Source organism: Phyllopteryx taeniolatus, chromosome 7 (assembly GCF_024500385.1).
Source record: "Phyllopteryx taeniolatus isolate TA_2022b chromosome 7, UOR_Ptae_1.2, whole genome shotgun sequence".
In the NCBI taxonomy this organism is placed as follows: domain Eukaryota; kingdom Metazoa; phylum Chordata; class Actinopteri; order Syngnathiformes; family Syngnathidae; genus Phyllopteryx; species Phyllopteryx taeniolatus.
This window is the reverse complement of record NC_084508.1, coordinates 10,442,025-10,555,691: the sequence shown is the minus strand read 5'-3', so window position 1 is coordinate 10,555,691 and position 113,667 is coordinate 10,442,025. Positions and strand designations below refer to the sequence as shown.

At 40.4% G+C, this 113,667-nt stretch overlaps 7 protein-coding genes, 1 long non-coding RNA gene and 1 other non-coding gene across 22 annotated transcripts in view; 4 read left to right on the top strand and 5 right to left on the bottom strand.

Annotated features, from left to right (window-relative positions):
• The first annotated feature begins 9,430 nt into the window (after positions 1-9,430).
• On the top strand, positions 9,431-48,868 carry rxrgb (retinoid X receptor, gamma b). 9 transcript variants are annotated; one of them, XM_061779228.1, is made up of 12 exons: positions 9,431-9,716; positions 15,507-15,550; positions 15,654-16,616; positions 31,982-32,223; positions 40,758-40,902; positions 40,979-41,158; positions 42,427-42,587; positions 43,521-43,650; positions 44,910-45,042; positions 45,255-45,346; positions 47,039-47,140; positions 48,377-48,868. In XM_061779228.1, the coding sequence occupies exons 4-12, from the start codon at positions 31,996-31,998 to the stop codon at positions 48,625-48,627; spliced, it is 1,422 nt and encodes a 473-aa protein (XP_061635212.1). In that variant the 5' UTR covers positions 9,431-9,716; positions 15,507-15,550; positions 15,654-16,616; positions 31,982-31,995; the 3' UTR covers positions 48,628-48,868. The 9 variants fall into 9 exon arrangements, with proteins under 9 accessions (XP_061635212.1, XP_061635207.1, XP_061635208.1 ...); XM_061779223.1 differs by having other exon boundaries at positions 9,433-9,716; positions 15,654-16,587; XM_061779224.1 differs by lacking the exon at positions 15,507-15,550 and having other exon boundaries at positions 9,433-9,716; positions 15,654-16,587.
• Positions 48,869-49,012: 144 nt separating this feature from the next.
• Positions 49,013-64,463, top strand: lmx1a (LIM homeobox transcription factor 1, alpha). Its single transcript, XM_061779232.1, has 8 exons — positions 49,013-50,365; positions 51,228-51,408; positions 58,318-58,538; positions 59,491-59,681; positions 60,483-60,560; positions 60,853-60,937; positions 62,776-62,949; positions 64,048-64,463. The coding sequence occupies exons 2-8, from the start codon at positions 51,230-51,232 to the stop codon at positions 64,167-64,169; spliced, it is 1,050 nt and encodes a 349-aa protein (XP_061635216.1). The 5' UTR covers positions 49,013-50,365; positions 51,228-51,229; the 3' UTR covers positions 64,170-64,463.
• Positions 64,464-70,164: 5,701 nt separating this feature from the next.
• On the bottom strand, positions 70,165-75,888 carry LOC133480852 (L-selectin-like). 3 transcript variants are annotated; one of them, XM_061779521.1, is made up of 8 exons: positions 75,790-75,888; positions 75,686-75,723; positions 74,357-74,752; positions 74,005-74,097; positions 72,854-73,048; positions 72,499-72,591; positions 72,396-72,417; positions 70,165-72,316 (listed from the first exon to the last, which is right to left on the bottom strand). In XM_061779521.1, exons 2-8 carry the CDS (start codon positions 75,711-75,713, stop codon positions 72,271-72,273), a joined length of 873 nt encoding a protein of 290 aa, XP_061635505.1. In that variant the 5' UTR covers positions 75,714-75,723; positions 75,790-75,888; the 3' UTR covers positions 70,165-72,270. The 3 variants fall into 3 exon arrangements, with proteins under 3 accessions (XP_061635505.1, XP_061635504.1, XP_061635506.1); XM_061779520.1 differs by having other exon boundaries at positions 74,357-74,810; positions 75,790-75,880; XM_061779522.1 differs by having other exon boundaries at positions 72,396-72,412; positions 74,357-74,810; positions 75,790-75,880.
• A 1,813-nt stretch (positions 75,889-77,701) lies between these two features.
• On the bottom strand, positions 77,702-81,380 carry sele (selectin E). Its single transcript, XM_061780520.1, has 9 exons — positions 81,155-81,380; positions 80,992-81,070; positions 79,947-80,345; positions 79,749-79,853; positions 79,394-79,585; positions 79,105-79,293; positions 78,680-78,877; positions 78,458-78,590; positions 77,702-78,213 (listed from the first exon to the last, which is right to left on the bottom strand). Exons 1-9 carry the CDS (start codon positions 81,155-81,157, stop codon positions 78,153-78,155), a joined length of 1,359 nt encoding a protein of 452 aa, XP_061636504.1. The 5' UTR covers positions 81,158-81,380; the 3' UTR covers positions 77,702-78,152.
• A 2,087-nt stretch (positions 81,381-83,467) lies between these two features.
• si:dkey-51e6.1 lies at positions 83,468-85,225 on the top strand. Its single transcript, XM_061780548.1, has 3 exons — positions 83,468-83,683; positions 84,545-84,669; positions 85,045-85,225. Exons 1-3 carry the CDS (start codon positions 83,542-83,544, stop codon positions 85,135-85,137), a joined length of 360 nt encoding a protein of 119 aa, XP_061636532.1. The 5' UTR covers positions 83,468-83,541; the 3' UTR covers positions 85,138-85,225.
• Positions 84,075-84,147, bottom strand: trnak-cuu (transfer RNA lysine (anticodon CUU)). Its single transcript has one exon. It is a non-coding gene; the product is annotated as a tRNA-Lys (tRNA).
• A 4,743-nt stretch (positions 85,226-89,968) lies between the features above and the next one.
• Positions 89,969-104,317, top strand: firrm (fignl1 interacting regulator of recombination and mitosis). Of its 4 annotated transcripts, none has more exons than XM_061779988.1 (25): positions 89,969-90,180; positions 90,390-90,497; positions 92,066-92,105; positions 92,195-92,283; positions 92,370-92,474; positions 92,600-92,740; positions 93,490-93,652; positions 93,743-93,827; positions 94,759-94,897; positions 95,083-95,172; positions 95,267-95,331; positions 95,422-95,570; positions 96,862-96,991; positions 97,172-97,358; positions 97,640-97,722; positions 98,643-98,694; positions 99,108-99,197; positions 100,092-100,277; positions 100,714-100,833; positions 101,314-101,409; positions 101,480-101,593; positions 102,421-102,528; positions 102,617-102,697; positions 102,770-102,916; positions 103,988-104,317. In XM_061779988.1, exons 2-25 carry the CDS (start codon positions 90,402-90,404, stop codon positions 104,219-104,221), a joined length of 2,790 nt encoding a protein of 929 aa, XP_061635972.1. In that variant the 5' UTR covers positions 89,969-90,180; positions 90,390-90,401; the 3' UTR covers positions 104,222-104,317. The 4 variants fall into 4 exon arrangements, with proteins under 4 accessions (XP_061635972.1, XP_061635973.1, XP_061635971.1 ...); XM_061779989.1 differs by having other exon boundaries at positions 90,368-90,497; positions 92,246-92,283; XM_061779987.1 differs by having other exon boundaries at positions 90,368-90,497.
• Positions 96,801-99,888, bottom strand: LOC133481073 (uncharacterized). The gene is made up of 2 exons (XR_009789447.1): positions 99,144-99,888; positions 96,801-97,736 (listed from the first exon to the last, which is right to left on the bottom strand). It is a non-coding gene; the product is annotated as an uncharacterized LOC133481073 (long non-coding RNA).
• Positions 104,318-108,231: 3,914 nt separating the features above from the next.
• scyl3 (SCY1-like, kinase-like 3) overlaps positions 108,232-113,667 on the bottom strand; it is a 10,234-nt gene continuing 4,798 nt past the window's right edge. Inside the window, exons 5-14 of the mRNA XM_061780006.1 lie at positions 113,423-113,479; positions 113,228-113,330; positions 112,943-113,054; positions 112,786-112,863; positions 112,076-112,215; positions 111,812-111,993; positions 111,174-111,345; positions 110,935-111,099; positions 109,861-110,534; positions 108,232-108,850 (exon numbers count right to left, since the gene is read on the bottom strand). Of these exons, the coding sequence (XP_061635990.1) occupies positions 108,785-108,850; positions 109,861-110,534; positions 110,935-111,099; positions 111,174-111,345; positions 111,812-111,993; positions 112,076-112,215; positions 112,786-112,863; positions 112,943-113,054; positions 113,228-113,330; positions 113,423-113,479 (1,749 nt within the window). The 3' untranslated portion in view covers positions 108,232-108,784. The remainder of the gene's footprint in view (positions 108,851-109,860; positions 110,535-110,934; positions 111,100-111,173; positions 111,346-111,811; positions 111,994-112,075; positions 112,216-112,785; positions 112,864-112,942; positions 113,055-113,227; positions 113,331-113,422; positions 113,480-113,667) is intronic.

Below are 113,667 nucleotides of genomic sequence, written 5' to 3'. Positions count from 1 at the left end.
GGCTTTTGGGAACTTACAGTATTTTACACATTTTTGTATGATATCATTTCATTTAGGTACGCTGGAAAAATAGGGGTGGATTTCAGACTAAGTATTTAGTCCTTAATAATTTATTATTGCTTTTTTTTTTAATTTAAAAAGTTTCATCCATCTAAAAACAAAGATGGGTTTTCTGGAAACACAGCCACATAATTCAGCATGCCCCTAACCAGAAGAACCAGCACCTGTGGGATTGGCCTAGGTCAGGGGACACTAAAATTGTTTGAGAGCTACTTCTTGTGTACTGATTAATATGAAGGGCCACTTGTTTGATACACACTTCTGGAAGAAAAAAAAACACACACACATTTGTTCAAATGACCTTTAATTATATTTTATTATTATTAATTAATGATATTTATCTATGTGAGGACACTGATCATGTTAAGGATTTCTCACAATCACGATAAACAATGATTTAACAAGGTGGGAAAGAAATGGCAATATGCAACACTTTATTTCTATAAAGTGGATGAGCTTCTCCTGGTCTGCTTGTGTCACTGATGGTGTAGTGGGACACTTGCCTGACTTTGGTGCGGGCAGCGTGGGTTCAGTTCCCCCTCAGTGATAGTGTGAATGGTTGTCTGTGTCTATATGTGCCTTGTGACTGACTGGCGACCAGTTCCGCGTGTAGTCTGCCTTTTGCCCGAAGTCAGCTGGCATAGCCTCCTGCGCCCCGCGACCCTAATCAGGATAAGCAACGTTGAAAATGGATGGATGGCTGGTCTGCTTGGAACATGCAACCCTTCACCATTTATGTTCTTCAGCTGTCAGAAGGATGTTTTGGTGATTGATTTGATATGACTGTGAAAGCCAGATCAAAATCTATCATCAGCACAACAAGGTTTCAGACTTGGTCTTTGGTTTTTGAAGGACAGTGACTTAAGGTGTTTACTGACAGTATTCCTCTTTTCTTCCTTTTTTCCCTTTCAGTTTTGTTGTGCTTTAATTAAAGGAAATTTTGGTTCTTCCAGTTATTTATTTGTTCTAGACAATGACTGAACTCCTCAATTGAACTTTAGTCATCTGGGGACACTGCGAGATATATCTGTGCATCATTTGCACAACTATGATAGTCAACATTAAGGTTCTGCAGAATTTGACCCAAAGGTAGCATAAACAGGCTTAAAAAAGGGGTCCAAGAATTGACCCTTGAGGAACCCCATATTTCTTTGCCATTCGATTTGATTAAAAACTTCCAATGGTCACGAAATAACTCCTTCCCTCCAAGTAGGACCCAACAATTCAAGGACTGTTCCATTTAGGCTGCCAACCCAAGTTTCCAACCTGGTTAACAGTATATCTACAGTATCAAACACTGCACTGAGATCGAATAAGACTAGAACTGACACCTTTCCTGAGTCAGTGTTCACCCTTATATCATTTAGCAGTCTGAAAAGTGTGTGGTTTTCTGTTAATTTAAGACTCTACATTGTCCAGATGTGTCAGTGCGAATAGTTGTTTGTCCATAATTGTCCTGCGAATGGCTAGCACCTCTCAATAAAAAGAAAATGGATAGATGTTAAATTTGTATAATGTCTATACCGGTTGCATGGATTCAGTTCCTGCTCAGTGACAGTGTCAATGGTTATCTGTTCGTAACTTGTCTGTCTCAATTTGTACTCTGACTGGTGACCAATCCAGGGTGTAGCTGCCTTTCATCGGCTGTCAGCTGGGATAGTCTCCAGCTCGCTTCAACCCTAAACAAAATAAGCATTATAAAGGATGGATCGAACTATTTTTACATATTTGACATCAACGTTTCAACTTCTTAACCTCATCTTCAAATGACTTGGCTCATTTGTCCAATTTAAATCAAATGTAGCCCTTGAGCACAAAAGTTTTCTGTCTTTCAGATAATGGTTTACAACTCATTTTCAGACTCTCTTTGGCATTCAAGGGTCTGCATCATGAAAGCATCCAGATATTTAGCTGTCACTCACACGTTGGTGGAAAAAGAAACGCAGGATTTAATGCCTGGATTGTGTAGTCCAGGTGGCGCTTGAGGTGTCTGATAAACAAGATAATTTAAGATACCCCTTCTTAGCCTAATGCTCTATTTCCAAGTGATTACAGTATGTGATGGGTGACAAATCCCAGAATGTTCCACTACAGAGAAAAAGGCTTCTAATTTAGTGAATTTAAGCAACATGTTTTTGCCTGGTGAGGACTTTGTGATTGACAGCTGCCCTTCCAATTCTGAGAATTGTGAGTTGTGAGAATATGACTCGCCTTGCCGGGGTGTGCGAGTTGGTTCGGATGGGACGGGTGAATGGTCACAAAGCTGATACGCTGCTGACGTGCCACTTGTGGTTTGAATTAAATGTCACGACTGGGAGCATCTAGCCTTTAAATCCACGACATATAGAGGCCAGTGTCTCTCTCCAATATATATGAAAAAATACATACATTCAAATCAGTTTCAACCATAGCGAAATACTAATCCAACTAAAATGATATCGCAGCAGTTTTTCTTTAGAGCACAAACTAGTTGAGAATGAATGAATGTTTGCCAGATCTGCTCAAGAAGTAGTGTACTACACTTTCTGCAGTTAACGTTTGGAGGAGTGTCCTATAAAGGTTTAAATCCGTCAGGATATTTCAGCCTTCTTGCATCATTTCATATCATTTCAAGAATCAGTCTCTCAAAAGAATCTTCAGATCTAATCAGATCATATCTTTGTTCCCCATTAAAACCAGATTATAAATAATCTATTTGGACATCTGACCATGGTGTCCTGATTATACATGAATCAGTTTGCAAATGTCAAGCTGGCCATAAGGTGTTGTGTCGCTGTGCGAAAGGCCCCCGTGTATGACAAGCAGTCACGGCCGTGGCTACTGCTTGTTATCTGCACACGACAAACGGAAAAACAGTTACAATGTAGACAATAGTTGCACGTAGGTGGCGAGCATCATAAAGCTACATTTACACTATGTTCCCAGCGGCCACGGCAGCCCCATTTGCCCGGAACAAAGATTTTGGCTATTTTTTCCCTCCGTATTCATGTCATGATAAGTTTTCTAACAGTCTATCACGGTATCCGTGACAGGCTGTGGAGGGGAAAGCAATGCTGAGTCCTGGAGGCTCAGAGGTGCGGAACAGCCCACGGTCTGCCACGGATGCCAGTACATTCCCTCCTGGCCTATTTAGTTCTGATGGGGTCACTTATATTTGTCATGCTCTGTCAAGGCTGTCTCTGGATGAAAGATGGACGCCAGAGCATGTTTGTGGCCCCGTCAAACTTGAATGAAGCTCCCCCTGCTGGGCCCAGCTCCAGAGTTGGCGTCAGCGAGTGTGGGCACATACTGCTGTTCAAGAAATGTTTGACTGTACGAGTTTTCTGTTTACAACTAATTTCCATACATAAACATCGTTACTCACATACACACTTGCACGACTGAGAAAAGATCATGACTTGAGTATATATAGTTTTAGCAATTTTTTGTTTAGGGGAGGGGCATTTTTCCCATGTAAAATAGGTGCCTTGGCTAAATAATGATCTCAATGAATTAAGATCATTGTGAATTCATAATTCAAAAAAATGGATAACGCTATTTTGCCAACAGTAATGAATAATGATACAATATTAGCTATAGTCACAAACCAATCATAAAAAGACGAAACTTGTTGCTTTAAGGGTGAGCATTCATGTTTTTGTATTGCAGTCATTGCTTCCTAATGTTTCATAATGTTAAAGCAGACTGTGGCAGGATGTAGTTGATGCTGTGATTCACGTCACCTGAAAAGGTCAAAATCGTCATCAAGTACTCAGATGCCGGGCAGCCACAATATTGATATCTGACGCCTTAGTATTGATACTGTATTGTACCATAGGAATAAAATGATACCATACATCACAATATTGATATTTTCTCCCACCCGTGTAAGAGAATAATAGGCCACATGTCTGCCTGCAACATGTATTCTCTTGCTCGTTGATGATGCGCACGTGCCTGATTTGAGTGGTGTGGCGTGCATGATGGCAGGCGTCTGCAGGTGGTGATGGTGGTGGGGGTTTCATCATATTGATTGTGTGTTAAGCCCCTAATATCCAGACATGGGCAGCAGATTAGCAGGTTAACCCAATAGACTACCAGATCACTTTAATAGGGTAAGACTGTGGCACGTATCCCGCTTTTTGTCTTACGTGATCCTTTTATTATTCCGATTTATTCAATTCATGTGATTTACTCAGATTCAAATATTTTAATGTGAACATGATGAATGTGAGAGAGGTAGCGATTTAACCATATGCTCAACGTCATGCATGATGGCCAAATTGTACGAGCCGAGAGATTCCACTGTAATTTTTATTTGTGGCGTGACCATGTACAACATAACTAGCACTGGAAATTCCATTCATATGGATAAAACAAGTAATAGCAACACTATAATTACGATATTACGATAAACAAATGACCATTAACCAGTACTTCTGAAGTCATGCTGACATTCTGCCAAACGCACATGCCTCACAAGTTGTTTATTCTCAGGAAATCACAATACTGTCAAAGTATTGATGGTTGCATGTTGTTTCTGTCTCTCGTTATGTGCAGTCGTGATGGCTGGGGACGATAATACTTGCACATTAGCAAGCACAAACACTGCGTTGACAAACAATGTTGCTCGCTGAACACCAATTACAAACGCTGCCCCTTGAATGCAACAATTACGGTGCCTCAGAGAGTCTTGAAGACATACCCATACTGCTCAGGAGGAGATGTAGCTTGGTTCAACCGCCCATAATTTGCTTGGGTTTTGTTTGGCTACAGCGTTGTTTCTAAGACTTTTTTATTTGTAAAAGGTAGTGTAAGATCCCACACCGTCTGAAACAATGACAGCAGACAAAAGCCCGCTAGGTGTGAAGTTGTGTGAAACAAATGAGGTGGAAGTGATCACATGCAAAAACGGAACTTATTTGTGCTGACTTTGGGCAAGAGATGGAATGATTGCCAGTCAGTTGCACTACACAGAAAAAAATACCATGCAAGTATGGAGAGCATATACAAACCCCACACAAGAGGTGAAATTACAATCCGGTACCTCTCGACTGGGAGCCAGGTGTGTTAACCGGGGATCATGGCGGTATTTGCGATAAGCACGTTGGCACTGAGGATGGGCATTTGACTCAATTCGTTTCATTTTATACTGTTTTTATGGGGTATGGAAATATCACTCACAATGTTGGCCCACTGTTGTATTGAGCAGATTAATGCTAAACCGGGGGAGTTTTTAGAGCAAGGGTCACTTCTCATCGCTGACATTTAGACCACAAGCTAGTGTAGTCTGAATCAACAACACCTTTGTTGGTCCAAACCAAGATGTGCGCTTCATTTTTTAATAACAAATAACAATCATTCCGCGCAACCATCAGCCTATGCAAGACAGAAAATACATTCGGTGAACTGTTCTGTCAAGGAAAAGAAGCAAAAGAAGTGGTGGAATAGTGCTTTAAAACAGAGAAAGCCCTCTGTGGAAAAAAAAGCCAGTTTGGACCACATTTCATCTTTTGTGTCCTAGATTGATGACCTTTGAGATGGATGATGCTCCGCAGCACTGTGTTGTATTGTCTTATGCAGACCGACACAAAGAGGGTAGAACACTTATCATCTCAGGCGTATGTATGGAACTGGGAGGAGGGGTTGTCAGAGAACCGAAGGGGAGAGGGGGGGGTTGGCCTCTGATAAAATGTAATGGAGATGGGCTAATGAGAGAACAGGCAGATGGAGGGAGCACTTTCCCGCGACAAACAAAACAGCCTCAACCTCCATCTTGAAGATGAAAGAACGTGTGTTTGTGTTTATTTTGGGGCTCCTCCAATTCTGTCTGTCAATTTTTTATGTGTATTTATTGGTTTATGAGCAGTGTTTTAAGGTGACATGCAGCAGCGTGTCGCTCTGGTTTTATTTGTCGGCCTTTCATGGCGCTTGGTGACTTTGCTAGCAGGTGGCCCAGGTTTGTAGAGCTTGGTTTGGGATTAGTCTTTTGGACGACATTGTTTGGTGGGAATGGTGGTGTGAATACAAAGGGATTAGTGCAGAGGGTTACTTCATTGACTGTGTGTTTTGTATGTATTTGTCTGTGTGTTGGTGATGGGTGGTAGCGAGCTGAAGGTGATGAATGCACTGGAGACTATACCACTATAATGACTCAAATCAAGCTCTAGTTTTTAAGCGATTCGTATGAAAAAAAACATGCAAAATTTGTAATATCTATTCGTCAGCACAAATAAAAAAAATTCCTGAAGTTCCCATGTCTTTACTCCTAAAGCTCCAGAAAAGGAATAACAAAAAAAGCCCTCCGAAATCATCTCAATGCCTTGAACCATGTGCCACCATTAGGGCCACACAAAGAATGGCCTGACAAATGACCACTGTAATGTCCCTTTTTGACTTTAATGAATTTATACGTTATCTGGCCCCTAATGGAGGTTGTGACGGAGGGGCTGGCGCAAGGCCATACCAAATGAAAAGCTCTGATTAGCGCAGAATGAGCTGAGAAGGGAAAAAAATGCCATTCATCTTGGTTAGCATCCTCCTGAGCTCTTTTATGGGTCGCTGTTACAAGGACGGTGGAGCCGAGGGTGCCGGTCCCATTAGTGGGGCAGCTGAGTGGTCAGCGGCCCCGGCGTTGACGGAGCGTCTGGCGCGCTCGCACAGTTCAAGTCAGTGAATGGCTCAGTGCAGCTTGACTCCTGAATAACCTTCGGAGGTATCGGGAGCTTCACCCTTGCATGACCCCGCTCTGTGGAGAGGGGTGTGTGTATGTGTGTGGGAGGTTGGGGGGGTGTACTGCACAGAGGTGGGGAGGGGTTGACGGGGGGGAAACCACCCGCTCTTAGTCACTCTCACATGAGCAACAGGTAAACATAGGACGGGCTGAAATAAACATTTAGAATATGCAAATGAGAAAATAGTATACATTATCTGAATATTGTGCTTTCATATGAAATTTCAAGATAATACACATCCACAAAGTTGATGGATGGATAGATACCATTTCCTCACCAGAAACATGAAAAATGTTTTTTTAAATAAGGAAAAAATATGTGCATATTATGTCCGTTTTTTTTTTAACTTAACCAATGCGCATCACAGTATCTTACTATATTTTATGATCTAAGTGATCCACATTTCAACAGCAAAGGGTTTAACGCAAACAAATAAACAAAACAAAAAAAAACATCCTGTGACTGTTTTTACCCCAGTGCAAAGGGCTGTCTTGCGTAGAAATGACCATTCAATGAGGGCACATAACTACTCAACAGCAAACCGACATTAAGTGCAAGAACTAATTTTGTGCATCCCCCCCCCCAAAAAAAAAAATCAACTCACTCAAAATGTTCATATACTATGTTTGTGCTGCATGTCATTAAATCCCCAAATTATTAGGCCTACTCACTTTGCAGTATAGGGCAGTTCACTCTGCTTTGTTGAAGGAGCCCTAGTGGGTCGCTCCCGTCCTGCCGCTTGTCCAAGCCACCTTGTGTGTTTGCAACACTATTAACGGCAGAAAATATGTCCATGTTTTTGAGGACACGCATTTTCGTAACTCCTCATGCACTTTAAACAGTTAACGGTTCTTGTGAAAAACAAATAAAATGCTGTTTGCCTGCTTTTTAATTGAGATCTGCCCTCGGCAGCTTCAGTATACTTTGCGCATTTTAATTTGGTTCCCAGCATGCATTGCGCCATGCAATGCTAAACGTTTGCCATAATAAGGATGTTAATGATTATTCTTGATGTGTGTTTATGTTACTCGTAGTTCATTGAATGTGTGTTTTATTTAACTATTGATATACATATAGGTTTCACTTTGTTTTCATGGAACACTAACTGTGAGTTGTGTGCAATACAGTAAACTCCAGGACAGTTCTGTTGTATGCCAAACTTTACCCGGCATCTTGCCCGCTATATAACATGCCAGCATGCTCTTCCGGTTAATTATGCGTAACAGCCTGCTTCTCTGAGTTAAAAGAGCCTCTGTTCACTTTGTGCGACTCATCAGCACCACAAAATCATCTATGGCTGACAGCGTCTTTGAAGCAAACTTGGTACATAGGCTTGCCATTAAATTTGTAGAACATATGAATTGCTTCCTTTCTTTTCTGTTGCCCATCAATGACATAGATAGAGAGATAGAGAGATATATAGATAGATAGATAGATAGATAGATAGATAGATAGATAGATAGATAGATAGATAGATAGATAGATAGATAGATAGATAGATAGATAGATAGATCACACATTATGTTGGTATGCACATTATCAGTTGCACAAAAGCTCAATACTAGGAAATATTAAAATAAAAAATATTAATATTCAGTTTGGATTGGCAGACAAAGAGGTGTTAAACCTAAACTAATCTATCGTCCATCACAGTCTGGTTTGGTGCTGCTACAAAAAAGGACAAACTTCGAATGCAACGGACAATCAAAACTGCTGACAGATTTCTGTGGGGCCAATTATATATTACTCGTCCACTCACTGTAGTAGTCTCGCCACGCTGCACTATTTGCATATCTGTTGTTGACCAATACTGGCCACTCATGCCAGAGTAGCATCTGCTCCATTTGCACACTGATTGAGGAGTATCTGCAACATTTGCACAATCAACATTGTCCCAGATTATTGCGCTACTCGTCACTTTAAACTGCATCCGCTCCTTGAAGTCTCGGCGCCCTTTGCACAATGGTCATTGCACCGGACTATTGCAATATTAGTCATTCGAACTACTCTAACTGCTAGAGGACTCTGCATCTTTTGCACAATTGTAAAAAAAAAAGAAAAAATGTACCGACATTACCAGATAACTATTAACCCTTTATTGCTCATTGACTGTTTTTTGTCAATGTCTTTATGTCACAAAAGTGTTCTCTGTCAATTGACTGTCTGTTGTCGTACTAGAGCGGCTCCAACGACCGGAGACAAATTCCTTGTGTGTTTTTTGGACATACTTGGCAAATAAAGATGATTCTGATTCTGATCTAATCTATGTTCAATTTTTAATAGTTCAGTGCAGAAATAAAACAAATATATATAGCACTGTAAGTCAGAGGTACCTAATGTTTAATTATGAAAGTACATAATGCAAATCAGTTGTTGACATGCCAAATGGTTGCTTTATATGATTATACAGCAAACATGTTTTTTTTCCCCTGAAATGCAATGCTTCTTTCTGTGAATTATGTGTTGTACATGTGGAGACCTTTGCCATTCCAATCTGCTTCCAGCAAACATTTCCTTCCTCAGCTGACAGCCTCGGGGTCTTATTCTTGGTATTTTCTGAAGGAGTATTCTTCTATTTAACCGGAAAGTAGGCCAAGAAGTTACATTAAAAAAAAAAAAAAAGAAAAAAAAAAGAAAAAGAAAAAAAAAGAAACACACTCAGATCCACCGCAGCAGCAGCAGCACAGGCGTTTTGTCCGGATCGTGTTGAAGCTTGATACGGACCACTGTTGTCATTGGAAGAAGTGCTGTTTTTGACCGCCCCCTCCTCCTCGTCGTCCTCCTCCCTGGCCGGGCCCCCCGGTCTCTAGAGCCGCCTCGCACACTTCAGTCCGGCCCGGGAGAGGAATGCGTGGGGATGCCGAGCACCGCCGACTGTAGGACACCTACGAAACATCGACTATAGCACCGTAATGGACAGCCATGATCCGTATGTCCATTTAAGTAAGTACGCTTTCTCGTATTCGACTTTGAAAGGCGTTTCAGCGAGCAAGAGGGAGACAGCTAGCGGGGGCAGTGCTGGAGGACTGTTCCCCGGCTATGGCGTCCTCTCTCCGGGATTTCACCACACGCAGCCTCGGTCCTATTGCCCCGGTGCTCCCCGCGTCGCGATTCTTTTTTTTTTTTTTGGGCTGTAAATAAAGTCAGGTGGTCGTGGCGGTCAGGCAAGGTCAGAGGTTGGCATTTTAATTGCGCTTATGTAATTTATGGCCCCGCTAAAGCGTTTTGAGACTTAGACTTAGTTTACTGCACGGAGCACAGAGAGGCGTCGCGTGAAAACAGACAGCAGGAACGGCCGAGGGGTTGTTGTCACAAACAAACTTGTGGCAGAAAGTGCCCCCCCCCCCGCCCCCCCAACACTTGGAGGGCATCCATCCCACGGACAGCGTGATGTCATTTTGCTAAGTAAAGCTTCACTCCTGCTCTGACTCGACGACTTTGCCCTTGAACCAGCTGATGGCTCCCCCCCCCCCACCCCCTTTGCCCTTTTATTCGTAGAATTGTTTATGTGACAGCTTTACAGCCCCGTGGAGTTGGGCAACACGTGGACCACAGTGAGCCAAAGGAGAGAGAGTGCTTTTGTGTGCTCGCTACACTAAATTAACAAGTTGACTTAGACAATGTATATTTTTGCCATCATCGTGATGTTTTCTTCTCTTGGTTATTGTACTGTTGAATCAGAACGTGTGCTTTTGTGTGTGTGTGTGTGTGTGTGTGTGTGTGTGTGTGCAGGAGCATCTTATATACACTTGTTTTGCATAATTGTAGATAAGTTAAATGCTAATAACTGATTTACTGCATTGTCTTGGCAAATGGATTTTTGGGTAAGAGACAATTTAGATATAATGTGCACACAAAATGCTAATTTGTGTGCACGAAATACTCATTTGTGACCATTTACTGTCATTATAAATTGTTGTCACAATATATACATTTGTGGTCACGAATGTCCACACTAAATAAATATTTTTGTAATGTGTGTAACAAATATATAGTAAGAACATAATCAAATAGAATGAGAATAATTAAATTGTGTTTGTGTTCAAATTCTGATTCTGATTCTGATTAGCCCATCAGTGGCAGTTTAGTGTTAGCATTAGCGGAGGCATTCTTGAGGCAAAGTTGCTTGGTAGTTTTAAATACAAAATGTGTAATTGTCTTTGTTTTATGTTACGTTTGACAGTAAACTTCAACTGGGTGTGACATTGGACAATTGAAAACCTCTTTTTTGAAGAACTGTTCACGATCTGCCAAAGTGTTGCTTATTCTGAAGTGAGTTGAGTTCTCTGCCACCGTTCAGTTTCAGTCAAAGCAAAACAATCGGCTGAATGCGGCTCTTATCTCGAAAAACGCAGAAGTCGGGTCACTTGTATCTCAAGGCACCACTGTAATGTAATTTCTGGACACTTGGGTAAGCATTGAGCGCACCTTCTCTAAAACTGGTAAGGCAGAGGAGTAGTTCTCAAACTTTTTACACTAAAAATACTTAACATAGCCCTCAAAGTACCACCATCATCCATCCATCCATCCATCCATCCATCCATTTTCCATACTGGTTATCCTCACTAGGGTCACAGGTGGGCTGGAACCTATCCCAGCTGACTGGGTGAGAGGCGGGGTACACCCTGGACTGGTCGCCAGCCAATCCCAGGGTACATATAAACAAACAACCATTAACACTCACATTCACACCTACGGACAATTTAGAGTCTCCAATTAACCGACCATGCATGATTGTGGGATGTGGGAGGAAACTGGAGTGCTCGGAGAAAACCCACCCAGGCAAGGGGAGAACATGCAAACTCCACATAGGTGAGGCCGGATTTGAACCCTCAGAACTGTGAGGCAGATGTGCTAACCAGTCGGCCACCGTGCCGCCATCATGTAGTCGCACTAGAACTAGTTTGCACAGCGTCTTTAAAATATATTGTGCCATGGCACAACAGTCTCAATTACTGCCATATACAGTGTTTGCTGTTTTTCATGTGAATGTTTTATATTTATAGCCTGGAAGACATTTACTCAACACTGATGGTGGTACGTTGTACATTCAGCAGACTATCCTTATGAACTATTGTTTTGCAAGACTTTAACAGAGTGAAATGCTGTATAATTGATTTTATTGCACACGTTTTCTTGGCACAGGGCTTTTCGAGTCACATTTTTGTCCTCAATCCATGTCCATGTGCTCTTTAGCATAGGTGCAGAAGTATTTGAACTTTTCCACCTTTTATCGGGCCAAGGCACATATTACACTTTTAAAAAAAAACTCAAAGCACACCACCAAAGAAAACTTTCCCCAAAAGTATTAACAGTGTACTGAAATAATGATAATCTCATCTCAATTTACTTGCAAATGTAAGTTTATGTACGTACCTTCTGCCATCAAGTGGAAGATTATTAAATTGCTCTTCCTGTCACTATACGTTGTTGGCATAGATACAGGAGATACAATTACTGTAAATAAATAATAATTTTGAGACCAATTAAGTGGCATGAGACCAACACCTGGGGATCTCTCATGACACACGAATGTGCCACGGCACCATGGTCGAGAAACACCAATTAGAATAATGACAGTGTTTTTGCCTTCATACAGCATCACGACAGATTTTAAATGAAACAATCAAGACATGATTGATGTGTAGATTTTTGGATTTAACATAAGAGAGTTAAAAAATATGGTATATACCATTTAGGAATTACACTTATTTTATGTAGTGCACAGCGGTTCCTCAGTTTACGAGGATACTATATATACATACTAGGTTTTGAGGTTCCGACCGGAGCACAATGAACTAGTTTGCTAGAAGACAAGCTGAGTTACTGCCGTACTTACCGTTTTTCATTTGATTTTTTTTATATTTATGGTCTTTAAAATACAAATAGTTTGTGTAGAAAAAGAAGTGACTTGTTAGTGGTAGACTGCGTTCCGAACAGAAAATCACATCAATTTCTCCACCTTTGGAATAAACTTCCATTGTAAACCTATTTTTTATATTTTCAAGGACTCAAAGGTATTTGAGCAAAGTGACATATTTGTAAATATATATATATATATAAATATATAAAGAAATATATATATATATATATATATATATATATATTTTTTTTAATTATTTTATTTTTTTAATTTTATTTTTTTAATGAAGGCCCGATGATAGCTTGGATACGCTCCAGCAGCCCGCGGCCCTTGTGAGGATAAGCAGTAAAGAAAACGGAAATCATTTGCTCCCTGGAGATCCTTTTTTAGGCCTGTTTGTGGGTTTTGCCGGTTCATGTGTGTCTTCTATAAATGAAACGTATGCTCTATTGGGTTGAGTTCAGTTTTGTAGCATTACACTGAATGTTAGCAGAGTGCAGATACACCTTTATGTCTCAAAAGTCCATAAACACCAGTGAGCCTGTTCCATTAGAAGCCATACATCCAGCATGTATGACACGTGATGTGGTATGCTTTGGATCATGAGGTGTTTGTTCCTCTCCTTGTCCGTACTTTTCTCTGATCACCGTTCTCTTTAGCTATAGTGCATCTTGTTTTATTGTTTAACTATGCAATGTTTTGCTGTCATCCAATAGATACACCAATGAGCAATCCCCCTGCTGCAGTGCCTTTTTGTCTCGGGAAGTAGAGCGAGCGTAACGAAATATAATCGCGTGGCATTAAATAATAACACAGAATGCGTCTTTGAGCATAAAAAGCTTCATTATATATCAAAGAAATCTCACCACCATCCAGAGACTGATAATTGTTTCCATAACCAATGTGCCCCCCAGGGGTATGAAAAAGACATCTGGATGGGACAACATGTAAGGGAAGCTCATAGGAGTGGTCGTTGATTGGATATGGAATATTTAGTGGTATCCCATATGTTCTGATTATTTTTAGTTTCAGAATTTCTGTCATCTGAAGGACAATAGCAGACGGTCAAATGCCATTGTCTGGATTTCAGTTGCACTTTCACCGTTCTTGCGCGTTGTAGTAAATACAGTTGTACAATACGCTGAAAGTTCGGTTGTCCCAGGATGGTCTCCCTGCCAAGTTTTATTTTAGAAGCTTCTCCAGTCCGCAAACACACGGGTTTGATTCAATTCTTATTTTTCGCATGAGAATAATCTAAAATGAATGATCAGCAATCTGTAACAGCATCTTCCAAGCCCCCGGGTGGAATATTTCCCTTTTATGTAATTAAACAGAATCTAATCCCTTAAAAAATATGTTTCTTGGATCTTCCAGAATAAACAAATCATTCCTTACCAGGGCCATAAACAGGATTTATTTCTTGAATAGATGATTAAAATGATAAATTAATCTTAAATTTACCACAATGTGTAGTTTAGATGAAACAAAACCGTCTTGTGATCTGATTGCTTGGAGGTCCACTCATCTTTTCCCAGACATACTGTATGTTTCAGCAGACTTGATGCAGGTCCGCCCTAGGATTTGCAATAGAATCAGATTTTTTTCTCTCTCAGCACTTTCATTTTTGTTCTCAAAATTTCCCATCCGCCGAGGTGATCCTGGACGAATACCCCCTGGCTGCCTTTGATGCTGAGAACTTATTTAAGACGTCGTGACAGCGATGGCGAGTGAAAAGAGAGAACTATAAAAGAGGAAGAATCAAGGGCTAGGGTGTAGAAAGAAGTTGTCTGTTTGATGTGAACACCCGTGACTTTTGCCGGGGTTCACACTCTGACTCAATACTTACGACCGGCCACACGTTCATACTGTATATAAAATCCTACTTGTAAACATTGCCAATATATAGCTCATTGTCCGGGGCCCGACCGCGACCATGCCGTCATGTGACTGCAAGAATGTGGTCCTTGCTGTGAGCCGGGAAGCCAGTGGAGCTTTAAAAACCTGCTTGCTGACTGCCTAGCCCTGCACACAGAGCTCCCCACCCACTCCCAAAGAGATAAATAAACCACACAGGTAGAGGGTGTGGCTCCTGGCAGGTTTACTCAAGGATTCTCGCTACTTGAGACCTAATGCATTAGCACACAATACATGCAGTTGTATGTAGAGTGTGTGTAGTTCTGTGTCCGTGGAAAAGGCTGCCTGACTGGATTGTGTGTGTGTGTGTGTGTGTGTGTGTGTGTGGGCGCATGTGCTTATTGTGGGAACAGAGTTAAGGGAAAGGAAGGGGGCACAGGGAGGTCATTCTCAGGGCTAATTGTCAGTAATTAGTCATTAGTGAAGAAGGTCAAACCCTTGATTTAATTCCAGATTTAATCAAGCAGAGGACCTTGGAAAGGCTGCAACGGTGTTTGTTTTTGAGGTGCATTAAGTATTGTCTTCATTAATTGTGCAATAACTGCATGCAATCTACACAAACTCGCACTAGCACCATCCTTCTCAGTGTTATCTTGTTTTGAGTGCACTATTGACTGCCTCAGAGTTGTTTATGTATTTGAAAATATTTGTTTTCCCCATAGGAAATAAAGGAAATATAAACATTTTCAGGTTCAAACTGTCCCCCAGCACGGAACTCTTATTTACTCAGTGTTGTAACTAACATTTTAACATTCTTAACTGTCAGAAAAGTGGAGAAAATTAATTCACCACTTGAAAAAAAATAGCGCACAGTCTTCAATTATGAAGGTGTAATGCCAATTTAATTTGTCACGTCTTTTTTTTCCCCAATAACTGATACAGCAAAGTCAAAGAAAAAGCCAAACACGTCATGAATTAATCAGGCGTGCCATGAATAAAATTTTTTTTTTGTGCAGGAATTTGTTCCAAACTGTACAGCCTCAGACCTTGTTGCTTGTTGGTATGTTGCAACATTTTCCATATGTCTTGACATAACTGAAAATGATCAAATACAGGGTGGCCCAAAAGTCACTATGCACTTCCCTTTTTCTATTTTGTTTCAGGTATCATTCGGACAGACGTGAAGCTATCAACATTTGACAGATAAGCATATTTAATGAGCCATTCTCAGTCTGAAGTCAGTACAGTTAAAGTTTTATCACGCACCGAAGCATCCACTGAATCGAGTTTTGTTGATGCTGAGTTCCAGTGCAGCCATCTGGATAGACTTTCTCTGGTTTTGCATGAATGCCTGCTCTATGAGTTCAGCGTTTTCATCAGTGGTGGTAGTAGCAGTCGTTTTGCTGCATGATTTTTCAAGAACAGATCCTGTTTTGAGGAACCAGCCATGGATAGCGTAAACTGGGTTACGCATTGGCGCAATGTAACGACTGCAAAGCTCAAACTGGCGCTGAACTGCATTCGGGGGCAGAAAAACGTCTTCTTTTGCAACACTGCTCCAATGTCAATTGGCGAAGCATGGGCAAGGGAATGTCATGCTTACAAAAACTGTGAAATCTATGATATCAAATGCTAATGTGCTCACATTTGTTTGAACAATTAAAATGAAATTTAAAAAAAAGTATATAGTGACTTTTGGGATAATAATAAAAACGTATATAGTGACCTTGTGAATAATATTAGAAATAACTGAGAGCAAATTAATTTCTTTCAAGGGTTTACCCACAAATCCCTTTTAAAACATTTGTTCAAAGTGTTCAGAGTATGCGCCAAATGTAGCGCTTGGGGTTAATTCACTGTGTTTTATGTGGGCCACGCCATTCTATTATAAAACAGAATGCATTTAAGGATTAATTTGACTTCCCCCGCTGGGATTTGTTAAGTCTTGGAATGGTAGCATGCACGTCTCCTCCTTTTCTTGTCTTGCGTCGGGCATATAGGGCCTCTTTTGCCAGGCTGCCGTCTGCGAGTGGATCTGATTACTGCTGATGGCCCTCATCCAAGCGCCGTATGGACATTTGATGCAGCCACACACAGGTGCGCAGCACACAAGACAGTCTGTTGAGGTATGTGTGCTTTAAGTAGTGCACGTACAGGGCTTTGCTGCTAGCACCCCTCCGATGCTAATGTTTATTTATAAGGCTGGAAGGGCATCAGGTGAATTTTTGATATGATGGCAGGAGGCATTAAACAAGCAGCTGCACACGTCAGTCAAGGACAGTTTGTATTCTCAGGTGATTAGAATTAATAAGTGTCTTGCAAACTTTACAAACTACTTTTTGCATCCAAAATTGAGCATCATTCATTCCATTTCATTCAATTTGGAAATACAGTGCAGTGAACCGACTTGCGAGTTTTTCAAAATACAAGATGTTGCTCAGTTGATTTTTTTTCTTTGACTTGCGAGCAAAATTTGAGATATGAGTGCTGTATGGTGGCAGTAAATCCAACTCACTTTACATCAAGTAGAAGTTTGGCAGATAGTGAAGAATTCTTCAAAAAAGAGGCTTCAAGTTGTTTATTGCGACCCCTAGTATAAGTTTACTTTCAAACTAAACATAAAACAAAGAGAGTTCCACGTTGTGTATTTAAAAGAACCACGTAACCTTTCCTGAAAGGCAGCTAGCTTAATGGTAACACATAATAGCTTAATGCTAACACATAATGGGAAACACCATGGACAGGCTAACAAATAGCTTTGGTGTCACGGTGTTATAGTCCTATAAGCAACAGATATTTGAACACAAAAAGTGGGACAATGCATGTGGTGGAGGGACTGAAACGGATTAATGGCATTTCCGTTCATTTTCAATTGGGAAAATATGATTTGAGAAATCATTAAACTTGTATCTCAAGGCACCACTGTATTTTTTGAAGTCCTGTTCTGTGTCCTTGGCCTCTTGTACCAAGGTTCAGATTAAATTTACATTCCACTCTTGGGTTTTGCCACTTATTTAAGTTCCCTTAGGCTTTGCTGTGTATTGTTCACCATTGCCTTTAAGGTATATTTTGGGCACGTTTGCATCTGGCTTTTCGCTTTGCTGTCTGTTTACTTGACCATCGTCCAGCATTCTAACAAGACAATTCCTGACTTCCTGGAACGCTATGCATGAGAAACGCTTGTGCCACAGCTAAGGACATATTAATAACCACAAGCACACGGGCAGGCGACCATCTTACAACTGGCCCATTTTTCTTCATGACATCAAAGAGAATTACAGATGCTTTGAGGGAGCTAGAACACTGAAGTGAAAATTTTTTAGCCTAGGGCTCTTCTTGTGACTTTCTTTTTTAACATCCTCAGGCCATTTGCCATACACTCCCAGCATGTAAAGAAGCCATAAGGCAGTGGTTCTCAAACTTATTACATCAAGTACCACATTAATAAAAATGTGCATCAATTAAAGTCTAAAAACAAACAAATCTTAAAAATTACCAAACAAATAACAAATAAAACATAAAAATTAATAACAAAAAAATTGCTAAATTACTGTAGCTACTCATAACAACTGAAAACATACACCTTACCTTTATGTGTTTTTCATTTTTGAATGCCATTAGCTTGTGGTTTTATGCTGACAAAAGACAACGCGTTCACCACAAATCATACTGTTGACATCAAACAATTCTCTTAAAGACCCTGTAATGTTAAATCAAAGCTTTGTTGCTAATTGAGGAAAAAACATGCAAAAACCGAGGACTATGTAGTATTGAATTGTGGAGATATAGCATTAAACTTTTTTTCACTATTTCAGTTTTCCCAATATTTTGGGCTGTGGCTAAAACGGCGCCCAGTGATGCACTTGGGCCTCAGGCATGAATCCCCCCCATCATAACGGAACTTTTTGAGCGCCTTCGTCCGCATCAGCGGTTATCTGGCGCAACTGCGAGATTATTAGTTATTATTACTAGGCCCATTTCTACCTCACAGCGTGCAGTTAGCTAGCTAGCAATATCTACACCCTGAAATTGCGTCTTCATTGGATGACACAATTTACAGAACAGTTCGGGGTTTCTATTTAAATTCCCAAGCAAGGAGGTTACACCGAGGACGATCCTGCCACCCGTTTTCTGACCGAGAGGAGCCAGATTTGCCGCCCGGTAGGATATATTCCAGCCACCGAAGGCTTTAATTTTCATGGCTCAAACATGTCGGAATGTGTAGGCATAAGAATGTCAATAGCTTGATTTTTTTTTTTCACAATTTTGAAGCCTCAGTTTGTATAGTTGGCAACTCTTTTAAACATCCAAATTTGGCAGGGTTGTTAACAACACTATTCTCTCTGATATGGGGTATTTCGATATACTTTATAGGGAACTTGAAGTAAGGCTATAGATGGGGAATCAATTATTTCTCCAAATTTGTTTAGTCTTCATTAATGCCCCCTGGTTTACGTTCCTTCATGTTTCTGTTGCCCGTTTTTCTGACCAAGATCTTTATCACACAAGAACTCGACCGCTGTGGACTTTACTTCTATTTACGTTTTTGTAGGGGTCAGACATTTTGCCACCATTTACAATGTAAACCCCAGAATATGCGTACCTCACTGAACCAAACATCACTGCTTGACGGAAACAGGGCATATGAATATGTTTTTTTTCCCGGGTTTCCTTAACAACCTTTGGCTATGGAAACTGTCCTCGGTGCACTAACGTCTGATCCCTTTTAAGAAGCTGTAATTGGAAACTACCGGTTATACTGTAAGTGTGATCCCTCCCATCTCCACTCCTGACAGTTTTAATGCCCCCCATTTAATGCTACGCCAGACACCCTGTACTTTAACAGGTGTCCCTGCACAGTTTTAGACACAGTCTGAGGTATAGAGAGACATAAGTTGAGTGGGTGGCTGAAGAGCTGATTTGTGTCATCAGTTGGACAGCAAACAGTTCCTATGGGATTGATCTCTTGGGAAGGATAATCTGGCTAATCTTGTAACCAGGGTTGATGGACTCCGCCTCTTTTTGCGCTCTACAGATACCCCCACTCCCCCACTCCCCCTTCCGCCTCCTCCTCCTCCTTTTCACCATTCCTAAAAAGTAGCACGGATCCAGATTTTCCGCCTCAGAGTTTTCGTTTGTCAGCGCACAGTCACTCAAGTACGACGCCGAGGACGGCGACTGGCGTCCTGCCAGTGCCACGCTCGCACCCGGAGGCATGTGGCAACCTGCGCCATCACCTGCAGCTGGAGGTGGCGCCGGGAGGGAGCTGGGTTATGGCCACTGTGAGTAGTTGAATTGGTGCATCCTTGTAGGAAATAATTAAGAGCAGATCAGGGTCAGTTGTGTTTTATTTATTTTGCTGCTCTGGGTTTTTCCCACGCATAGTTATACCAGCTAACGGATGCATTATGGTAATACCTCTAATCCCTGGACGCTCTTTATAAACTCATTTTCCCAGGGTAGAAACTCTTGCAAATAATGTGAACTGCTTCTGTGCATTGGGTTTTCCATTGTGGATTAAACAGAAAACTAGAGGATGTTTCCTTTGATAGAGCACGGAACCATATTTGGTCATTTCAACATGATAATTGACAGTCGGGTCTCATGATTTTTACCGGATAATCAGTGCGGGGAAAAATTAAAAATGCAAATGCTAATGTAAATGCAAATTATAGTAATAATGAAATACAAAAACATAGTTTTTAAATTGAACAAATAAATTAGATTAAAATGTGAAAAATAATAATATATTTGTAAAATTTGAATGACAATATATACAGTATATATTGCATATACAGTATATGTACAGATTTGTATTTTATTTTTTAATATTTCAAGGCCAAAGATTGAAGATGGAGGATGGGAAATACAGCAGCTGCTGATTGATATTAGTAAATAAAAAAACTATATTTGTAAAATTCAACTAAAAAATACTACGTATATGTTACACTTATTTTTTTTGTATTTCGAGGCAAAACGTTGTTGAATTAATTGCATTGGATTATACAGCATTCGCTCATTGATTTTACTTAAACCATAGATAACTCAGTCAGGCATGGTGAATAAGTGGTTTGCACATCTGCTTCACTGTTATGAGGTTGGGGGATCAAATCCGGGCTCTGGCCTCCCTGTGTGCATGTTCTCCCCGTGCTTGCTTGGGTTTTTTTCCGTGTACTCTGGCTTCCTTCCAAAAACATAATTTCTGTTTATCCGTGAGTATGAATGTTTTTTTTTTTTTTTTTTTTTTTTTGTCATTATGTGCCCTGCGATTAGCTGGTGACCAGTTAAGAGTTGGGGGTATTCCACGTCTCTCCAGCTCACCCGCGACCCTAGTCAGGACAAGCGGCATAGAAAATAAATGGATGTCTCAGTCAAATGCTCACTTGTGTTCTCAACTGGGGGAAGCCTCCTTCCTAAAGGGACCCCCCCCCCCCTTCTCCCGCACGTGTTGCCTCGTCCTTCACTATCTGTTTGTCTCTCAACACTCTTCCCTTCCTACTGGCCCTCTCCATCCTGCTTTTCCTCGCTGTTCGCATCTGCTGTCCGTCAGCCAGCATCCTTCCATCAGCGCTTGTTCTGGTTTTCTGTTTTCCTCCTTCCTGTGTTTTAAAAGATGTGTTTGGAGGTGTTGACGTGAGCTCGCTTGCACACATACTGTACACGGCCAATTATCTGGCATCTGTGTTCGTCTGTGCATTGTGCTCTTTTTTCTTAGTGTCCTTGAAAGAGCCATTGTGTTGTTGTAAGTCATTGCTTTTCACATAGTACAGTATATATAAAAAGAAAATACTGTACTTACAAAAGCATTGGAGATATGTGCTTCACATTGTTAGCGACGATATGACCCCACTAATACCACCCATCCATCCATTTCTATACTCCTTATCCTCGTTTGGTTCACAGGTGAGCTAGAGCCTACCTATCCCAGCTGACTTTGGGCAAGAGCCAGGAAAGACCCTAGACTGGTTGCCAGCCAGTTGCAGGTCACATATAAACAAACAGCCAATCACAGTCACATTATTACCTATGGAAAATTTGGAATCGTCAAGCAACCTATGTTTCTGGAATGTGGGAGGAAGCTGTAGTACCTGGAGAAAACCCACATAGGAAGGCCTGAGTAGAGATTCGATTCCTGCACCTTGGAACTGTGAGGCAGACATGTGAACCACTGGGACACCAAGCTGTCTTAAAGAACCATATGTGGTAATTTAAAAAATAAATAGAGACATAAATACCATAGCTTCGGAACTTGTACATTGATTTGAATATCTACTTTAGTCTCGCCAGTATTGATGGACCAGCCCGGAAACCTCTTGTTTTGTGTTCGTGCTTGTGTGTTATTAGTGTGTAGCGCATACTGTACATGTATTGACTTGGCTTCCTGAGCTTCTGCCCATTTCTCATTATCTGCTGTGAATTAGTTGCACGGCAGTGGCTTAAAAAAATTATTACACCTCACAATGGAAGAGCAAAAAAAGAAAATAAGCTGTTATTTGTAGTTTGAAAGAAATACTGTCGCGGTCTGGCGGAAACCTATTATGTCCAAATATGGTTAATATGACATTTCTTTTCACAAATTGATACTATTGGTCTGTACCCACATTGTCTGTTATTTTTACCCATTATTAACCAATTTAAAGTATTGGAAATATCTGTAGAACAAATCGATTAAGTCTCTTAGACACTTGAACTGTCTGAGAAGTGTCACACACTCCCCATTTTCATCACTCTGCGGGAGGTGTGTGCCATTATTCCGTCCAACTGCGACGATTGGGTAGATCAGTGGGTATCTTAGCGGATATCCACTAAAAGTAGAGCTGAACTATTACTACAGCATTAGAATAATATGACTAATTTGGCGAAATACTGTAGCTTTAAGTGCCAGTTAATTGGTTCTAACCCTGTTGAAATGAAAGTGTTAAGTAGGCTTTAAGTTTCACAGCAGCAAGCTGTCATAGGACGTGAATGAAACATCACATGCCATTTTGCATGGTCTAATGTGGTTTGTGCCACAAGGATATAAGAAAGTATGGTATGTCACAGGGCATTCTAGCTATTATTGTAAAATTGTGCATGTTGTTCCTACAATCTTAAAGGGTTTGCTGCTGGGAGCCATTTCTAGCCATGACCTGCTCAGTGTATCTGAAGACTCGCCTTTATGATTTTAATATTTGCTGGCAAGCACATGCACATCATCTGTTCACGAGACGTGTCATTCGCTTCCTCCAACAAATGACAATTTGACTCATTTCCAGTCTAGTACCACAATGTTATCACTGCGATTACAAGGAGTCGATGTGGTTCATGATTGTGATTGTGTGGAGGAATTAATTTGTAGTCTTCCCACAGGTTATTGAATTTGTTCATTTAATTTTCAGCACCATAGGCTTTATTTGTAGCAAGTTATTTTTAAATTGTACATGAGGAACAAATTCAACATTTTCCTCTGAATGGGTGGTGTTGTAGTCACAAAGTCTTAGCGTTTGTTTGTGTGTGCGTGTGTGTGCACGTGCGTGCGTGAATGTTTGTCTCTCTGTATCATTATATTTGTTTGTACTGTGTTCTCCCAGTATATGACAGTTCACCTATTGTGGATCCAGTGGATTGCAGATTTTTAAAAATATTCATATCGCGCAAAATTTTTAGTGGTTGCTGTAATTTTTTTCTAGTAAAATAAACACTTCTTAGCCTGAAAACAATAAAATTGCATAAAAAAAGAAACAAAAAAAATAAAAGAAAAAAAATCATTAAAACACAGAGTATTTCAGGCAATAAAATGTACATAGTGTACAGGACTACTGTGTATTACTGTATGTTTCAGAGTTTAAAAAAAGTAAGAAAGTGTTTATAAGAGTATGCTAAAGGTTAACAGGAGTATAGGGAAGATTAGCAGGGAGTCTGGAGAGATTCATACGGATTTAAAATATGTATTCATAATTTTTTAAAAATGTGGACGCTACTTTTCACCTATTTTTACCTATTTCACCTATTGCGGGCGTGGTCCAGAACCTAATCCAGGTGATAAACGAGGGATTACTGTACCTTCAATTACTTCCTACCTTATATATTACAGTAAATCGTATTTCTGCACGTTTCATGACTACACACATTCCCACATTTGGATTAAATAAACAGAGTCGTTTTAGCAATTTAAGATATGCTATAATGATGATGATATAATTTAAGATACACTTGTAAGGCCATTATTACACTAATTAAGGATACATAGGCATATAGGTGGCATGGTGGGCAATGTTTAGCACATCCACTTCACAGTTCTGAGGTCGAGGGTTTGAATCCAGGCTCAGACCTTCCAGGTCTAAAAAAAAAAACATTCAAGTTAGGTTTATTGAAGACACTAAATTGTCCATATGTGTTAATAATGGTTGTTTGTGACAGTTACACAAAAATACACAAAAAAAAACTGAAATAGTCTTAAAAATCATCCAATGGCAAACCCTCACAGACTGGTCAGGAGATCAGTCTCTGAGTGAGTTGATTTGTGCTGTTTGTGTTTTAAACCTTGTATCAACCTTTATCTCGGCCCTGTTTCAGCCCTGGCCTCCATATCGATCCGCCACCTCGGTGTAAAAAGTTTCATTCTTGCGAGTCTGTCTATGAAGATTGAGAGGCCGTGTATTCTGGGGAACAGTGCTTATTTGTTGTTGTTGCATACGGTACTTGCGCTTCTACTGAATTTGTTCATTATTGCACTAAACAGAAATAGAAGGAAGGTTTGCTTTGGTAGAAAATAGAGCAGAGGTCGTTCATCTTCTTTTCAGGGAAAGTTTGTGTGTTCACTCGAGAGTTCACCACAGGGCAGAATTTTGGGGTCAAAGGAGTTCACTGGTGCAAGTTGTTTGTGTTATTACAGCCGCATGGTTTGAGGCAAAACAGTTTTCTTTTATAAAGTATATCAGAGAAATTAGAATCATTTCCAGAAGAATTATTCTATTGTGGCTTTTGAACATCCTCAGAAAATGCGTCAGTTGTGCACCCTCAGGGAAGATGTACCATACATAGTATTTGTGGTACAGGTAATTTATATATTTAACCTTTATTTATCCAGGTAAGGCAAATGAGAACAGATTCTCATTTCCAGTGCCGACCTGGCAGCAGACAGCACACTAAAAGAAAACAAATGGCACGGTGTCATATAGTTACTTAGTTACATTACATCGCATCATAGCACAAGGTAAATAAAAGGTGCAGTGATCAGATTACATATTCCTCACTAACTTTTTAAGCAAAAAATAAGGTGAATTTTCGTGTTTGTCACAGACCGTTTCAATTATTTGGGGCAGAGAATTGAAAAAAAGGTCGACCAAAAGTAGTGCAGACTTTGGTAATGGAGAGGTTAATAAAACTGCTGGAAGGGAGAGTGCTGGTGGTGGTATGCATGGTGAGCAGAGGCTGAATATAGGGTGAGGTCTTGCAAAAAAGTGTTTTATAGATACGCATAGACCGGTGAATTTGTAGCGAGAAGAGAGAGCCAGTTAATTAAGTGATCTTATCACTGCATTCATCTCACATTTTTAGAGTTCTTAATTAGCTTTGATACATATCTTAAACACCGGCATAATCATCAGCTCGTTGACGTTAAGAATTCTGTTAGATAAGTAGACTAGATTGTTGATTCACGCCTTAAAAGTTGTTGAAGATTCAGTGCTGTTGATTCAGTCGCAACTAGTCTACAGAATTGGTTACGCTAGACCTCTTTTATGGCCCTCTCGTCTCTGTATGTTATTATTCTGCTCTATACACAACACTACCACAGACATTGGAGTTCGGAACATCGAAAGACAGATGTCTGCGTCCCCCAAAATGCGATAAACAACAATTGATCAAGGAAATGCATTCAAACGTAATGGCTGAAGTTTTACGTAGGGGTTTAATAAACTACATTTAGATATCCGTCCATCTGTCTTCTAGCCTGTTTTTTCGATCTATCGAGACACAACAGGGGCTTCTCAATTGGTGATCGACCGTTCTTTGCCAGACTGAGAGATTATATGTGTGTGCTTGAAGGATCATGTTAGCTTTTGGGGGAAAAAAAGCAGATTCCGTGCAGGACATTGCCCCCGCCATCCATCAATCTGTCTTTCCCTCTCTTGCTGTCTGCCTCCATCCCCTGCTCCTCATCCTCCTCCTCCCACTGCTTTTCGGCCTCCCACCTTCTTGACAGCTGGCCTGCTGAGCTGCACATACTTACCCGGGGATAAGAGGATTTAGTGGCACAATTGATCAGGCATCAACCTCATTTAGCAAAGAAATGAATGTTTATTGGGGCCGGTGGTTCTGCGCTCGTCTGCGTGGGTCAGGGATATCTTTGTATTTTCCTCTTTGATGTAGCGCAGGGCTCACGGTTAGGAGACTTAATCACATGTCCGCTCAAGGTAACGAGCTCTGCAGACTGTCTGCCTGATTACTTTAGAGGTTCGTTCTGCTCTCTGTCCTTTTGGTCAGTGACAAATATGCATACACGAGCCGCAGTCGGGGTGTGCAAACACAGCCAGACACGCATAAAAAGAGTCACTCAGCCAACAGGTATTGAACAGATGGAATTTTAAGATCTGTCTTCGTAAGAGCTAATCTGGTATTCATTAGGGCATGTGTTGTTTTGGAGTCGATCTGTCGCCACCGTCCCCTTCGGTGAGCCCACTCCCACACTGTTCTCCGGAGAGGAGATATTATTAGTTAGTGGGCCGTGGGCTTATTGAATTACACCACAGTGGAACGCTCCATCTAGCTACTAGTGTAATTAACAGTGAGGGATTTAGAGGGTTTTTCAATTGGAGACGTTTCGTTAAACCTGTCGCTCACCACATCAGGTGTATGCCTCTGCGGCTATTGTCAAATGTCACTTTTGGTCTACCTTGGATTGGATTGGTTAAACACAGTCATGTGACGGAAGTCTCTCTTTCAGACCAAAACAAATAGATCACTTCATTTTTTCATTTCTTCTTGACAAAAATACTCAAGTAAAAGTCAAAAGTATGTCACATTCAAGCGACTCTGACAAGTGCAATTTACCCAAAAAGTACAATTTATCTAAAAAGTTAACTTAAGTAAATGTAGTGAATAAAATGTAGCTCATTACGACTCTGGCCCTGGCTAATAGGAAAGTAGTAATTGGTGTCAAGGAAGTATGCTGAAGTGATACATCTGGACTGAGAGACTAACAACTTGTGTATGTACACCCGTGCTTCCGGTGCATTTTTTTATTTTTATTTTTTAAATCTAATCATCCTCTAGCCATTTTTTTTAGAGTAATGTTATAAGATTAGTTTGGAACTAAATTAAAATGCTTGGGATTATTGGTAAATTTATGGTCTAAACTATTAATATAGGCAATTATTTGTAATAATCTTTAAGGGGGGGGGGGGCATCAATTATCCATGATATTTTAATTATCCATGATATTTTGCTCTAAGCAGCAGAGCTCAGCCCCGAACCACCAGAAGACATGGGGGTTTATTTACCGTGTTCGTATTACAATTTATGACAATGGTAAGTATATTCCAAAACACAATTGTGACTGTTATGGTGAAATAAACACTAAAGAAATGTAGCAAACTGGCCTAAATAAATAAGCCACGTAACTAGTATTTTATCGTGTTATATTCTTTCCACATTTTAAGCACATTTTTAGCACAATCGGAATAGATTTTCCGAGTTCTCTTTCCCTTTAATGTTCAGTTGTTTTAAGTGTAAGTGTTATTCATTTGTACTGTTCAGTGAGTTGTACTTCCCCTGGTTGCAGGCGTTTTTCGGGAATGATCCATGTTAGCGAGGCCTGCAAATAGGACCTCTTTTTGAACACAGTTCAGAAGTTTGGCAACGATTGACCTTTGGTTGGGTGTCCTTCACTGCTCTGGTCTGTTTGCTGTCAAATAGATGCTTGCGTCCTCACTGCTTGCACTGTATTGGTTTGGCCTGAGTCCAACAGACAAGAATCAATGGGAACAGATCTGGAACGGATGATTTCATAAGATGAGTGTATGTCCTCAATGTATGATAATGATCTTTTGTGAGATGATGATTAGATGACGACTGTACAGTAAGATGCTTCTTTGTATAAAGGAGATGGAATAGTGTCTTGAGCTGGTTCGTTTGACGACATAATGTATATCTTTTAGCTCCTCTGGACGAAATTATGGTACTCTCACTGAACTTGAACTTTTGGTGCCAAGCGGATTCAACCACGGTTCGAATGGCCTGGTGTCAGTACTCCCTGAGACTTGTCTGAATCTTCTTTAGAAAATACCGGTAACCTCTGACCTTGAATAATGAAATCAGGTCTTTTCCCTGAAATGTCCTCACACATGTCCACCAATGATTCGATGTTTTGTGTTGTGTCACGTGTGCCTAGTTACAATGCACACAATTGGTCTGTGCATTTCCAGCATGCATATACATTTCACTTTACTATAATGGTGAGAAAAGGAGTAGGCCAGGTTAAATGACCTAATAATAGGTGTGGGTCCCTTATATAAAGGGGTCCAGGTCCAGATCTAAACCGGTATCTGCCTGTTTAGGACCTCTACTACTAAGAAACTTGAGTCTGTCTTTTTCCCCGCTGTACTGATTCCCCATCACTTACCAAAGCTGCACATTCAGTAATAGAAGACACTTTAAATCAATTACAATGATGGACTCATCTGTGGCTGGCGGTCGCTCTGCCTCCTCCTCAAGCCAAAAATTTGGGATTAGCCACTAAATGACATCACGCTCTAAACATCATAACTAAAGTTGACCAGACGACAAGTCTGTACAACTCCTAGAACTGTACAGTAGAGCGTGAATAGCGAGAATCTGCATCTAATTGACAGCCATTAGAAATACATTAGAATTTTTTCTTTTTCTATTTTTCTTTTTTTTTTTTTTTAAGACAAAAAAATATGGAATTAGCAGGAATAATCCACCTACAAGCATTTTCGGAATTGCCAAGCCCCCACCCCAAAAAAGAAAAAACTAATTGGGGGAAAAATGTGAAATAACAAAAATAAATACAATAAAAATCCACAAATAAGTGAATGCGCGGATGCCGAGCCGCGAATATACGGGGGTCTACTGTACATCCATCCACTTGGAGCTAAAGTTTTGAATGTCATTTTGAAAACTGAACTGGCACGTTTCATCTCCACACAGCCCTCTCTCTTGTCACGGCGGGTCTAGGAGGACATCGACGCATGTGAGAGCGAGCGTGTTGCCAAATTGCTGGCTGAGCTCACGATAGCCCCATGCTATTTATCCGACTCAGCACTTCTAGAATAGACTACATCTTTACAAGGCCTGGCGAGAATTTGTGGTGCACATAAAGGAAAGTATCACAGCGTAGAATGAAGACACAGGACACGACACTGCCCATCCATTATATAGTCCTGTTGCATTAATGACTCTGCATCGAATTACCTCCTGCTTTTTGTTGCATTGTTTAAACTTGTATCTCCATTAGAGGGATTCTGTTGTAGCCAGGCTTAGGGAGGCAAGTCCCGATACATATTTGCCTTCAGGGGATCACTTATGGCATACTTGGAGAATGTGGGAGCTGGTCAGTGAGGGGCTGGAGGCAGTAGTTTCTGTAGTAAACAGGAAGTTGCACAACATCTGTTCTTTAGCATACAGAGAAGGAGTGAATGGCCACTTGGATGATTTCAAGCCTTTCTCTTTCACAATACTTTGGCATAAGCCAAATTAAGGAGGACAACCTTATCGCTGATGGTGCACATTGTGTGACCGCTCTGCATTACTACTAACCACCATGGGCTGGGACAGTGAAAGTGTGGAAGACGACATTTTCGAGGTGTCACACAGAAGTCAGCAGTCTTTTACGGAACTGATACATCATACGCATCATTCCGTGTGCGTGATCAGAGTTTCTGTTGCAAATGATATGCCAAATATTGTTTACATCTTCATAAATAAGCAGGCTCTTGAAAACTTTTGCTCTTTTCGAATTATAGATGCCTTAATGCCTAATTTCTGAATTAATAAAGTGACTCGCCTGTTATGTAACTGTTTCAATGACATGAACATTTAGTTTTCACCTTCTAATTTACAGTAATTTAAAATATATATTTTTTATTTAACCTTTATTTATCCAGTTAAGGCAATTGAGAACAGATTCTGATTTGCAATGCCGACCTGGGTGCAGACAGTAGCGTAAAACAAAAGCAGAATAAAAGAAAATACAAATACGTATACATATCCGTACTGTACAACAAACTGCAATGTGATAGTTACATATTTACATGAGATAATCGTCACATATTTACATAACACATCACATTACATCATACCACATGGTGAACAAAAAGTTCATAACAGGCTAAAAAACTGGTGGAGCAATCATGTGCAGTATCCCTCACTAACCTTTTAAACGATGATCGAGATCGATCGGATCAATGAGATGATTATTGTATTTGTTGCAGAGTATTCATTTTGACAGAAATTATTATTATTTTTTTTAAACAACCAATCCTTTATGGGGGGCTTGAGAATAACGCCCCCCCCCCCCCCCCCCCCCCCCCCCCCCACACACACACACACACACACAAATTGGCCCAACCATAAACAACCAAATCATTCTGGTGGGGGCCTAAAAGCATTTTTGCTTTTCACTGCAGGGCTCAGTCCCTATGCCTCACGATTAGTGCACTGCTGTATCGGAAATTGATTTCTTTGGGTTTCATTACTCACTTAAGCACAGTAGCGACTACGCAAGTTTACCAAGCGTGCTTCAAATCACCTGTCAGAATAAAACAACTGTACTGTTATTTGACCAGGCTTGCATGCTGTCACACCCGCATGACATTTGTGTCACATGCTTCATCATTAGTAATATTTCACCCCGCTGCCCCCCCCCCCCAAAAAAAAAAAAAAAAAAAAGTTGATTTATTTTAGTCACAGACATTAACCCGGAGACGAGTGCATCTGTGTGTGGCACACGACAACCTTTACGCACGACATTAATGCCGGGTGCTTACGTCGGCGGTCGCACGCACCCGTCGAACCCATGTGTCGGCATATGCTGCAACTGATGTTGGGGGCAAATGAGTGGCCTGACAGCTATGGAACGTGAAATTACACACAGTGCACCCCGTTACCCAGTTGACTGACAGATTTCTCAAGTAGGTCATCTATTCAAATGCCAGCCTGTCACTTCACATCACTGGATCCAAAGCAAGGTCAGCACTCTGACACCAAAATCAGGAAGGCCTCACTCTGTTTAGTGTTGATTAAAAATGTGGCTGAATGCAGTGTTTACGATCATTTTTGCTGTGACATAGCACAATGACAAACCCGCTGGGAATACTAGTAATTAATATACAGTATATGCAATATTACAATACTGTAGATGTCAAGTGAAAAAGGAACTATTAGGGAGAAACTCTAAGAACCGAAGCAGACTAAATAATAAGGTGCATAGCCTTGACTTTGATTCATATCTCTCTTTGCGGTGCAGTGCTGCTTTTTTCTTAAGTTTAAAAGGGCTCTGAATAATTACAAGTACATTTTTTTCATGGTGGTAAAAAGGGAAATGTCTACCTGAGGGAGGCGTTTATTTGTCTTAAGGGGATGACTCACCCGGCTTCCATTTTTTTATAATACTTTTATATTTATTATTTTCTTTCAATGAGTGGCACAGATTTCTATGACTTGTATTGCTATAGCTAATACAGTGGTGCCTTAAAACATGAGTTTAATTCTTTACATTATATTTAATTCTGTTATCAGTACTATATATCCATCCATCCATCCATTTTCTGAGCCGCTTCTCCTCACTTGGGTTGCGGGTGTGCTGGAGCCTATCCCAGCTAACATCGGGCAGGAGGCAGGGTACACCCTGAACTGGTTTCCAGCCAATCGCAGGGCACATACAAACAAACAACCATTCGCACTCACATTCACACCTACGGGCAATTTAGAGTCTCCAATTAATGAATGTGTGCAATATTAGAGTGTTTTTTATTCCTTATTAAAACAAAACAAAACATTTGTGTGTGTTTTGGGAAGGTTGGAACGGATTAATGGTGTTAGTATTCATTCCAGAAGGAAAAGATGATGTGGTACGAGTGTTAAGAGTTACGAACGTGATCACGGAACAAATTAAAATCGTATCGTAAGGCACCAGTCTAGTTTTACAAGTGGAATGAGAATGTCATGTTAAATGCCTATCTATACATTTCTACCATTGAAATTATACTTATGCTCACTTTTGATTGCACTGGTGTCAAAAACATTTCATCATCTTGACATTTTATTCAGTTTATGGGATACTTTCTGTTAGATTTTTCATATTTGTTCTCCTTGCACAGGTTCCCAATCTCTCACGTTTCTTCTGAATTAGCCATTTACTAGTGATATGTAATCCATTCACATATTCACGGCCATTCATGTTGTTGTTGTTTTTTTTTTATTGCGCTTGACTTTGATTCACATTGTCTTTTTATACCACGCCGTAATGAAACGCTCCTTCTTCTTTTAGACTCTTCTGGGCCAATGAGCACGGCCCATTCTCACCCCCACGCCCAGCCGATGGGCGGCATGGTGGGCCACCCCTCGGTCATCAGCAACTCCAGGCACTTGCCATCGCCCATGTCCACCATGGGCTCGCCTATGAACGGCCTGGCCTCACCTTACTCCGTCATCACCTCGTCTCTGGGTTCGCCCGCCGTATCGCTGCCATCCACGCCCAACTTGAACTTCGGACCGCTCGGAAGTCCGCAGGTGAGGAAAAATCGCCTGTGATTAGATGTACGTGTTGTCTCAGGACATAGGATAGAATAGACTTTTATTTCATCGTTGCAGAAATATTGAAAAGCGGTTTAGCAGATCTCTGTCTCACCAAATATGAGTACAGGCATACCAATCTATAAACAGCAGGAAAGTGGCATAGACCAGTCAAAATAGCAAATCTATTTACAACAAGCTGCATGAAGTTGGCAATATGACAGACACCTGCTATTACATATTGTATCGCTCTTAGAATAGTGCTGGGATTTAATATGAATCACAGAATTATATCCATCTATCCATTGTCTATACCGCTTATCCTCACAAGGGTCGCGGGCGTGCTGGAGCATATCCCAGCTATCTTCGGGCAGGAGGCGGGGTACATCCTGAAATGGTCGCCAGCCAATCGCAGACAGAATTATATAAAATTACATTTGTGTTTATAGTATATGTATGACTATCATAGTGTACACTTGTTTATTTCTCTAAAAAGTTATTTTTTTTATATTGCCATTAGTGTTAAACATGTTAGCATTTGCTTTTGAATTCGGTAGTTCGAAGGTTGAATGTAAAAGCCGTTGCCAATGTCTTGGACTTGCATACCTTGGCCTTCCTCAAGCTCGTTCTCACCGTTTTCTGACCTTTAAACTTGCCTTTTAGGTCGTCCCTGTGTCTGTTGTCATGTGAGCGGACTTATAGTGCAGTCTTAGTATGAGCCCTTTAATTAAGTACTGAATATGAGCGAGAGAGAGAGAGGGAGAGAGAGAGAGAGCGAGAGAGAGAGAGAGGGGGGGGGGCGCAGGAGAAAAGAGCAGCCTTTATGTTTGTGTATTTTCTTATGCTCTATTTACCTCTGTGTCTCCAGCCTTTGTGTCTTTCTATCATCCAGTTTTGTAATGTTCATGCGCCATATTTGGTTCTTTTCAATGTCTTGCAGCACCGTCTTTTCAGTACATACAGTACATACAGTATATATGAGGTGTGTCAGAAAAGTCCTAGGACTGTTGTCACAAAAGAGATAGAGTGGTGCCTTGACATATGAGTGACCAGGCTTTAAGTTTTTAGAGAAACAAACTGTTGTTCGGACACTTTTTTTATGTTGTTGTTGTTTTTTTGCTTTGAGTAGCAAGCAAAAATTTAAGATACGAGTACTGTATGATGGCAGTGAACTCAATTCACCTCACATCACAACAAGCAGCAGTTGGGCAAATAATGATTTTTCATTTTAAAAAAGAGGCTTCAAGCTGTTTTTTTGCCACTCCCAGTTGAAGGTTACTGTCAAACATAAAACAAATAGATTTACACATTGTGTATTAAAAAAAACCACGTACTGTAGCTTTACCTTAATAAAGTATGTTTAACTTTATGCTAACACAATGCAAAACACCATAGAGGGGCTAATGGCAAGCATTGGTGTTGCGGTGTTATAAACCTTTAAGCAACAGATATTTTAACACAAACGGTGACGCAACACATGTAGACAGACACTATAACAATACACACAAGCATATACGCTATGTTCCTTTACAAAAAAATGATTAAGATTACTGCAGTTTACTGAGTCACTTGTGAAACTCTTCTTCAAATGTGTCTGTCTTTATTATCCTGCCAGCAGGTGGACAAGGCACACACACCAGAAGGAGCAGCACAATGTCCATTGAATTGAAGCAAAAAATGTGACAAAAAACTGATAAATTATTTACATTATATTTAATTATTTAATCGTAGAACGTTATTATAAAGTAAATAAAAATTATAGTGATATTTTTTATTCTAAATATTTTTTTGGAGGGGGTCTTGAATGGAGTAATGGCAATTCCATTCATTTCAATGGTGAAAGACCAGACTCCAGACTTCCTCTTTCATCTATAACCTCTTCATCCACAGAGCATTGATGTTTTTTATGTTTTATGATTTGTTTATGTGTTTGTTTGTAATTGATTTTTGTGACAATGGCCTCTCGGGAAAGCAATTTCGGCCCTCTGTATGTTTCACATATATTGAGGACTGACAATAAAAGCTACCATACCATACCATTTGAGATACAAGCATCTGGCCCCCATTGAAAGGGAAAACTCAGTTTGTACTTGTAGTTATGGATTCAAGTAATCTTTTGTGACACCACTTCTAGAATTTTCTGACGCACTTCGTATGTGAAAAAAATAATGGGAACATGCCCCAAGATTGCCCCGCCTTTTTCTGTCTGACATATTGGACTACGACAGTGAGCTAATGGGGGATCAATGGAACTGTAGCCACAGAAAGTTGTTGAATGCCCCGCAGAAGCCAGCACCGCAGACATTACACTGTCCATACGTTCCGATGACTATATAGATCCATGCCTGAAGGGACACTCAGGGTTAATACCAAGTTATTAGGTCATTGTGTCATATGGAATACTGTACATCCTACTTTATTCTCCGGTCAACTGAAGTCCATGACCGCACACACCAAGTCCAGTATTGTTCCTAGTTCATTGTGGGGATGTTCAGCCCCCAGCTAGTGCACGTCTGATTATTACATTTTGACCAAATAAATAACAAATGTCAACTAATACCCAGCAGAGCCTCAGAACTGTAACGCAATCTGTTCCGGGAGATTGTTTGGACGCTCAATTTATTTAGTTTTAAAAAAATAAATAAATAAAAAATGTTTTTGTAAGAAATAATGGAAATGAGAACTAACTGTGGGTTGATAACATGATGGTTGGCAGGAAGCTCGGGAGCATGCTGTGACAATGCGACAGATTGCGTGATTGCTAAAATTAGATAATACTGCGCTTCAAGCAAACATGATGTCAGGCATTCCAGACAATGCTCCGGAAGACCTCGAGGTGCAGATTAAAAACTTTATGATGTCCGCGCTTAATATACAGCAAGATACAGACGACAAGATCACTTTTCACAGTGTCCACCGATTGGGAGGCCCTCGTCCAGGAAACCGACCACGTCCCGTCATTGCAAAATTTGAACACTTTCAAAAAAAAGTGTTTGTAAAATCCAAAGGTCGGGAGCTTAAAGGGACTTCGATTGGAATGCACGACCAGTTCCCCAAGGAGATTAATGAGAGGCGTAGAGTTTTGTACCCGTTGATGAAGGGGTTCCGCGACAAAGGCAAACGAGCGTGGTTAGTTGTCGACAAGCTATATGTCGACGGCCAACTGTTTCGTGATGCCCACGTCACGCCCCGGCTCTTCTAGATAAGTACTACTTTTGATCTGTTGTCGTTATGAATTGTCAAAAATGTACTGTATTTTGTTTCATTCTTTCCACTTTTGCTTAGATAAACAAAAACGGAATCCCACATGCCCCCAGCATGAATCATCACTCCTCTCTCTCTGCTTTCCTGCACTGCTTGCTTCCACACACGCTAAACGCACAAGTCGCGAAAACTCTTTTTGCGTACCACAAACCACCACCACACAGCATATTATCCCCTTGTCACTGTTTGTTTCCTATGTTCAGTGTTTGCTCGTTACCCTTCTATGTACCCTGGCTTTGCAGTACTCAAATATAGCGTCTCTATCACCCTCTCTAAATAACATTCATCAACACAATACCAAAAAATCTCCCGAAAACTGTCAAAAAAACAACAACAAAGAATGCATCGTATCAAATCTATTTAAAATGATGATACACACACCCATTATATGTCACACTTAACGTTCGTGTCTTGGAATGTCAATGGCATTCGATCACAGGCAAAGAGAATTAAGATTATGGATTATACCACTAAATTTAAAATAGACCTCCTCCTATTACAAGAAACGCACCCTACTAAGTCCGAAGAAAAATGCCTCATTGACTCTAATTTCACTCAGGTTATCTCGGCCTTTTATAACTGTAGGACAAAGAGGAGTCTCAATACTAGTCCACAAAAGACCATCTTTTACAATAAATAGTACAGTAGCAGATCCAGAAGCCCGATATATAATTATACAGTCTACAATATGGGCCCGACCTGTGGGAGCCATGCCTCTTAATCACTCACTTAGCACACACGCACACCATTCACTGTATATATTTCTCACTAATCACATCTGGGCACATACACATATCAAAGGGTTCCTGGGGGACTGGTATGGGATCTGGAGGGTGTGGGTGTCGGATTGGGTTTCAGCACATCTGTGCTGTTTCCCGGTCCGTGCGCCCTGCCCCTCGTCTGGATTTTAAATGCATCACACACACTCCCCATGTTTTAATGCACCACATACACCTATCTCTGGGGGGCGGTGGGCCGTGGTTGTGTGGGGTTTGGCTGTTAGGCAGTAGTGCCTGGCAGCCCTGCCCCCACCCCCTCGGCTCACTGACCTCTCCGGATTTTAATGCACCACACCACTCAGGCGGGCACTGATACACTGGGTAAGGCCAATGACTGCCAGTCGGGACCCTGGCACTTACTTGCATGGCTGTGCTCCCGAGGCCGGGCCCCCCAGGCTGGATGACTGCTTGGTGTTGGGGGTGACCTCTCATGGCCCGCGGCTGCTCCTTGGGTTCCCCCCCTTATCGTTCCCTTGTCGGGTGCCCCTATCCACCCTCCTTTCCAACAAACAAGGGACACTCTCCCGCCCTCGGGCTGGGCGGGGACTGGCTGCATCGCGGGCCCTGCGGGTTGAGGGGGGTGGCGTCTGTCACTCCTGGCGGTGGTGGGTGGGGTGGGGTGGTTGGCTGGGGGGGTGGCATTGGGTCCCTGCGGCCCCCGCTGGGTGGCCGGTTGTCGGGGCGCCTCGGTGGGGCCGGCGGACCGCCCTGGGTCCCTCGGTGTGGGACGTGTCCCAACCGCCGGGCTGCTCTCTGGTGGACCCCTGGGCTTGTTCCCGCTCCTCGATTGATTGGGTGGGGTCCTCAGCTGCAGCGGTGCGGCCACAGCAATTACAGGACACTTCTGTCAGTCTTTGTGCATGTAAAACGGTATCAATTCACTTGCATGTATCCGCAGGCACACACCCCTAGGACTCTTTCACTGGGCCTGGGGTCACGCACTTACTGCAACAAATAACTCCTGAATATGCAAATCACTTGTGTATCCCCTCACTTTTGCTCTCGTCCTGTAGACTTTTATAATTCACATAATTAATGCCACCACACTTCAGTTGGTTCAAGACCCTTTTCCTGCATGCTTCTTCTCCTGTCCTTGTCCTGTTCTATCTTGTCCTGTCCTTCCCTCACAGGGTGTATGTAGCACTACAGCCTCATGCAACACTCGTAATAATGTTTCATTGTTGGAGCTTATGTAATGATTTACTTCTCTCATCCTGTTTACAATTAGTGCTTTGTCTTTTGTCTTTCTTTCGCTCTCCCTTCTAGAAACTTTGTTCTGTTCGAATGATCAAGTCTGATTTTCAATAAACCTCAATTATAATACCACAGCGGAAGGTTAAAAACTCCACTGTGACACAGTAAAACTGTTCCGGCAAAAAAGGGATACAGATTTTCCATTCTGTTTGACCTAACAGCCGACAGGACAAAAAAAAAAAATTTTTTTTTAAAGAAATAATGGAAATGGAATCAAGCTGGGCGGCACAGTGGACGACTGGTTAGCACATCTGCCTCACAGTTCTGAGGACCAGGGTTCAAATCCCAGCCCCGCCTGTGTGGAGTTTGTATGTTCTCCCTGTGCCTGCGTGGGTTTTCTCCAGGCACTCCGGTTTCCTCCCACATCCCAAAAACATGCATGGTAGGTTGATTGACAAATCTAAATTGCCCTTAGGTGTGAATGTGAGTGCGAATGGTTGTTTTTTTGTATGTGCCCTGCAATTGGCTGGCAACCAGTTTAGGGTGTACCCCGCCTCCTGCCCGATGATCGCTGGGATAGGCTCCGGCACGCCCGCGACCCTCGTGAGGAGAAGCGGCTCAGAAAATGGATTTAAGGACAAAATGCACCCTTTTTTTATTTTTATCATCATCATTTCCATTTTCTTCTTTGGATTATCATGCCTTGTATCCTTATAAGTGTATTAATTCTCAAAGAAGCTAAGGAAAAGGCACAGTTATCAAACAATGATTATGTACACTCGGCAGTCTGAAGCAGTAGTTAAAATTCAAGTACAGTATGCGGTAGTAATTATAAAATAAAAAGGTAATTTTAAAAACCAAAAAAAAAAAAAAAGCAAGTACGATTTAAATGTTGTTGTAAGAGGGACATTAGTGTAAAGATTTGCATAATGTGCAATATATTAAGTTAAGTGACCTTACTTCTGAGCTTTACTTCTCAGGAGTTGGCTCCTTCCAAATAGCTGAAGGAGTTGCAGAGCTGTCTGGCTGTTGTCTGGAGGAGCGAAGTTGTCCTACGCAATAAGCTAAGACAAATTTATTGAATCTAAAGTGACAAAATGACTCTGTTGGACAAAAATTATCATGCACAGCAATGCCGAATAGCCAGCTTTAAAGGTGTATTATGCAAATTTTTCACTATTGAAAACAGCTCCCAGGTGTCTTATGAAGATGTCTGTCAATTTCCTATCAAAATACATTAGCATAGCATCCAATATATATATCCGTGTTTTAATCCTTTAAGTTATAGATATTTGAACACAAACGGTGGAGCAACACATGTAGACAGATACTATAGCAATTCTCAGACATATATTCTTTATCCTCTGCAAAGAACGACTAATATTACTGCAGTTTTTTTAGGAGCTGTGACCATATATGTCCGTATGCCTGTATTATACTGCTCCCAGGTGTGTTGTAGGAACAGCCAAATTGTAAAGTAAAATATTATTCTTCTTTAAAAAAAATTGAAGCGGAAAGATGGTTTGAGATTCAAGTGTTTTGAGGTATGAGGCACCACTGTAGCAACAAATCTAGTATTGGCGACATCTGCAAATTGAATTTTTCACTCTTAGTTTATGAATCTAAGCAATTGGAAAAGTGCAGAATCACATTTCACGCACATGCTGCTCTATGTTCTTCGTAGCTTGTATTGCATAAAGAATGTATGACGCATCAATAATCCAATAAAAGGCGTTTGTCTCTGTTAGAAGCATGTTTTTATGTCTGGAGCTGAATTAACATTTGAGCAGCAGTTTAGAGTTGTATTGTGTACACATGTGACATTAATTATGAGTGAAATCTGTGGCCGAGTGCGCTGAAGAGCACTAGCTGGTAAAGGGGGCGGGGTGGATGCTCATTTAAGTACAAGTGTCTGCCTTGGGGGTATGTGCGGATGGCGACCATGCAGACGGAAAGCTGACAGGAAAGAATCCCACGCATGCTCGTCTCAGCAGGAAGGTCACCACCTAGAGGTCTGTGATGAGTCCACCATTAGGCAAGCGTCGGAGGAGAGTGCACATTGTAAATAAGTGATAGGAAAAGCCTGAGGTGACTGAGACGTGGGTCGTTTATGACACACCACATCAAATATAGACAGGGGGGCATTTGTCGGTCAACGTTTCCAGCTGTGTTGCAGATGTTTCCACAAAAACATTAAAAAAAAAATTTTTTTTTAAATGCTGCTTGGCTCTTGTCAGCATAAGGGGATCAGAGGACCGAATTCTGACAATGAAAATACAAAAAAAACTGTATTGTTCCAAATTTATTCAAATTTCCCCCATGTGATTAAATACTGTGCAATATGCAATAATAATAATAATAATAATAATGCATTACACCTACTCACTGCCTAACTATAAATAAACTATCAATTGTAGGGGATATTAATAACAAATATCTAATTAATTAGCGGCTTTGTAATTATTTAATCTTGATTCATTGCATTTTTATAGTGTAAAAATATTTGCCCTACAAAGCAACTTGGGTTAATTTAAAAAGATTTTAGTCAACTACTGAATCAAATAATTGACACAGACAGGAATATTGTTAACTCTGAAAAAATGCATTGAATTGCATTTCAATAATTTTTTTAACTCACTTTAACTTTTTGTAATTAATTAATTGAGATTCATGTGTTAAGGTTACTCTCCTAATAAAGAGTTTCATAAAATAAAATGTCAAAATCACTGCTGTGTGAAGGATGAATTAAAAAAATATCATATTGCAGTTGCATAATCTCTTTTCAATGGTGATGTGAAATTTTGCAACGATACTTTAAAGTGAGCTAATGTATGTGCAAAAGTCAAAGCTTTACTCAATAGCTCTCAAGAGACCTTCTCCAACCCTTCAAGATGCATAAATTCATGTTAGCGCCTCCTTCTGTCTCTGCTTGAGAACTACACATCCTGGCGACCATGTGACTGGCCTCATGTGCCTCTCCCAGACTTAGAAACATTTAGAAACCTGCATGACAAGCCTCAGCGAGAACACTCAGCCCTCCCACTGAGCAGGCATGTGACACACTTTCACAATAAAATTGTGGCTGTGCGGTTGGGTGGTGTTGGGGCGGGGGACACACAATGGTGAGCAGAGGACAAAATAAGTAAGTAAGGGAAAAAAAAAAACAGGAACATGTCACGAGACCACCTAACACCATTCACTCTTACTTCCCCTCCCCTTCCTGTCCTTTGCCAATTCACCTTAGCTGACTGGTCCCCTCGCCCTCAACTCTTGTTCGCTTCTCATTTGTGCTAGATGAACTCTATGAACAGTGTTAGCAGCTCTGAGGACATCAAGCCTCCGCCGGGCCTGCAGAACCTGGGGAGCATCAACTACCAGTGCCCGAGCCCGGGAGGGATGTCAAAGCACATCTGCGCCATCTGCGGAGACCGCTCCTCAGGTAACTCAAAGGGCAGACTCCCAACATAACAATTCCTTCAGCTAAAGATGACACGTATCCTTTCGTATGCGTGCAGGGAAACACTACGGCGTGTACAGCTGTGAGGGATGCAAAGGCTTCTTCAAGAGGACCGTGCGCAAAGATCTCACCTACACTTGTCGAGACAGCAAAGAGTGTCTGATCGACAAGCGCCAGCGCAACCGCTGCCAGTACTGTCGCTACCAGAAGTGCCTGGCCATGGGCATGAAGAGAGAAGGTACTTGGCACTGGGGCATATTTCTCATTCATATTTATTATCAACAACATACACTAAAAACTTGAGAGAACAGCATGTATTATATTTATTTTTAAAAAGTACCCAACGTTTAACAAATAAACAGAAAATAAAAATATCATATATATATTTTTATACCCTATATCATATAGATAAATAAATAATATGTAATACAGTATTTTAATATAATTTCTATATTATATGCCTACACTCTGCAATATTAGGTACAGTGGATCTAAACATTCAACACACCCCTGCTCTATTGACAGGTTTTTCTGATATAAAAAAAGAACCCAAGATAAAACCCACCAATTATGTGACCTATAACCTGTACAACCAAATTGGGAGAGAGGGGAAGTAAAAGTAAACAGCTTAGATAATGTTGTTGTACAAGTGTGTATACTCCTTATATACTGTAACTGGGATATGGCTGTGATCAGAATTAACCAATTACATTCAAACTCATGTTAAATGGAGTCAGCAGACACCTGCTACAATTTAACGTGTGCCTAATTAACCTCCTGAAAGTTTTTTGTGCTTACACTGGCTGCTATTTTTGCTCATACTTCCCTCTCACCTGGACTAAGGCCCCAGTTCCAGTTGAAGAACAGCATGATGCTGCCAACCCCATGCTTCACTGTAGGTGTGGTGTTATTTTGATGATGAGCAGTGTTGCGTTTGACATACCGTTTGGAATTCTGGGCAAAAAGTTGGACCTTGCTTGGGCTCATTTTTACTGTACATCTCCAAAAAAAAAGGCATTGCAAGAGGGGTGTGTAGACTTCTTATAGCCGTTGTGCACCCGCCCATTTGACATGCAGGTGCATCTCAATCGATTTGAATATGGTAGAAAAAGTTAATTTATTTCAATTACTTCAATTCAAAAAGTAAAACTTGTGCCATACAGATTCATTAAACACAGGAAAAGACTTTTCAGAAGGTCAAAGCCTTTCTAATTTCTATTTTAAAAAGTAATTTGATTCTTTCTGTTGTTTTATAGTACTTTTTAGAATGGTGAATTTAGTGTTAGCAGTAAGTTATAATCCTCAAAACATGAAACACCTCTACTAACAGTCAATCAAACTTGGTCATTATTACATATATTTGTAAAGAATTGTTATATTTGATATCATGAGCTCCTGCAGGTCTACCATATAAAGTTACCACTCAGTGTACTGTGTAATGCATCTGTTGTGTAACACAAGTGATGACTGCAAAAATATGAGTTTGTGTGTGCCTGCATGTTGTAGCAGTACAGGAAGAGAGGCAGCGTGGGAAAGAGCGTGGGGAGAACGAGGTAGAGTCGACCAGCAGTTTCAATGAGGAGATGCCCGTGGACAAGATCCTGGACGCCGAGTTGGCGGTGGAGCCCAAAACGGAGACGTGCCCCGACGGCAGCCCCGGCAACTCAGTAAGGGTTCTTCGCAGTGAGCGACACATTAGCGCCACATTGCCAGTCTACTGTAACGACCATGTTTCATTCGTGGCCCTTCAAATGTTATCATGTTGACTACTACAGTGAAACCCCGCCAATTTGCGCTCCGCTATTCAAACATTCACCGATATACCTTTTTTTTTTTTTCCTGTGGAATTTATTGGCAGCAATTTACTTTCTATAACACTCCAAGTTGCCACAAGATGGTGCCAAACCCCTGGCTAATAGGAAAGTAAGAAATTATGTTGAAGTGAGTGCATAAAGTAATCAACATTACACATGATAGCCAGCTAGTTAGCTAGATCACGAGCTACCCATCTAGCTAGCTAGCTTGTTAGATAGATAGATAGATAGATAGATAGATAGATAGATAGATAGATAGATAGATAGATAGATAGATAGATAGATAGATAGTTTTCTTCAAATTTTAATAGTTATTGTCAAGTTTAGCAAGAATGCTATTCACGCCAAGATGTTTGAGATAATTGAAGTCCATGACTACAGTTTCCTGGTTAGTGATTGACCAGATTAATATTTTTTGATCTTCAGTCCATTGATTGCCCATATCAAAGCAACATTATATTGATTTTGTATGTCCAGAGGAAGCTGGGGTCAAAGAGTCCAATCGGTGCACCGGTTTCCTGCTCCAGTTTCTCTCGGTCTCAATTTCCAAATGATCTCCTTTGAATTTGGAGGAATGATTGCTTCACGCTGGAGCAAGAACTCTTGTGATATTGCTATCAATGTGATCCAAGATACTTCGGGCTTGCCAAAAACTTGTTCACAAGTCTCGGGAGCATGTCACTGTTGTGCAAAGAACCCCAAAATAAGCCTTGCTGGACAGATTTTCTGTTGTCTTGACTTTTGTTCTGGAATGCCTGCTCAACCTCCCTGTTTGTCTGCCTGTAGACCAACGACCCCGTCACCAACATCTGCCAGGCAGCAGACAAGCAGCTCTTCACTTTAGTGGAGTGGGCCAAGAGGATCCCCCACTTTTCAGAGCTCCCCCTTGATGACCAGGTCATCCTATTACGAGCAGGTAACCCCACCCTGTGTATATAAATATTTATTTACATAATTAGTGCAAAATGTTATTGTTTTGTGTGAGACTAGAAAGGAGCCTGGTGGAAGTCAGTGGCGCTGAACATTGCCATGACATGGTGCACATTTACAGTTTACGTAACAAAAGCAGTGGCTTATCATCGTGTTGAAAACATTTAACCCTTTTGTCGAGATCGCCCTGCTGCACCTGTATACCTCTACATGCGAAAAGGGTGTGAGGGGCTTGCAGGGATGTCAGATTTATGTGACACGTCACGATCATATCAGAGCATTTAATTGGTATGGAAGAGTTGTTGGTTCGTATGATTTTTTATTTTTTTTTTGGGTGATTTGCTGGTCCACATGTGTAAGTGGTATGCGCTCCTTAAAATGAAACGACATAATATTGGAAATTATTTTGAGGACCCCGAAGTTATCGTCCAGTTTGAGGACCACTAATCTTGTGTATATTGCACTAAACACACACATCGTAGCATTTTAACAGCCACACTGCCCATGGTGGTCATCGTTAGGCAGGCAGTCAATTAGAGTCTCTTAATATTCACTTGACATATTTACCATTTAAGCTAAATGGGGCAGTAAAACCAAAAATAAACCATAAGTCCCAGCAGTGCGTTTGCAAATGAGGCAGGAACGACCTCTGCTGGTAAGAGATTTGCCTGCATGAAGAAGTCCTTACATACTACAACCCCAATTCCAATGAAGTTGGGACGTTGTGTTAAACATAAATAAAAACAGAACACAATGATTTGCAAATCATGTTCAACCTATACACTACACTACACTGCAAAGACAAGATATTTAATGTTCAAACTGATAAACTTGATTGCTTTTAGCAAATAATCATTAACTTGGAATTTTATGGCTGCAACACGTTCCAAAAAAAAATACAGTTTGGCACTACATCTGTGAGTGCAACTTGAAACTCTGCTATCCAAAGCAAAAATAATTAGTCAACAACACCAAGAAACACCGTCGGCTTCTCTGGGCCCGAGCTCATCTAAGATGGACTGATGCAAAGTGGAAAACTGTTTGCCCAAAAATGTTGCAATATAACAGGAGAAAAAGTTTTAATTAAACTAACATTTAAAAAAATAAAGTTTAAATTGAAACAAAAACACACAACTTCGTCCCCATCTAGTTTTTCTTTTCAGCGTTCCCCAAACAAAGATATATCTGATTTCGTCCATGGAATTATGTCTTTTAGCTTTGTTCACTTTCTTCTTCTTCTTGCAGGTTGGAACGAGCTGCTCATTGCGTCCTTCTCTCATCGCTCGGTGACGGTGAAAGACGGCATCCTGCTGGCCACGGGCCTCCACGTGCACAGGAGCAGCGCCCACAGCGCTGGAGTGGGCTCCATCTTTGACAGGTCGGAAGCAAAGAAAGAAAATATATTGACCAATGAGGTTTGCACTCACACTCTCAGAGGAGGATAAGGGTTTCATTTTTAACCTGAAATACAGAATGTGACAATAACGAATTTAGACCTGCGGCTTAACCAGGAATTTCAAATGGGTTTCTTTGCTTAATTTTTGTCCCACTTTCAGTTGATGAATTATTATGTATTTGATATCATTGCAGAGTCCTGACCGAGCTCGTGTCCAAAATGAAGGATATGCAGATGGATAAAACCGAGCTGGGCTGCTTGCGAGCCATTGTCCTCTTTAACCCAGGTCAGTGCTTCTTCATCCACTCACCTTGTAACACCTCTGTCTACTTCACGGTATGTATAATTATGGCTGCCGATAGCTCAGAAATTCGTCCATGTCGAGACCTTGCTCAGTTTTTTTGTATGCAACAGACAGATGTGTGACACGACGAGCAAACATGACTTGATGGTAATGAGCCACAAAAAAGATTTATTATTTTTTATGCATAGCAAACAAACTGTTACTATGTGACCCTAGTGGTAACATTTATTTTTTCTCCTCATTAACCTCACTCTTTTTTACGGGTATGGTGGCCTTGAGGGGTCCAAAATGTTTCCGCTGTCACGGTGTGTGTCAGGTTAATTATTTTATGCAGTCTTCAGCAGAGGAGGCCAATATGTGGCTTGCAAGTGGCTCTTTGGCTCTGCCGAGGTCTTTGAAGAATCATGCAGAAGATGGCAGTATAGAACAGCCTTTATTTAAGGAATCGTGGTGTCATTTAATCAAATAAAACATTTTCAAAACAGCAAGTCTGTTTATCCGCAAAACATACAAAACTGTACTTAAATAAGCCTTCATAGACCATTCACTGAAACCATATTCATTTAAAATTTGATAATTTCATTCATAAAAATCATTATAGTAAGACTGAATTTTGTTATTAAAATTATAAAATCTTCCTATAATAAAATATATTTTTAATATTGTATTTTTGTATTTTAAATTGCTTGTAAACTGTAATTATTATTTTAAAAAGAAACCATATCCTTTATCTAGATTTGCCGTTTCAAAGTTACGTAGACAATGTTTTAACAGTAACATGCTAACATATACATAGTTTTAAGTTACATAGTTATAGTTATAAGTTACGTAGGTCGGCATTTATTGGGCAATCCTTGAAATAAATAGAAATTGAGAATTTGACAATTTCATCCCAGAAAATGCCAGAGTTAAGAACTACTATGTCGTAAAACTAGATTTTGAAAGTTACAATAAAAAATGTATGTACTCCCTGATATAAATAGAAAACTAATCCCAGGTAATCTTTGTAGTAAGACTTTTACGTATCTAAAATTCATAAAATTAAGTAATGAATACTTGTAATAGTACCATAATTTTATGATTTAAATGATACTTTATTTTATTTAAAACATTTATGTAAAATATTTTAATGTATGGGGCGGCACGGTGGCCGACTGGTTAGAGCGTCAGCCTCACAGTTCTGAGGACCGGGGTTCAATCCCCGTCCCCGCCTGTGTGGAGTTTGCATGTTCTCCCCGTGCCTGCGTGGGTTTTCTCCGGGCACTCCGGTTTTCTCCCACATCCCAAAAACATGCATGGTATGTTAATTGACAACTCTAAATTGCCCGTAGGTGTGAATGTGAGTACGAATGGTTGTTTGTTTGTATGTGCCCTGCGATTGGCTGGCAACCAGTTCAGCAGCCAAAGTGTTCCTTTAACATACCACGAGGTGGAGCCACACACAATTAGACTCACTCTTCTGAAGATTTAAGAAACACCAAAAGGAGATAGCTATGCTGTTCAAATGTTTGTATTTATGTAGATAAGCTTTATATATATATACAAATAATAATAATACAAATTTAAAAAATGGAATCCAAGAAATATAATGTTTGAAACTCTCAAAGTCTCTAATGTCTGTGGCTGTTGCTGATGTTGTGTTTTCATGTGTCCGCCAATGTCTGTTTGATTCAGATGCGAAAGGCCTGTCCAACCCAACGGAGGTGGAGGCACTGAGAGAAAAGGTCTATGCATCACTGGAGTCCTACACCAAACACAAATACCCGGACCAGCCAGGCAGGTGGGAACCACTATTTCAGATTTCCTGAATGAAATTTTTCTGATATCAGCACATTTTCTTGTGACTTCATCAAACTTTGTAGAATTACTTGATCGTTATAAATAATTGTATGTAAAGACCACATCTTAAACTTATTGACAGTCCAAAATTATTTAAAATAAGGTAGGTCAAATGTACATAGAAAGAGAAGGAAAAGTAAAATGCACCGAGTCTGGAGACCTGGCGTAGCAACATGTGGCTCATTTGCCAACGTTATTTACGATCATTCTGTTCAAATCAAATGCCATTGATTAGTTAATAGCATTTATGTACAATGTGTGACGGTAGTTTGTTTGTGTTTAATAATGTTACTATTATGGCTCAGTGATCGTGTACATGCTAGATGCATGCAGTCTCTGTTTCAAGTGCTTTGTCGCCATCTTTTTTAATCTACAAGCAGTGTATTTTTAGTAGCTGGTTTTTGCTATTCGCGGCAGGGCTCGTTCTGCATCCCCGGAGAATAGCAGGGTTTCACTCTATACATTTGCCTTACAGTAAGTAACATTATATGCGAAAACATATTTATTATTTGAATCAACATCTTGTAAATTACTGGAAGAAAACTATATGTGCACATCTTTACCAAGCATTGCGAGTGAACTTCATGATAAAATATGGAAAGAAGGCAATTTTTTTAAAGGAATTAAAATATTTTAAATGTTTAAAAAATAAGTAAAATAAAAATAAATTCATTCATTGCAAATAAATGTTTAAATAAATTGTATGTTGCATTAGAAATCCCCAAAATCTTGAATAAATGGGCATTAACTGGCAATAATAATATTTGAGGATGGTTTTCTCCCCAATAAAAAGTAAAAACAAAAAGAAAAAGGAAAAAAATTGAAAAGAGTAAAAAAAAATATATAAAATCTGCAAATAGGTGCCGAATCCCCGAAGTATACGGGGGTGACACAAATCTTTAGCAAGCATCGGGTGCCCATAATGGCGGCACGGTGTCCGACTGGTTAGAGCGTCTGCCTCCCAGTTCTGAGGACACGGGTTCAAATCCCGGCCCCGCCTGTGTGGAGTTTGCATGTTCCCCCCGTGCCTGCGTGGGTGAACCCCGCCTCCTGCCTGAAGATAGCTCCCGTGACCCTTGTGTGGATAAGCGTCTCAGAAAATGGATGGATGGATGGATGGGTGTCCATAATGAATTGTGTCAACGATCTTCTGTGTGTGCTGTTTTTGCTCAGGTTCGCCAAGCTGTTGCTCCGCCTGCCAGCGTTGCGCTCCATCGGCCTCAAGTGCTTGGAGCACCTTTTCTTTTTCAAGCTCATCGGGGACACGCCTATCGACACGTTTCTCATGGAGATGCTGGAGGCGCCGCATCAGATCACATGACCCCTGTCAAATACCCCCTCTTGTAAATAGCCCTTGTCAGCAACATAGCGATGGATTGGGAGGAGAAAAGGACACTGACATTGTAAAGTTGAATATTTTATAACAATTTAAAACAACAACAACATTGTAATTAAATCCGAAACGCTATTTCAAGGCTGCAGTGAGGACTGACTACAAGCGTCACAGTGAATTTCTTTGTAAATAGAACATTGCCGGTGTCTGTTTTGAAAGCAAACGCTGTGCATTTGAGAAGCAATCAGATTTTATTCATAGAGTAATTGTATAAAACAAAATTTCTTAAAACACATTTGAATATTCTTACAGAATAAAGTTATTAAGAAATACGTGTGCAACTCTTTGTCTTTTTGTAATTTAATGTTCTCTATGTACAATTAATGCATTCACATATTAAAAATAGAAGTAGGTACAGTGCAAGGTCAGTGAAACTTTATTTATGTATGTATTTATTTTTAAATCACTATTTGTAGTTCCATCTGGTCCACTCATTGGGGCAATAGGGCTTATTGTAATTATTGTTGCCTCCAGGGACAGTCTGGGGACAGTCGATTTGTCTTTGTCTTTCAGTCTGGTTGTCTGGCTACTCTTAAAGTCGCTGTAGAGTGAAAATAAATATATCTTCTAAATTGGACACATCGCAGAGAAGAGTGTTGTTAAGAACCCGGCCCAAATTTCGCTTTTTCCGTGACACGACAACGAAAAGCTCTAAAGAGGCCACACCAGCGTTGAGCCCCTGTCCAAACGCTGGCTTATGTCTGACTTTAAAAAAATGTTTTACCTCTCTCTTCCATCTTCTCTATATGACATGAGCGCACTCGCAGCCGACAACGAGGCGCTCTAAAGAAACCACGCCAACCCGAAGCCCCGGTCCCGGTTTTAATTGAATTTCCCCCCCCCCCTCCTCACTATTTCGACTTTCTCTACATGATGGCCACACATTCGCGGCAGACAACGTGGCACTCTAAAGCGGCTACGCCATTGGACTATCTAAAGGCAAGATCATTTCCGTGGTGTAGGCATAGCTAGCGAGCTAACTGCACGTCGCAATTGCACTGGATAACCACTGATACAAACGAAGGCACTCAAATTCTTACGTAATTGGGGAGGGATAACTCAAGCATGATCCCTAAGTGGGTCACTGGGGCTTGCTTAAGCCACGCTCCAAAAAATCAGGAAACCTGAAATGGTGAAAAACAGTCGAGCGCTGTACTGCCACAATTGAGTGTTACTATGCTATGATATGCCGCCATGAAATTACAAGTACTTCCCGGTAGTTCATATGATGTGTTTTAAGGGTAGTATACCGAGCTACATTTACTCCGTTACATTTATTTAAGTAACTTTTGGGATAATTTGTACTTGTCAGATTACTTTTAATGCAACATACTTTTTACATATACGCATTTTTGTTAAAAAAAAAAAATGTTGCTGTTACACGGAGCTGCATTCAAGATGAGGGATGTTTTGTGGTTAGGGTTGGTTAGGTGGGGGCAAACCCAGAGTGTGTACGTGTGTGTGTGTGTGTGTGTGTGTGTGTGGCAAAAAGAGGTAACTGCACTTACACGTGGAGCAAGTCTCTCTCTCTCTCTCTCTCTATTTCTCTCTCTCGCTCTCTCGTTCTCTCTCTCTCTCTCGCTTGTCAGAATACTTGATAAAAAGTCCTAACAGTGTAGGGAGAAGTTGACAAGGAGGAGAAGAATCTCCAAGGAGGAGAAACTTTCAGGCCCTTGACTGTTAAACGCCCCCACTTCCACACGCTTGGAGATGCTCTGAGAAGACCCTCACTACTTTTAGCAGCGTTTTTGCAAGCTCCTTTGAAGAAGGTACATCAGTTCCCATTTTTAATAGCACTGAATTGTGTGATGGAGGTGGGAAGAAATTGGATTAAATGTGTATTGCAATTTGGTATAGTTGATCAAATAGTTGTTGTTTTTTGCATGCATGTTTAATGATAAATGATATACAAATGAATATAAATGTTTGATAAGATAAAATGTAAATACGTACTGTATATGTAAAAGAAAAGTTCTTTTTTTCTTTATGTATATATATCATAAAATATGTACAGAAAATTGTAGCCATTGTATGTTTTGTTTTATTTGTACATTAATATCTTTGGTAAAGTTTCTGTTTTTTGTTACTGTTACAAATATATGTTTATCAATAAATTAAATAAATTACATCAAATGAATACAAATAAATGTTTAGCATATTTTACGAGACACAATGTAAAATATATACAGAACATAAAATAGAAATGTCCTTTTTTTTAATTAATATTACTACCTGTCAAATATTTTACATAGATTCGACAAATGTTTTTTATTTGATGAAAATGTAATAAATAGAAATTAATGAGCAAAAATAAACATACATTAAATTATTGGAACTAAATGTAAATGCATCTTAGATAGTGTACGATAAAAAGTCAACAAAAAATATTAAAACACTTATATTTTGCTTTGTAAGCCAATTTTCTGGCGATAAATTGATAAATTTGTTGCCCCAATTTGTTATAATGAGTGCCCCGCATTTGTGCAGTTGTGTGTAATTTTATGGCAATATTGATTTTCGATTTGAAAAGTCTGAATTGTTCAAGCTGCAGGTTGTGTCACGTGACGCCCATTGAGCTTGTACTGTAAGTGCGCGTGCACGTATATTGACTGCGCGCGTTGCAACTCGCAGACATGCAGCGCAGGCCGGTGTGCGCGGGCTGCCGCAGGCCGATCGCCGACAAGTTCTTGCTCCGGGTGGCGGACGGCCTCCGGCACGAGGCGTGTGCGCGCTGCTGGGCGTGCGGGGACGCGCTGCGGGACTCGTGCTTCGTGCGGGAGCAGCGACTCTACTGCAAACGGGACTATGCTGAGTGAGTGACCCAAACCCGCTTACATAAACCAGTTTTCCGATTTTACTTACATGTAATAGAGACTCATAGCCAAAACATGAGGTGTCACATCATGTGCGTGTCATGTAATTAATGTGATCGCTCCCCTGCAGGGCATTTATTAATGATAACTGCAACCTTGCACAACAAAAACAAAAACAAAGCAACTAGACGTACGGTGATGCCTTGAGATATGAGTGACTCCGCTTCGAGATAACAAGCCAGCGTTTTATGCTTTGACTTGGGAGCGCAATTTTGCAATAAAAGCGCTGCATGGCGTTGGCGAACTCATTTCACAAGAGGCAGCAGTTTGGCAGAAAGGGAACAATTCTTCCCCCCAAAAAAAGACGCTCCGAGCTGTTTATTGCCACTCCCATTTGAAGTTTACCATCAAACTAAATATACGTAAATCAAAGACAAATACACCTTGTGTATTGAAAACAACCAAATAGCTTCATGCTAACACTAATTAGCATCTATGTTGTGGTGCTATAAGTGTTTAAGCAATGGACGTGCAGCAACACATGTAGACAGACAACAAAACAACACTGTCATATTTTCTTTATCCTCTGTGAAGAACGACTAATATTAGTGCCATACTGATGAGCCGAGAGGAGTTAGGACGTCATACTAAACCGTATATCCGTCTGTCTGTCTTATACTGCCCCCAGGTGGCCAAGACGGGCACAACAGCAAGAGCAGCACAATGGACATTTAAATAATTGCAGCGGGACAAAAACTTTCATTCTCTGTAGTTATTACATTACATTACTGTATGTTTTTGTAAAGTACAACGCCATGGTTTGCCGTGTTTCCTCATTAAGAACAAATTACAATAGAGAAGGGCTAATATTACAGCATTTTCACTTAATCTAGCAGAAGAAGTAGTACTGTTCTTGACTTTATTATACTCTACTGCCCCTGGTGGCCAAGGCGGGCACAACAGAAGGAGCGGCACAATTAATTGAATTGCAGCATTAAATCATGATGAACAAGCAGTTTAATTATTTTCATTGTATTCGATGATGTTTATAATTCATGATTTTGAAAGTACACAATTCTAAAGTTTTATTTTGTCTTTTTAAAAAACACAACCACAAAATCCCCAAAATATACGTGGTAGGTTGATTGAAGACTCAAAATTGCCCGTAGGTGTGAACGTGAGCGCGACTGGTTGTTTGTTTATATGTGCCCTGCGATTGACTGGCGACCGGTTCAGGGTGTACCCCGCCTATCTGGGATAGGCTCCAGCAGCCCGCGACCCGAGTGAGGATAAGCGGTAAAGAAAATGGATGTATGGATGGATGTTTTGAGTTACTAGCGTGGTTATATAACAGATTAAAGTCGTATCTCAAGGCAATAGTGGTATTGGACTTGATAAGTGTTTTGAGAAATATAAGATCTCACTCAAGGTACATAATTGCGTTTTGGGTGGCATTTTCTTTTTATCTAGCTCTTGTATCGGAACTCATTATTTATTATTATATGTACAGGTGACTGTAAGTACTCTATCTTAGCCAATCGTGTGTTCCTGCCTAATACCATTCAAGCTCCTTGGTACTTTTTGACTTGTATCTGTTTACATGTGCAAGTTTGCCGATTGTTTAAAATTTTATTTAATTGTATTTTTTTTGCATGGAAAGTTGACTTCCAGGAAACTTGGCACAGTCGTCTCACTGAGAGAACAAGGTGACTGTGGGTGGGAGGTGTGATACACACACACACACACACCTATACACGCACACACGCGCACGCACACACGCGCACACAAGCATGCAGGGGTGGAGCTTAAGTGACACATTGTCAAAATGTGTTAAAATCACGAGGGCCACTGGGCCGATAACTACAAGCTGGGGGCCAACATATGGTGAGGAGGTAACCTCTTTTGTGATTAAGGGTTATACAAATAAACTTGACTTGACTACTATAAAGAATGCAATGGCCTCTGTAGCCACTTATTCATGATAACCACTGCTATGCACAATAGAAATAAACAGAATAGCTAGAAATAATAATAATGTATTCATTTTGTCCCCTTAGGGTCACCATCTTTCAACGTTCTACACTGTAGTATCTGGGACTTCAAATGTGCGTGGCTTTCAAAGGCGGGGCCTGGTCTGTTGAGTGACGTTGGATGAGAGTGTAGAGTTGGCTCAGCTTAGCGGCGGGCTATTGACTCACTAACCTGTTAGCTCGTCTGCTTGTTGAGTGGCTGTGAGCGAGCGTCGTTTTTTTTAAATTTTGTTACCGTTTGTTCATAAAAGCGATTGAAGGTGCGCTAACAGCTGGGTCTGTCCTTGCTCACCAATTCATTCGAACTAGCGGCGGTAGGCCATATTAAATTGGCTAATGACGTTTACTTTACCAGAGACGTGCAGTTGTACAAGCCAGTGCTGCTGTGAAGTAGACATATTGCACTTTGTCTTCTTTTCCAAACTGTGAAATGATCCCGAACTTCAGATATTCTCTTTCTGACTGCCTTGTGCTTAATGCAGTGTAAATCCGAATGGCGAAAAATCTGCGATATATATTTTCATACGTACGGTATAAAAATCCGCGAAACGGTGAAACCGAAAAAAAGCGATATCTCACCATTCACTTATGATAACCGCCACCTTACACAATAGAAATAAAACAGAATAACTTGTCCTTTATTTTTGCCCCCCCCCCCCCCCAAAAAAAGGAGCAGGTTTTGTGAGGTGGCCATATGTCAAAAGCATCCCTTCAAAAGAGACAATGGCGTGAACTTATTTTGGCGGACAGCGACCACCGCAAGCTCCTGGCATTCGAAGCGCCACGGCATCTGGAAAGCCGCTCTCGACGCGGACCCTGTGTGGCGCTATGGGACGACACTTATCCGACCGTGAAATATCTAACCTGACCAATTAGCAGGAGGCCTGGTGCCAGAGCTCCGCCTCTAAGAGTTCACACTCCAAATGTAACACACCCGCTTCGTACTAAGCCTCTGGCCCTCCCGCCTCACCCTCTGTCCCGTGGCGTTCTTTAAGACAGTGTTTCCCAACCTTTACTGAGCCAATGCACATATTTTACATTGGAAAAATCTTACGCCACGCCACCAATCAAAAACGTCACAAAAAGTATGCACAGTTATACCTCGACTTACCAGTTCGATTCATTCCGTTACCAGTCAAGGAGCTCGATTTTTATGGACAGTAAAGCCTTGTCTATTGCAGGGGTTACGTTCCAGAAACCCCGTAATAAGTGAAATCCACAAAGTATCAATCAATTATTTATTATGTTATTGTGGACATCTATGATTCATATATGCAATCCAAAGCCAATATGTGATACTTTATTGAGGTGCAGATATTTTATTTGTCAACTTGAGGTCCCCATTCACACACTAGACACAAGCACATGGCTTTGTGCTCTGCTTCAGTGACGTGAACAAGAGCCCATGTGGACATGGTTTCCTGCAAAATCAAGCTAAACGTTGCTTTTTACTTGCATGTGTTCCTGCCGATTTTGTTATGAGTGTGTGCATTAGGCATTCGTCAGACTAAGGTCGGTATTTGTGACTTTATTTCATAAAACTCTTGACTGTGGCTTATATTTTAAACAGTGACTTTCCGGTCATGTTCTTTGTATTCTCAAGCAATTTAGTGATTTACCAGATGTATGAGTCGAGAATACTCATTTTCTAAGTGACCAAATAATGAGCCTTAAAGACTGCTGGAATTTATAATTATGAATTAAGGCTTTAGAAAGAGTTGATAAAGTTCTCATTGATGTTCCGGTACAGCAGTGTGATGAAGGCATTCTCATGTTCCTGCATGTCAGTGGCATGTTTACATTCGCGCCACAGATCGATGGTCAGCAGATTGAGTTTTTCTCCTCGCTCCACCGGACCTGGATGCCACGTCGGTCATATCGGTCACATGGCTGGCGGTGTCCTTGACCCTCGAGATCCATATCTGACACACGAGGGATCCCGCTTCACCTGATCCAGAAACTGGATCCGCCTCTGTGCGTGTCCACTAGACCGCACCAGTCGGGGCTCGTGTTTTTGGCATGGGGAACGTTACAGCTTGTGGTGAATGTTGTAGTGGGCTTTGACCCCACGTAACCCATACGTACGCACTTGGTCAGTGATTCCCAACCTTTATTGAGCTCATTACCAAGTTATTTTTGAAAGTCCTCTTTCAAGTAACTGTAAACAATTGCATGTTTGTGATCACGAGACGGCTCGATATTTAGTACGAGTGTGAGAGCAGCTACCGTGCTAGTCGAAGGTCTTGGAAACTGCATTCCTTGCACTACTCGGTACAATTTACCCTCTTTTTTTTTTTTTTTTTTTTTTTGCTAGGAATAAACAACTTTAAAATCAATATCGTCTATAAAGTAATAGGAAATACTTTGTCATTTGTATCTCAGCATTGATGTTGCGTTGTTGTGTCATAGAAACGTGGAAATATTCCAAATATGTCCTCGGCCAACTTCACTGATTCACGCGTTCGGGAATGCACAGCCGTGGCATGTCGGCCATATTAAAACGCATACCACCGAGGCCACGGGGCAGACGACCCACATGGGTCAAGCAGACCCCATCCGACCCCGAGTAGACTTTGCCGTTTCCCCCAGCAACCACACAGCAAGAGTCAGAGGAATGTAATAGGATGTGGACCTTTTGGCAAGGATGTAGCAGCACCTTTACTTGTTCATCGTCAATATATGGACTCAGTGGCCGCATCACTGTCAGTGAAATGTTCATTGAACAATCAGATACCTTTAATATCGTGGTTGTTGTTTGCAGTAGTGTACAACTGCACTGCACTTAAATCAATATTAATATATTGTAGTATCCAAAACGAGTTTTTACTTTATATGTATATACAGTATATTGTATGAATGGTTACAGGTTAATTGTAGAAAAACTAAATGTTTTATATTTCATCTGTGGACAAGGTCAATCTGATTTTTTTTAGATGAAGACTTCTTTTTTAAGTTGAAGAAAAAAGGTAGAGAGGTAAAGTAGGTCAAATTTAAGAAACACAATTAGACAACTAAAGTATAAATACAGTATCATTGTATATAAATAATTTCCTCAATATGCCAGCAAAAGATTATGTATTCCAAACAGTCATGTATATGTATACTGTATGTATTTGTAAAAGTTATGCGCACATATTTAGTGTCACTTTCCAATACAAGTATACACCTATGGAGTATTTATAAGTTATTATTATTATTAATAATTTTGTTTGATACCATGCTCTAAATCTTTTCTTACCCTACAAATCGTTACAATTATTAGCTATTTTGTACATCCATTATACACTACTGTTCACTAATTTTAAATGTTTTAAATGCAAACACGGCGTTATACACTACCATTCAAAAGTTCGGGGGACACTAAAAATTATTATTATTTTTTTAAAGAAAAGTACTTTTTTTAACCACATTAACAATTTCTAGACTTTTATTTCTGATTCATTTAATGTAATTTTCAATGAGGAAAAAAATGCTTTTCTTTCAAAAATAAGGACATTTCCAAGCGACCCCAAACTTTTGAATGGTTTGTTTATTGTATGATTTGTGAATACAGTTTAAATAAAATGTAAATAAAAGATAGAAATTAAAAAATACAAATGTGAAAAATAGTATTGTGTATTTTTCAATCATTTCAAAAATGAATGATGTCAATACGTACAGTACAGGATACTCTGTAATTTAAGCTTCAAACGTAAGCAATGTACAGTGAATTGTAAAGAGCCGTCCCTTTCTCATGCCAGTGTGCCGAGTGGTCCGGTGACCCGCTAGTCAGGTCTGCAGTCCAGAATGATGACGCATCATCGGGCGTGACAGCCCCAAGATGGGTCGGTGCCAGCCGCTGGACAATAGTCCTGCTGCTTGAGGGTCGAGGGGGGGGGGGGGGGGGGCTCTTTCTTTGTCCCGCTCTGGCTGAGCAGACTTAAGGATAATTCCTCGGATAATTCCTAGGACCGGCGGCCCAGCCTCTCCCGCCGGGATATCTGATTCCCCCCCTCCGTCTGGAGCCACGGCCTGCCGTGAGCCTTTTCTGGACGCTCCCCGGGGGCTCGGCCGCGGGCACGGCAGCCGGAGCCACGGCAACGGTGTCACGGTGCGGCTAAGCCCGCGCCGCTCCTGGTTGCCAGGCGCTAAGATGCGCACCCGCCATGCTGAGGGTATGCGTCTGAGCTGCTGGAGTGGGAGGATGAGGAGGAAGGGGGAGTCAAGTCAAGAAGAGGGTTAAGAGGCCTTGGGGCATTCAGAGTGACAGTCAAACGCAGCAACATTCCCTGGGAACCTTACCTAACGTTATTATTTGCTGAAAAACTCACCTATTCACTGTTTTTGTGCTCAGGGCCAAACCATGTGTAGTAAAAACTCAAAGTAATAGTGGCGAAAACAACAAAATCCATACTTAATGGACAAAATCTGCAGAAAAGGGAGTGTCCGGCTGGAACTCCAAACGCCCACACGTAGCAAGCAAAGTCCGTTAGCTCTAGCATTGGTCGCTGCTTATTGGTAGTAGCCTGGTAGTTACGAGAATAGTCATGCGTAGTCTCTCCAATATGGTACAGTATACAGTATTGTTGTTTGTCAAGCCCTTTACTATGGCATCTAATCATGACAGGGGTGAGAAAAGTCAACGCATTAACCTTAGTATTGCTGACAAATCGGAACTTATTAAGAAGTTGGAGTCGAGCGTTACCATGGCCAGAGTATGTGAGGAATACTCCGGGGGGCGGGGGGGACAAACTGTAAGTGACATACATAGGATTACGATTAATGACATTTCCATTCATTTCAATGGGAAAAGATGTTTTGAGTTATTTGAATGCAGCACTGTATAAAAAAATATTGCTTTGTCACGTTTCTATAATATGTCTCGTTCCCTCTCACCAGGCTGTTTGCAGTGCGCTGCGGGGGCTGCGCCGCGGGCATCTCTCCCACAGAGCTGGTGCTGCGTGCCGGGCCCGCCGTCTTCCACTTGCGCTGCTTCACCTGCAGCGTGTGCTCCGCCCCACTGAGGACCGGAGACCGCTGCGTGGTCAGGGAGGGCCGGCCACTGTGCGCCAGGGAGGACTACCACCAGCGTGTGGCCAGCCCGACTTCATCCGAGACAGGTGTGTTCCCCTAAATGCCAAAGAAATTAAAAAGTTGCATATTTTCAAGAAAAAAAGTTAGTATAATATAATTCATATCGTTTTCAGGGAAAAGAACTTGGATTGTTATGAAGTCTTCTTTTTCCAAGAAAAAAAAAATTAATCTGTGTGAGAACCGTGTTTATCCCTAAATGCCATAGGAATTAAAATGTCGCTTTGATAATGTTACAATAACAAATTAACATTTTTATATTAGAAGGAATTAAGTATTGTTTTGTTTTGTTTTCAAGAAAAAACATGTAATTATTACAAGAATGAAGACTTTTTTTTTCAGCATAAAAAGTCAACAAGTCTTAAAAGAAAAAAGTCATATTCACATAAAAAGGCAGAATCATAATATTTTGATATTGTTCAAGTCAAAGTGTATTGAGGAAGATAAATCATCTTTTTACTCTTATAATATTATGATTTTTATTTTGGAAAAAAAATGTCTTTATTCTCTAAAAAAAAATAGGACTATATTATATGGTATATATATATATATATATATATATATATATATATAATATGCCTTTTGTTCCAAAAACAACAACTTTAATCATGCAGGGATATCAGATTTATGTGATCATATGAAAACTGAGATAGGGAGAAGTAATTGATGTATTATGGTTGTTCTATTGGTGTACCGGTCCCCATATGCAGGTATGCACTTTTTTTTTTTTTTGAATGATATGACAGAGTTTATTGCAAAACATTTTGCGGACATCCAATTCATGGCTAAGGGACCCCCGTTTTAAGAACCCCTACAGTTTAGTGAGTACAGAAGCTCTGCAGCCATGTCCTTCCCAGGATTCACGCTCTGTAGTCGTCATGGTAATGCAAAGTAGTACTCTGCGTTATGGAGGAAACTGTTTAAAAATATATATTTTAAACATAACCTAACACTTGACTGTCTCTCTAAATGTTTGTTTAGGTAAAAGTGTCAATGCTGACGAAGATAACGAGGAAGAGGAAGAGGAGGACTCAGGGACTGTCACAAGTAGACGGATTAAATCGGATAAGCAGGAAAGTAAACGTCCCAAAAGACCTCGCACTATTTTGACCACCCAGCAAAGACGGATCTTCAAAGCCTCCTTTGAGGTTTCATCCAAGCCGTGTCGAAAGGTAAAGTTACTTCTTTTCTGTTTTTGGACACCTTATGAGGGTCAAGAGGCACTTTAAATTATGGCAGGGGTGTGCCGTCTCCTATTTAACATAAGTTTGAATGTGATTACTTAATTAGGAACACAGCGACATCCCCAGTTTAATTTAAGTTTTTAACATAGCTTTGCCATTAAGTGCGCCAGCTTAATGCTAGCACGTAATGGGAAACTCACATAACAATTTTGGTCTGGTTCTCTACTAGATAACTACTTATGGAAACAATTTAAATGGTTTGTTCAACTGTTGTTTTAAAAAAAAAAAACAGATTTGGTAGCGGGAAAAAAATGCTTGCAATATCTCATTATTAAAAGGGAATAAAAAATGCAATAATGGTACAGATTTTATCAAGAAATATGAAGTTGACGTATATGATTAGCTTTAGTGGACCACATAAAATGATGTGGCGGACCAGGTCTGGCCCCCAGGCCTTGAGTTTGACACCCATGCGTTAGATGTTTGTGCTCATAATGTCAGCGCACTTTAAAAATGTTGAAAAAATGATGTTTTTTTTTTTGGGGTGAATGTTGATTTAATAATGATGTAATGTTAACATGCGTAGACATCATTTTAATGGGACTGACGTCGACTCAAAAGATTTGTTCCTTTGAAAAAGTCGTTCTACCTCTCTGCCCAAAAAAAAAATCCCCTCAAAAAAACAAACACAACACACAGTTGTTAGACACTGTATAACCTTGACTGGACCTCTGTTGTTTATATGTTTTTAAAATCTGCCCCTTTGTTTTTCCTGAATCTTAATCAAAGGTACGGGAGACTCTGGCAGCAGACACCGGCCTTACTGTCCGGGTCGTGCAGGTCTGGTTCCAGAACCAAAGAGCCAAGGTAACACGCGCACACACACACACACACACACACACACACACTCACACACTCATGCAGCATAAGAAAAGCTCTTTCGGCACCGTGCCTGCGTGCCAGAGGTGAAATCAGCCTTTTTATCTCCTCATAGAGGAAACTGATGACATCTCAGTGCATGGTGACTCCACGTGAAACCTCATATTTCCTCACAAAGAGGACTCGTGTCGTTTCCTTCTAGCGTGCTGAAAGATGTCCTTCACCTAATAGTTCATTGTGGAATAAACACTCTCTTTTTATTTTATTTTTTATTTTTTAGATGAAGAAACTGGCCAGGAGGCAACAGCAGCAGGAACAGGAGCAGCCGACTCAGGAGCAACAAGAACAGCAAGCGCGTCACAAAGGTATTACACTGCGGAGAATAAATTGTACTATAATGTAGTCTTTTCACTCTTTATCGCTCTTCTGTGGAATGTCTAAGATATAGTGTTGGAGAGTAACCAATTAAATGTAACAAGATTATGTCATTTAATCAAAAAATTTCCATGATTACAATTTTAGTTACATTTGAAAAACTATTGCAAAATATCAGATTTTTTTTTTTTTTTCATATCACTTCCTCTTTCTAAGGCCGACAGTTGTGATTGGCTCTCTCTGGTCATGTGCCATCCTGCTAATATAGTTTCAAACATGACATATTTTTCCCAATATGATCTCGAAGCGCCACCTTGTGGTACAAAAAGGTTAGCCTAGACACGTAGTTGTACTTTTAAACAAAAAAAGCAATGACTTTTGAAGAGTTTTATCGTCTTAATTCGAGACTTATGGTTTTATATGTAATGCAACAAACACATTTTTATTATGTATTTACATTTCATCATGTTTTGTTATTAGTTCATTATTTATGTAAAGAACAAATAAAATAATAATCTATGGTTCTAATCCACTTTATTAATTTTATTTTATTTATTTATTTTGAGGGGGGCAGCCAAGGTTCCTGTTAATGCATTCATTCAAAATTAAGAAAAATGATGAAAATGTGACCAAACGTAATTATATTAATTTGAGAAAGTTACACTAATTACATTTTCAGAGGAGTAAAATAATTTTCCCATCACTGTGTAGATACTGTACTTGTCTTGGAAATCAGCGGTTTATATTTCTTTCTTTCTTTCTTTCTTTCTTTCTTTCTTTCTTTCTTTCTTTCTTTCTTTCTTTCTTTCTTTCTTTCTTTCTTTCTTTCTGATACACAATGAAACCTAATAAAAAAGAGAATGTAAAAAAATCAACTGGTGTGAATACTCTCCATCCAAAAGTATTTGTCTGTTGGCAGTGTGCTTTTAAGGGGCGTGGCCTAGTGAGCAAAATCAGGAGATCCTGTTGTGTGAGTTGTGGCCTACAGCAGCCCCTTACAAGTGTTGTCATTTTGTATTTGTGTTTGACTGTTTTTTCCCGTTCAGTAAAACGGCTGAAAGTGCATTGATGACTGTGGCTCTCCTTGACTCGCAACACGCAACCAAAAAATCGACCAATTGACAGCTCGTAATTCGAAAAACTGGTACGCTGGGGTAATAGTAAATCAAAGTACAACTTTACAGTATTAAAAAACATATGCAGGGGTTTCAAACTAATTTTTGTTTGGGGCCACAGTCCTGTTATGGTTTACCTCAGAGGGCCATTATGACTGTGAAACCATATAATTGTTTAATTGCCTCACATAGAAACAACAAATTGATGGATAACTCGTTTTGAAATCAGAAGTCAAACATAATACTTGGTTCAAGTTACTGTAGAAAGGGGTTTGTTAACAAAAATATTATAATTTATTTTTAATTTGTTAAATATGACAATTTGAAATCTTGGTACAGATTTGAGCAATAATCATAGAAGTTGACACACATGATTTGCTTTCACTGGCCACATAAAATGATGTGGCAGGCCGGATTTGGCCCCCTAGCCTTGAGTTTGACACCAGGGATTTAGATCTTGATTAAAACGCAGTGAAAAGTCAATATGTTCTATAGATTCTATACCAACAGAATAATTGGCTATGGAACATCATAACTCAGGCATCACTGTCAAATACATTTACAATGTCTTTAAAAATGTTGTGGGAAAGCAAAACTACTTTTCAAAAAAGTGTTGATTTTGGGCTCACTATATTGTGGATTTTGCCCTACTTTGTTTGGGTCTGGAACGTGTGAGCAAATGCCTTCCTTTTGTCATCCCCATTGGGCCACAGTGCCCCCCAATGGTGTGCCTACCTCTCAGCTGGAGCACCTGGGGTCTTCCTACTCGCACGTCCAGCAACAGCAGATGGGATTCACAACAGTGGAGCAGCAAGACTTTGACATGGACCCCTTCAGACAAGGCCTGACGCCCCCTCAGATGCCAGGGGATCACATGTACCCCTACGGTAAACACCACTACTTACTCAGTCAGTCGTGAAACACTTCTTCGTGTGTGTCTCGATGTCTGTATTATTTTTTACCCCAAGTGGCCCAAGGTGTGCACACAAGAAGGAGCAGCACAATGTACATTGAATTGAAGTAAAAAACTGAATAATACATTCTATTTTATGATGTCATGACTATACTTTTTTTATAAAGTACAATATTATAGAGTGCTATTTTTATTATTAAAAACACAATGCAAAGATTGTTGTTGTTTTTGGGAGCGGGGTTCTGGAAGGGATTGAAAAATGTTTTTATTTTAATGGGGAAAGATGATTTCAAATAGGAATGTTTCGAGGTAAAAGCATGGTCACAGAATGAATTAAACTCAAATATTAAGTCACCGCTGTATTGTATTTTATTTTTGCAATACACAGAAGAACATCAATATTTTATTGTTTTATAAAATAATTGTTTATTTGTTATTTTATTGATTAGTCTCGTTAGTGGCAAACGGGGAAATTTTATACAATAAGCATATTTATTTTCCTGGAATTCATTAATTTAATTTAATTTAATGCAATTTCGTTTAATTTTGTATTGTATATATTTTTAGATCTTTTAATGATTTGTGTAACATGAGGGAAATTCTATCCTATTTATACCAAAACATCACCTTTTTATTATTTCATTTTGTATTTTATTGTTTTCATTATTTTGTATTCATTCATTTTAAAGTTTTTCTTTATGTTTTAGTGCTGTTTTTTTTTTACATTTAAAATGTTTTTGAAAACTTGGTTGCATTTTAGACGTCATTGGGAAAATTCCACACACCGTAGGACATTGCAGAATGACTTCAATTGAATTGATTTCAAGTGCATTTTATTTTACAACTGATCTTTGTATGAGTAATAACTTTGGAACACCTACACAAGTTCTTTCCAATACAAGAGCACTGCACGCTGTCAGAAAGGTGCTAATATAATGTTTTAATGTGTGCGTAGTGTTAGTCAATATCAAAATAAAAATCCCCAAAACTTTTTGATTTGAAAAAAGTATTGTGCAGGTGTGCCTAATGATTGGAGCAGTCTCATCAAATTCAAACATGTTGTTTTCTTCAGGTTTGAAGGCCCTTTACGGCGATGTAGCAGACGCCGACTGCTTGTCACTGGGCGACACCTCCTCCCTCCTCACCCCCATCGACCGCCTCTACTCCATGCAGGACTCTTACTTCACCTCCTGAGAGAGGATCCTCATCACGGCCACTCTTTATTTATCCACGTGGACCGTGCACAATGGGTGGCAGAGGATAACCGGTTGCGCAAATGGATATACTGTGACACTCACACAATACTGCTGTTCATCTTGTAGCAAAATATGCTCACACTATGTCTTTCATGCTTTGAAACACAGACTATTTTACTGTCTCTGGACTATGCTTGAACGCCACTTTACGAGATTACAACGGATGTGAATAACTGTTTGAATGTGTATTTATTCTTGTAGGGTGTGTTTATTTTGAATGGCTGAATCGACTATGACCAATAAAAAAAATTGGCTCTGGAATTGTTTGTCATTGTGTGTGAATGCGAAGAGATGAGCATTACAGTCAGACTCAGAAGCAGATTACAGTGGAAGAGTGATTTACATGTTTTGGTGTTATGCAACCTTTATGATTATAATTCTGGATTATCCACTCTTACCACAAACCAGTTAGCACAGCCTGGTTCACTGCTACTGTCTTTTCCCATCCCGTCCTACCCTGCGTCATTTAGCCTTGTCCTACCCTGTTCCTTCACAACCTGCCCCTGTCCTGTTTTGCCCATCTTGTTTTCATCCAATCTAGTGCTACTCCCCCAGTCTTTCCCTTACACTTTTCCCACCTTGTCCTCTTACACTGGCCTGCCCTGTGTTTCCCATACTACCTAGTCCTGTCCTGTGCCAACTCTCCCCACCCCATCCACTGTCCCATCCTGTGTCACCTAGTTCTATTGCGCCTTATCCTGTACTGTCGCGTGACATCCAACCATGCACCATCCCGTACCATCTAATCCTGTCGTGCCCTGCCCTGTCTTTACCTGCCTTGTTCTGTCCTACCCTGTCCTGTCCTTTCCCATTTTGCCTCGCTTTGCCCTCTCCTGTCCACTGTCCCATGACATCCCTGCCTGCCCCACACTGTCCCGTTCTGACACACATAATCCGATCCACCCCCCCACCCCCCGTCAAGTGCTGTCCAAACCTGTCCCATCATGTCCTATCTTGCCTTACCCTTTGCACTTCCACCCTGAGCTGCATTACCCTATACTGTCCTGTTCCTGTCCTGTGCAAGCTTGCCAAACCCCACCCTTTCCCATACCACCGAATCCTGCTCTATTCTGCCCTGCTTTGCCCTGTCTGACCCTCACTTAGTGCTGTCTGGTGCTGTGCTGTGTCCTGACCCGACCCTTTCTTGTCCTGTCCTGTCCTGCTGTCCTGTCCTATTGGCTACTCATCCCATCCATTCCTCACAGGGTGTAGCATTGCCTTCCCAGTCCTCATATAGATAAAATCCAACTCCTGTTATGTTTTCATATTCTGTTGTTATGGTGTCGTTGTTTTTGGTTCATTTTCCCCCTCTCTCTCTGTCTGTCCCCTCTCAAACATTGTTCTGTCTCAAAGAATTTCCATTAAATATCAATCATCATGATACAAAATACAACACAGTGAGTATACTACAAAAGCTTTCCCGTTGCACAGCAAAACTGTTCCGGTATAAAAATCCATAATACTGCATGACTAAACTGCCAGGACAGATTAAAAAAGTATTTTTAAAAAAATTATGGCGACAGTATGGCGGTAGAACAAATATTTCCTATGGGACAGTTTTCCACTATAACAATCATGGGGAATATACAGTATGCACATATATGATTTGCTATGATGCAACCGAGATGCAGATGAGGAGTTGCTGGTGCATCACAATTTATCAATCCGATCCGTCTTGCTCCGGTTATCAGGCTGGGCCATAAAAGCTATACGGGTCACTGGCAGGTAACCGTCACATCCACGCCGCCATCTTCAACACAAGGCATTTTCCAGGCACTTCGGTCAGCTGGAATGCACCGGTCCTGAGGAGAGGGGTTCGAGGGTATGGCAGGAGTCGCGGCGAGGATACGAACGCCCCTCTACTTGCCCTCAACGTGAACCCTGTCCTGGAACCCGTCTCATGTTTCTCCCGCTATGAAACGAGACCTCGCCGTGCAGAGAGCGCAAGTCAATGGTCAGGAACAATCTAAGTGTCTGTCAGTGCACTGTGCTTCTGCCAAGGGAGCCAAACAAGTGTGCAGCAGAGTGTGCGGTGGGGCTCTTCTTTTGTGTCTGCCTGCACACCCGGTGTCTGCAACTCAAGTATAATGATGATTCTTTATCTTTTGAATTAGATCAGGGAGTTCTCTAACCTTATGGTCTAGGGACCCCTGAAAGGGGAAGTATTTTTTTCCAAGGACCACCTCAGAATGCAAACCACAATTAAATATAACTACAGTGGTACCTTGAGATAAGAGTTTAATTGGTTCTGTAACTGCACTCTAAAACCTAAATACTCTTATCTCAAATCATCTTTCCTATTTGAAATGAATGGAAATGCCATTAGTCCGTTCCAGCCTCCTCAAAAAAAAAACTAAGAATAAGAATACCGTATATACCCGTGAGTATCATCTCTCTATGTGTTGCTCCACTGTTTGTGTTCAAATATCCCTTGCTTAAAGTGTTATATGCCATGACAGCAATGCTATTCGTTAACCCGGTTATGGCGTTTTGAATTGTTTGTTAGCATTAAGCGAAGCGCACTTTCCCAAAGCAATGTGCTATGTGGTTTGGGTAAATACACAAGATGTAATTATCTTTGTTTTATGTTTAGTTTGACAATAAACTTCAACTGGGAGTGGCACTAAACTGCTTGAAGCCTCTTTTTTCTTTTGGAGAAGAAGAAGAACTGTTGACTCTCTGCCAAACTGCTACCGGTTGTGAATTGAGTTGAGTTGAATTCATTGCCATCATACAGCACTCGCATCTTACATTTTAGCACACAAGTAAAAGCAAAAAATTGGCTGAATGACGGCACCTATCTCAAAAACACTCATAAATCAGATCACTCGAATCCTCAAGGCGCCACTTTACGACTATATGTACCACTAAATGCCATAGAATGTAAAAAGTTGCCCATTTTCAAGAAGAAAAGTTGTATTGTTTCAAGAAACTCACATATTTTTAGAAAAAATAATGTTGTGATGCTATGACAAAATGTATTTATTTTTTTTTGCAAATAACAAAGTATAGGTTCCACAAAAGAAAATCCACAAATAATCTTGAACTGCGAATATGCAGGGCTTTACTGTGTGCCCTTTTAAAAATCCTACCAAATAATGATTAATGTAAATTATATTGCGAACCCTCAAGCTACGGCTCGCGGACCCAAGGGGATCCCTCGACCTCACTTTGAGAACTAGATGACTGGAGAGGCGCCAAACTCAAAAATGAGGGAGGAGAGCCAAGGTGGTCACCTCCCTTCCTGTGTACACAGTTGGCACACACACACTCAGGCAGGCACGGTTGCCAGCAGCGATGGCGAGGGACTTAGGAACAACACTTGAGCCGCGATCATACGGTCACAGCGGGCGGTGATAACCTCATTATTATGCTCAAGGTAGCTGGACAGTTTCCTGTCAGCAGTCTGGTTATTTATTGCAGCGTCCGTGCCAAGAAGCAGGCCACACACACACACACACACACACACACACTCACACACACACACACACGCTTCTTCTGTCTTTTAAGTGCTATAATTGGCTTCATGCTGTTGTAGCGCCAACACAGATGAATACACTTTATTGAAGATCTGCTTTCAGCATTTGGTGGTATTTTCTTGGGGAATTACTGGCATACATCATAGAGTGAACCCCCGCCTATTCGCAGTCCGCTATTCACCAATTTTAGCGATCTGCATTCTTTTCTGGAGACGCTGTTCACTGAAAAACTCACCTATTTGCATTTTTTGTGCTCTTTTGTAAAGCCCTAAAATGCCACAAGATGGTGCAAGACCTGGCTAATAGGAAAGTATTAATTGGTGTCAAGGAAGTATGTTGACACTTCTCAACTGAGAATAATATGTTATATCTAAGGGAGGAGCTAAATTTTTCCCGAGTTGTTGCAGAGAATCTTCACTTCTTCGCTCTGCTACTTACAGTCCTTTTTTTTTGTTTGTTTGTTTGTGTTTATATTTAAGTGTTCTGGGATTATAGTTTGTGGTATATTTATGGTTTAAACTATTAATATAGGCAATTTTTAACCCAAATTCCAATGAAGTTGGGACGTTGTGTAAAACATAAATAAAAAGTGAATACAATAAATTGCAAATCCTTTTCAACCTATATTCAATTAAATACACTACAAGGACAAGATATTGAATGTTCAATCTGATTAATGTGATTTTTTGTTTTTGCAAATAAATTCTTATTTTGAATATGATGTTCCCAAAATGTTGGGCCAGGGGTAACAAATTGAGGAAGGCTCCCCAAAAAAAAAAAAGGTTGTAAAAATAGGACTACACTCTCAAAGAAATGTTCTTGAAAAAAATAGGACTTTTTATTCCTGTAATAATACATATTTTGTTCGAGAAAAAAAAATACTTATTTACGTAGAGGTGTCAGATTCATGTAATACAGTGTGTCACAATCATTTCAGCGCTTTTAATTGTCCCAAAAGCTAAGCTTGAGAGGAGTAATTAGTTTATTATGTAGGTATTCATTTTTATTTTTTTTTTTTTTAAATGAAAATAGTTTCCAGCTGATTACTTTGTGGATCCTCAAGCTATGGCTTGCGGATCCCTCAGGGTCCCAGGACCCAAGTTTGAGAACCCTGGTCCCCACTTAAACAAACAAACAAAAAAAGACCTACAGAATGAGTGGAAAACGTTTTACAAGCGCTTATATTGGAGCTCATTAGATTGTGCAGATTGTCATAATTTTTACAGCAAAATGTAAAGAAATAAATCCTACAATAAACTGTACTTCTAATTCCAGCAGGCCCATGAAGCCCAAAACCTACCAGAAGAATTCTACAGTTCCATCGACTAGATGGGAAGGACAGCAGCTGAAAGTCATAGTAAGCGTTGTGTTATTGTCATTTGGCCTCAGCTACTGAATGTTTTGGAATGTTTGCCAGTAGAGGGCGTAAGTGTGCTTTCAATCGAACATGCTTTATGTAACCACGAGCTTCTGACCACATATTAATATCCATAATAACCACTAATAGAAATGTATGTATCAGGTAAGAAAATACCAGTTTTTCATGTAAGGTTACTAATTGAATGCCAATTATGCCATTATGTTAGGCTCATATATGTATAAATCTGGCTCTGATGTTACCTGTCTTGAACATCACTGCACGTTACAGAAGCCAGAGTAAACGGAGAAAACCCACCCAAGCATGGGGAGAACTTTCAAACTCCATACAGGAAGGATTGGGCCAAGATTTGAACACAGAACCTCTCGACTGTCAGGCAGACTTTCTAACAATTATGACAACAATTATCATGCTTCCCATGAAAGAAATGTATGATTCAATTCATGCTCCAAATACACATTCATGGTTCACTATTCACAAATTCGCCTGTTCATGTTTTTTTGGGAATCAAAAACTCCCCTATTCATGGTTTGTATGCTTTTTTTTTTTTTACACGCCCTAAAATGCCACAAGATGGGACCAAAGGCCTGTCTGAAACGCGAAGTATGTGTTTGGCCTGGGTTGTTACGGGGAGTCTTTGCCTTAGCGTGCATTTTTTCTGTATCAAATCATCTGTAAGTCATTTATTTTAAAGGGTAAAGTTGCAAGATGAATTATATGATGAATGATAAACTGTTAGTTATAGGTATATTTTTAGTTTAAACTATTAATGTAGACAATCCTAAAACATTTTAGCAGGGCTGTCGACTGTGTTTCTTTTTTTTTTTTTTTTGTTCTGTCCCTATCCCGCGCGAATAATGATGATGCATTCGCTCACATTGTCACGCATGCCGAGACACATCTTGCTGCTCTTCTGACCCGAAACTGTGCGAGTCATGTGTACAGCCTGAACTTTCAGTGCTCTTCAACACTTGGGCATTAATGTGCATTTCCTGGCAGACAGGAAGTGTATGAATGCAGCGGAACAATTTGTTACTTTTGTGCCAATCATATCAAATTCTTCTCACTCAATGTCACTCCCCTGAGCCACACATAAGCTTGCACGCCCGACAGTCTGGGCAAAGCATTATTATTAGAGTATTTTTGTAGGGTGTGTCTCTTGATTTCAGGTAGTCCTGGGGTAAGTATTTATTTTTGTACTTATTATTGGTATTGCTAAATATGTATAGGTCTAGGAAAAGGTATATAAATATATGTACAATATACTAAACATAAAACAAAGAGAATTACGTGGTCTGTATTTAAAACGACACTCAATGCTAACAAACAATGCGAAACACCAAAGACAGGCTAACAAATAGTATCGGCGTTATAGTGTTATGACCGTCTAAGCAACAGATATTTGAACACAAATAGTTGAGCAACACATTTAAATGAACAATATAACAACACCCACAGGCATCCTTTATCCTTTTTTGCCATCACTGAAAAGGACTGCAGTCCTTGTGTTAATCAACAATGGAGAAAGTCCAAGGAACTTGGTGACAATCCAAGAAAGAAAATTCTATATTTACACAAGTTGGGAAAGTCTTTTTGGAGTCATTTCTAAACAACTGCACATTCACAGAGTGGCTAATCACAACTGTAACATGTTGCTTTAAAGCACTTTCACTTCTGACTCCGCTTTGACAAACATAGCATTGTTTGTACAATATATGAGGTGTTGCTTTGAGTTACGGCGCTTACAAAGTCAAACGGAAACAGCAACAGGTCAAAGCGTTGTTTGTCCAGCGCAGTCATAAATGCGTGTGAAATAAAGTGATAACAGTTGCGGGGCAGTCTGGACAGGATGTGACTGCATGCTGACCGTCGAACAGGACGAAGTCACATCAAAGGTTTCACTGATAGAGGAAGACTGGTTGCCTGATACCATTCTGGTGGAAAATAACAATACTGTAGATGCATAGCCTGATAACAACCCTCATCATTAATTGCGCGGGAATCCACCGTCACACCTTTTAAACTACTTGAGCCCAAAATACACATATATAATATAATTAATTTTAGAATAAGAAGAAATATTATTCATATTTTGCAGATGTTATACTTTTATTATTGAATCCGTTTATATTCTGGTGTTGGATTTATGAAGTAGGACATGAAAGACACACACACACACACACACGTGCACACACCATTATCCAACATATGTTTGCAGTAGAGGAACTTTGCAGAAAATAGTCAAATGTGTAAAAGATTTCTGCTGGCTTTGAATAAGAAGAAAGTAGCGCCAACTGCTGGACAAATGTAAAAAGTAAAACTTTCAGCAATTTGAAAAGGATCAATTCCACAGGGGTGGGAAAATGTGAATAACAAAAATGCAGAGAATCACTGTAGTCCAAATTGAAATCCTATCATCATTAGAAATGTCTTTATTTTATGTTAAGATAAATGTGGGTTTTTAAAAAAATGCATTTTCAATAGTTTTCAATGGGAAATGTTATTGTCGCTAGAAGCAAACGTGTTGGCTTTTGTGTTGGTGTTTCATTTTAGGCTAACGGAAAGATCAAAGATGATTAATTTAAAACATTTTACAGATGAATATCCATCCATTTATTTGTTTTTTATTTTATATATTTTTTGTACCGCTTATCTTTATTAAGGTCGCAGGTGAGCTGGAGCCTAGCCAGGGCTGACTTTGGGCAAGAAACTGGGTACACCCTGGACTGGGGGCCAGCCAATCACTGGGCACATAGACAAAAATCAAAAAAACTATTGACACTCACATTCAAACCTATACACAATATAGTCTTAAATTAGCCTAACATGCATGATTTTGGAACACGAGAGGAAGCAGGAGCAGCCCAGATTTGAACCTCCAACCTCAGAACTGTGAGGCGGATGCGCTATCCACTAGGCCCACATTCCCACCTAAAGATAATTATCCTCTTGGAAATTAAAAGCTACTATATATTCTACTATATATTCAACAGCGCTAAAAGAGCGTGGGAAGAAAAAAAGCAACGGAAAAGCACACAATGTCCTCAGGAGTCCTAAAATTTACTGCCTGCGCAGGATGAAACAGTGAGTGAACACTATCATGAGTCCAACTTCAATGAAGTAATACTGTACAAGCATGTGACTAATTATAGATGCTTGACTATATAAACACAAGTTGATCTTCATTCCTTCAATTCACTGGACAGTCTTGCCGCTTCCTCGGCCGACCTGTGCAGAAAAAAAATTTTGACAAAATTGCGTGCTTGTGTTTCCGCCCAACAGTTTTTTTCAAAAAATCAAGACTGACCTCACTTGAGCTGGCTTCTGTTCTGTCAGAACAAAGAGATTATGAAGCTCTGTAGTCATAACGTTCCATTGCGTCTCTACAGTATATGCATGGAAACACTTACTTTTCCTGCTCTTCATCCAGCTAATACACATGCAGCCGCTGCAGCAAAACGTGAAGGCTCCACAGCCCACGACAACAACCAGGAATTTATAGCCTGAGGAAATAAAGATAGTGACCGTTACGCCAATAATAATATTCACGCACATTTGGAATAATAATAATATCGTAATGTGGAGATGCGGTAAATAAGACAAGAACCAGTCGTGTCACTTTACTCTCCACATACAGTGTTTTCACATCAAACAGCCAACCACTCCCTTTGAAGCCAATAACTCCCTGCCCTTCCCTTGAAGATACAAGCCCCCCGGTGACTGTCTCCCTCGTGTGGGTCACCACAGTAACAATGATTTGCTTACTCGCACAAGCCGGCCTCGGGCCGCTCCAAACGGCCGTCATCCCGCAGGTGACTTCTGCCGAGCCGATCCTCAGGAATCCAGGGTGACATGTGACCTGACACGTGGAGTTGAGCGTGTGGTTTCCTTCTGCGCAGCGGAGGTATCCGTTGGGGTGAAACAGAGGGGGGCATTCCACAGCTGGGGGCACGGGGGCAACTGAGGGGTACCGTTATATAGGAAAGGAAAACAAATGCTGATCGAAGTGTTTTAAAGGAAGAGGAGGAAACAGATGCTCGGCTAACGATTACCGTGTTATTTCAACAACATCGATTTGTGCATGGAGATGATATCATTTAAAAGAGGAAGTGGGAGCAAGATATGAATCATATTTTTGAAGACAGAGACAATGAGAGCGATCCAAATTGAACAGCTATCAGTTATTGAAACTGCACTGGAGACACTTCTCAATTCAATAGCATGAGAAAGACTGTCAAAACTTTTAACTCGTAGTTTATACTTAACAGCTATTGTAATGTTATGCACAGTGTGCACCAAATAAAAATTAGTTAAATAATGATTCAATGAAAATGTATTGCACATAAAGGCTTAATAAAAATGGGACTTTAATAAAAGCTAAAAAGAAACCATAAAAATGAAATGCAAACGTTTTGTACTCAAAAGTTAAATACAACTAGAAACCACAAGAAAGCACCAACACGCTGTACCTCAAGGGTACTAGTAGCACAATTTGAGAATCACTGCTTTTGGGGTTAGGGAACTTCAGCACGTGAAAATTTAATAGGACATTAAACAAAAAAGGAGTTACTTTTTTGTTCAGGTTTTAAGACAGGGTTAGGGTTTCAATTTAGGGTTCAAAATTAAGGGTTTCAAGCCTGAGTTAGGGTTTCAAACAAGGGTTAAAGTTTCTAGTTAGGGTTTTAAAATAGGGTTAGGGTTCCAATTTAGAGTTTCAAACCTGGATTATAATTTCAGATAAAGAGTAACCTTTTAAACCAAGGTTAGGATTTCTAGCCAACGTCAGGGTTTCAAGTTAGGGCTTCAGAAAAGCGTTAGGGTTTCAAACTTGAGTTTCAAGCAAGGGTTAAGGTTTCAAATTAAGGTTCTGGTTTCAAGACATGATTATAGGACCGATAGTAACGTAGTTTTCTTACCTGTTTGACAAGCGTCTCCCTCAAAGAGACAGGTGACGTTGTTGACGGCCTCCTGGCATCTTCCTCTTCCACATACGGTCGCATTACATTGAGCTGTCATGGAAACAACACAGTATCAGCAAACGCTCCTCTTCTACTTCTTCTTCCAGGCTCCATAAACTAACTATTGGCATTTAAATGAGGGGGTTCATAACCTTTTTGACCTCTGCGCCCCACTTTTCATGCCCAAAATGATTCACTGAGGACTAGAGCGGGCTAACTCCATTCCAGGGAACACAATATACTGTACTGTACTGTCGCGTCACAAGCTTGGGCGCTGGCCCTATGGTTAAGAATCCCTGATTTAAATGACCTTGGTAGCACACTGCATATTTCGCGTTTTGGCACTTCTCGTCGTTCCATTTCCCTCGGTTGGCTCGGGCGTTGACGTAGAGCTCCACGCAAACGGGCCAGCTCTGGTTGTTGTTGGGCTCGTTCTCCGCCCACGACTCCTCGCCGACCCACGTGCTGTTATTCCCGATCCAGATCCAGTTCCTGTCCTTGTGCGTTTTGGTGATCCCGAGCCAGTAGTACGGACTGTGGTTCTTGTTAGGCAAGAACGAGACCAGCGCGGCGTTCTCGTCCTGGCTCTGGACGACCACCATGTCTGTGTAGTGCGTCTGGCACCACTCCCGGGCTTCGGACCAGGTCATGGTGACGTTGGAGTAGCGATACGTCCATCCAAAGCTGACCTCTGCCAGGGAGCCCCCTGATATGCATTTTGACAGCAAAAGAGTTACCATCATCTCATATTGTGATCATCGTATCTAGAAAAACATGAAAATTGGGTCACTCTTATTGTAACGATAACAAGCATTAGGGTTTAAAAAATACATTTTAAAGTTAGGGCTTGAGATGTGGGTTGGGGTTTCCAAGTTGAGTTTTAAGATAGGGTAATGGTTTCTAAGAGTTACGTTTTCAAAACATGATGAGGGCTTCAAATTAGGGTTTAGAGGTAGGGTTTGGGTTTCAATTTAATGTTTCAATTTAGGGTTTCAAACAAGCTTTTGGGTTTCATACTTGCAAAGAAATTTCAAGTTAGGATTTTAAAATCGGGTTTCAAACTAGTGTTAGGGTTTCAAGCTAGGCCTCGGGTTCCAAATAAGGGTTTCGAGTCAAGGGTAGGGTTCCAATATGAATTCTAATAATTAGTGAATTAACCACTGATGAATTAATTAAACACAGAATTACTGAATCTACATGTAAAATTGTTTATTTTATTTTATTATTGACAATGGCTCGATTAACCAAATATTTAAAAAGATTTTTTATTTTTCCACAAAGTTCAAATTAACAGATACAGTGAATTGATTAACCGATTTCAGGGGTGAAATGCTAAATTAATACGTCAAATATTACCGGACTCTTGATAATGTAAATTGTCTATGGGCCGGGTTAAAGAACAGGCCATATAACTGCTAACTAGCCTGCGATTGGCCGGTGACCAGTTCATGGTGTACCCCGCCGCTTGTCCAAAGTCAGCTGGGATCGGCTCCAACTAACCCGTGACCCTAATGAGGACAAGTGCTCCTCCATCAAATGTAACATTACTATTTAAAGAGTAAATTGTTCGTAGCACTTTTTGCATTGGATCTCATTCAATTGTACGGTTGTGGCTGGCAAGTGTCATTTGGGTACCCACCAAGGAGCAGCACCAGTGTCCACTTCATTTTCAACAACCTACAAAGCAGAAACATTAACAACAATCATAACTCATCATTGCTTAATGAGAGAGTGCTCCCTTACCTGCAATAGTCACAGCTATACTGTATATACTGTATACAGGAACAAAAGATTGGAACAAGTTGCTGTTATGCCAAAGAAAACTACACAGCAGTCGTCCCGTCGAGCAATAGTCGAGTTGCGAGTTGTCGAGCTCTTATATGATCTCAGGACAATACCTGGATGTTTCCGCACCGAGTGAATCCATGTGATGATTGACTGTCACCAAATTAAAGTAAACTGATAAGAAAGAGGGTGGGAATGAGTCATAGCAGAAAAATGCTTTTTTTTTTTTTTTTTTTAAATTAGAGCTCTTTATTCCTAAAAGGAAAATGAGACTTGTATTTATGTTGTGGCAATATTTTCTCTATTAGTACAAACATTGGGAAGCACCAAAGAGTTGTCGTTTTATTTTTGCTATTTACATATTGCGTGGGCATGTGATCACAAGCGTACAATTGTTGAAAGTAACTTGGAACAGGGCGTTCAAAATCACCTTTGGTAATGAGCCACATGCTGCTTCACCAAGCAGCAACCACTTAGCCCAGTGGTTCTCAAACTTTTAACACAAAGTACCACCTCAAAGATTACTTAGTTCGCCAAGTACCACCATCATGGCCAACATTAAAGTACAGTAGTAAAAGTGCTGTCTGGCCACACCCATTTTGTTTAGATGAAATCATTCAAATGCCATTAGTCCCCTCGTTTCTTCTGGTGTCCCGCAGGGCTCTGTCGCTGGTCCCCTCCTCTTTATCACCTACATCCTACCCCTTGGCAATATTTTTCGTAAATTCAACTTACACTTTCACTGTTATGTGGATGACACCCAGCTTTTCTTTCCACAAAACCCTCCACGACACTCAAACTCTGAGAGGTTACAAAGCAGGTTATTGGATTTTCTGGAAAAATATTCCTCCACAGTTGTAAAAGTCAGTTTGACTTGCCATGCAATACCTCAGTGTACATCCTGAGCGAATGAGGTCAGTACCACCGTATTTCAGTATTGTCACTTGTTTTTAAAGTTAAGCTTAGAGTGTTATATTGTTTTTATGTTTTACTTCAGTTAATTTCTTTTCTTAATATTGCAGTCAAGAATTAGAGTTGAAATGTTAGTGACATCATGGCCTGTGTGGCTAATAAAGGTTGAAGGATGGTCGGTAGCTACATAAGTTTGCTGATTAAGTACGGTGTCACCCTCAGTCGGATGTCATCTATTCTTCCTCCACAGTGCTAATGGAAGACAAATAAAAATGATGACATGCCCACATGAATTTCCCCCACCGTGAGGCTAATAATAATGCAATATCTAATCTGAAAACTACTTCCTCTGCTGCTGCCCAACTCTGACATGCCAGAGATGAGGAAAAACACACGTTCCGCAAGGTCAGCGTGTCTGTGCGTGTTCAACAATGATCCAAAAGATAGTTGTTTAACAAAGGTTAGGACACGCCAAACATGGTTTTGTAAATACTGCTATTTTATCTTATCTTTTGATGGGGCGACACTGAAGAAATTGCACTTTGCTACAATGTTACGTAGTCAGCGTACAGCTTGCATAACTTTGCACATTTTCTGTCCCCTCAAAAAAAACTCAACACACAGCTATTGGTCTAAACTGGTACCACCAAAAGTGAGTATGTCCCTCAGTGAAAAATGTCCAAATTCTGCCCGGTGACAATCATTTTTGTGGCCACCATTATATTCCAGAAGTGCCTTAATCCTCCTGTACACAGGAATTTTTCAGGATTTGATAAAATATGTACAAAAATGTGAGGCGTGTGTTCACTTTTGTGAAGTTTGTGTGGTTCATATATAAGGTATTGTTGACTGTGCAAACGATTAGTTTTCATCATTTGACAATAAGTAATAATTCAATTGACACATTATAGTACTCACTTGTACTGACAAGATGCTGACTCCATATGTTTTGTTCATATTTCGCTTTTATTATGCAATGCATTTAGTAAATACAGTACATACAACTTAGTGCCATGATATGGAAAAGAAAATAACTGTAAAAATTAATTAAAGCACGGTAATAGACAATATTTTGACAATGAACACAGATCAACAGGGTCTAAAAGAACATTTCAAATGCTACAATAAATAATGTCACATATTACATAAATACACTAAATTACTCACAGCTTATTAAGGACATGGCAGTGCACTACGTTATGTAACATCACACTTCCTGCATGTTCCTAAAGGTGTCGAACAATGTGCTCAATACAAAACTCCCTTTGGGAGGAAATACATGTCAGCGACATTGACAGAAGCATCATATTTTTACTTTTTTTTTTTTTTTTTTTTTTTTTTTTTTACTTCAGCTTTTCAGATGATTTCATGGTCGGTGTTGTTTATGTATCAAGGTGATGTAACAGTCCTTATATGAGGCTGTCAATGCTGTTTTTGTAGACCTGAGGAGGATCTTCAATGTCAGAGTTGCTGGGGGGGGGGGGGGGGGGGGGAAGGCAAAAGACAACAGATAAGCTAAAATTAAAAAAGTCATTTGAAATATTTGACATTCATTTTATTTTTAGAAATATCTCATGGAACACTACCCCAAAAAAATTGATTATTTGTAGCCCCGCCCCCCAAAAAAAGAAATTGTAATTTTTGGACCAATTAAATAAAATTGGATAATCACTGCTGTATAGTACATAAAGATGAATCTGATATGACGTCTTACCTGTTGAGCTCAAACTTGGTTGCCTTCCTCCTCATTCGCCTCAGGAGCCACATGACCAGAGACAGCGTAGACAAGGACACAGCGCCTCCTATCGTTGCACCAGCTGTAATGGCACTCAACTCAAACGTGGACTCTGCAGAAACAGTTCAAATAAACGTTAACGATTGGCTACCCTAACTAAACTATTAGAATATTTCCGCGGCGTCTGGTCCACTTTCATACCTGTGCACGTTGGAGGCACGACGTTCCACTCGCCAAAATGTGTGCACGCCATGCTGACTGCGCCTTGGAGCTCGTGGCCTTCATCGCAACTGAACGTGCAGACCGTATCGTGAGGATAAGGGCTCCAGGATGGGAGAAGAGATGTTGTGCAGTTCATATGGCCTCTTTTGGGCACTTCGGGGGCGGGGCATGTAATTGCTGCAGATAAGGAGGTGAAGAAGAAGGTATTTAAGCATGGTAGTAATAGCTGGTGCTACTCTAGTTGCAAAGTGTAAGTCATGGCATACTATTTCTAACAAAGCAGTACCGCTAAATGTGAGCTTTTTCTGTAATGACGCTTTCTAGTTTATCAAGTCATAAACTCGTTTCATAATCCTGTTAGTGCTACCAAAAGCAGTTGAAATCTATATACTGTGTCCTCTCACCTTCACAGCTCGGCATCATCTCGCTCCACCGCGCAGCCGACGTGCACGTCACAGCGCTCGGCCCCGCCATCCGATAGCCGAGGTCGCAGGTGAAAGTGCAGCTGCTCCCGTAGCTGAACCTGGCGTGTGGATCATCTCCACAGCTGACTGTGCCGTTGTCTAAGTGGAGGAGAGCAGGGCACTGGACGGCTGCGGAGAATTCAAAAAAAGAAGAGGAAATCAGCACTCTTGCATCCAGTAATGAAAGTTTGGTTGGTTTTTTTTTTTCATGTGAGGATTTTCCATTCACCTTGACATGTAGGAGGAAGTTGTGACCAGTTTTTGGTGGAGGTGCACCTCAAGGGTTCCGGCCTGCTGAGCTCGTATCCCTCCTCGCAGGAGTACTGACACAGGGAGTCAAAGGCAAAGTCGCCATACTTGCCAGCGCATATGACACTGCCCTTGTGAGGGAGGGTCAGCTCGCTTTTGTTGCACTGAACCACTGCCATGAAGCACATAAACACAATTAGTAATACAGTAATCGCCTGCAAAGATAATGTTCTAGGATGAGTTTGAATTATAATTAACAATTACAACACATTTTAGGGGAGCTGTCAATTACTCGTGAACAGCATTGCATGCTTGTAACAATAGTAGAACCTTACCATGCTCACACTTGTCTCCATAGAAGCCTTCAAAGCACTGGCATCTGTGGCTGTTTATGGTTTCCACACATTCTCCATGGACGCATGAGTCTTTTTGACAAGCAGCTGGGACAAGAAGAAGTACGTTACATGTTTGAACGTTCACCATTTCTGCACTTTTTTTTTTTTTTTCTTCGTATTGCAATTCCTGCCGCTCACCTGTGTAGCACAAAGCTGTTTTCTTCTTCCTGCACCTCTCGTCGTTCCATTTCCCGGGCTGCGAATTCCTCTTAATGTACATCTCCACGCAGTCCTCGCTCTCGCCGAGGATCTTGCCGTTGATGCCGTTGTTGGGCTCCCCCTTAGCCCAGTTGGTGGCCTCGGCCGTGAGAGACTTGTTGGTGCCCACCCACGTCCAGGTGCCGTTGATTTTACGGATCCCGATCCAGTAGTAGGTGGCCTTTTTGGGCAGCCAGCTGTTGAGATGGCCGATCTCCTCCTGGTTTTGGATGGCCACCATGTCGGTGTAGTACTCCTGGCACCACGCTCGGGCGTGCTCCCAGTCCATGGTGTTGTTGGAGTAGAAGTAGGACCAACAATCGACTTGCATGGAAAAGACTGAGAATGGAGGCACACAACTATATATTAGAACAGTGTTTTCCCAAACTTTATTGAGCCAAAGCACATATTTTACATTCGAAACTTTTTTTCAGAACACTACCAAACAAAAAGGTTTAAAAAATATATACTTTATACTGACATAATTTCTCAATGTATTCATTTCGTCCCACCAAAGTCCACTAGTTTAATGCTAACATATAATACGAAACGTCAGATGGGCCAATGGAAATTAACATCTAAGTTACAGTAATTATAAACCTTAAAACAACTGCCACTTTAACAGCAACACATACAACAATACTCAACCGCTTATATTCTCTTTGCTCTGTGGAAAACAAGAGTTTAGTAGGGGACCTTCTCTACCTTTCTTGATCTTAATAACGCTGCATCTCAAATGTACTTGGCAACAGGTAGATACACATTTTAATTGTACCTTCTGCAATCTGGTGGAAACGCATTTAATTATTCTGCCTGTCATGATACGTCACCGGCATTGATAGATGAACACAAATACAACATTTGTAGTAAATAAATAATCGTTTTCAGATAATTAGATGAAATTGGATCATTGTGATTGAAAATCACCGAATTAGAACCCAACTGATAAATATAGAAAAGGCAATGATAACGAGATTGCACATACTTGAGACGGTAAATGCCAAGCTGATCCACAAGATGGACATCTTGGATGCACGGCTCTGAAGTAATCCACAGCAGAATTCCTAAAAACATAAAATAAAAGTCAAGGATGAAGTCAGTCAATATATCGCAGTCTACTATATTCTCATTGAAATGTCCACACTCACCATTTTACGTGATGGAGTCTTTCAGTCTTAAGTGTTAAGTCTTGTTGGTTCAAGGAGTGTGTGAGATGATTGTGGCTTAAACCTGCGCGCCGCCTGCTTTTATAGCCCCTCGTCCGTGTGCTCCAGCTTTCCGGTAAGCAGGCGTCAGCCTTTTGGTGGAAATTCCCACCTCCTTCCAGCCACTACTTCCCAATCCACAACATATCCGATAAAAAATTTCCAAAGGGGGAGAAAAAAAATAAGTCTCATTGTCTGTGGCGGAAGCGCCTGTTGATAGTATCATTTTGGTTATAATTATCAGAAATGTTTGATTGTTTTTTTTGGCAGATTATTGCATTGCGTACTGTTTTCGTTTTAGAGAAAGCAGGCAATATTTTTAAAAAGGGGTTATTATTTTAAACTGTTTTAAAATTCCTTGTGTGTTTTTGACATATTTGGCAAATAAGCAGGATTCTGATTCTGATAATAATAATGATAAAAATCTAACTATATCATAATAATATCTACATATACAAATACATACAATTATATTTTATTCTGCGTATATATTTGGGTAACATATATGCTCAGCTTGATGATGAGAGGAAGAAAATTAAAAAAATTAAAGGAATACACAGTTATTTTGATATTTTTCACGGATTGATACGTATTTTCCTTGTTGTACTGTCGTAAAATGTAAAATGTAAACATGTAATAAATGCTTGACATACTGTACACCATAGCTTTCTCTCAATTTAAGCTTGTTTTTAAAACAATTTTGGCAAATCCTGCTAGTGTACACATAGGGTATGGCTTGCGCATAACCATAAGTACAAAACAGAGAATCATTGCTGTGTTATCTTTGGAAGTGATACAAAACATGAGTGTATAGAACACATTGCATAGCATATAGTCATCATGGTGATTTATTCCTGTAAGATGCATGGAAGGATGCAAGTGCTTCAAATGTCAGGGGAAATGCACAGACGAGCACAATACCTCTTTAAGAAAAAAAAAAAAGTGACAACAGAGGAAAGGCAAAACAATGCAATGGCAGCCACTTAAAAGACTTGACTAGTATTTTAACAAGGGTCCCGGGGATAGGGGAAAAGTAGTGCGGGAGCCGAGGCGCCTGCTGGCTGACTGCGTGCCTTTCCAGAAGTGACAGTGCATTTCCTTCCTGGCTAACCTCAAACTTTGCATGTTGTTGACACCTCTTGACCTCCACTCCTGCCCCTGAAAAATAATACAGCAGCATTTTATTGGCCCCAGGGAGACTTTGTTGGAACTTCCGTGACAGCTGATTTTTAGCCTTGTGCTGTTTGTTGTCTTCATATAAACTGGATGACCAAATATTGTAAATATGAGTTTAACTTGTTCTGTGACCATGCTTGTAACTGAAAATACTCAAATAATCTTTTCCCTGTAAAATTAATGGAAATCCCATTAATCCATTTCAGCCTACCCCCCAAAAAATTTTGGGGTTTTTTAATAAGAATAATTGCACTCTATAATATTGTAATTCATAAAAACATACAGTAATGACATAATTAAATAGAATGTAAATAATTAAACTGCTTCCCCACATTTTTTGTTGTTCTTTGCAGAGGATAAACACTATAGGCCTGTGAGTATTGTTATATATTCAGTTTATATGTATTGCTTCGCCCTATGTGTTCAAATATCCGTTGCTTGAGGGGTTATAACAATGCAACGCCAATACTATTTGTTAGCCCGTCTATGCCGTTTCACATCGTTTGATAGCATTAAGCTAATCGGACTTATCGAAAGCAAAACTATATGGTTGTTTGAAATACGCAACGTGCAATTCTCTTTGTTTGATGTTTAGTTTGACAGTAAACTACAACTGGGAGTGGCAACGAACAATTTGAAGCCTGTGTTAGTTGAAGAGTTGTTTGTTCCCACCTGTCGAACTGATGCTTGTCGTGAAGTGAGTTGAGTTCACTGGCACCGTACAAGTGCTCGTATATTGAATTTTTGCTCAAAGTCAAAGCAAAACTAAACTCAACAAAAATGACCGAACGACGGCTCGTATCTCCAAAAACACTATTGTACAAATATTAATATAGTATAATTATGCCACATCTATCTATCTATCTATCTATCTATCTATCTATCTATCTATCTATCTATCTATCTATCTATCTATCTATCTATCTATCTATCGTGCGGTACTGTAGGCTACTGTACAGTATTGTAATATGGTGGCACTTCCACCTTGCGGCCAGTTGGGGTCACTAGTGTGAGCATTAAACTTGTTATGCGGGGGAGGAAAGCGGCTCCTGTCTCTTTAAGACCGGAAGTAGATGTTGGACTCCTTATAAGGCGTTTGTATTTCCTGAGCACGCTTGTTTGTAGTCGCAACGTCATATAAATAAACAGTAAGAATGTCGGAGTCCCTGGCCGCAATCCCCGATGTGGAGATCGATCCAGAGGGAACCTTCAAGTACATTTTGGTCCGAGTGAAAGTGAAAGACGGCCATGTCAGCAAAGACATTGTCCGCGGTACAAAAAGTGCAGAGTATCACAGTAAGTCGACGGAAATATTACAGCTGCGCACCATTGCAGAGGTGTCCGACTTGTGCTGTAGGTCTACATTGGTTTTCACTGCACTGGATGCAAAATGCAAAACAAATTGCTTATCTTTCGTGTAAACAGTGACACATGTCAATGACACGACCTAAAATGAAACATTAACAGCTTTTCTTCTTAGGAAATAAACGATGCAGACGAGTGCAGTTTGACCAGTGTTAATCATGCTATTAAAATCACATTTGTTATTGTTTAGGAGAGTCTGTATGAAAGCAGCTGCAAGTTTAAACATACGGCCGGTTGAACATGTTGTCTGCTAGTCATGTTCTGCGCTGTTGGAAAAGATGACCTTGATTAGTCCCACGATGGGGAAATGTGCAAAACTGCGCGCCCAACGTGGGGCTCGAACCCACGACCCTGAGATTAAGAGTCTCATGCTCTACCGACTGAGCTAGCCGGGCTTAGGTGGTGATGGAAAACAACCACCTAAACGTGAGTGGTGGCTAAATTTACTGCCGTTTCAAAATAAGCTATTAATGTCCAAACCCCTGGCAACAAACCTAGGAGTGAGTACACCCCTAGGTATAAATTGGGCCCAATGAGCTATTTTCCCTTCCAATTGTTTATGCATTTGGTTATTTTATGACCAGTTTTGAACAGCAATCAAGGTAAAATTCTGGTAAGCTTTCAAGACTGCATAAAATCACATGGAGTTGGACACCTCTGCACTTGTGCAAATTATAGCGTAAACGAGCGAAGTGCACCCACCGGTGGAAATACATCAGCATTAGTATCCAGTGGGCTATTGCGAGCCGGTATCTTTTTACTCACTCATGGCGTGCTATGAATTATTTGCAGATCATATTTTTGAGAAGGTTAAGCCAGCCGTGGAGGCCTTGGGGATGGAGTGTCAGTGCCTCGGTGGAGGGAAGATAGAACACAAGAGTCAAGAGAAAAAAATAAGGGTATTTGGAGAGTCCACTGTAAGCCATTTTTTTCAATCCAAATTAGACCAGAATTTCAATATTATGCATTAAATGTCACATTTATATGGTTGTGTTGCCGGAATACATTTGCATCTATTGCGATCTAATACAAGAGCTGTATCAAAATATACGCCTTTACAAATAGTCAATTTCCATACATTTCAGGTGACTAGCATGGCCAAACAGCACTCAGAATAATGCAATACAGGTATAAAGTACAGTCTCATTTGAAACTAAGCATTATGATTGCTGTAAAAGCATATTCCTGATGCAGCTGTTGTATTGAATTGCATTAGGATGTGAAGCTGTTCCTAACATTGTGGCTGGTAAGTGTACAGATAGTCTCGACACAGCTTCTTTTTGTGTTTTCAGGGTTTCGGTAAAGCAGACCATTCCGTGTCAGCGGACAAGTTGAAGAGCGTCTTCGGCGACTACGAGATCACCTGGAGTGACGACAAGAAATAAGCTAAATTCTTTACATTTGCGCTAATTAAAAAGCCAGGAGTCAAACTCTGTACTTGTTTATTTTATGTCATAAATAGATCAAATGCAATTGTATGTCAGTGCAGGTTTTATTGTTTTTCAAGGGTTGGAGGGATGAGTAAGCCTTCCCCAAAAAATAGAATGACTCCTTCATACTTTTACTTTTAATTGACTGTAATCACAATCAGAGGCTGAGTGCCAAGCGTAAAGTCCATACAGGAAGGAGTGAGACATTTAGAATCACATCCTGTGAGTCGGAGGAAACGTTTCAGTTTTTATTGAAAACCCTAAAGGGAAAGGGACGCTTTCTCTTATCGCGGTTAAATGTTTACATTTGTGAGCTGTGTGAGATTGAACTTAAAAGGTCTTACTCGACTGCAGGCGCCAACAGGCAATACTGCCAAAATAAATCGAAGCCAGGAAAGTGGAACACTGTTTTCAAGAATGATGGAAAACAGTGCATTTAAGCACGCATAAAAATAGGCTGAGGAAAACATTAAATACTCTGTTTAATTAAAATAGCAATTCTCAAAAATGTTTTTTTTTTGGTCAGGAGTGGTATGTGCAGTGACTGAATTCATACTCAGAATTTTCTCTCAGAGCATCGTAATGAATGAGTCCACAAGCGTGTTGTTCTTTTTCTTTGTATTTTTTGGTTTTGGTTTATTTTATTTTACTGTGACGAGGTTTTCTACATTTTCCCGAAATGTGTTTGGTCGATTTTGGCATGGTCCAATGAAACTGAGGTTGAACTTTTTGACTATGATTCCACAAGATATCTTTGCCACAAACACAGCACAGAAAATCACCAAAAGAACACCATCATCATGTTTTGGGCCTGTTTTTTTTTTAAACTGCGTCCTATAAGTCAAAGGTGAAGGAATTATGAAAAGTTCAAAATAGTAGTCGGTGTTAGGACAAAACTTTCATGCTTGTGCTAAAAAGCACAAAAAAATGTCAGTAAAAGCCTACTAGAACATCTGAACTTTATTTGGGGTTAATCAGCGGCACTTTAAATGGTGGCTGGTGTGTCCTGACTCCCATTTCTCATGAGTTGGAATGTGATTGGTCAATTCTGAACAAAGCCACATCTTGGTTACAATAGAGTGTGCACACTTGTGCAACCGCATTATCTCAGTTGTTTCTTTTTATTTACCCTCTTGAAAATAATATATATATTTTTTTTAATCAATTGAGTTGTACAGGTTATAGGTAACATCGAGGTGGAACATTTTGAAATGATTTATCTTGGTCTCATTTTTTTTATATCGCAAAAAGCTGGCATTTGAACAAGGGTGTGTTGACTTTTTCTATCTATATTGTTTGCCATTTGATAGGGTCTAGCTCACCTGCTATAGAAAATAGATGAATATCAATGAATATACAGTATCGTTAACTTTCTTTGTGACAGTTCAGAATGTTAAAACGTTAACGTACTACTGGTGTCAGTTTGAGCCTGGAACAAATTAATTTGTTGGCAAAAGTGGCAAGTGAGTGTAATCCACTAAAGTAATTAATTTTCCGAGTATAGGATCACCACTACATCCTACTTCCAGGTGTTTTCCCACAATGAGTTGACAGAGTTCCCAAAGGTGCATGTTGGCGCTTCAGCACTGGAGCCATTTTTATCATCGCCTACATTGTTTTGCCGTGAATCTACCTTGAAGAGGAATTTGCGGCCTCCTCACCTTGAACAGAGGGCCCAACATAGCATGCTGGCAACACTGCCTATTACCCTGTGACCTTGAAAGGAGAAAAACAAAAGGCTGTCTTCCTTCCAGGTTGTATCCTTACACCGGAGCCAGTTTCCTGTGAACCGATAACCTTTCTGTTATCCTCAAACAGGCAGAAGCAGGAAAAAGACTTCACCTGTGAAACTCGGCCCTCTTTTCTCGGAAAACGTATCTGCTCCGCCTTAGTGTCTGACAGGAGGAAATGTCATCCGGGCATGCCCATAACAGAAAATTGAGGTTTGCGCATTGTCAGAAACCTTCGGTTCCTTCAAATGGAAACCGGTGAGAATGAGGCAGTGATTTATCCCAGCCAATCAGTAAAGAAACATGACAGAAATTAAAAGGAAAAAAAACTGACTGCTAAAAATAACATTTTGTTTAACCTTTTAAAGGGGACATACTTTGCCAAAGCAACTTTTTCTTGTATTTGGGATGTAATATTGTCTCCATGGTGCCTCAGTAAACATGTGAAATATGAAATAAATTTGTTCACGCATTCCTGAGTTCCAGAGGTTTTTGTGCCAAAAGGCCAGAAATCAGGTCATTCGAATTTCTCGAGCATACCTACGTCAGTAGCGAAGATCTTCGCCTTCCCTTTCTGCTCCTAAGCCAGCACTGTCAGCATAACAAACACGTGTGCTTTCACAAGTGGGTCTTCTACATGGAAGTAACCAATCAGAGAAAAGGCGGCAGTCTTAGCCAAATATGGGCAAAGCGGATACAAAACTGGGTCAAACAGAAGTAGCTATCAGAGGAGTCTTTTGTGGTCACTCATATAACAAAACCAAGGTGTGTTTTGAAATGAAATTGACACTTTTAGACTAAGTCCATGTTAGAGAGTCACTCTATTGAGGTCTAAATACCCCAAATACGGGACCTTTAAATAAGGAAAAAATGCACTCAACAATAATGTACTGCAAAAATACACATAGTAATGACATTTGCACACAGTAATAACACCTGCAAACAAAGAAAACGGACACAATAAAGGACTGTATCTTATGTATTGTCCTTACTTGTTCTTCTACTTTGTAGTTTATTGATGGTAGGAAAAACAGCTTAAAGGTGCTTTACCGCCACCAACTGATATTGTCCTTCCATAACAAGGAAACAAATCCCTTTGCACAATGGTCATTGCACCGGACTATTGCTATATTAGTCATTCAAACGGCTCTAAGTGCTAGAGGACTCTGCATTATTTTGCACAATTGTCAAAAAAATAAAAAAATAAAATAAATACATTTGTACCGGCATTACCAGATAACTAGCAACCCTTTATTGCAAAGTGACTGTTTTTCTCAATGTCTTTATGTCTCAAAAGTGTTCTCTGTCAATTGATTGTCTGTTGTCGTACTAGAGTGGCTCCAACTATCGGAGACAAATTCCTTGAGTGTTTTTGGGACATCCATCCATCCATCCATTTTCTGAGCCGCTTCTCCTCACTAGGGTCGCGGGCGTGCTGGAGCCTATCCCAGCTGTCATCGGGCAGGAGGCGGGGTACACCCTGAACTGGTTGCCAGCCAATCGCAGGGCACATAGGAACAAACAACCATTCGCACTCACAGTCATGCCTACGGGCAATTTAGAGTCTCCAATTCATGCATGTTTTTGGGATGTGGGAGGAAACCGGAGTACCCGGAAAAAACCCACGCAGGCACGGGGAGAACATGCAAACTCCACACAGGAGGGGCCGGGGATTGAACCCGGGTCCTCAGAACTGTGAGGCTGACGCTCTAACCAGTTCGTCACCGTGCCGCACTGTTTTTGGGACATATTTGGCAAAATAAAGATGATTCCGATTCTGATTCTGATCATGGCTGCTGTTAAGCTTGCGGCCGTCATCTAGCGGCGAGGGTTCTGAAGCGCACTTGTATCTTAAAATTTTGCCCGTATCTCAATTGATCGGCCAAGGGATGGCACACATCTCAAAAACTTTTAAGTCAAGGTACACATATCTCTAAGCAGTACTGTACCTGTATTCTCATAGCCTAAGACGCCACAGCAGGGCAGGCAACCCAGGCGATTTCCTAGTGTCCCGAGCTTAAATAAAAGATATCATGGTTATTTAAAACGGTCTTCTAAATTTGGCACACCTCAAAGAAGAGTGTTGTTAACAACCCTGCCAATATTTTTATGATTAAAACAAATCACCTTGTGTGATAAAACGAGGCTTCAAAATCGTGACAAAACACGTCTTCACAGATGTCACGGAAAATGTCAAAAGGTGCTTGTGGATCTCATCATTTGGAGGCTCACTTTAAGTTTCCCAAAATAGAAGTCAATTCCTTCGTTGGCCGACAGCAGCAGACACCTCCGGTGCTCTGCCGGGAAACACAGCGCAGTGAAGTTGTGATTGTTTACACTACATTTAAATACATCACTAGAGAAACAATAGCTTTCCCGCACACTGAGCCCATCAGCTCCCACACAGCAAACTCCACATGAAGCTTCCAAATTATTGTATTGTATGTTGTAGTGGGGCCCGTGGACTATTACAATGTTTGATTTTTTTTTTTCCCCAATAGAAATATAGTGTGACTGTTGACAGTTAAATTATGTGACCTAAAAATGTTTAATTTCTTCAATTCCCTTTGCTATATGAAGCTTATTGATGTGTGTCTGAAGCTTTTTTTTTTGACACACCTCATACTTTACAAATATTGGATGGATATGAGAAAACACAATTCTAGGCAAGTGTATGGACTAATGATCATTATACTAATCATTAAATTGATTATTAATTCAATTATAACTAATTGTAATATAATAATAATAATAATATGCCCAGAACCAGATGAGTGATCAGAGTGAAGGCAAACAGTATTACTCATAGTATCTCTAACAGTTATTTGCTTTTAATCCGTTTTTTGTTTTTTTTTAGAGGAAACATCCAAGGCCCCTGTTGATGCATTCATTCAAAATTAAGAAAAATAATCAAATGTCATTCGTTATATTTCGTTGAGAAAGTAATTGAAATCATTACACTGCTATTACATTCTCAACAGGGTAACTTATAATTGCACCCAACAAGATTTCCAAACTAAATAAAGACGATAAGAAAATAAACTGCGATCTGATCAAATTCCAGAGAAGCGGCGGGCGACGTGACGTCACATCCGTTTCGAACACTGCCGCGCGAGACATGAAAATGGCTAACACTACTTGACAACTTTTACGTTTGGGAAAGGCATTAAACATGTAGTTGTCGACTCGAGGTGAACCCACTTCGCCGAATTAGTGACGCGACTGACGCGACACATGGAAGTGACTTCGGAAGTTCGCCAATAAAGCTGTAAGTAACTATAATAATGGTACCGATGCTATGCTAACGTGCTACGTTAAAAACAATTGGAAGTAGCGTAACCACGTAATTCCCCATTGAAACTTTTCATTGAAAGTACAAATGTTTGTTGGGCGAACTTTACGAGCTGAGTCACTTTTAAAGTGACTCACATGTTGTTGACCGTGTTGTCGGACAGCTTGTCCAATCTGTTCAGGCAGACTGGCGTCATCATGTCCCAGACCAACACTTCTCTCCTGGACGAGGTGGTGCAGTGGAGCCAGGAAACCTGCCGCGAGGAGCTCAAGGCTGTCTTGCCCAAACTTACCATATCCTCCTTGATCCCCTCTCGTCATAAAAATTCACATTCACATTCGAAGATAGCAACCACATCCTTTATCTGACCATATGAGCATCATTGCCATTTAAACCTCTTTTACAAGAGTGATCCAAACAAGGCAGCTTAAAGACAGTTAAATCAGTGACACACGTCAGCATGCGAAAAAGTTTTAACATTTTTTTTCTGTGGAACCTAAGCTCAGCTGTTTGCTGAAAAACTTACCTAATCATGTGTTTTTGTGTTGTTTCTGCAATGCTTAAGAATCCACAATATGTCACCAAACCCTTGGCTAAAAGAAAAGTAGTAATTGGTGTCAGGGAAGTCTTTTTTATTTTTTTATTTTTTATTTTTGGAAGCGATACATCTCGTCAATCTCGACTGATAGATTAAGAACATTGTATGTCGGAGAGTTGCTAAATGTAACCAGGCTTGTTAGTGGAAATTATAGGGAGTCTTCACCATATAGGCATGTGCACGTTATTGGTGGAACGAGACTTTTTTAAGTCAGCATGAATGTGATGAAAATCGAGTCGATGTCGAGTAATTGCTCATGACATCAATGAAATGTTTTCATTACAGTACTATAATTGTAAAAAAAATACACAGAATATACCATAGAACACAAGTGCATTGGCATAGGCTGCTTTAAGGCTTGGCCGATGTCATGTAATGGTATTTCCAGCCAACTGGCCAAACGGGGAAACCTGTCCTCGTTCTGGCCCCAGCACAGCAGCGAGTTCTGCATGATGGGAATTTGCGCCGTTTGCAAATAATCACTGACCTCTTTGGGTGCGGTGGAGTAATTCCCCACTCTCCTTACACTCAATAGTGCGGGCCAACAAATGGTGCCAAATCTTCCTCAAGCCTGGCTTTTTCCCCCTTTCGCGGTTCTCCCTCACTTACCATACCTTCTGAAATAGAATAGACTTTAAATGAATTAGGGTGAGGGACTAATTTCATTCAGTGCACTTGTCTGTCGCTGCAAGCGGCTCTCCCGCCTCAAACCCAAAACACATGATTAGCGACTGGATGATGTCGCGCGCTAAATGTCATTGAGGAGTCATACAGTCGACTAGTCTGTGCAACCCCTAGTACTCGCGCACTTCCAATGCGTTTCATCAAAATGAAACCACCTGTGAGCAATTTATTACTAAGGCTTATGTTGTAAGATGAGATTCAAATGATAAAGCATTTTGGGATCATAGTTTGTGCTACACTTACAGTATTACTATAGACAACTGAACATTATTTAGGGGATGAGGGGCGTCAATTACTCATTATTTTACTGTTGTGACGTAGTCTTTCATACACCTACCAGAAAAAGTCAGATTTTTGGGGGGACCTGATAAATGGCTTACTCATTCGTAATCAGTTTTGTGACTACTTCGAAGGGTCTATTGATGTGAGCCGATTAACATTTTAAAGCATCAATAGAGCACATGAGCAAATTACCACAAAGTTCATCATTACAGTACACCATTATGAAGTTTTACTGATTTTCGTTCAGAGTTGATGACTTGCGGTTTCTCTTCTGCGATTTTCTTTAACTGCACGTACTCTTTACATCACAAGTCTGAGGGCTGGGATGACCATATACGTACGTTTAGTTCTATTTTTATCAATATTTAATTGTATTTGAGCAATTTTAGCAATGTGGATTTTTTTTTCCTGCCAACTTTGCTACAGGTGTACTGAAGATAATAACAGACATGTTCCTCCCTCACGTTGCTCTTTCAGACCTGGAAAATGAATGCTTCTCCAAGATCTTACCAAAGGTAAGCGGCATACGTTTGGTGTCACTGTATAAAATATGTACTGTAAAGTTATAAATGTGGTTGCCTGTTCTTTACCATATCTCCAGGCGGTGACTATGTTTGACAGTATGATGAAAGAACTTTCGATCCAAGTTGGAGGCTTGTCCAGTCAAAACACAGAACTGTGTTCCCTACTGAGGAACATTTTGAAGGTAGAGTTCTGCATCTTTTTTTAATAATATTTATTCAGTCACAGTGTTTATGCATTTGTAATAAAAAAAAAAAAACTATAAAAAGTCTATTTCGGTACTCCATATTGATATCGCTTCTTTTTTAGTCACTGATGCAGATAATTGATGCAATGTCTGCATGCGTGCGTCACGTCGGCACTTATGATGAGGTTCCGGATCTTGTGTCTATCCGCACCTTACCGACGTGCATCCTGAAGGTGCTGCGAGACACTTTTCAGCACTGTAAGGTTAGCATTTTCAATTGTACTACTTCACTTGAGCGGCAGCATACTGAAGCTCGCATGCAACAAAAGTTTTTGCTCGCTACACTAAGCAAAATAAGTCAAACAAGCGGTGGCTCATAGTTCAAAAGACTTGTGACTTAAAGTTAATAACTGACTTCAGTAGTTGTCACAGTAACGTAAAGCCATACTACTGTCAGTGGCACATTTGCATTAGACAGGATGTAACGAACAATTATGTTAATAATCCCAGTAATCTATCGATTACTTTTTCAATGAATCGGATTTAAAAAAATGAACATTTTAAAATTTCCGTCCGTTTAGTCAAAAACAGGACATTTCAAATTAACAGTGCAGAAAATGTACAAACATCAATTGATTATGGTTCAGTCGATGGTTTGGTCCATAACATCCATCAAGAAATAGGCAAACATTTTTATCATTGTTTTCTAAAGCAAAAGCTGATATTTTCAAATGTCTTATTTTTATTAAACACAAAGATGATCAGTCTGCTTTCATGGAGGACTACAAAAATCTGAGAATATCTACTGTTGAGAGGCTGAAGTTCCAAGATTTTGGACAATTTTAAGTCATGCAAAGTTTCTAAACGATCGTCAAAATAGTTGTCGTTAAATTTGATCGTCGAATTCTTGTCGATAAATCGATGAAATTGCTGCTCCTGTACATTAGACCAGTAGTCATTGTGTCCCCTTAAAAGGAATAATATTGCATATTTCTTGGCATATCGTCGACAGGAGAGTGAGGTGTTCTACTGTGGCCGTCTTTCCCTGGTGGCTGACCTGCTGCAGAGCCTCTTCAAGGAGGCCTATGCCCTCCACAAGGCCCTCTTGGAGCTGCTGGACAGGCTCTCCCTTGATGGCAGTTCTTCTGAAGAGGACGTCTCTGACGTTGTCATAGGTTGTACCGACCTCCTCTGCACTATTCCCATTATCTGTCTTATTTGCCTTTCAAATGAATGTAACTTGTTTTCCCCATAATCTGCCTCAGTAATTCATAGCCTCCTGGACATTTGCTCGGTCATCTCTAACCTGGACATGGCGCTGCATGCAAACACGTGGAAGTTCCTCATCAAGTCAGTGCCACACTCAGAAATGCATAAATCACAAACAGAATTAACAGTTGTAAATACAAAAAAGGGAATACAAGTATTAGAATATGCATATAATATTCATTTTATTATAAATATAGTAATTGTAAACGCCAAAATATAATTTAGAAATAACATACAGTAATACATTTAAAAAATAATACAAATAATAATAATAAAGTATTTGAGAATATACATTTTAATTAGTTTTTTAAATATTGTAATTGTAATTATGTGATACAATGTAAATTGTAAATATAACAAAACGTATGAAATGAGAGCAAATAAGATCTTGGTTAAATATACATTTTAAGTATTTTTTGTTGTAAATGTAAATAAGACAAAACTATAATTTGACAGAAATATTTACATAGAAAATAATTCATCAAAATAAAATACATTTTAATGTTTTTATTTATAAATATAAACAGTAGAACATTTACATTTGATGTAAACACATTTAATTATGTAATAACAATAACAAAAAAAGCAGGTAGATCTTTTTTATTGTAAATATTGTAAATTGAAATAATGTTAAAATAAAATAACAGACATTAGTGTCATTTGAGGGCGGAATAGCTCAGGTGGTAGAGTGGTCGTCTCTCAACCCGAAGGTTGTGAGTTCAACCTTCGGCCCTTGTGACCATGTCTAAGTGTCCTTGAGCAAGATGCTGAATTCTCAGTTGCTCCTGATGCTGTGTCATCAGTGGGTGAACGAGAAAACTGTGACAGTGCTTTGAGTACCTTTAGGTTACAAAGTGCTTCAAAGCCCCTTTACTATTTTGAAAAAAATAACTAATTTAAGCCGGGCATTAGAAATGCAATATGCCATGTTCAAACTGCCATGCTGAGGCTACTTTTTAAGTCTAACCTGGCTGCGTAGTGTCTTATTCTAAAGCTTCATTACCATGCTCAGACAGAGTCTCAAGTACCAGTCGCTGGTGGAGGAGGATCTGCGTCATGGCGACATCAGCTCCAGCCTGTGTGGCAACTTGTTGGCTTCCTTCCACAATGCCGTGGATCTGGCAGAGCAGATAAACCTCGCTGGTCTGCAGGTCTGTGGTTGCATGCTTGCACATCAGCACAACTGTATCCCACTTATAGAATAATGACCATCACTTCCTGTGGTAAACCCCTCGGTTGATGTATTTTGTATTGGAGAAGATGTTTTCAGGTCAAAGGTCTCAAGTAGCTCTTTACCAGCTTGTTTGCCTTTGTGCACTTTTGACTGTTTTGCTAGGAGGCAACGCAGAGCCCAGAACACAAGCTGTTCCAGAAAACTGCAAAGATGTGTCGATTTTTTGCCAACACTTTGGTTCATTATGTAAAGGTCAGGAAAAACAGCATCTTTTATTGTAATCATCTTCAACTAGTTTTAAAATACAGTGCAACATTCACACTCTAGCGCTGACACTTTTCAATAGGAATTCAAGGCTTTCTTAACAAGATCTTGCAGAAGCTTTCATCAAATGTACCTCCAGATTCTCAGGTACATGTGATCTGGTTTACATTGTGACAACCACGTATTATTTGTCTTTAAATGTGTGTAGCAATGTGGAAATGTGTCCCTGTCTTTCAGTAAATTCCCTCCCAGTTTGTTTGCGCCAGCGTTACCCCCGTCTCTTTCCGAGGATCTGAACGCGGCGGCCGTTGTTCCCATGGATGCGCTTCTTTTTCAGCTATTACCTCTCAGGCCTTTTGCTGAAGTTGTCCTGCAGGAGGACCTGCGTGAGTTTATTCTCCAAATTCACAAATTCAATTTGTGCTTTTTTTGTTTGTTTGCATGAGCAATGGACATGATGGGATTCCAAGGCAATCCATTTTTCATTAGAAATATCCCACAGCACATCACCAAACAAAAATGTCACAAAAAAATAAGACTATAGAATTAGTTTACACTCAGATTTACTCAGTGTGAAATCTGGCCCTGTTTAATTGAACACAAAGTTAGGAAGTCATGTCCTACTCTGTTAAATGAAGGGCAACAGGTGGGTACACAGGTTTATTAATTTCATTCCTTCATTCATTCATTTCATCTAATGGATAAGCATTTAATTGTTCTGTCATAGATAGATGAGCAAAGATATATTTGTAATTAATAAATCATTTTCGGACAAATGATGTGTTATTGGATAATTTTCCCAAGGCACTCCTGATAATTTGCTTTGATACAGTTTCCAAAAGCATTTGTCTATTGTAGCCATTTTATTTTTCATTTGAAACACCCAACACCAAAATAGACATTTAAAAAAAACAATGTAAATTAATGAATATTTTTTTATTGCAAATTAGTACATTTTTAAAAAGTAAATTTACAGTGGTGTGAAAGTGAACTTACATTTTCATTTAAAAATTGCATTTTGTGTTGTCTTTGAGGAATATTTAAATTTGTTTGATAATGGGAAACATTTAAGTGTGACAAACATGCAAAAAAAAGAAATCAGGAAGCGGGCAAACAGTTTTTCACACCACTGTATTACAAATAAAATACACAATTTAAATATGTATTGGAAATACCAAGATTTAATTTAAATGCAAATATAATAATAAATTGAAATATAAAGGAAAAAATACATTTTAAAATACACTGACATTTTTATTATACATTTTTAAAGTGTAAATAATACCCCAAAATTCATTTGAGTAATAGTTTTAAATATAAAATAATAAATACTTTAAAATATATATCCATTTTGATTATGATTTTATTCAAAATTTAAATATTTACATTATAAAATTCTAAAATATAGGTTGATAAATTATTATTATTATACATAATTCGAGCAGGACATCAGAAGCGCATGCACCCTATTCATTGACTTAATCATGGTGTCCTGTGTTATGGTTATCTCCTGTCATGCCTTTTTAGGAGTAGTTTCTAGTTGTCTTGAATATTTTGGTTAACTAACTTAGCCAAAATGGTACAAATGTAACAAATTATAACCACAACAATAAAAATACAGTGCACCACAGCATATTTATTGTTTACATTTATGAAAATATTTGCTGTTATACACAGGATTGAGTCCGCAGCATGAGCTTCCTCAGTGTCTTTTGCTGGCTAATGTGCTGGAGCAGTTGGCCTCCCAGCCTGAGGAGGTGCTGCAGCTTTGGCAATCTGGGAGTCAGTTTTCAGAGGAAACACCCAGGTAAAGTTGCTTCGTGCAGTTTATTTCTCTTTGCGGGCAGTTTTAAACTGGTGACTGGGCAATATGTTATATTACCTTTGTAAAATGATGATTATTCAAGCTGTATATTGCACAGGGTGTTATGTAAAAAAAAAAAAAAAAAAAAAAGTCTCATTAAACTATTAGGACCTCTGTCTCCAGGCTTCCTCTCTACCGGGCAGTGCTCCGTAGCTTTCGCCATTGTTATGCTGAGCGGAAGCTGCCGGTGTTGTTGCCAGGGGTGATGATCAAAGGACAGGCCCAAGGTCAGGTGTCTCTGCACCATCACGTGTGTGTGCACCTCTGCGCCAGCGTAGCTGTGCTTCCTCCACAATACTTCCCTGTTCTGGTGAGTTCTACACATAAATAACTCTACTTTGTAAACATTGTATAACATTTCACTTCGTCAGTTTGCTGTGAAATCTGGAGTTTATTTTATCCAGACTCTTAATCACTTTTGGGCTCTCGCCCGTGTTTGCCGAGGGATTTCCTCTCATTCAATACAAGCGACACTTGCACTTTAATTTTTTAATGCTTTCGTTTCATTTCTTGATAACATTTTCTACTTCTGTTTTCACTCCAAAGCCACCCTTTTTTGAAAAAATATTGTTCTTTTTTTCTTTCTGGCAGGAGCTGTGCTTGGTGGAGGCCACGCTGCAGGCTGACACACAGACTGCACTGTTGGCCGCAGACGTGTGGTGCTTCACGGCGCGGTGAGGGAGACTTCCTGAGTTATAACCAGCAATACTCATTTAAGATTACATGTGAAGTGGTTAGAACGAAACCTCATAAGAGATCAGAGACAAAAAATATATCTGTTCTTCTTATTGTTAGCCTCATTGCATTATTGCCCAAGTCGGTTTCAATTTACTGTTACAATATCAATTTTAAAAAAAATACCAATGTGCAGTCAAAAGTGTTTTTTTCTTGTTTTCCGAAAACATTCAAATATGACTGGCATGTATGCTATTAGGCAAATGATTTGTTACCATTCAGTCCCCATTACAAGAGTCCAGCTTAGCACCAACAATCATGTGACCACAGCAAATTTGTCCATAAAATTAGGCTATTTTTCTTTTAGGTACAGTAATTTCTACATATTTGTGGTTCACTTTTCACAAATTCAGGGTTTCATGTTTTTTTTCTGTGTAACCTCTCCTCAGCTACTTGCTCAAAAATGTACCTACGGTATTCACATTTGTTACTTTTTCTGAAATGCCCTAAAATGCCACAACATGGCGCTAAAACCCTGTAAAATAGAAAATTGATGCCAAGAAAGTACGTTGAAGTGATGCGTCTCGACTGAGATACACATTTTGAACAGTATGTCTGGGAGGAGCTAAATTTAGCCTGGGTTGTTGATGGAAGTTACGGAATGTCTTTACCGCATGTGCATGTATATAGGGGAATTTTTCAAAATCAAATAATCTGTAAGCCTTGTTGTAAAATTAGTTTGAAATCATATTAAAGGATTTGGGGATCATAGTTTGTGGCATATTTACAGTTGAATTTTTTAATATAGCCTATTATAAACTTTATTAGGGGGGCTTCAATTGCGTGTTTTCTCTTTACCCTTTTCTCTTCCTTAGCTGCAGTAGTTTGTTTATATTATTTATTTCTCTGCTTTTGTTAGGTACGGAACAGCAGAACTTTGTCTCCATCATGTCCTCCTCATCGCTCACTTGGTGAGTATTCTCTACGGCCCCCGCCCCCCTCCACCCAATGCAATTTGGGGGTTGTTCAAGAGTTCCTCAACAATCAGAGAAGCAAACAGCATTGCACACTTGTTTAAACCTTTGACGTCTGAAAACGTCATCTTGTTATAAAGTTTATCATTTGTCGAGTAGCCTTACACTCTTGTGTAATGCTATGATGTCTGGAAAATCATATGGATGCTAAAATAACACTAAATCCATAATCTCTCATTGGGATTATGGATCAGCACGGGGTGGCACCCCGACCGAGGTGACAATTGATGCCGTTGAAACACCTTTTCCATAATCCGTCAAATTGAGGGCACATCTCACACATTTCCATCCGATCTCGGCCTGGTGATTTGAAACCATGAGCGCCCTCCCCTCTATTTCTGCCTCCTCAGGTGAAAACCTGCTCGGCCGAGTGCTACCAGACGTACCACCTGGGCCTGCTGCTCAGACGCATGCTTTTCCTCATGACGCCCAGCCATCAGGTTAGCGGTATCCAAGTGGGGTGGGACGGGACAGGTAACCCACAGTACGGTCCATACCTCTGTTTGTGGGGCAAAAACTGCATTTTCAATAGTGTGACTTACTTCAAGTGATTCTTTATTTAAACACAAGACACACTTTCAAATGGTAAAGTGCCTCTCACTCCTTGACTAATTGTATACACGTGACAATAAAGTAGTATCAAATATGTACAATTAACCCTCGCTATTCACTGGGGATAGGGACCGGGGCCAGACCGCAAATAGCGAAAATCCTTGGATAAATGATGGCCATTAGAATTGAATTGGGGGGGATTTAAACCCCCCAAATTCTTTAATAAGCAGGGATAAACTGAAAACAAGTGTTTTGGGGAATTGTTACCACTCCAAAAAGAAAACACGGGAAATAAATTCTGTGAATGGGTGAAGCCATGGGTACCTAACCATCAGCATGCCGGGGGCTGCTGTTTAACAAATTAAAACTAACAAAAATGCTAACAAAACACATTACTTGTGTAACAGTTGAATTAAGTGTATTTCGATTGGTCATGCCTGCACAGTGGGGTGCAAGTATGACAAATTGACCCACGCTTAATCCAACTGTTGCACTCAAATTGTGGTTTCTCTCAATAAAACTTTGCTAACAGGTTCATAAAATATTTCTGTGGACACTGAAAGAGTTTCCTCAGCAAAATGCATTCTCTGGTTTGCTTGCTTAACAATGTTGTCAGTGTTTTTACTTGATTGCACATTGGAGTCAAACACTGCCCAAACACACGTGATTGTACTGTTTGTACTTCTTCACAATGGATAGTGCTGGTTTTGGCGGCGACAGTGAATTATGAACTATGTCTGTGGACGTGATCATACTGTATCTAATATATTGTTTTTACCTAGATGGATTTACTGGCACGTTTCCCTCCATCCGAGGCTGAAAATCTCCCAATATGGCGTCACGTCCTCCTCAGAGCTCTTTCGAATGATGCCTCTCAACGCGTGGTGTCGGACGTCATCACCTTAGGTCAAACAGTTTTGACTGACTGGCAGAGTGGAGGCTACAAACTGGGCCAAGTGTGCAAAGTGGTGAGGACTCTAATATTTGACCCAAAGGAGACACACGAAATGAGAGTCTAACGTCTGGATACTACAACAGAAAACTCTTAGTCATTCCACAGTGATGTTGTACAATTATGGCAGTGATTTTCAACCTTTATTGGGCCAAGGCAGATATTTTATACTTGAAAAATCTCACGTCACACCTACAAAGTAAAATGCTACAAAAAATGGATACACCTGCCAATTATGTACTTTTGCCATCTAATAGAAGAGCATTTATTTGTTCTGTCTGTCACTCTACGTCGCTGGCATGGATAGATGAACATGGATCCACTATTTTTCGTAAATAATAATTTTCTGACCAATTAAGTGAATTTTGATAATTTCCCGCGGCACACCTGAAGAGTTCTCACGGCACACTGGTTGGGAATTACTGAATTATGGTACTGGTGTTGGTTTCCAGAATGCGGTGCTACAATGCCTCCTGGTGGTGGTTCAAGGGAAGTCACCTCTCGAAACACAGTGTGCATCGTCTGCATCAAGGATAGTCACAGAACTGTGGCAGAGAATGGCACCACATCAGGTGAGACACACATACACTACTCACAAAATGTTATTGGCCTTTGCACATGTCCAACTGTTCACCCCATTCATTTTAGAGAAGTTCGAAAGAAGTCTACGGTCTGTAAAGTTTAAAGTGCATTTTATGTTCATCCTGAAAACTCACCCGTAAACTATACAGTGGACACCCTCTAGTCGCCGGACAGTGAAAATCCTTGGATAATTAATGCCCATTATAATCCCATTGAGAAAAAAATATATATTTAATTTTTCAAACCCCCAAAATTTAATAATGAATTGAAAATTTAATAAGCAGGGATAAAATGCCATTAAGCAATTTTAGGGTTGGTTCCCCCAAAAAATAAAAAAAAATAAAAATGTGAATAGGTGAATCCGTGGGTGCCGAACTGCAAGTATAGGTCGATCCACTTTATTTGGAAGTATTTATACGTAGTGGATATGCAGCATGTGATTACATAACTTTTCTCTCTGTATTGCGCAGGTGCAGATCCATCATGTGCTGCACTCTACTCTGCAGCTCCTCTTGTCATTAACAGCAGTTTTAGTGAAAAACATGGAAATGCAAGTCATCATTCAGGTGTGTTTACTTTGAGCACATTGAGGCGATTGTTTGTGTTATGTTGTTTGTGTGTGTGTGTGTGTCCCAGGCGCTGGTGTGTGTGGACGCTGTAATGTCTCAAAAGTGTGCAGATGAGCTGCTCCTGGCCGCTCTGGAGTTCCTTTCATCACTGGGGAAGGTCTTCATCCCTCCTGACAGCCGGGTACTGACGCCAACCAATCACAACACTGACACTGTGACAATAGCCAATTGAATCCCTGGATTTGACATGACCCAATCACAGCCCTGGATTTGACTCCAGGCAATTGAAACACTGAAGTGACACTTGTCGCTATACTAATCACTGCACTGGGTTTGACATCAGCCAATCACAATGGTTTTGATTTGACATGAATTTAGTTGCAATGCTTAAATTTTACTCTCGCCAAACCTAGTGTTGTGATTGGCTCTAGTCAAACTCAGTGTAGCAATTGGCTAAAGTCAAATCCAGTGTTTGGTTAGTGTCTTGTGATTGGCTGGAGTCCCATCCAATATTGCAGTTGGCTAGTGCCAAATTCAGTTTACTGATTGGCTAGTATGCCAAGCAAAACACTAGATTTGATTCTAGCCAATTGCTCCACTGGAATTGATTCCAGTCAATCTTAACACAGTAGGCAACCGCCGCTCGATTTGACAGTAGCACTACACTGAATTTGGCTAGTATCGAATCAGTGCAGTGATTGGCTGGAGTCTAATCTAGTTTAGCGATTGGCTAGTGTGCCAAACCACTGTGCCGGATTTGATACTAGCCAATTGTTACACTGGACTTGACTCCACCTAACCGCTATACTGGATTTGACGCTAGTCAATCATAATACTGCGTTTGGCTATAGCCACTCACAACCGATGACAACACTGCATTTGACACTAGCCAATTGCTGCACTGGATTTGACTTCAGCCAATCGTAGCACTGGATTAGACACAAACCAATCAGAAAGTAATGTTAGTTGAAGTTGTCTTACTGAGTTCTACTTTTCTGTCGCCTCCAGAGTGATATTGTGCCCAGGTTGGGCAGCCTGTTTGGAACATTGTTAGCAGAAAGTTCCTCTTGGTTGCTCCATCAGCACGCTTTGGAGGCTTTTGCTCATTTTGCCGAGGTACAGCAAGAGGTCCATTAATACTAAAGCCCTGATGTTACGAGTCGCCCTATTTTAACATAACCATCATAACCTATTAACGTTGAAGGTGACAAACCACGAAGAAGTCATTTCCTACAGTTTGTGTGTGGAAGAAACCAAAAGCAAGGTGGTGAATTTTCTGAGCAAGGTAAGAAAATTCAACATTTGTCAGCGAATGTGTCAGATGGCTGGACGTGAACATGTCCGTGTTCTGTTATAGACAGTCAACACACCGGAAGGAGTCGAGGAGTCACGGCTAGAAAGAATTGAAGCAGAGAAAACTGTTTTAGAGCAACATTACCACAAGTTGGAGACCTCAAACCAGGTTTCCACGGAACTTTCTGCTCAATCTGTGACTCATTCAGAGGTTAGTAGCATGCTTGCTGTTATTAGATTAGAAATGTGATGGGTTTTACATTTTAGAAAAAAATAGTTTACACTTAGCATATCCTAGGGACGTTTTGGGCCATTCAGTTTTTATTTTTAGTTTGTCATTTTGGCTGTTGAAACTATCCATCCATTTTCTGTACTGCGCTTTATCCCCACAAGGATCGCGGGCGTGCTGGGGCCTATCCCAGGTATCTTTGGGCGAGAGGCGGAGTACCCTCTGTACTGGTCGCCAGCCAATCGCAGGGCACATATAAACAAACACCCATTCGCGCACACATTCACACCTAAGGGCAATTTAGAGTCTTCAGTCAACCCACCATGCGTTTTTTGGGGATGTGGAAGGAAACCCACGCAGGCACGGGGAGAACATGCAAACTCCACACGGGCGAGGCCGGGATTTGAACGCCGGTTCTAACCAGTCGGCCGCCCTGTTGAAACTAATCTATGATAATACAATGAAATATGTGATATGCAATATAGCAGGGGGCTACTGTATATACATATTTGAATGGGTGGCAATTTTTGTCAATATTTTTCTTTAAAATTAGGGATATTTGATAACACTTGTTTCCATACTGATCCCACTCGTACCTTTGATACATACAATTTCAATTAACACAATGACAGATAATTGTGAGCACCTTTATTTCTGACGCACAGGTTGCTTCGCATTGTAGCGCCAACTACTGGCGAGGAGTACTTGAAAATCTACAGGGTGATTGAAAAGTAACTCCCTATTTTTAAGTACTTGTAATTTATTTCTGAAGTATAATTCTTACAAGAAATGAACATGGGAACAAAGTGTATTGCATGAAAAATATTAAAATTGCATATGAATAAAAGATAAGTTTTTTAAAATGGGGAGTTACTTTTCAATCACCCTGTAGAAGAAGAAAAAATCTTTTTTGTGCCTATAGTATGGGCAGCCTTGACGAGTATCCGGTACCTTAAAATAAGGCCAGTATTGGTACTTGCGCATGCCTACTTAAAATTATGATAGAATTTTTCATTTTATTTAATTTTTTTTACCACTCCTTTTATCACTCAGCCGCAAGCCAAACGAGCCCGGCAGGAGAGCGGTGCGGACGAGGAATACAGCTGCTACATGCAGGCAGCCGAACGCGCACTTCGAGCCCTCCATGCACTCGTTACAGCCAAAACCGACACACAGGAGCCACCGCCTGCCCCTCGTCCTCCTTCGTGGCTGGCGTCCAGACTACAAGAGCTGCAGGTGCTTCTGAGTGACTTAAGTTCAGCCACATCCATCAACAAGCCCATGTGACCATATTTTGTACAGCAAGAACTATTTCTGTCTCATTTTTTATTGTGTATCAGGCTTGACTGATATTGATTAAATATTTGAATGGAAGAAGTAGTAGTAGTAGTTCATTTGCAGTCACCAGACACTCAAGATAAGACTACGTAATTACCATCGTTGTTGGGCGGAAACCTCGTATGTCTAAATATGGTCAATTTAATATTTTTTTCACAAATCTTTACGCTTGGTCTGTCCCCACGTCTTATCACAAATTGAAAGTAGCTTGAAAACAAAACTTGAATTCGCTTCAACTATATAAGAAGACTCATTTTAAGTGCATCACTCATGGCACTGAGACCTTTTAAAGAAATTTGGCAAGATGAATAAGAATTTCAAAGCAGGTTTAGGGTTTTAAATTAGTGTTAGGGTTTAAAAGTAGGGTTTCAAGACATGGTTAGGGTTTAAAACTGGTTTCAACACAGGGTTAGGGTTTGAAAGTTGGGTCTCTAGATGGTTTGGGTTTCAGGTTAGGGTTTTAAAGTAGGGTTTCAAGATAGTGTTAGCATTTCAAAGTAGGGTTTCAAAATCAGGTTTGGGTTTCAAAATGGGGTTAGGGTTTCAGGACAGGGTTAGGGTTTCAAAACGGTTTGGGTTTCAAAACAGGGTTACGGTTTCAAAGTAGAGCTTTAAAACAGGGTTAGGGTTTCAAAACTGAGTTTGGGTTTCCCAGTGGGGTTTCAAAATGGGGTTAGGGTTTCAAAGTAGGGTTTTGAGACAGGGTTAGGGTTTCAAAACAAGGTTTGGGTTTCAAATTAGGCTTTCAAAACAGACAAAGGGTTTCAAAGTACAGTTTCAAAACAGGGTAAGGGTTTCAAAGTAGGATTTCAAAACAGGGTAAGGGTTTCAAAGTAGGATTTCAAAACAGGGTAAGGGTTTCAAAGTAAGGTTTCGAAACTGGGTTAGGGTTTCAAAGTAGGGTTTCAAAACGGGGTTAGGGTTTCAAAGTAGGGTTTCGAAACGGTTAGGGTTTCAAAGTGGGTTTCAGGACAGGGTTAGGGTTTCAAAACGGTTTGGGTTTCAAAGTAGAGTTTCAAAATGGGGATAGGGTTTCAAAACAGGGTAAAGGTTCCAAAGTAGGGTTTCAAGACAGGGTTACGGTTTCAAAACACTGTTTGTGTTTCAAAGTAGGGTTTCAAAATGGGGTTAGCATTTCATGACGGTTAGGGTTTTAAAGTAGGTTTTCCAAACAGGCTTAAGGTTTTAAAGTAGCATTTCATGACTGTTAGGGTTTCCAAGTAGGGTTTCAAAACAGGGCCAGGGTTTCAATGTAAGGTTTCAAAACGGGGATAGGGTTTCAAAGTAGGGTTTTAAAACGGGGTTAGGGTTTCAAAGTAGGGTTTCAAAACAGGCTGAAGGTTTTAAAGTAGGGTTTCAAAACAGGACTTGGATTTCAAATTAGGGTTTCAAAACAGGGTTAGGGTTTCAAGGTAGGGTTTCAAAATGGGGGTAGGGTTTTAAAACGGGGTTAGGGTTTCAAAACAGGGTTAGAATTTCAAAGTAGGGTTTCGAAACAGGCTTAAGATTTTAAAGTAGCATTTCACGTTTCAATATAGGGTTTTAAAACGGGGTTAGGGTTTCAAAGTATGGTTTCAAAAAAGGCTTAAGGTTTTAAATTAGGGTTTCAAAACAGGACTTGGGTTTCAAATTAGGGTTTCAAAGTAGGGTTGGGGTTTTGAAGTTTTGTTTCAAAACAGGATCAGGGTTTCAAAGTAGGGTTTCAAGACAGGGTTAGGGTTTTAAAGTAGGGTTTCAAAACAGGGTTAGGGTTTCAAAGTATGGTTTCAAAAAAGGCTTAAGGTTTTAAATTAGGGTTTCAAAACAGGACTTGGGTTTCAAATTAGGGTTTCAAAGTAGGGTTGGGGTTTCCCAGTAGGGTTTCAAAACGGGGTTTGGGTTTCTAATTAGGGTTTAAAAACAGGGTAAGGGTTTCAAAGTAGGGTTTCCAAACAGGCTTAAGGTTTTAAAGTAGCATTTCACGACGGTTAGGGTTTTGAAGTAGTGTTTCAAGACAGGACTAGGGTTTCAAAGTAGGGTTTCAAGACAGGGCAAGGGTTTCAAACTAGGGTTTCAAGACAGGGGTAGGGTTTCAAAGTAGGATTTCAAAACAGGGTAAGGGTTTCAAAGTAGGGTTTCAAGATAGGGTTTCAAAACGGGGATAGGATTTCAAAGTAGGGTTTCAGGACAGGGTTAGGGTTTCCAAACAGGCTTAAGGTTTTAAACTAGCAATTCACGACAGTTAGGGTTTCAAAACGGGGATTGGGTTTCAAAGTAGGGTTTCAAAGTACAGTTTCAAAACAGGGTTTGGGTTTACCTGTAGGGTTTAAAAACAGGTAAGGATTTCAAAGTAGGGTTTCCAAACAGGCTTAAGGTTTTAAAGTAGCATTTCAAGACAGGGCTAGGGTTTCAATGTAGGGTTTCAAAACGGGGATAGGGTTTCAAAGTAGGGTTTTAAAACCGGGTTAGGGTTTCAAAACAGGCTTAAGGTTTTAAAGTAGGGTTTCAAAACAGGACTTGGATTACAAATTAGGGTTTCAAAACAGGGCTAGGGTTTCAAAACAGGGTTTGGGTTTCCAAGTAGGGTTTTAAAATGGGGGTAGGGTTTCAAAATAGGTTTTTAAAACGGGGTTAGGGTTTCAAAACAGGGTTAGAATTTCAAAGTAGGGTTTCAAAACAGGTTTAAGATTTTAAAGTAGCATTTCAAGTTTCAATGTAGGGTTTTAAAACGGGGTTAGGGTTTCAAAGTATGGTTTCAAAAAAGGCTTAAGGTTTTAAATTAGGGTTTCAAAACAGGACTTGGGTTTCAAAGTAGGGTTGGTTTTTGAAGTAGTGTTTCAAAACAGGATCAGGGTTTCAAAGTAGGGTTTAAAGACAGGGTTAGGGTTTTAAAGTAGGGTTTCAAAACTAGGTTTGGGTTTCCCAGTAGGGTTTCAAAACAGGGTTTGGGTTTCTAATTAGGGTTTAAAAACAGGGTAAGGGATTCAAAGTAGGGTTTCCACACAGGCTTAAGGTTTTAAAGTAGCATTTCACGACGGTTAGGGTTTCGAAGTAGTGTTTCAAGACAGGACTAGGGTTTCAAAGTAGGGTTTCAAGACAGGGCAAGGGTTTCAAACTAGGGTTTCAAGACAGGGGTAGGGTTTCAAAGTAGGATTTCAAAACAGGGTAAGGGTTTCAAAGTAGGGTTTCAAAACGGGGATAGGATTTCAAAGTAGGGTTTCAGGACAGGGTTAGGGTTTCCAAACAGGCTTAAGGTTTTAAACTAGCAATTCACGACAGTTAGGGTTTCGAAACGGGGATTGGGTTTCAAAGTAGGGTTTCAAAACAGGGTAAGGGTTTCAAAGTACAGTTTCAAAACAGGGTAAGGGTTTCAAAGTAGGGTTTCAAAACTGGGTTTGGGTTTACCTGTAGGGTTTAAAAACAGGTAAGAGTTTCAAAGTAGGGTTTCCAAACAGGCTTAAGGTTTTAAAGTAGCATTTCAAGACAGGGCTAGGGTTTCAATGTAAAGTAGCATTTCAAGTTTCAATGTAGGGTTTTAAAACGGGGTTAGGGTTTCAAAGTATGGTTTCAAAAAAGGCTTAAGGTTTTAAATTAGGGTTTCAAAACAGGACTTGGGTTTCAAAGTAGGGTTGGTTTTTGAAGTAGTGTTTCAAAACAGGATCAGGGTTTCAAAGTAGGGTTTAAAGACAGGGTTTGGGTTTCAAGACAGGGTTAGGGTTTTAAAGTAGGGTTTCAAAACTAGGTTTGGGTTTCCCAGTAGGGTTTAAAAACAGGGTTTGGGTTTCTAATTAGGGTTTAAAAACAGGGTAAGGGATTCAAAGTAGGGTTTCCAAACAGGCTTAAGGTTTTAAAGTAGCATTTCACGGCAGTTAGGGTTTCGAAGTAGTGTTTTAAACTAGGGTTTCAAAGTAGGATTTCAAAACAGGGAAAGGGTTTCAAAGTAGGTTTTCAAAACAGGTTAAGGGTTTCAAAGTAGGGTCTGAAGACAGGGTTACAGTTTAATTGACCAATTAATCGAACAACTTCCTTGCACACTAAAATGCATTGCAAATTTCAGCAGATGCCCACTGATAAATAGTGGTCAACTACATGCATGTATTAGCAAAGCGCAACAGTTTAAAAGGCCCAAAAAGAGCAGGAAAATCAAGTTTCTGTACAGGTAACTCTTTATTTCACTAGCAACCCCTCCAAAAAGCCACTAATAAATTAATCTAATGCCCTTCACATTCATTCTAAGTGCAACAGGCCTTCTGGGCATCAAACCCTTTTACCCTTAGCAAAGTTGGCACATAACACCATTTTTTTTCACCTCGTATGTTCTGTCATCATCATTCTTGTCAGTTGGCAAGCAATTAAAAATGGCTTCATTTACATCCCCCACCTGCCTGATCAGCATTGATTCCTTCCAGCTGAATGAACAAACAGGCAAGTCATTGTTTTTGAGTCAAAAAAAAAAAATCTGAGTTGGTACATCATAAGTGTTTCTTTTTTGGGAGGGCAGGGCAGTGTTCCATCATTGGTTCCGGATAAATGTCATCCCCAGCCATTGTCGTCCTCCCAGTTGAGGTCGTCCCCATCGTCCCAACCGTCTGCTTCTGTCTGTGAAACAGAAAGACACGTTTTCAGTGGTCGGGCCGATTTGTTTGTTTCTGTCCAAGACTTTTTTGTTTCTGTCCAATCGCGTTTCCTACAGCCTCTGTTTATATAATGTGTTAAATATGACATTTCTGTGTGTGCTTCATCCGGCCATCCATTATGATTATTTTTTTTAATAGCCTCATCAGGGTCACGCAGCCAATTGCAGCGTACATGTCGACAAACAAGCATTCACATGCACAATTACACCTGTGGACAATACAGAGCCTTCACTTAACCTAACATGAATCTTTTTGGATTGTCGGAGGAAGCCGGAGCACATGGGGAGAACATTCTAACTCCACAAACACAGGAAGACTGGAATCCAGATTCAAAACTTGGACCTCTGGATTGTGGGACAGAAACCACTACTTCACCATGTTATCCGTATATGGTTTTAATGCCTAAAAGGAAGTCTTGTTTAATCCAAAAATCCTTAACAGATGATTTATGATCGTGACTACCACTTTAATAGATGCCTAAATTAATCACCGGGTGCGTCGTGCTCTGAAAGAAATGTATGCCTCACCTAAATTTAACACAATTCTACCCTCTCGAGGGAAAAGTAACAGGCGGTTCAACTAATTAGATGCAATCTTTTACATACGATATGGACGGTATACATTATATGCTGAAATAATGCTAATCTTGTCTCAATTTACCCACAAATAAACTGTGTGAAATCTGGGCCTGTTTAGTTGAACATAAAGCTATTTTGGCAACAACTGGTCAATTGGACCTTCTGCCATCTAATGGAAGGGCATTTGATATTGTTATGCCCGTCACTACATGTCGCTGGCATAGATGGATGAAGAAAGATACATTATTTGTAGCAAATAAATAATTTCCTTTCAAGATCAAATGGGGGGAAAAAAAGGTAAAACTGGCTCATTTCCAGCAGCACAACGCATGACGTCTCACGGCTGAGTGGTTGGGAATCACCTGGTCTAACAAACACCGTGTTGTGCACTCACCTCAGTCACACTGGCGGCAGCAAACTTGGCAGACAGCATTGTTGTCGTCGTGTCGACAGCAGAGTTGTTTGACGTCAGTCCCGCGTCGCCACGCGCGCTATTAAGTGTGAGCAGAGCCGGCGTGGACATCTTGATCTCCGGCACCATGTCCGCAAACAAATCCAGCTCTGGGTCTACTTCCTGTTGCTGCTGCTTCTTCTTTACCTTGATGGTGAACTCCTCCCCGAGACCTCCCGAGCCCCCGCGGTTCTGCGTCCCAGCGGGCTTGGTGTCCATTGGCGGTCGATTGGCCGGTCGTGCCATTGAGATCAGTTTCAGGGGTTTGGAAGATCCCAGTCTTAGTGGCTCGGCGGTTTGTTTTCCAGCAGGCGGGGTGAATACAACTGCAGCTGCAGGGGAGGCGTCGCTGGTGGCTTCAGTTTCCTCAAAGTCATCCCAAGGCTCTTCTTCAGCTTCTCCTACAGCCTGGCACGTTCTGCCGGCCGGATCCGAGGCCTCGATGAGGATCCGGACCGGCTGGCTCTTTCGGTCCTCGCCGTCGTCTGGATCGCTCCAGTCGGGCCAGTCCTCCCCGCGGCCTTTGGGCGAGTGTGCTGCCTCTTCGGGGCTGGAAGTGTCCGTGTCACCGAGCTGACGGAAGCCATTTAAGGGCAGGGACGTCGGTTTACTGATCCCTGTAACACAAAGACACCTGCCTGTTACACTTCAGAAAAACAGTATATTTCTTTACATTCTCTTTTATGTTTTTATACATTACAGTGCTATTTTTCATGATTAAAAACAGCACGGCTGCAGCTAGCAAATATTTTTAGATTAGATTACAGATTATTTTACAGTTTAATCAGATAAAAATTCATTTTGCATTATTAAAAAATTATTTCAGGATTGTATAACTATTCTTGAATGTTCAGGTACTGCCTGCTTTGCTCCTTGTTTGTCGTCTCCATACTGTATTACTGTCACCTAGGTTAATGAATGTCTATGTACAAAGATGTGCAATGTACATGTGACCTGTGACTAAAACATTCGATAAGATCAGTTTTTAAAAAAAAAGTCCACAAAAAGTTGCCACACCTGATGTCGGCTCCAGCCTGTAGTTTCTTGAACTGTCGCTTTTCCCCCAAAATCGCCTCGCATTGCCCTGAAGGAGGTCTTCCGGCGGTCTGGGGAACAAATTCAAAACCTTGGAAGGCTGCTCTATCTGAGGATAGGAGCCTCCAATGATGTGGACGGGTGACGCTACAATGAGAAAATAAACGTTCAGCTTCCAAACTGGAATCTTAAACTGGGTGCCCTTTGCAGTGTCGACCTACTTTCCGGCGTGGCCTCTGCCGACCTGGTGAACTTGGGAGTGGTGCGTTTAAAGACCTTGGTTCTCTCTCCTCCGACCACCACCTGAGCCCCTAGCAATGGCACCAACACGGCCAGACTCTGCAGCGTCATGGCAACCAGAGCGTCGTTGGTGTCTCTCATTCCAAGCAAAACCTACAGACGGAAAGTGTTTGTGTTTGTCTGTTGTGCAAATTGCCATTTATCATGAAAAACTGGCAAGAGGAGTGAAGACATTAATTATGTAATGTGGACTTTTTTGACTTTGTAGCTTACTTTGAATGGTTTAAAACTATGCAAGAAGCCAGTTATCATGAATGACAACATATATTCAATAAAATGGACCCCTGCTATTCGCGGGGCATAGGTCAGCGTATAGTGAAAAACAGTGTATAATTGACGGCCATTAGAATTGCATTGAAAAAAAAAAAGAAATAATAACTTGACGCCCATTAGAATTGCATTGGGAAAAAAAAAAAGAAAAAATAAGTTGCTTCCCCCCAAAAAAAGAAAAGCAGAAAAAGAAAAAAAGGAGTTTGCGGGTATCCACTGTGGATTCTTATTGTGTTATCTGTCCTCTCTTCCTCCAAAAGAAATCGACCTCATGAAAGTCACAGTGTACCTGAGGTAGGATCTGAATCTTCAGCTCCTCATGGGAGAAGAACTGAGCGTAGATGTGGATGTGCGTTAACAGCACCATCCGCACGTGTTCCTCGTTGACTTTGAAGAGCTTGAGCAGCTGTGGGATGACGTGCTTGCGGTAAAGGGCCACAGACAGCAGGCATTCATCGCCGCTACCGCAATCTGTCCCAGCGGACGAGAGGAGAGTAAATAATTTTGGTAAATGAATTCCTCATAGCGTCACGTCATGTGTCTTTTGTCTTACCTTTCTTTGGCTTAAGGAGATGTGGCAAGAAGCTTTTGACGGCCGTCGGCTCGGCAAACACCAGGGAGTTGAGGAGTTTGGGGACGAGACGTGCAGCGGTCAGATCCTCGGGGAGGCTCTGGACTCTGTCAAGAAGGAACCTGCACAAATGAAAAAAAAAACTGATATATGTCCAATTAAACTTCAAATGACTATTAGGCCAGCATAGTCGACTGGTGGTTAGCAAGTCTGCCTCACAAGTTTGGAGGTTCTCCGCCTTCCTCCTACCTGCCTAAAACATGCATGTTAACCGAGGACTCTGACTTGTCCATAGGTGTGAATGCTCGATTATTTATATGTGCCCTGTGATTGGCTTGTGATCAGTCCAGGGTTGTACCCTTTCCTCTCATGCAAGGTCAGTTGGGCACAAACATAAAAATCAACATTCACACTCACACCAATGAACAACTTAGTCTTCAATGAATCTAACCTGCATGTTTTTGGAATGTGGGAGCAAGCTGGAGTACTCAGGAAAAAATAAATAAAATAAAATAAAAATCATGCAAGGGGCGAGAACATCAAAGTGCCACACAGGAAGGCTGGAGTTAAAGATTCAAACCTGGGATCTCACAGCTGTGAGGCAGACGTGCTAAGCACTAGCACATCGTGTTTCCCCCAAATGAATTTCAACCACGCAAAAAAAAAAAAAAAAAAAATCTTTTGCGCCTCACTTGAAGAACTCATTTTTTTCTTCCTCCGTCTTGAGCGTGAGGCTGGTCAGAAAGTTCATCACTTCCAGAAAGTCGTTCCTGCGCAGAACAACAAGCGTGCTGCGTGTTTAAACAAATAGCAGCTCGGCAAGCGACGACAACGCGACCTCGAGCGCACCTGAAAAAATCATGACTCAGCAGGGAGCTGAGGGAAGGCCGACGAGAGGGGTCAGAGTTCAGCGGGCCCGCCTGCAGCGTCTTTTTCAGACTGTCGGACAGCTCCTGCGACACTGCACGTAGAGGGATGAACGCGTTTATTGTGAAGACATGTTTAGTTTATTAATGAGGTGTGCCGTCATTTTACTCACCATAACCATTCAACAGAGGCAGGACAGCCTCGAGCATGCGTTTATTGTGAAGACATATTTAGTTTATTAATGAGGTGTGCCGTCATTTTACTCACCATAACCATTCAACAGAGGCAGGAGAGCCTCGAGCATGGAGCCAAAAGAGTAACAGTCTCGGGAGTGGGCGTGTTTATCTGGAAGCATTTTAAAGCCCTCTACCTGAAAACAACAAATATCTTTAGGACCCAAAAAAATATATAAAAGTCTTCTTCATTGTGATGAATGGGAAGGGGTGTGTTCGATATGCTGACCTGCTCCTCTGGAGGAACACAGCTGGCATCTCTCACGCTCTGAATGCTCACAAGAAACTGAGAAGAACATCACGCGTCATACTTGACGTTAAAATTTGACGGCAACATGTTTATTTTCAAACACACATACACATACTGTACATACAATGCTTGTATTTCAAATCATCTGCCTCCATTGAAATAAATGGAAATCACAATCTGTTCCAGCTCCACAATTTTTTAAACATTTTTCATAATAAAAAAAG

Excerpts from the sequence above, each read along its gene's own strand:
- firrm (XM_061779988.1), top strand. The coding sequence starts at position 90,402 with ATGTCCCAGACCAACACTTCTCTCCTGGACGAGGTGGTGCAGTGGAGC. Across the intron at positions 96,992-97,171 it reads TTTTCAGAGGAAACACCCAG|GCTTCCTCTCTACCGGGCAG; the intron begins GTAAAGTTGCTT and ends CTCTGTCTCCAG. Across the intron at positions 98,695-99,107 it reads TCCTCCTCATCGCTCACTTG|GTGAAAACCTGCTCGGCCGA; the intron begins GTGAGTATTCTC and ends CTGCCTCCTCAG.
- si:dkey-51e6.1 (XM_061780548.1), top strand. The coding sequence starts at position 83,542 with ATGTCGGAGTCCCTGGCCGCAATCCCCGATGTGGAGATCGATCCAGAG. Across the intron at positions 83,684-84,544 it reads AAAAAGTGCAGAGTATCACA|ATCATATTTTTGAGAAGGTT; the intron begins GTAAGTCGACGG and ends AATTATTTGCAG. Across the intron at positions 84,670-85,044 it reads GGGTATTTGGAGAGTCCACT|GGTTTCGGTAAAGCAGACCA; the intron begins GTAAGCCATTTT and ends TTGTGTTTTCAG.
- rxrgb (XM_061779231.1), top strand. The coding sequence starts at position 19,706 with ATGTGGCAACCTGCGCCATCACCTGCAGCTGGAGGTGGCGCCGGGAGG. Across the intron at positions 41,159-42,426 it reads CATGGGCATGAAGAGAGAAG|CAGTACAGGAAGAGAGGCAG; the intron begins GTACTTGGCACT and ends TGCATGTTGTAG. Across the intron at positions 45,043-45,254 it reads GTGGGCTCCATCTTTGACAG|AGTCCTGACCGAGCTCGTGT; the intron begins GTCGGAAGCAAA and ends ATATCATTGCAG.
- LOC133480852 (XM_061779520.1), bottom strand. The coding sequence starts at position 74,789 with ATGATGGTAACTCTTTTGCTGTCAAAATGCATATCAGGGGGCTCCCTG. Across the intron at positions 72,592-72,853 it reads CCCGAGGCCGGCTTGTGCGA|GCTATAAATTCCTGGTTGTT; the intron begins GTAAGCAAATCA and ends TTATTTCCTCAG. Across the intron at positions 72,418-72,498 it reads CTGGATGAAGAGCAGGAAAA|AACAGAAGCCAGCTCAAGTG; the intron begins GTAAGTGTTTCC and ends TTGTTCTGACAG.
- sele (XM_061780520.1), bottom strand. Across the intron at positions 79,294-79,393 it reads ACTTCCTCCTACATGTCAAG|CCGTCCAGTGCCCTGCTCTC; the intron begins GTGAATGGAAAA and ends AATTCTCCGCAG. Across the intron at positions 78,878-79,104 it reads GATGATGCCGAGCTGTGAAG|CAATTACATGCCCCGCCCCC; the intron begins GTGAGAGGACAC and ends CCTTATCTGCAG.
- lmx1a (XM_061779232.1), top strand. The coding sequence starts at position 51,230 with ATGCAGCGCAGGCCGGTGTGCGCGGGCTGCCGCAGGCCGATCGCCGAC. Across the intron at positions 59,682-60,482 it reads CATCCAAGCCGTGTCGAAAG|GTACGGGAGACTCTGGCAGC; the intron begins GTAAAGTTACTT and ends TCTTAATCAAAG. Across the intron at positions 62,950-64,047 it reads GGATCACATGTACCCCTACG|GTTTGAAGGCCCTTTACGGC; the intron begins GTAAACACCACT and ends TGTTTTCTTCAG.